Source organism: Nyctereutes procyonoides, unplaced genomic scaffold (assembly GCF_905146905.1).
Source record: "Nyctereutes procyonoides isolate TBG_1078 unplaced genomic scaffold, NYPRO_anot_genome, whole genome shotgun sequence".
NCBI lineage: Eukaryota > Metazoa > Chordata > Mammalia > Carnivora > Canidae > Nyctereutes > Nyctereutes procyonoides.
In genome coordinates this window covers 38170954-38315132 of record NW_026575044.1, presented here as the reverse complement: position 1 = coordinate 38315132, position 144179 = coordinate 38170954, and the positions used below count along the sequence as shown (strand labels likewise).

The 144179-nt window shown below is 37.5% G+C and overlaps 1 protein-coding gene and 1 non-coding gene across 8 annotated transcripts; one reads left to right on the top strand and one right to left on the bottom strand.

The window, feature by feature from the left end:
• The first annotated feature begins 23067 nt into the window (after window positions 1-23067).
• RBBP8 (RB binding protein 8, endonuclease) lies at window positions 23068-127697 on the top strand. Of its 7 annotated transcripts, XM_055323877.1 has the most exons (21): window positions 23068-23231; window positions 26293-26365; window positions 40140-40241; window positions 45318-45523; window positions 62134-62176; window positions 69680-69775; window positions 80191-80303; window positions 81704-81770; window positions 90103-90278; window positions 92762-92866; window positions 97372-97469; window positions 99231-99340; window positions 101954-102854; window positions 102937-103060; window positions 108472-108560; window positions 110069-110186; window positions 113112-113255; window positions 118412-118484; window positions 122969-123065; window positions 125882-126023; window positions 127299-127697. In XM_055323877.1, exons 4-21 carry the CDS (start codon window positions 45415-45417, stop codon window positions 127394-127396), a joined length of 2703 nt encoding a protein of 900 aa, XP_055179852.1. In that variant the 5' UTR covers window positions 23068-23231; window positions 26293-26365; window positions 40140-40241; window positions 45318-45414; the 3' UTR covers window positions 127397-127697. The 7 variants fall into 7 exon arrangements, with proteins under 7 accessions (XP_055179852.1, XP_055179851.1, XP_055179858.1 ...); XM_055323876.1 differs by lacking the exon at window positions 26293-26365; XM_055323883.1 differs by lacking the exons at window positions 26293-26365; window positions 40140-40241.
• An 11792-nt stretch (window positions 127698-139489) lies between these two features.
• On the bottom strand, window positions 139490-139594 carry LOC129509183 (U6 spliceosomal RNA). The gene has a single exon (XR_008664297.1). It is a non-coding gene; the product is annotated as a U6 spliceosomal RNA (small nuclear RNA).
• Window positions 139595-144179: the final 4585 nt, after the last annotated feature.

The window sequence follows — 144179 nt, the reverse complement described above, 5'->3', positions numbered from 1 at the left end:
TAGATTTGACATCAAAGGCAAAGGCAAAAAGAGCAAAAATAAATAAGTGGGACTACATCAAACTAAAAAGCTTCTACACAGCAAAGGAAACCATCAACAAAGTGAAAAGGCAATCTACTGAATGGGAGAAAATATTTGCAAATCATGTATGTGATAAAGGGATTAATACCCAATATATATAAAGAACCCATACAAATAATAGCAAAACATTTTTCGATTTAAAAACAGGTGGAAGGGGCAGCCCAGGTGGCTCAGAGGTTTAGTGCCACCTTCAGCCCAGGGTGTGATCCTGGAGACCCCGGATCGAGTCCTGCATTGGGATTCCTGCATGGAGGCTGCTTCTCCCTCTCCCTCTCCCTCTCCCTCTGCCTGTGTCTCTGCCTCTCTCTCTCTCTCTCTCTCTCTCTCATAAATAAATAAATAAAATCTTTTAAAAAAATAGGCAGAAGATCTGAATAAACATTTTCCCAAAGAAGACATATAAATGTCCAATGGGTACATGAAAAGGGAATGCATCTCAAAAGCACAATGAGACATCCACCCATACTTGTTAGAATGGCTATTATCAAAAGATAAGAAATAACAAGTGTTCATAAGGATGTAGGAAAGAAAAGGGAACACTTGTGAACAGTTGGTGGGAATATAAACTAGTGTACTCACAATGGAAAACAATATGGAGGTTCCTCAAAAAACTAAAAAAAGAACTACTACATGATCCAGCAATTCAACTCCTAAATATTTATCTGAAGAAAATGAAAACTTTAGGTGGCTCAGTTGGTTAATCCCAGAGTCCTGGGATCAAGCCCCATGTCAGGATCCCTGCTCAGTGAGGAGTCTGCTTCTCCCTCTTTCTCTGTCCCTCCCACTGCTCATGCTCACTAGTGCATTCTCTCTCTCTCTCAAATAAATAAAATCTTTAAAAAAAAAAAGAAAACTTCAACTCAAAAAGTTATATGCACCTCCATGTTCACTGCAGCATTATTGACAATAGTCAAGATATGGGAACAGCCTAAGTGTCCATCAATGGATGAATAGATAAAGAAAATGTGGTACATATGTACAACATTCAGTTCATAAAAGAAATGAAACCTTGACATCTGTAACATCAATGGATCTTGAGGGCATTATGCTAAGTGAAATAAATCACACAGAGAAAGACAAAACCATATGATCTCAGTTGTATGTGGAATCTAAAAGCAAAAACAAGACAAAACAAAACAACCTAACTAATAGATACAAAGAGTAGACAGGTGGTTGCCAGAGGTGCAACTGGGGAGGAGGAGAGTAAAATGGGTGAAGAGGGTAAAATGGAACAAACTTCCAGTTATAAAATAAACAAGTCATGGGGATGTAATGTACAGCATGGTGATTATAGTTAATAATACCATATTGCATATTTAAAAAGTTGCTGAAAGAGTAAATCTTAAAAGACTTCATTGCAAGAATAAAACATTTGTGACTGTGTATACATGGATGTGTTACAGATGTTAACTACACTTATTGTGGTGATCGTTTTGCAATACATACAAATAGTAAATCATTATTTTGTACAGCTGAAACTAATATAGTGTTATATGTCAATTATACCTCATTTAAAAAAAAAAAGAAGAAGAGTTCCTGGCTCATAGAAGGTGCTCAATAAAATATTTGCTGAATGAACAAATGAAATAACAAAGCTTAGTGCACAAGTGTAAAGAATTGCTAACACTATGAGAAAAATAATGTAAAGAACACTCTAATTTGTTTGACTTACCTTTACTCACTGCAGAATGCTCGCAAAGAACCATCTAGAAAAAAATATGATGAAATTCCAGCTCACCAACTTGATGCCAAAAAAAGATTAAAAAGAAATAAAAACAGGGGGAGTGCTTGGGTGGCTCAGTCAGTTGAGCACCCAACTCTTGGTTTTACCTCAGGTCATGATCTCAATTTCATGGGATTGAGCCTCGTGTTGGGCTCCATGTTCAGTGGGGAGTCTGCTTGAAGATTCTCTCCCTCTGTCCCTCCCCCAACTCAAGCCTGTGCTCTCTTTCTCAAATAAAAAAGAGAATATAAATAAATATATAAAAACAAGAAAGATCTCAAATCAAGAACTGAAGTTTACAACTTACGGAACTAGAACAAACTAAACTCAAAGCTAGCAGAATGAAGAAAAATAAAAATTAGAGCACATACAAATAAAATAGAAAAACAATACAGAAAATTCAATGAAACCAAAAGTTGCTTCTTCAAAAAGATCAACAAAATTGGCAATTCATTGGCTAAATGGACTAAGAAGAATTACAAAATAAGACACAAATCACTAAAATCAGAAATGAAAGTGATGGGCATGGGGGCTGGCTCAGTTCATTAAGTGTCTGCCTTCAGTTCAGGTCATGATCTCAGGGTCCTGGGACAGAACCCCGGGTTGGGTTCCCTGCTCAGCAGAGAGTCCGCTCTCCCTCTGCCACTCCCCCTGCTTGTATTCTCTCTCACTCTCAAATAAATAAAAATATTTTCAAAAAAAGAGAGAGAGAGTACTATGAACATTTTTGTAGCAGTGTTATTCCTAATAGTGAAAATGTGGGAGTGACTTAAATGTCCATCAGCAGATGAATGAATCAGCAAAATGGGTATATACATACAACAGAATATCATTCAGCTTCTAAAAGAAAGGAAATTTTGCAAAATGCTAGCATTGTTGAACTTTGAGACCATTATGCTAAGTGACAGGAGCAAATCACAAAACAAGCAAATACTGTATGATTCTACCTATATGAGGCACTTAAAGACCACTAGCAAGGAAATGGAGACCTCAGTGGTACAATCAAGGAACTCCATTCTGCTACCACCAAATGAGCTTGGAAGAGGACTTCAGTTCTAGATGAGAACATAGCTCAGCCAACACTTACATTCTCATCCTTGTAAGACTCTGAGCAGAAGGATAAACAAGAACATATGGCATGGCCTATAGTCAAGAAAAAAGATAGTCAATATAAATCAATTTTGAGAGGATCCAGATGTTGAATTTAATAAAGACTTTCAGAAGCTTTTATAAACATATTCAGTGACATAGAAGACAATTGTCCAAAGGGAATATGGTCTTAATAAGTAAACAGCAAATTTTAGCAGAAAAACATAAATTATAAAAAAATAAAATCCACTGCTTTGAATTAGGCAATGGATTTGGATTAGGAAATGACTAAATTAGGCAGTAGAATTAAGGAAGAAAGCAGAAAAATAAACCATCTTGACCTAATTAATATTCATAAAACACTCTAGCAACAACTGCAGAATGCACATGCTACTTAAGTGTAGTTAGAAAGCTCACTAAGGTAAAATATATACCGGGCTTTAAATTCTCAAAAATTTTCAGAAGTTTAAAATCTTACACAATGGAATTAAATTAGAAATTAAATAATATAATTCTACATAATACTGAAGTCAAAAAATTCACAAGAAAAATTATAAAATATTTCTGGTACGTGCCCATTAGCACCCCTCTATGGACTTATCAGGATCAGAGAAAAAATAGAGACAAAGACTGATAAAGATCTAACCTAAAATGAGTCTCTTCCATTCTTTCAACTTTTTATTTTGAAATAATTATAGATTCACACAAAGTACGGAGATGTCTCATATACCCTTCACCTCAGTTTCCCCCAACAGTTATATCTTAGTAACTATAGTGACTCAAAACCAAGAAATCTCAAAACCAGGATATTGACATTGTCATTTTCTGTCCATTTGGTCACATTGGTATATTCATGGAACCATCACCAAAATTAAGATACAGAACTATCACCACAAAGATCTCTCTTGTGAAACCCCTTTAGAGTTACACCCTCTCAATCATTCCTAAACTCTGGCAACCACTAATTTGTGTCCATATCTATAATTTTGTCATTTCTGGAATGCTATATAAGTGAAATTACAGTATGTAGCCTTTTAAGACTGATGTTTTTCACTCAGCATAATCCTTTGAAATTCAACCAAATTATTGCATTCATCAATAGTATTGCTGGTAGGGATATGCTAAGCAGTATTCCCTGGTAGGGATATGCCACCACTTCCTTAGCTAATCACACTTCAGTTATTTACAGTTTGGAGCTGTTATAAATAAAGCTACCATGAACATTTAGGTCAAGAGTTTTTTTTTTGTGACCATAAATTTTCATTTTTCTGAGATAAATGCCAGGAGTCATTCCTAGGTTATATTATACATTAAATACATGCTTAGTTTTGGGCGAGGGGGGGTTGAGTTTTTTTATTTTATTTTATTTTATTTTATTTTATTTTATTTTATTTTATTTTATTTATTTGCAAGAGAGAGAATTTGCACAAGTGGCGGTGGTGGGGCGTGGGGAGGGGAGAAGCAGATTCCCCTGCTGGGTGGGGAACCTGACAAGGGGCTTAATCCCAGGACCCTGGGATCATGACCTGAGCTGAAGGCAGATGCTTAACCAACTGAGCCATCCAGGCACCCCAATATATGCTTAGTTTTTTAAGAAACTGCCAAAATATTTTCCATTAAACTGCCATATAATTTTATATGCCCACTCACAATATATGATAGATAAATACTATCCTCACCAGTATTTAGTATTGCCATTTTTTAATTTTAGTTATTATATTATGTTATATATTATTTTACTTATTATATTATGTTAGAAATATCTCATTGTAGTCCTCATTTGCATTTCCTTAATGGCTAGTGATGTTGAACATTTTTTCATGGACTTATTTCCCATCTATAATAACTCTTCAGTGAATGAAAGAGTATCAAGGTGGTAAAAGATCACGCGGGTTGGGAGATATCGTTGCCTCCATTTTTAGAAAATACAATCTGGTACAGGTTAATTTAAAAAGTGGATTTTGAGCTGAACAGAATTTGGACAGGCAAGGAGCAAGGAAAGACACGTTGAGTGTGAAGTGTTATATGTACTCTGTCATTGCAAAATTGGTAATTTCCTGTATCTTTTTAACCTCCCCTTTTTTCCTCTTCTTCTCTGCAGCCCTATACATAAAACTGTCTCCTTTCTCCTTCTTTAAAAAGCAGTGTTACTTCCGTAACTTCTCCCAATCTCTTCCCAACATCAGTTCAGAAAAAAATAAAAGGATCCTTTTAATGTGGGGAGGATATAAGTTCCATGTGATATGCATGGTCGTATGAGGGAAAAGGAGCTTTATAAATCAAAAGAGAGAAAAGGGAACCCTAATTTTTCATTGGATTTCAGTATATAGAAATTAATTTCTGTCTCTATGTGCTCAATTAGGTGTACTTAGGAATTACTAACCTAACCTTCACATGATGGCTTTAAAATGCAAAAAAAAGGCAAACTGAAGATAACACTGATAAAGCAAGTGCAACACCAAACATCAAAAAGCTGCCCAATCTCTTCTTCATCAGCCTATCTTCATTTTAAAAAAAGTAACAATCAAATCTGCCAAGAAGCCAGCCAAAATAATTCTAAATTACTTATATTACCTAAAGTAATTGCACAAAGCCTTCTTAATAAAAAATCTTTTTTACTACAGAAAAATTAAGTAATTGCAATTACTTTAACAATGAACTTTAACAATGAACTTTATTATGCACTAATATGCTACTAGGAATAGAGATACCCGTATATAATTTATAAATAAAGACCAACACTCAGAAAGGTTTGGACACCACTGGGCAAAAGCATTGGTAGTGCTGTTCTTTCCACGTCTCTCACCTTACATAACCCTCAGGTTAGGCTGCTTGTGTAAGGGTCAGGATGCTGATTTGAGCTTCTACTCAAACTTCTTGAATTCCTAGTATCTCTGTTTCCTTTTCTCCAGGTACAGGTGCCTGGAAGACATCTGGCTCCAGGTACCAACTGAGTGACTTGAGCCTGTTTTTCTTTGCCTCAACTCTCGATAGATTGCGTGGGTTTGTTTCTCACATTCTAGTCCTTCCACTTCCAAATCTGGTACTAGAGCCAATCTTCTAGATAGGATATGCTTCATTTTTTTTTTCATCTTAATCACTCTGTGGTACCCAAGAAAAAGCCTGGCAGCCTATGTAACTGGGATAGAACTAAGAACAAGGCAAAGAATGCCAGCACCTACAGTTCTAGTGAGTTGTTTACAATAACTTTCTCTGAGTATAATATTCTTAAAATCCAAAGTTAAGAATAAGTTGTATTTATAGATTATTAAATAATAATAATATAGTGCTTAATGGAAATATCAAGAACCAACTATCATTTACCAAGTGCCTCCTCAACATAGATAAACTTACAGTGGTACTTTCTGAGTCCTGTACTCTGTTGGTCTATGAGTTCCTTCAAGACAAGGACCATGCATCAGCATCTTTGTTTCCCCAGGCCTAGCACTGAAAATAATCATCAGTATCATTTTTAATCATTGTTACTACTTTTTTAAACATTTAGTATGCGCCAGCCTCTTGCTAAGCACGTTGCAAATATTATCCCATTTAATCCCTGTAATAATCTTATTATATCTCTCTTTACAGATGAAGAAACTAAGCTCAGAAGCCTAGTAATTTACCCAAGAATTAACAACTAGTATGTGGTTTAAGGGGGTTTTGAGTTCAGCCTTTCTCATTCTGAAACCCAACTCTTAACAACTATACTATAAAGCCAAGGAGAAAAGAATTGGAGGGATAAGAAGAGAAGCTTGCCACTGTTCTCCAAGCCAGAAGTAAAGACATGTTGTTACTTAGAAAATGTGACCTCCAGCCATGTTTCCAGCTAATTACAACTTCTCTGGCATTAAAGACACTGGTCATGACACTCTCAGACCAAGGAAATCTCCTTCTAACATGTGTCACAGAAAAAAAAAAATTGTAGTGACACAGGTATAAAGTGAAAAAAAAAATAGGAACTTTTATAAAGGTGGCTGAGGTTACTTTTCCTTGGTGAGTCTAGTTATTATTGCAGCACATAAAATGAAGCTATTTTCAAGTTCATATCTCTTAATTTGGCACAAGGTAACAATTTAAAGGAAAAAAGCCTCGGTGGAAAAAAAAATACAGCTTACAGCAGTACTCAGAATGAAAGAATGATGCAATTTTCGTTGCATGTCTCCTCAAGTTGGAGAATTCATTAGCACCTATATAGTACTTAGGTAATTTCAGACAAAGTAAGTTGCAATATTTAACCATAAATTCATTTTGCTTTGTAGTTCTATGACTTCATATTGGAAGTTTAAGCACACCAATTACTTCAGCTTTAAATATAGATATAAAATACCCATTTCAAGTTCTTTTTCTTTCAAGTCTTTTCAAACATAAAATTTTCTAAGTAATAAATTCTCAAAGGTTTATTCTACTACTAAAGTTAGTTTGAGACATAAAAATTGGAAAATATACCATATTTCTCTTTTTTATTCAATTCTAAACAGTTTTTATACCAATTGTTTTTTAAAGATTTCATATATTTAATTGACAGGGAGAGAGAGAGAGAGAGAGAGAGAGAGAGAACAAGTAGGAGAAGTGGGAGAGGAGAAGCAGGCTCAATCCCAGGACCCCAGGATCATGACCTGAGCCAAATGCACACACCTAACTGAATGAGCCATCTAGGTGCCCTATACCAATTTTTTTTTTAATTTTTTAAATTTTAATTTATTTATGATAGTCACACAGAGAGAGAGAGAGAGGCAGAGACACAGGCAGAGGGAGAAGCAGGCTCCATGCACCGGGAGCCCGACGTGGGATTCGATCCCAGGTCTCCAGGATCGCGCCCTGGGCCAAAGGCAGGCGCCAAACCACTGCGCCACCCAGGGATCCCCCTATACCAATTTTTTAATGGTAAATATTGTTTTAGGTAACTGACCAGCTCCTGCTCTCACTTCACTGGAAATTACCTCTGGTCAACAAGGATGGGCCCCATTAGCCTGATATGTACTGAAAAACCTGACCTTGGCCAAAACTGAGTGCTCAGGGATGGATATATAATCTAACCTCTGTCCATCTGAGTCTCGCTCCTGGGGATTTAGAATTGAAACCTAATTCTAATCAGCTAATCTGCTGGTTTAAACTGAGCTGCTGCAAAAAAGACTTTTTCTCCCTCATAAACACTAAGAAACAAAGGTAACAAAAGTAAAAATTACATTATCTTAATGACAAATACCAGTGCTACAGGTTGAATTATGGGCATAACTCACAGATACTGGAGGGTCTGCTCCAGACCACCACAATAAAGCCAGTATCATCATCAAGCAAGTCAAATGACTGTTCTGGTTTCCCTGTGCATATAAAAGTTATATTTACACTCTTTTGTAGTCTAAGTATGCAATAGTACCATTTTTTAAAAAACATAGTACATACCTTAATTTGAAAATATTACTAAAAAATGCTTATCATCATCCGAGCTTTCACTTAATATTAACTTTTTCCTGGTGGAGGGTCTTGTCTCCATGTTGATGGCTGCTGACTGATCGAGGTGGTGGTTGTTGAACGTTGGGGTGGCTGTGGCAATTTCTTAAAATAAGGAACAATGAAGTAATGAAGTTTCCCTCATTGATTGACTCTTTCTTTCATGGATGATTTCTCTGCAGCATGCAATGCTGTTTGTGTAGCATTTTGCCCACAATAGAACTTCTCAGACTTTATTCATTTTAACTGAAAGTTTGTACCCTTTTATCAGCCTCTTCTATTTCCCAAATCACCCAGCTCCCCAGCAACTACCATTCTACTCTTTTTTTGTGTCTTCAATTGTTTTGAGTCCACATATAATTGATACCATGCAGTATGTGTCTTTGTCTGGCTTATTTCACTTAGCATTACTGTTCACCAGGTTCACCAATGGTGTCACAAATGACAGAATTTTCTTCTTTCTCATGACTGAATAATACATACATAAATAATATGTTACATATACAATGTAATATTATATGTAATATGTTTATGTGATTATTAATAATATATATCACACTTTCTTTGTCCATCAATGGACATTTTGGTTGTTGCTGTATCTTGACTTTTGTGACAATGCTGCAATGAACACAGGAGTACTGATATCTCTTCAGGATATGATTTATTTTCCTTTGCATACATTCCCAGAAGTGAGATTGCTGAATCATATAGAAGTTGTAATTCTATTTTCTTGAAGAACTTCCATACTATTTTTCATACTGGTTGTACCAGTTTGCATTCCCACCAACTATATATGAAGGTTTCCTTTTCTTCACACCCGCACTGGTTTTTGTTATCTCATCTTTTTTTTGAGGGGGGAGAGGCAATGGGAGAGAGAGAGAGAACCTTAGGCAGGCTCCACACCCAGCACAGAGCCCAATGTGGGGCTCTATCTCACAACCCTAAGATCATGACTTGAGCCTAAATCAACAGTCAGATGCTTACACAACCCAGGTGCCCCCTCTTGTCTTTTCAATAGCCACACTTAATAGGTTGTGAAGTGCTATTTCATTATGATTTTGATTTGTATTTCCCTGATAATTAGTGATGTTGAGCACCCTTTCATGTACCTACTGGCCATTGGTATGTCTTCTTTGGGAAAAATGTCTATTCAAGTCCTTTGTCCATATATATTTAGATTTTATGTTTTTGTTTTTGCTACAAGTTGTAAGAGTTCCTTGTACATTTTGGATATTACTTATCAGATATGTGGTTTGCAAATATTTTCTTCCATTCAGTAGGTTGCATTTACATTTTGTCCACAGTTTTCTTTGCTGTGCAGAAGCTTTTAGGTTTGATGTAGTCTCACTTGTTTATTTTTGCTTTTGTTTCCTTTGCTTTTGGTGTCGAATCAAAAAAAAAAAAAAATCATTGCCAAGACCAATGTCAATGAACTTCCCCCCTTTTTTCTTTCCAGGGTTTCAGTTTAAGCCCTTACATTCTTCAATCCATTTTGAGTTAATTTTTGTTTATAATGTAAGATAGCAATCTAATTTTACTCTTTTTGCATGGGGCTGTCTAGTTTTCCCAGTACTATTTATTAAAGAGACTATGCTTTCCCCATCATGTGTTCTTGACTCCTATGTCATAAATTAATTGATCATATACATGTGGATTTATTCCTGGGCTCTCTCTTCTGTTCCATTGACCTATGTGACTGTTTTAATGCCAATATTGTACTGTTTTGATTACTATACTTTGTAATATAGTTTGAAATCAGGAAGCATAATGCCTCCACCTTTGTTCTTTCTCACAATTGCTTTGGCTATTCATGGTCTTTTGTAGTTTCATACAAATTTTACAATTGTTGTCTATTTCTGGGGAAAATTACATTGGAATTTTGATAGGGATTACATTCAACCTGTAGATTGCTCTGGCTAGTATGAACATTTTAATAATATTCCAATGTATAAGCACAGAATATCTTTCCAATTTCTTTCATTAATGTTTCATAGCTTTCAGCATACAGATCTTTGATTTCCTTGGTAAATTAATCCTGAGTATTTTATTCTTTTTGATAAGATTGTTTTCTTAATTTCATTTTCTGTGAGTTGGCTGTTAGTGTATAGAAATATCACTGATTTTGTATTTTGAAACTTTACTGAATTCATTATTAGTTCTAACAGCTTTTGGTGGAGTCTTTAGGGTTTTCTATATGTAATATGTCATCTGCAAACTGAGACAATTTTATTTCTTGCTTTTTGATTTTGATGCTTTTCTTTTTTCTTGTCTAATTGCTCTGAGTAGGGTTTACAGTGCTACGTTGAATAAAAGTATTGACAATTGGTATCTTTGTCTTGCTCCTGATCTTAGAAGACAAACTTTTAGCTTTTCACTATAGAGTATGTTAGCTCTGTGTTTGAAATATATGGCCTTTACATTACTTCTTTACCCAACTTGATGAAATTTTTTTAGCATAAAAGGATGTTGAATCTTGTCAAATGCTTTTTATGCATCTATTTAGATGAACGTATGATTCATATTCTTCATCTTGTTAATATAGTGTATCACATTTATTGATTTGCATATGTTGAACCATCCTTGCATACTAGGAATAAATCCCACTTGATCAAGGTGTATGTCTCTTTTAATGTACTCCTGAATCTTGTTTGCTAATATTTTATTGAGAATTTTTGCAAATACATTCATCAGAGATATTGGCCCTATTTTTTTTTAAAGATTTCATTTATTTATTCATGAGAGACACACAGAGAGGCAGAGACATAGGCAGAGGGAGACTAGGCTCCCTACAGGGAGCATGATGCAGGCCTCAATCCCAGGATCCTGGGATCATGACCTGAGCCAAAGGCAGACACTCAACCACTGAGCCACCCTGGTATCCTATAATCTTTTTTATAGTATCTTTTCTGGCTTTGGTATCAGGATATTCTGGCTTCATAAAATGAGTTTGGAAGTATTCTTTCCAATGTTTTAGAAGAGTTGAAGCAGGATTGATATTAATTTTTTGTCAATGTTTAGTAGAATTCCCCAGTGAAATCATTTGATCATAGGCTTTTCTTTGTTGAGCAGTTTTTGATTACTGATTCAATTTCCTTACTAGTATTAGTCTGTTCAGATTTTCTCTTTCTTTGTGCTTCAACATTGATAGGTTGTATATTTCTCTTTTTTTTTTTTAAGATTTTATTTATTTGAGAGAGAGCACAAGCAGGGGGAGGGACAGAGAAAAAAGGAGAGGGGAATGGGGGAGACTCCCCACTGAGCAGGGAACCTGACACAGTGTTCAATCCCGGGACTTTGGTATCATGACCCAAGCCAAAGGCAGATGGTTAACCAACTGAGCCACCCAGGTGCCCTAGGTTGCATGTTTCTAAGATCTTATCCATTTCTTCTAGGTTATCTATTGTGTTAGATTATAATTGTTCACATTTTCTTATGATCCTTAGTAATCGTGTTATTGGTTTTAATGTCTCCTCTTTCATTCCTGATTTTATTTGAGTCTATTCTCTTTTTTCTTAGTCTAACTGAAGTTTGTCAATTTTTTTTAGCTTTCAAAAAAACCAATTCGTAGTTTCAATGATATTTTCCACTGTCTTTTTAGTTTCTCTTTCATTTATTTCTGTTCCAATTATTATTTCCTTCCTTCTTAATCCTGGACTTTGTTCTTTTTCCAGTTGCTTGAGATATCAAATTAGGTTATTTATTTAATATCTTTCTTTTTTTATGGGGCACTTGGCTGGCTTCAGTCAGTAGAGCATCTGACTATTGATTTCTAGATTATGAGTTCAAGCCCCACATTCACTGTGAACTCTTTTTTCTTAATGTAGACATTTATCATTGTAAACTTCTCCCTTAGAACTACTTTTGCTGCATTCCATAAGTTTTGATATGTTGTGTTTCCATTTTAATTTGTTTCATGATTTTTTAGTTTCCTTTTTAATCTCTTCTTTGATGCATTGATTGTTCAGGAGTATATTACTAAATTTCCACACATTTGTGAAATTTTTAGTTTTCCTCTTGTTATTGATAACTAGCTTCATACTAGTGTAGTCAGAAAAGATATTTGGTATGATTTCAGTCTCCTTATATTTGCTAAAGTCTTCTTGGAGAATGTTCTATGTGCACTGAGAATAACGTGTATTCTGCTGCTGGATGGAATGTCTTGTGTATCTTTTAGGTACATATAGTCCAATGTGAATTGAATGTTCTGTGTATGTCTTTTAGGTATATCTAATCAAATGTGTAAATTTAGCCCAATGTTCCTTATTGATTTTCTATCCAGATAATCTATCAATTGTTGAAAGCAAGGTTTTAAAGTCCCCTACTATTTTTTCTTTCTTTCTTTTATTTTTTTAAGATTTTATTTTATTCATGAGAGACACACAGAGAGAGGCAGAGACATAGGCAGAGGGAGAAGTGGGCTCCATGCAGGAAGCCCGATGAGGGACTTGATCCTGGGACTCTGGGATCACGCCCTGAGTCAAAGGCGGATGTTCAACCGCTGAGCCACACTGGCATCCCCCCCCCTTTTTTTTTTCATCAATAAGAAATGTTACTGAGAGTGAGATTGAGGTTTAAGGAAAGTAAACCATAAAATGACAAATCCGAAAAGAACCTTACAGAGTGTCTAGAACATAGCCCTCATTTTACAGACAGGGAAACTAATGCTTAGAGAAAAGAAGAAATATTTCCAGATTGCTAAGTCAAATAGAATTTGGTTCAAATTCATGCAACATGTATTTATTGAATGTTTGCTCTATGTCAAGCAGATCCTATGCTAGGAATTGGAGTATAATGTAAAACAAGGGAGATATAGCCTCTGACTTCATTTTGTTTTCTTAATTGAAATATAATTGGGCTGCCTGGGTGGCTCAGTTGGCTGAGCATCTGACTCTTGACTTCAGTTCAGGTCATGATCTCCGTGTCATGAGATTGAGCCTTGTGTTGGGCTCTATGCTCAGCAGGGAGTCTGCTTCTTTCTTTCTCTCTCTGCCTCTCCCCCCACTCTCTCTCTAAAATAAATACTTGGGGATCCCTGGGTGGCTCAGTGGTTTAGTGCCTGCCTTTGGCTCAGGGCGCGATCCTGGAGTCCCACGTCAGGCTCCTGGCATGGAGCCTGCTTCTCCCTCCTCCTGTGTCTCTGCCTCTCTCTCTCTCTCTATGTCTATCATAAATAATAAATAAATATTTTTTAAAAATGTTTTAAAATAAATAAATACTTAAGTAAATCTTAAATATATATATAAATATATATATATAAACATATATATATATAAACATATAGCCTTTTGAGAGTTTCAGGTGTACAACATAACAATTTGTTATATGTATATATTGCAAAATGATCATCACAATAAGTCTAGTTAACATGCGTCACCACACAGAGTTACGATTTTCTTTTCTTGTGATGAGAACTTTTAAGATCTAATATCTAACATTTTTAAACTTTCAAATATACAGAATAATATACAACTTTTTAATTTGGTGCACTCCACTTATTTGTATTTTGCTTCTATTGGCTTTGTGGTTGATGTCAAATCTAAAAAATTGCCAAGACCACTGTCAGGGTGCTTACTGCTTATGTTTTCTTCTAAGAGTTTTATGGTTTCAGGTTTATATTCAAGTCTTTAATCCATTTTGAGTTGATTTGTGTGTGGTGTAAGACAGTAATCTGTTTTCATTCTTTTGCATGTGGCTCTCCAGTTTCCCCATTAGCATTTATTGAAGAAACTGTCCTTTCCCCACTGTATTTTTTGGCTCCTTTGTCATAAATTAATTGCCCATATATGCATAAGGTCCCCCACTATTATTGTATTGCTGTCTATTTCTCCTTTCAGATCAGTTATTATTTCCTTTATATATTTAGGTGCTCTGATGTTGGGTTATAAATATTTTCAATTGTTATAGCCTTTTGATAAATTGATCCCTTTATTTTTACATAATGGCCTTCTTTGTTGTTATAGTTTCTGACTGAAATCTATTTTGTCATATAAGTATAGCAATCCCTCTTGCTTTTGATTCCATTTACATGGAATATCTTTCTCCATCTCTTCACTTTAGTCTATGTATGCCCTTCAAGCATAAGTCTCTTGTAGGCATATAGTTGGGTCTTCTTTGTTTGTTTCTCCATTTAGCCACTCTGTGTCTTCTGTTGGTGAATTTAGTCCATTTACATTTAAAGTAATTATTGATAAAACTGGATTCACTATGCCATTGTGCTGTTTCCTGGTTGTCTTATAATTCCTTTGTTCCTTTCTTCTCTTACTCCCTTCCTTTGTGATTTTGTGATTTTCTGTAATGCTATGCTTAGATAACTTTATCTTTTATGTATGTATCCAAAATAGGTCTTTGCTTTGTAGTTACCACAAGACTTACATAAAACATTTTATAGTTATAAGAGTCTATGTTAATTTGATAGCAACTTAACGTCAAATACATACTAAAGTTCAAAATTTTTACTCTCTCCTACCAACATTGTATTTGATGTCACAATTTACATCTTTTTACCTTGTGTATCCATTAACAGATAATTATAATTATAGTTATTTTTAATACTTTTGTCTTTTAGCCTTCTTACTAGATTTAAAAGTGATTTACTACCACCATCACATTAGACCATTCTGAATTTAAATACATATTTACTTCCCAAACTTAAATATTTTGTATTTTTACTTTCATTTATTTAAAATACCCATGAGTTATTTAAGAGTGTATTTAGTTTACAAATATTTGGGGATTTTCCACACATTATTCTTTTTTTTTTTTTAAGATTTTATTTATTCATGAAAAACACAGAGAGAGAGAGAGAGAGAGGCAGGCAGAGACACAGGCAGGGGGAGAAGCAGGCTCCCTTGCAAGGAGCCGGATGTGAGACTCCTTCCCAGATCCCAGGATCAAACCCTGAGCCAAAGGCAGACACTCAACTGCTGAGCCACCCAGGCATCCCCACACACCATTCCTTTACTGACTTCTAATTTAGTTCCATTGTGGTCAGAAAACATAGTTTGTAGGATTCTAATATGTTTAAATTTAAGACTTATTTTAGGACCCAGATTATAGTCTAACTTGGTAAATATTCTATATACACTTGAAGAAATATGTATTTAAGTATTTTTAGGCCAAGTGATCTATAAATATCAATTATATCAAGTTGGTTGATAGTGTTAAGTCTGATTTCCTTTCTTATTCTAACAATTACTGAAAAATGGGTGTTAAAATCCTCAGCTACAATTATTAAATGTAATTATGGATATGTTCTCTTTTCCTTCAGCACTATCAGCTTTTGCTTCACATACTTTTTTTTTTAAGATTTTATTTATTCATGAGAGACACAGAGAGAGGCTTCACATACTTTTTATTTATATGATTAGATGCACAAATATGTAGATTACATTTCCTTTTATTTTGAAATCACCCTTTTTATCCTTGGTAATATTTTCTGATCTATTTTTAAGTAATCTCTGTACCCATTGTGGGGCTCAAACTTACAATCCTAAGATCAAGAGTCACACACTCTTACTGAGTCAGCCAGGTGCCCTATAGTATTCTCTGATCTAAAACCTATTTTGTCTGATAGTAATATAACCACTCCAGATGTCTTTTGATAAATATTAGCATGGTATATCTTTTTCAATCCTTTAACTTTTAACCTATCTGGATTTCTAGGTCCAAAGTATATTTACTGAGGGCAGTATAAAGTTCGGTTTTGCAATTTTATCCAACTTGACAGAACTCAACTTGTTTGTTTATTTACTCTCTTAGAGATAACTATTCTTGTTGATTGATATACAATGTCTTGAAAACCCTTGTTTTATACATTTTGTCCTTGTTTCTTTTTTTTTCAGGTGGTAGGGTAAATCTGATTCCTATAACTTCCATCCTGGGTGGAAGCAGAAGTCATAATGTTTCACTCTTAATGTTATAGTACCTGCAATCTTCTTCAAAGGGATGTTCTTGAGTTACTAGAGCCACTTCTCACAGAGAGGTGAAAGTACCTGGAGATTTACAAATCCCAGGAGTAGTCAGTAGCTAGTAACTTGTTCAGAGTAAGAAAGCCTAGCTCCTTTGCCTCCAGGTGGGATAAACTCTATCTTTGTAATTTATGCTCTGGAGGTCCCTGGGACTAAGTTGATGCTGAAATCATACCCTTGCTTTTCTTTTTTTTTAAAGATTTTATCTATTTATTCGAGAGAGAGAGAGAGAGAGAGAGAGAGAGAGAGGAACAGACACAGGCAGAGGGAGAAGCAGGCTCCATGCAGGGAGCCTGACGTGGGACTCCATCCCGGGACTCCAGGATCACGCGCTGGGCTGAAGGCGGCGCTAAACCGCTGAGCCACCCAGGCTGCCCACCCTTGCTTTTCTTATTCTCCTTTCTTGTCCTGCCTTCCTGACTACCTTATTGATTTCATATTATAGCACATTTCTTTCTCTTTTAAGATTTTATTTATTCATGAGAGACAGAGAGACAGGCAGAGACATTGGATGAGGGAGAAGCAGGCTCCTCACAGGGAGCCCAATCCAAGACTCAGTCCTGGAACCCTGGGATCACACCCTGAGCCAAAGACAAACGTTCAACGGCTGAGCCACCCAGGCATCCCTTATAGCACCTTTCTAATTAATCACTTGCACCTGGGTCCATATCTCAGTGTCAGCTTTTGGAGAACACAACCTAAAATTAGCTTGCATTTTAAAATTGCTTTTCTATAAAATGTCTCAATTGGTCTATTTTGCTTTTGCTCCCACATTTTTTGAATGTTTTGTTTGTTCAAAAAAGCTTTATTCTTTTTTTTTTTAAGTGTAATTTCCTATGTTGGAATTTGAACAAGGCCCTGTGGTTAATAATTCTTTTTATTTATTTTTAAAGATTTTATTTATTTATTCATGAGAGACACAGGGAGAGAGAGAGGCAGAGACATAGGCAGAGGGAAAAGCAGACTTCGTGCAGGGAGCCCGATGTGGGACTTGATCCTGGGACTCCAGGATCATGCCCTGGGCCAAAGGCAGGTGCTAAACCACTGAGCTACCCAGGGATCCCCTCAAAAAAACTTTAGAATAAAAGTGTTGAGCTGAACAGATATAGCCAGGGCACCTGGGCAGCTCAATCTGTTAAGTGTCGGAGGCAGGCACTTGAATGGCTCAGTTAGTTCAGCTTCCAATTCTTGATTTTGGCTCAGGTCACCATCTTAGGGTTATAAGATCAAGCCCTGCATCAGGCTCCATGCTCAGCATGGAGTGTGCTTGAGAGTCTCTCTCTCCCTCTCCCTCTGCCCCTACCCCTACTCTCACACTCTCTCTCTCTCTCTCAAATAAATAAATCTTTTAAAATCTTTTTTTTTTAAAGAATATATCCAATTAAATCCTCTCATTTAATAAATGAAGCAACCCAGCTTCAGGATGGCAAATACTAACTAATTCATGTTTACATAAGAGTAACTAAAGGTAACTGAGAGTGACTGAGGCAAGCTTAAAATCAGGTTTCATCATTTGGACTTATTCAAGTGCAACATACTTTTAATTTTACAATGATCAGATTTTACTAGCTATTGGACAGTATGTTGCAAACCTTTACTTATGAATACTGCCAGATATAAATATTTGTGCAGACTTTTTCTGCAGGTGCAAGTTTGTACTTGTACAGTTTGATTACCTTCCTCATTTTGTGATCTTTGAACATTAACCCTTGGTTAGTGGTGAAGCAAGTGAACACATGCATTTTTAAATCTTTTAAATTTATATCTTTCACCCAAAACCAAACCATCTCCCTCCTCCCATGTAGCCTCTCTCTCACTCTCTTCTCTCCTCCCAACCTCCCCTTCCTTCCCTCAGTCATGACACTTCAAATTTGAAGTAAAAACCACAGAGTCTTCAATACCTTATTGGCATGCAAGCAACTTTACATAGTGCTGTGGTCTTGGGACTGTTATATCCATTTCTAAACTTCCATGTTTTCATCTCTCTTAATTTACTCTTATTTTGTAGCACATCCCTCAATAATTTCTTAATTTTCACTTCTGGTAGATTTCCTCAACATCATCCTCTAACTCCTGCAGACTTTATTTCTGCTATCATATTTTCACTTTCCAATATCTTTTTTATTCTCCCTAATTTCCACTTTTAGATAGTCTTGTTTTATGTCCTCAGTATCTTCTCTAATTTCTTTGAAAATATTAATATACTTAAAAAACTATTCTGCTCCCAACACTGACTATTTTCTGTAAGTTCATTTTATCTCTTATTTGTTTCTTTTTGCCTCTTTCATGCTACATGCTCTCTGTATCATAAAACGAGGAATAAAAATGCTCATTTGCAACTGTGTGTGCCTAGGTAGGATTTATTTATTTATATTAGAGTGATATTGACCTGTTAGCTTAACATTAGAGTAGGGTTTCTCATCTTTGGCACTACTGACATCTTGGATCAGATAATTATTTTGGGTGTAAGGACAAGTAAGGATGTAATGCAGTGCCTTGTACAATATTAGTAGCATCCATGGCCCCTACACACTAGATGCCAACAGCACACCTCTTCCCCACTTCCCCCAGTTGTTTACAATAGCAAATTTCTCCAGACATTGCCAAATGTCCCCTGGGCTCAAAATCATCCTTAATTAGTAACCACTGTATTCTGGTAATGAGAGTTTTGAGAATTTCTTGTGATAAACTATCCAGTTTTCTGCTTTCTGAGTAAGGAATATAAACTGGTTACCAGCATTCAGAAGCCTACCAGAAGACTGGACCTGGGTGTCTCACCACTTAATATAGACACCTTGACTTAATCCATGCCATAGGCAGAATAATGGTCTCTCAAAACTGTCCACATCCTAATCCCAGGAACTTGTGAATATTTTATGTCCCATGGCAGAAGAGAATTAAATTTGCATATGAAATTATAGTGGATAATCAGTTGACCTTAAAATGGGGAGATTACTGTGAATTTCACAGTTGGGTTTAAGGGTAAAAGAAAGCAGCAGAGTCAGTTTTAGAATGGTGCAACATGAATGACTGGCTATTGCTGGTTTTAAAGATGGAAGAGGCTATCAGGCAAGAAATGCAAACAGCTTCTAGAAGCTGGAAAAGACAAGAAAACAGATTCTCTCCTAGCTTCCAAAAAGGAGAATAACACTCTAACTTTAGCCCATTGGGACCCATTTTGGATTGCTAATCTCTAGAACTAGAAGATAATAAATTTGTGTCCTTTTAAACCACTGAATTTGTGGTAATTTGTTATAGTAGCCATAGAAAACTAACATAATCACACTGCTTACACTTTAGTACTTTACCAATCACCCTCACCTCTGCTTGATACTCTCAAGACCAGAACCAACTTGGGACAATCTCTCTCATCAACAATCAACAACTCCCACTGATCTTCTCTCAAGGTTGAAGAAGGAGCAGTTTCCAGGCACCTGCATTGGGGAAGGGATCTAGGGAGCAAACTGCTCCTTCTTTTTTTTTTTTTTTAAGATTTTATTTATTTATTCATGAGACACACACACACACACACAGAGAAAGAGAGAGAGAGAGAGAGAGAGAGAGAGAGAGAGAGAGAGATGCAGAGACTCAGGCAGAGGGAGAAGCAGGCTCCATGCAGGGAGCCCGATGTCAGATCATGCCCTGGGCTGAAGGCGGTGCTAACCTGCTGAGCCACCCAGGCTGCCCCAAACTGCTCCTTAAGCAGATTTTTAACTGATCTTTCCATTTCAAGCCCCCCACCCCCACTCACTCCCCTAGACTACTTAGAGGTATCTTGTGCCTCAAATCCCCAACATTACTTAGAATTCTGCAGTAGAGATAAACTTGCTTACATTTCCTCTTTCTCTACTCTGCTAAATCAATCACCACTCATCCTCATTCGTTCTTCCAAAATTTATGGACATCTCTTGTCCGCTATCTTCCTCATTCTTTTTGATTTTTAAGGGTTCATGCTATTGGTTCTTTACTGCCATTGGAGCAGGACTTTTAAAAATAATAGAAATAGCGTGCCTGGGTGGCTCAGTCAATTAAGCGTCAGCCTTCAGCTCAGGTCATGATCCCAGGGTCCTGGGATTGAGCTCCACATTGGGCTCCCTGCTTCTCAGGGAGGCTGCTTCTCTCTCTCCTTCTGCCTGTAGCTCCTCTTGCTGTGCTCTTTCGCAAATAAGTAAATAATTTTTTTTAAAAAATGGAAATAAACACTAATATGTTTAACTATCATATTTAATGAGTTTTATTTTTAGCTGACATTTTATTGGGTCTTTACTGATTTTTGTATAAAACTTCACATGAATTACAGTATTTGAAGCTTTCAGTAACTCTAGAGGGTAAGTATTATGATTTTCATTCATATTTTATGAGTAAAACAGATGCTTAATTCACATGACAAAGCTAATTTATTATTTTTTTTATAAGTCAGTTGACAACTGACTTTTTTTTTTTAATTTTATTGATTCATGAGAGAGAGAGAGAGAGGCAGAGACACAGGCAGAGGGAGAAGCGTGCTCCATGCAGGGAGCCCGACATGGGACTCGATCCTGGGTCTCCAGGACCACACCCCGGGCTGAAGGGGGCACTAAACCACTGAGCCACCGGGGCTGCCCGACAAAGCTAATTTAATGGAACAAAATTGGAATGGAACCCAAGTCTTTTGGCCTTCCAAAACCCATTTTCCTAGCCAATTAAGCAATCTTGTTAATTTCTATACATTTCACTCTAGACCATGGGTCAGCAAACTATAACCTACTCATCAAATCCAGCTTGTCACCTGTTTTTATAAAGTTTTATTAGAATATAGCCACACTCAGTCTTTGATTATGGCTTATGCCTGCTTTTACACTATAATGTTAAAGACAAATAATTGAAACAAAACAATCTGGCCCACAGACCCTAGATTTATTCTTTTTTTTTTTTAATTTTTATTTATTTATGATAGGCACACAGTGAGAGAGAGAGAGAGGCAGACACAGGCAGAGGGAGAAGCAGGCTCCATGCACCGGGAGCCCGACGTGGGACTCGATCCAGGGTCTCCAGGATCGCGCCCTGGGCCAAAGGCAGGCGCCAAACCGCTGCGCCACCCAGGGATCCCCCTAGATTTATTCTTTGATCACTTGTAGAAAAATTTGCTGACCCCTGCTCTAGAAATAACCTTATTACTAAGTTTTGAGGTCATGATGTCCTCAGGTACTTTTAAAGCTTTTATTACTATATCAAATCAAAGACATTCTTTTTATTGTTTCCTCAACCTTTTGTTATCCTACAGATAGCAATCTTTGGTCATGGTTAAAAAAGAAAGTTTCTAAACCAACCTCCTTTGTGAAGTCTTTCCCATACTCAACCATACTTGCTCCTTTTCTCAATTATTATAATTAAAGTACTTAATGCAGTTTCATTCATATCATAGTTACTAGCTATGACTCCCCTGGGATCTAGAAAGTGCTGGGCCTGAGTAGATATTTACTTAATAAGCATTTACTAAATACTTTCTAAGTGGCAGTGTTCTAGACACTGGAGATAGAAAAGTGAATACGGCAATTTTTAATATAGAAAAGAAATTGAGCATGGAATCTGGGCCTATGGTCCCTTCAACAGCTGCAGCAGATTCACCGGAGTGCTAAAGAACATTCAGACCTATTGAATCAGAATTTCAAGAGGTAAGGCCCAGTAATCTGTTCATAATCAGCACTTCAGATGATAACTTAAATAGGAAAGTTTAAAAAAAAAAAAAAGGAAAGTTTGAGAATCACTGTATCTGTAAGTAGGAAAGGCTGTTTATAAATGTGCAAATATTATGAGAAGAACAAATCTCACATGATCTCTCTTAATACAACCAATTTCTGTCAAAATATGATCTTCTGTTATTTCTTCCTTCCAAAAGATTACTACATATACTTAACTGGGAACTGGGACCTTGTTCCAATCTCTTACTAAACTTCTCTTTTACACCACTGTAACCCTGTACCTGGCACATGGTAGGTATCAATAATTTGTGTTCAACTGCTGAATATTCAAAGTAAAAATCCTTCAAGTTGTCCTAGTATATAGAAATAGGAGGTCTTCCCAGCTTTAGACTGGAATGATATGAGGATCATTTGAGTACAAGGAAGATAACATATTCAGGCAAACATCTGGTCAACTTATACCTTGTTTTCCTCCCTTTACAAATGCCTCCATCTAGGTCTCAGGGCCACTACCCTTGTAGGGAATATGAACCCCCCTCTCAAGGCTAAACTAGACCAAGCAGAGCCAAGTGGACTAGTGGAAAAGGTCAGGCACTATGGATTCTTCTTCATTGTAGATAATCTCTTTCTAGAGGCTTTAATCTGCAGAAAGCCCTGAAGTATATTTTTAAAAGGATTACCTACCTCTGAAGATGATAGATACTCCAGTATCTACAATAAGAGGTTTATAACAATGGACTTTTGCTATGCCTGCATAGATCTATCCCTCCCACTAGAACTCTGAATTATTTTGCTGGAGGCTACAACATTCTGAGTAGTTTGTTGGGAGTTGATGGGAGGTGGGGATAACTCACCCATACAAGCTTAGCAGAGTTGAGCCGCTGCAGCTTGTTGGGCTAGCCTTTGATGCAGACTGGTTGGACAGGTTCTGGATCTACAGAAGAACCGGTTTGACTGGCCTGTTATGCCAACATATTCTGGTTTGATTCCATGTTCCACAGACGGTAGAAACCTGCCCAGCCAGTTAAATGAAAGGCATATTAGGTTATCCATTGCACACTGTATATAGCTTAGATGCAGCAGGACTCTTTCACATAGCAGTAGTGTGTAGCAAACTCTAGTGTGGTCCAGAGAAGCGGCTTCCTCTGATTTACTGTTTAAGTTTGTAGCTTCAGAAGTCAGAAGTGAAACACCTTGTGCTTTTGACCCAGAGCAGAGGTTTCCTAAATAAATTGAAGGGTAAGTTAACATGTTTTTTTATATTCCTCAATTTTCTATGCACTTTTGAAAAGCTAAATTAAGAAATGATGTTTAAACAGGTATCTATGTTTAACATGATAATGCCTGGATTATACCTTTTATGTCAAGTTGGCTAAATATTGTTTTATACTTATATATAAGTTCATTGATTTGTTTAAAGATTCCTTGGTATATAATACACTATTTTTTGTAAGTTGGGCATGGCTTTAGTTATGAAGAAAGCTGGGTTGAATACTTTTACTAAATATATTTCCTCTTAATGATTCATGTTAAGCTATCTACTTCTTTGATAATATACTATCATGTTTTATAGGTCATTGCTATATGGTAACAATTTTATATGGTAAATCTAATTGTGAATAGATAATAATTGCCTTTTTAAGGCATAAAAAATAGTGTTGGCCTGCTTGGTGATCCTAAGTACATTACAGGAACAATTCACAGTAAGAATTGAGAAGTGTGAAAAACAAAGATTGTGGAATCTGGTAACTGATTAACTATTGGAGCTCAAAAGTACTTGCTGAGCTGAATAGAAAGGAATGAAGACAGGTTTTGTCATGCCTATTAGGTCTGAAAAACTTTTTAAGTTAAAGAATATTTGGATCTTCCTTTATATTTTTAAATAATTTTTACCTCTCTTTTTTACTGATACAATTTTTATTTTAAGTAGTTTGTGTCATTTAAAATCAAAGTTACCAATCAATCCCTTTACATTTATTTTGATTACCAAACTACTCCCTTAGTTATTAATATCGGATTGAATTGAATGTACATATCTTCTGGACATTGAATATAGCAGCTGACAAGTGAATTTATCTGGGAATTAAAACAGCTTTTTAAAACAGAATTATACTGAATACTTTTCTGTCAAGAGCTGTCTATAGATCATCTTAATATGACTTTGTCTTAAACTGAGCAAGAGTGATGCATCTTTTTTATTGTCCCCAGGTCCCCACTTTGTCATGATGTTCAAACTCAAAGGCTCTAAAAGTTTCTTTAGGAAGTTAATAAAGAATTTTTTTAAGTGAGAAATAATGTTCAGATATCATTTTGTTTGCAGGAAGGTTTGCACAGAATTGCAGGCAATTCTGCACAAAACTTCTGAAAATTCAGCTGAACTTCTAAAAAGCTATGTATGTTGAATCTGCATAAGGAATATGCTGATTCAACAAACCGAAATCAATTTTATTCAGCATATATTTGTATTCTGACAATTTTAGGGGAGACTATAGATCAAAATTTTTCGTTGGCTGAAAGTTTCTCTTTTCAATTAGTTTTTAGGCAAGATATAGATATATGTCATTAGAGTATACTTTTAGTGTTTCTGGTAAATATGTTATACATATTAATTTTAAAAAAATTAAACTATACTATGTTTAAAATAAAGGCTTTCTGTTTAAAGATAAACTTAAGTGGGAACTGCAGTTTATTTAGTGGACATTTTTTGTTTATGGTTTTGAAGAAAGCTATTTAGAAACTAGATACATATTTCATATATACATGAAAACTTTGGGTAAAATTTCAAGTCTAACTATATTTTGGAAAAGGATTCTACAGCTCTCATATAATACACTTTGCAGTTTCAAATATATGAAAGTCCATAAATATGAGCTTTATGTATTTCCTGTAAATTGATCCCTTTAAAATACTAATGCATTGTGATGTTTTGCTAAAATTAAGGACATATGGATTTATAAATCAAATTATGGAGCTGTAAGTGTACATGTGTGTATTTCACATAGCCCTACATTATCTCAGGACCCAGGTCAAAAAGGATTCTACCCATCTAAAAATCTCTTTATTCTTTAAATTAAGTCAGGGATGCATTCCTTTATCCTTATTTCTAGCCTCTCAGTTTCACACAATGACTCTTTTTGTCAACAATTCTAGCTTTCTTAACAACTGCAACCTCTTTCCTTCCTAAATTCTTCATATGTTTCCAACAAAAAGCACTTAGAATCCCGAAATTTTTTAACTTGAAGAACTCTTAAAGAATAACTAGTGCAGGGGCACCTGGGTGACTTAGTCGGTTAAGTGTCTCTGACTCTTGATCTCAGCTCAGGACTTGATCCCGGGGTCATGAGTTCAAACCCTGCAACCCTGCAATGGGCTCCAGGCTGGGCCAAGAGCCTACTTGAAAATAAATAAATAATGCATAAATAAATAAATAAATAAATAAATAAATAAAGCATCCAACTCTCCATTCTTTACTTAAATAAAAAGCCCCCAAACGTGGTTAAATCACTACTATTCAAGCTAAAAGTAGACCTGGGAGCAAAACATTTCAGTTTCCTGAATACTAGCCCAAACTAATATTTTTCACTATCCTGCATTGAGTCTTCTGAATATTACATGAAATCTAATCTATATTTTCTAAAGAACTGTAAAAGGTAAAATTATAAGTCTCTACTAACTCATAAACAAAAAAATGTTTATTTTCATATATACATATGTATATATGTATATATTAATCTTATATCAATATAGTTTAGGATTTGCCAAAGAAGTTAGTACTTCTAAAATTTGGTTGGAACTGGCAGGAAAATTTCAGTAAGGTTATAAAGACCAGAATTGCAAAGTTCAAAACCCATTTTAGAGGTAATAGAACCTGCTTTTTTAAGGGGTAAGGTTCTTAATATGGTGCTTTGCACATAAGTTCTCAAAAAATGTTTTAAATGTTTTTAACTTGAGGAATTCCAAGGAAATGGGACCACAGAAATCTTGAGAACAAAGGCTCAAAAATCGCAATTCTGATTTCTAGAATTAAATGTTAATTCTCCTAATCCCCTTATTTTTTCACAGGTAAACTTGTACCTGAGGGATGCTTAACTTTCGCAAATTTAGTTTTGTCCAAATGGACTCTGAAAAATAATCACTTCCATTTGTTTCTCATTTTTACAATTAAGAGTAAAGGTAGTATACTGGAAAACATAGGCTTTTGAGTCAAACTAAGATGTATTTGAATACTGGTTGTTACAACCTAGTTTACCTTTGCAAATTATTTAACTTTGAATTCTCTTTTCTCCATTTGTAAATTAAGGAAGCGAATACCATTCTCAGTTGTTGGGAGGATTAAATGAGATACTTTGCCTAAACCACCTAGCAAGTACTCGGTAGGTACCACAGATGTCAATTCAATATCCTTCCCATCTCTTTAATAGACTATATAATAAATTTCAACAAATGGCTTACATAAAAAAGTCAAAATTTAGCTTGGAGTATACACTTTATTTTTGTCAGAGAGATAAAAACTAAATTAGCAACCTTGGAAAGTGTCAGGGAGGAATGCCTGCCCCTGCCCTATGGTCCTTCTGGCTGGACTCATAATCAAATTGACATGAGACAGATTAACAGGAGAAAATCCAATTTAATAGGCATTTGGGGAATTCACACAAACATGAAATTCCAAAGAAAATGAGACAACATGAAACTTATATGAGCAAGAGGGGGTATGGTTCGAGGATACAAAGGGGAGGAAAATCATTAGCAAGAATGTGAAAGGATGTGTTTGGAAAAACAAAGGTTGCCTTATTATGCAGATAGGCTCCTTAGTAAAGGATAATCTCTCTCTTTTTTTTCAAATAGGCTCCACACCCAATGTGGGGCTTGAATTTACAACCTTGAGACCAAAATTTGCATGTTCTGCTGATTGAGCCAGCCAGGCACTCTTAAAATTTCAGATATCAATCATCTATACCAAAGGAAGGAATTGTGGCAAGGACGGTACAAATCATACTTACTTGTGCCTCATATCTAAGTTTTTCAAAGCCATTTCATAGCAATTTGTATCTATTATTTTATAAGACATGAGATTAGTTGGCCAAAGATTTCTATATGCTCTAAGGCTTGTGTTCTTTCTAGTTGAATTATTTCTTCAGGGCTCTAGAATATTTTTGTTCTTCTTAAAGATTCTCTTCCAAATTAAATTTACTGTAGGTCAATATTAAATTGTATTTCATTCTCATGATAATAAATAATGATAGAGAGGTTGAGTCCAAAGAGGGGTGGGTGAAAGAAGTAAGATGGAATAGGATTTAACATTTTCTAAAAGTAATACTAAATTAGTGATACATTGGTTAAGAGATGAAACCAACAAGCAAAGTTCACATGTGAGATACTATGAAATTTTATATCATGGATCAGAAGGGAGTTCAGAATAGTGAGCTAAGAGCTTACTTAACTAAAGTTGGGCCAAGGGGGTACCTGGCTAGCTTAGTAGAGCATGTAATTCTTGATCTTGACGTCATGAGTTTAAGCCCCACACTGGGTGTAGGGATTACTAAAAAAACAAAAACAAAAACATCTTAAAAATAAATAAAGTTGGGTTGATTGACACATCTTCCATAAAAAGCAGGAAACAGATTATGACTTGATATTAGAACCAACAAATAGATTCACTTATAACACAAACTCATCTTAGTGAGCTCTTGCAATCAACTTTAACTTCCTGAAAGTTTTTTTTTTTTTAAGATCTATGTATTTGAAGGAAGCTCATGTCCTTGAACTTGAGCAGTGGGAAAGGGCAGAAGGAAAAAAATCACAAGCAGACTCCCTGCTGAGCATGGAGCCAGACATGCTTCATCTCATGACCATGAGAGGAGACCTGAGACAAAATCAAGAGTCAGATGCTTAGCAACTGTGTCAGCCAAAAGCCCCAAACTGTTTTTCTTTTAAAGTGAAAAGCTTGTATGTAGATGGTATACCTAGAGACAAAAATATCACTTCACCAATGTAGCCCACTAATTATATACTATTCTTATTAAAACTATTTTATTAGATACATAAACAATTTAGCTTTATTTGACTACTTATTGAATTAGTATTCAATTTGCGTATTTATTTTCATGTATTTAGAGTGGGTATTACTATAAACAATTGAAAAGGCAGGAAGTAACATAAATTTTAAAAATATTTTTAAAATATTTCTTTATTTGGGCACTAGCTGACTCAATTGGTAGATAATGTGACTCTTATCCTTGGGGTCATGAGTTCAAGCTCCACATTGGGCATAGAGCTTAGTTTAAAAAAAGAATTTTTAAAAATTTCTGCATAAAATAGCTAATTTGGATAAATCAGCCCTAACAATCAAACTTGCTAATAAGCCTCAAAGACTAACTAGGAAACAGAAGATGTTATAGCTCATCCTTAAAGACATACAGACTTAAAAGTAATCAGAAAACTATTGCCTTAGAAGTTATGTATTACTGACAGAGTGAAAATATAACTTGCATGGCAAACTTTAGTTTCAAAGTTCTATCTTAAAACAATTCCCTTGAAGTTTGTCTGTTACTACAATGATTTAGATTAGCAGTGAGAAACACTTCCCCCCAATATGAAAACATTTTAAATCTAATGAATTTCTAAATGAATCTTGAAGCATTAAGAAATACAATATCAGTAACTTTATGTAGCTCACAGTACATTTATGAACCTGGAACAATATTGCAGAGTTCTGTAATGTGGATCTTTATTTAAAAATTTACATTTAACATATACAGGGCTAAATCTGGAGGGCAAGTTCTCCTAACTGAAAGTAGATGGTAAAATCAGTCACGTCTCTAAAAGTATTAATACTGTAATCAATTTTCAATAATATAATAATTACTGAATGGTAAATACTATTCCATAGCATTTTAATGAGCTGTTAAATTCTGTTCTAGTCATTTTCCAAGCAGTTGTTTAACAAAATTTAAAACAAATTTATGTTGTTCAGGAGTAAGTATACTATTTTTTAACTATAATGTCAATTTAACCACTTGAAACTGGCTACAGGCCATTCAGCAAGAAAAGCTGTTCAGTCCATTCCAGCATGACAATATCAATCTCTTTTCCCACAGCTTTATTTGTTAAGATATGTTTACATCTTTGAGATGAATGGCATGTTGTTCTAATTTCTCCACTAAATGTAAATTAAACACATCTAGCATAAATTAAATTCTCAGCAGTTCATTGGTATCATAACAAACCACATGTTTATACAAATGTTGAAGCCAAGTAAGTATTACCAAATCAAATTTCTACAGAGGAAGAGCACAATGACTCTGAAATTAAAATTGGGTTATCTTTTCAATCTGACAACCCAGTTTATGGTTTCTTAGTTCAGTTTATGAGAACATGTGATTAATAGTATCATGACACTCATTCAGTCCCTGTGGAGTAAATTGGCTTTCATTTATTTCATAGTCACAGGTTACCCTCAGCAGCATTATCACTGTAATAATGTATCAATGTTTCTCAAAGTGTAGTCTGTAGACCATCCGATTCACCTGAAGGATGCTTATTAAAAATGCAGATTGCTAAACTCCATTCTAGACATATCACATTAGATCCTATGAATCTACATATTTATATTTTTTCCAGATTATTCTAATGTTCAATAAAGTTTGAAAAGTGGCAAGAAAAGATTCTCTTCCCTATAAGAGACTGAGCAAGAGTGTATAAATTCCTTCAAATCAAACTGTTACCACTACCAGAAAAATAGCCTCAATTGTGCAAGTCCAATCAGTCTTGAGTCAGTATCAAAATCCTTACAAATTACTGCATATAATTAATCTGACTGTCCCATCCACACATTCAAACTTTCAAAAGTTAAGTTTTCTTTTCTTTTTTTAAATTAATTTCTATGTCTAACATGGAGCTCAAACTCAAACCCCAAGATCAAGAGTCATATGCTTTATCAACTGAACCAGGAAGATACCCCCAAAAGTTAAATTTTCTATTAATAACTTTAAAATAGTGAAATGGATGGGGTGCCTGGGTGGCTCATTGGTTAAGCATCTGATGACTCTTTACTTCAGCTGAGGCCATGATCTCAGGGTTGTGAGACTGAACCTCTCATGGGGCTCCTTGCTCAGAAGGGGATCTATTTCAGGATTCTCTGAAGTAGAATTTCTCCCTCTTCCTCTCTCCTCTGCCTCCCTCTTGCATGCTCTCCCTCTCTCTCAAATAAATAAATAAATTTTAAAAAATAAAAATAGTGAATTGGCTCTATGTCCAACATGGGGCTTGAACTCACACGCTTGAGATCAAAAGTCACATGCTTTACCAACTGAGGCAGCTAGGCACCCCTGAAATGGAAACCTTATGTCTTAGTTTGGATTTTCTGTGGAAAATGAGTCTTCCAAATTACATGCAAATTCTCTACTTGAGAAGTCATCCCCAGGGAACAAGAGCTGGGCATTAGAAGAAAAGGGGAAAGCCAAAACAAGAGTGCATCCTTGAATGCTTACTTCTATACTGGCAAATGGGGCTCAATCCCAGGACCCTTCTTACAAACCATGAAGCTGCCTCAGGCTTGCCTGCCAGAAGATGAGAGAGAAGCATTTATCTATCAGTTCTGACTTCTGTCAGTTAAGGGTTGCCTCATAGGTTGCTAATTTCCTCACACTTTCAGGGGGTACTTCTGTTTCCAAAGGCTTCAAAGAAGCCCCCAGGCAGAAAGCCAGGTGAAGGGCTGTGAGGTTTCACCTTCAAGAATCCAGCTGCCATTGGAACGGCTAAAGCCAGCGGAGTCCAAGAGCTGTCCAGTACCTCACTGTGATAGGAGAAATATGATTAAACTACTTTTTCCTTAACTGACCAATATAATTTAAACTAATACATATGCAACTAAAATGGATTTTCTGAAAAATGAGTATAGCAATTTCAAATGGCAAGAGAAGAACTTTAGCCTAATTTTGTCTGATGTATTTGATCCATTCCCACAAAACCTGAGATGCATTGAAACTTGATCTTTTGTGAGAAAGGCATTTTCTAATAAACTACATTTCATTTCCTGAATTTGGCTGCCAATTTTTAAAGGGCCAAACAGCACCAAATGAACAAATCAGTATGTACTCTGTAAATACTTTTATGCCCAGTATTGATTCAAAGGCTTTACTGTTTAGTTTACATTGGTAAAATTATAGTTAAAAACAGACTGACTACACTGGACCCTAAAGTAACACTTCTCATTATAGTGAAACACAGAATTTTGAATAGTACAAGTTTGTGTTGGACTATGTCCAAGAGGGTCTGGTTACAAGAGCTAATTCATTATAACCTTTATGTGATCTTGGAGCATAGCTCTGAAGAATACATTAGAGGAAGGCTCTACTCAAGTAGATTAAAAACAGAAAACTGAAATAGCCAGTTATTTGCTTTACTCAAGTAAATATCCTATTTGTTGCATAATTATAAAAACCGAATTTAGAGAAAATGAGGAAGGAGTAAATATAAATTTTTTAAAAAGAGCTGAATAAAAGCATATCATCTCTTCATTTAACTTATGTTAAAATCAAATATCTGAGTTTTATAAAATAACTCTCTTGGACAGTGGTTAGATTAGCTAATGAATTCATAAGGGTAAAATAGAGAAATTGAACTAAAGAGGGCATAGAAATTTTTTAAAAGTGAGGACACACACTGTTGAACAAAGGCCATTACGAAGAGATACTATTTTTAGAAGGAGTTACCAAATATTCTCAGATCTTCACTAAATTAGTTCAGATCAGAACCAACTTGATGCCAATACCTCCTTTCTTGCACCTGAAGCTGAGTAGGTAAATATAAATCTGTTAGGTAAACAATTTCTTACAATCACAAATTTCCAAAACACATGAAGAAATTAGTTTCCCCTTTCTATACAGTTTTGCAGTTTAGCTAGATGATTTTTAAAGTTCCTTGGTGGGCAGCCCCGGTGGCCCAGAGGTTTAGCACCGCCTTCAACCTAGGGCATGACCCTGGAGGCCAGGGATAGAGTCCCACATCGGGCTCCCTGCATGGAGCCTGCTTCTGTCTCTGCCTGTGTCTCTCTGCCTGTCTCTCTGTGTCTCTCATGAATAAATAAAATCTTGGGATCCCTGGGTGGCGCAGCGGTTTGGGGCCTGCCTTTGGCCTAGGGCGCAATCCTGGAGACCCAGGATCGAATCCCACATCAGGCTCCCGGTGCATGGAGCCTGCTTCTCCCTCTGCCTGTGTCTCTGCCTCTATCTCTCTCTCTGTGACTATCATGAGTAAATAAAAACTAAAAAAATAAATAAATAAATAAATAAATAAATAAATAAATAAATAAATAAATAAAATCTTTAAAAAAAAAAAGTCCCTTGGAATGTAACAGAAATAACACCAATATAATAATTCTATCTGGCTTACATTTAGTTACATGAATCAAATAAGATGTAAAAGCACTTACACTGTAATTTAAACTTTTCTACAATTATGTATCTCACAATTTTCATAGCATTTCAATAGTTTTACTACAACTACATAACTTTTGCAATTGAAGAGATCTCTAAGCTGTACTTCTCTAATCTATTAACCACAGCTTCTTACACTCTTTGTATACATTTATAATCATTCAATTCTGTCAACAATCTTGCATGTAAAATACCCAAAGTATATATTATCTTCATATTACTGATAAATAACTGAGGCACAGATAAGTTAGATTTCTAGCTCAGTATGATTATTAAAAATTAGAATTTATTCAACCTATACACTACTATATACTTACAGTTTCCAGCACTTACAATAACTCCCCATAGCGGAATGTTTGCACATACCTTCTGCCTGGAAAGCTTTCTACCATTCTACTCCCAATAGGCAAATTGCCTCAAACTTCTCTGAAATTTTCCTTAAGAAGTTTCACATGTATTATTTTATTTTTATAACAACCCCTTGGACACAATATGAATATTCTCATTTTTCAGTTGGGGGAAATAAGACTCGCCTAGGAAACATGCAGATTATCAGAGAATCCTAGCGCTTAAATCTTAAATCCTGGGTCCTGTCTCCAGCTCAGGACTTGTACAGTATCCTAGGCCAGGAAAATGTCTATATGCCATCATCGATTTAGAACATAGTTTTTTGGAGCACTCCTTGCTCTGGTCCCTTCTGAGAGAACAACATAATTTAAGACCCCTCCATCTACTTAGTTTTAAACTTACAACATGGAAGAAGCTTAAACTCAGCAGAAAGCTAGTATGAATGCTTCTGCTAACTCCTTTAGATGTTGATTTATAGGGGATTCGTGGGTGGCTCAGCAGTTTAGCCCCTGCCTTCGGCCCAGGGCATGATCCTGGAGACCTGGGATTGAGTCCCACATCAGGCTCCCTGCATGGAGCCTGCTTCTCCCTCTGCCTGTATCTCTGTGTGTCTCTCATGAATAAATAAATAAAATCAAAAAATGACTGGTCCATATAGGAGGTGCTTCACTCCAACCCTGAGGGAGAGAGTCCAATTTATTTTTCTTTTCTAAATTACGGACTTAAATTGCTATCAAATTTTAAAATTCCTTTTAGTAACCTCTTGTAAATTTTCTGAAATAAATACAAAAATGTACTGGGACTGCAAATTAGCCTTTACAAAATAATTTTTGTGATAGGTAATAATTACTGATCAAAATTTAGAAACTTTACTTGGTTGTTTTCTCAAAAATAGTTTCCAAGTTAAAAAATAGAAAAGCACAAAATAAACTTTATATAGATTTTATTGTTCAAAAATAGCATACTGTACTGGAAAGAGCATAGATAAAGGATTTATAGCCAGAAAACTGGGTTAGGAGTCTTGGATCAACTTACCTACTAGCTTGTACATATAGTATTAGTCAAATCACCTCATTTCTCAACCTCTGTGAAAAAGATGAAAACCAGGGGCAGCCCTGGTGGCTCACCAGTTTAGCGCCGCCTTCAGCCCAGGGCCTGATCCTGGAGACCCAATGGAGCCTGCTTCTCTCTCTTTCTCTCTCTCTGTGTCTCTCGTAAATAAATAAATAAATAAACAAACAAACAAACAAATAAATAAATAAATAAATAAATAAATAAATAAATAAATAAATAAAATCTTTAAAAAAAAAGATGAAAACTGAAACTGTTCTACCTTTATGACAGGTATTTCTAGGCTCAACGGGAAGATATGTAGGAAAAGTATTTTGTATTTTACTATAGCTAATTATTTTGAATCCATTTCCTATAAGTATTAAACAAACCACTCCTCAACTCATAGGGAATTTCAGAGTAGTATCAATAAGTCAAAAAATACAATCCTTTTATGGCTTATATTATCTATTCCACAATATTCTTTAAAAATAATTTAGAGGGATCCCTGGGTGGCGCAGTGGTTTGGCGCCTGCCTTTGGCCCAGGGCACGATCCTGGAGACCCGGGATCGAGTCCCACGTCAGGCTCCCGGTGCATGGAGCCTGCTTCTCCCTCTGCCTGTGTCTCTGCCTCTCTCTCTCTCTCTCTGTGACTATCATAAATAAATAAAAATTTATAAAAAAAAATAATAATAATTTAGATAGGTCTGTACATAGTTGTGAAGGAAATACTCTTGACTACAAAGAGTCATTTAAATCTTCCTTTTTTTATTAGTTTATATTTCAAATGCCTTAAAGCTTCTGACCATATGATTTATCACCCAAACCAGGACATTTTTGAGAGTAAACAGGAGCCCTATTAATAATTAAACCAGAACAATAGATATTAACCAGACTTATTGCTAGTAAGCCAGGGGATATGGTCACTTTAGATAAGAAGCATATTAGATTTGTCTTAGTATCATAAATAATCCACAAAAATAGTCACCAAAGGTATGAGGTAAGTTAAAACATAATTTAATTTCTAACACTTCTGACTATAACTTAAGTAAAATTGACAGGTATTGGCTAAAACTGAAGGTCTCCTCTAAGAACTAAATTTTTAAAAATTTATTCATTTATTCATGAGAGACACAGAGAGAGGCAGAGACATAGGCAGAGGGAGAAGCAGGCTCCCTGCGGGGAGGCCCATGTGGGACTTCATCCCGGAACTCCTGGATCATGACCTCAGTAGATGGCAGACGCTCAACCGCTGAGCCACCCAGGCATCCCTAAGAACTAAATTTAAAATGTAAACATTTTTGGAAAGGTAACTATCAAAACTTCCTTAACTGTAGACTGACATATGAATTAGGAAAAGCAAAAAGCTGATATTTTAAACAAAGTCTATTTTTCTCCAACAGAATAGAGAAAAATTGGGAAACAAAGTCTGCCAGTGATTTGAAGACAAACCTGTAATTTGTGAGGCATGAGTACATTAAAGATCACAGCTATTTTTCAGGATTGAATAAATTCATCAATTCATAGATGGAAAAAATACCATGTAAGACATGAATCATTATTTTTCTTAAAGTGGACAAAACAATGAATATTAAATGTGTTTGCTCTTGTGAACCTACTAAGGACTGCTTCAACTGAATCCAACTTTCAGTGACTTATTCTCACAGCTAATCCTTCTTAAATTTTCCATTTACATTATTGTACCTAAATATTGTCCCCACAGCTTTCATCATGTTAGTATTATACATATGTATACAGAATGCAAGTATAGTACTATATTTACTGGATAAAAAGTTAAATATTACTTAGTTTTATAAGATTTTAAAAATAAAACCCACTTTTGTATTCTATGGTCTTATGGATCACTCTTAAATTCTTTTATCATCTCCATAGCAGTTAAGCTCTGGAGTTCTTATAAATGCCAATGTTAGAAGACCTAAGGGCTAACTAACAAAATTCCTGGGATTTATAGACCTATATGCATAAGTATGAAATATTGTCAAGCAGCCACCAAATAATAAAATTATTGACCTGGAAGTAAAAGAAGACCTTTTCCATTCACAATAAATCATTTTGTAGTAACATATCATCATTCTATATTAGCCTGCCATCAATTTAAACGTAGGCAACTAACCAAATATTGGTTTGTGTATAGTGTATAGTGTATAGAAATCTTTATCAAGTATAAAGAGATAAATTGGGCAAATTATATATCTAATAAAACTTTGCCCATTACTGATGTGAAATGAAGTAGCTATATAAATAACACAAGCCGGGATGCCAGGGTGGCTCAGTGGTTAAGTGTCTGCCTTCGCTCAGGGCATGATACTGGAGTCCAGGGATCGAGTCCCACATTGGGCTCCCTGCATAGAGCCTGCATCTCCCTCTGCCTATGTCTCTGCCTCTCTCTCTCTCTCTCTCTCTCTCTCTGTATATCTAATGAATAAATAAATAAAACCTTTTAAAAACAACAAAAAAACTACTTTAATAGTTTATAAAGAGAAATGAAGAATGTTTATGTAGCCATAATAAAAATCAAGCTTCTTATATCTAAGTTGGAAGTTGGCCAGACTACATAAGGCTAATTTTTCTAATTGGAAAGCAATGTATAATCTTTAATGTCTGTTATAAGTACATTAATGACCATTTAAGACTGCCAAAATAAAAACTGTAATACTGACATTCTCTGTAGAATGTTAAATACATTCTTAAAACAATTATAAAACTGCTCAACCCAACTGGAATCTTGCCACCATCAATTCAAATCATAAACAAAACATTTTGGCACTTGGGGCATGATCACCAACTGATATATACTCTTACACACAAACAACACTTAGTAATTACTGTAAACAACTTAAAAAATTAAATCAAGTGTTCAAGTTGACACAAACGCTGACAGGTAACATAATTTTCTTTTGTCTCAAAACTTCTTTTCCCTCTTATCTCTCAAACAGCATTTTGTCTTGTTCTTAAAATAGTTCTGACTATAGACAGCTCAGCCCAGTTCACTAATATCGTGTGTTCATTTTTTTATTACAATATGCAAAACAAATACTAATACTAATTTTCTAAGTATTGAAAAAGTTTGGGAAACATTGTTCAAAGCTACAAAGTTTTCTCACTTATCTTTAGGACCTCATAATTTATTCTACAACGTGGGGCTTAAAGCTCCTATCGGGAGAGAATATCTATGAGTATGCCCACCATTTCCACTATTAAGTGACCACCATAAAATCTCACATGGAGAATCTAAGAATTTTAAATGGATTCAAAGATTTTCTCCACTTACATAAAAAATAGCAATCCCTTAAGGGATGCCCAATTTATTCGTTTACCCACACAGTACAGACTTTATGGCAGGCACTGGGTTTCTGGTGATAAAAAACAACAACAGAAAAAAGGTAGACAAGACATGGTTTTGACCTCAAGAAATTTAGTTTAGTGGGGAGAGAGAATTAATTAATTAGAACTAGTAAGTGCGGGACGCCTGGGTGGCTTAGTGGTTAAGCATCTGCCTTTGGCTCAGGATGTGATCCTGGGGTACCGGGGTTGAGTCCCACATCGGGCTCCCTGCATGGAGCCTGCTTCTTCCTCTGCATGTGCCTGTGTCTCTGCCTCTTTCTCTCTGTGTCTCTCGTGAATAAATAAAATCTTAAAAAAAAAAAAAAACTAGTAAGTGCAAGGTGGGAAGGTACATAGGAACATAAGAGGATCTAATAGAAAAGACTATTAAAACTAGATAAAATGATTAGTAAATAGCTAGGCAAACAGCAAAGGTAGGTTTGGTTGATAATTCCAAACAGAAGTGAAGGCATGCAAAGACCTGCAAGACGCTAAAAGGTCAGCAAGGCCTGGAGACACAATAGACAGTTCAGTTACTCCTCAGAGTATGCAGCCATTATCAGATTTTTCAGAAAGATCACAGTAGCTACAATGTAAAGAAGTGGACTCAGAGTGCATAAAATTTACGGTGGGAGAGGAAAAAATATTAGATTTCCATTTTTTCTCATCCTTTTTAAAAATGTCTTCAAAAATGTAATACTGGGGCGGCCCCGGTGGCACAGAGGTTTGGTGCAGCCTGCAGCCCGGGTTGTGATCCTGGAGACCCGGGATCGAGTCCCACGTCGGGTTCCCTGAATGGAGCCTGCCTGCTTCTCCCTCTGCCTGTGTCTCTGCCTCTCTCTCTCTGTGTCTCAATGAATAAATAAAATCTTTAATAAAAAAATAATAATAGTCATGAGTTAGCTCAGAAGTACTAATAAGGGCTAGCTTTTTCTTCTGAACACCTCCTGTGCATCTAAACACTGTACTAAGCAGTTTACATGTATTCAATCATATACTCTTCATAACCCTGTATGGTTGATACTATTATCCTCATTTTACTGGCAAGAAAAGGTGACAGAGAGATTAAAAAATCAGTCCAAGCTCACTTGTTAAGGAAGTGTTAGAGCAGGATTCAAACCCAGAAGTCTGTCTCCAGATCCCAGCTTACCCATTAGACTATATACCATTTTTCAACAATACATGTACACAATTTATCTTTTTTTTTTAAAGATTTATTTATTTATTCATTCAGAGAGAGAGAGAGAGGCAGAGACACAGGCAGAGGGAGAAGCGGGATCCATGCAGGGAGCCCGATGTGGGACCCGATCCCGGGTCTCCAGGATCACACCCTGGGCTGCAGACGGCGCTAAACCGCTGCACCACCGGGGCTGCCCCCCCCCTTTTTTTTTTAATTAAGCTCTACGCCCAAAGTGGTGCTTGAACTCATGACTTCAAGACCAAGAGCTGGCAGTCTCAGTCTATCGATTGAGCCAGCCAAGTGCCCCTATTTTTTTTTTTGAATGTATACAACTTAAAATTTAAATATATGGATGAATTGAGAATAGATACTCACATTTTTTTCTGAACACCAGTGAAGAGAAAGGTTTAGGTGGGTTTGTTGGTTGGGTAGATACGGAAAATAGACTAGCAGACCAGGTAAGAGAAAGTGGTATATTGGAATATGGTGGTAGTGAAGGAAAGAAGGGGATTAATTTGGAATATATTTGGTAAGTAAAACTGAAGGGGCTTGGTAATAGGTTGGATACAGGGGCCAAAGGGGAAAAAGGTGCCAAGGACCAGATTCTTTGGATTCTGACTTGTATAAATGCGTTGGACAGCGGAACCTCAGCAGAGGCCAAAGGAACAGGTTAGGTCATTTTGTTCTGACAGTTTTTCTTTGGACCACAAGTACACTGTTCTTCCAGTGTACTATTATTATATGACAAACTGATTACAAGTTCTTTCCATTTATAACAAAACTGTTTCCATTCTAAACACTTATACAAGCAATTATGCCTCCTGTGTTGTATCAGCAGTGACGGTCAATTTTTCACCCATTTTCTTTAAAAGTGTTATGAATAAAGTCTTATAAAATTTAGAAGCAAATGGATGCCTGGGTGGCTTAGCAATTGAGCATCCGCCTTCAGGTCAGGGCGTGATCCTGGCTGTGGGGATCCAGTCCCACACTTCGAGGAGCCTGCTTCTCCCTCTGCCCATCTCTCTGCCTCTCTCTCATGAATAAATAAATATTTTTAAAAATTTACAAGCAAATGATAGATTACCGTCATAGGGTAATGAAGATTCAGTAACTCTCTTCCCTAAAGAAACCAACGTTCCTATAGCATTGGTAGAATGGTATAGGAACACCCTGTGGGTGCCATTCCAAAAGGACTAAGCTCTGACAGTCATCCCTTAACATTGGGAGTGAGTGGAAAAATTACCTTTACAGTTCGTATCTATGGTCTCCTAAATACTGCTTAACCTCTAAAAGTTCCTAATACTATCCTGTCTTCCACCCAGGTCTTAGAAGTACTACAGAAAAGGACTGAACCGCCTTAAAAGATCCTGTTGATTCTAGCCTGTTCTGTTTATTTTCAACTTCATTTGTAGAATTGTTAATGCTAACACGCTTCTTTTATTAATCAAAATAAATAAGAAAACATACCAACGGTTTGAATGTCATAAACAGCCACAGGCACTGTTGATTTTTTTTTTTTTTAACATTAAATGAGGGGATCCCTGGGTGGCCCAGCGGTTTTGCACCTGCCTTGAGCCCAGGGCGTGATCCTGGAGTTCGGGGATCGAGTCCCACGTCGGGATCCCTGCATGGAGCCTGCTTCTCCCTCTGCCTGTGTCTCTCTCTGCCTCTCTGTGTCTCATGAATAAATAAATCAAATCTAAATAAATAAATAGAACATTAAATTACCTAAGAGCTTGTTGGTCCCACAAATAATACTAGTCACTTCTGATTCCGTCTCATCTCAGGGTCTTCAGGAACTCTGCCTGCAATCTCAGCAAAATACACCTCGTCTTGCTACACGGCCTCAGCGCCCGGTCCTGTCCGCTCCCATCACTACTGAGCTGCAGGTAATAGCTACAGGGCAGGAACTACGGTGGACGGATCCGAGTCCGCTCCCTCCTCGGTTCTAACCTCCCGGAGGTTCTCGCACATGCTTGCCCGAAATGCGCCGCAGTCAGACGCACCATGGGCTCGAAGTTCCCCAGGCAGAAAAGCATGCGCTTTCTCCAGCGCATCGCAACAAAAAAGCCGCGGCCGCCAGCTCCCGGAGCGGCTCCCGGAGCGGCTCCCGAGTCCCAGGCAGCGGCGCGGGGACACACCGGGCACCACCTCGCTCGGCCGCAGGAGGCGCGGCGTGACGCAGCGGGAACCCCGCGTGACGTCATGCGGGCCCGGGCGCGGCGCGGGGCGGGGCGGGGCCGGGCGCCTCCCAGCCTGGCCCGCGGCCCTCGGGCGCTCCCCCGCCTCCGGAAGCGCAAGTCTCCCCGAGGGGCCGGCTCTCGCGGAGGGGGCTTGGCAGATTGGTGAGGGGCGGAAGAGCGAGCGGCTGCCTCCTCGCCGCCCCGGAGCCGTGCTTGCTTCCGCGCGGGGGCTTTCGAGAATCTCTGAGGCAATCTTGGAAGCCGTGAGTAAAGAGGCATCTCCTTCCCCGAATCCGGAGCGGTGGGTCGTCGCGGCTACTTCCGGTCTGGGGCCCGGCGACCTTCGGCCGGAGGTGGGTCGGAGGGAGGACGAGCCCGCGCGCTCCCCGCGGGCCTTTGGTTTCCCGCGCGCGCCGCGGGCCGGCCTACCGGCGCCGAGCCCGCCCCGCGCATGCGCCAATCGCGCCGCCGCAGGGTTTCGCAAGTTTGGGTGACGGCGGTGGCGGAGCTTTGCGCGGCGCAGGGCGGGAGCGCCGGCGGCTGCGGGCCCTCCGCACCTCTGCTTTGCTCGGAGGAGGACCGGCCCAAGTCCCCGTTGGTTTACCTCGGGCGCCTGTGTGACTCCGGGCGCGGCTCCCGCCCTCCCAGTGCGAGAACGTGTGGTGGGTGCGACAGGAAGGAAATTCTGTCTGGGCGCCTTCCCTGTGGTGGCTGACACTGCCGCAGGATGCACGGGAATGAGTTACGTTATTACGGACCTTTGAGCGCGGGAGGCCCCTCGAGACGCGAGGTGAACACTTTTGCGAAATTAGGGCACGTCATCGTGCAAGGTAACGGTTCCAGCTGAAAGCGAGGTTTTGACAGGAGAGCGGGCGTGCAGCAGAGGTTGGAGACGGCTTTGCGAGCCAGAAATGCCAAGTTTACTGTTGTGTTAGCCAATTGTTTTTATGTGGGGGAAAAAGACTAAAAAAAAAAAAAAGAATTTATTCATGAGAGACACAGAGACAGAGAGAGGCAGAGACACAGGCAGAAGGAGAAGCAGGCTCCATGCAGGGAGCCTCATGTGGGACTCGATCCCGGGTCTCCAGGGTCACGCCGTGGGGAAGGCGGCGCTAAACCGCTGGGCCACCCGGGCTGCCCCCCCCTTTTTTTTTAACTACTTCTGAAGACACATTGAAGGATGCTTGTTTTACACTATTGTTTTTGTTATTTAATACTACGCGATTTAAATCCTTCATTAAGGTAAATAAGACTTTATTTTAAACTATCGCTTAAGAGAAATAATTATTTTTCTTGGGCGGCAGTATTCTGTAGTTAATTAGCATCACTTGTGAGCCCCCTCCCCCCACCTCTTGACCGGTGCCCCAGGGATTTAGTAGCCTTTGTTGGACCTGACGGTATGACCTCGGGCGAGTTACTTAATCTCTTAAACCTGTTTCTCCAACTCTAAAATGAAATTATTGTTATTTTTAAATGAAATTATTAACAGTAGTTGTTTTACAGAGTTCTCAAGATTAGGTTTTAAGATATAATTATAAAACATTACAGTATCTTTTTTTTTTTTTCCAGTATCTTACGTAGTAGTCAATGGTAGCTTTTGTTGACAATAGATAGGCCTGTTATCTTTTAGGGTTAAGATATAGTAGAATTCAGGCCTCTTTGGAATTAAAGCTGTATTAATCCATGCACCCAACCCCTCTTTTAAAAACTTAATTACTGGGACACCTGGGTGACTCAGCAGTTAAGGCGCCTGCCTTCAGCTGAGGGCCAGGATCCTGGAAACCAGGGATCGAGTTCCAGGTCGGGTTCCCTGCATGGAGCCTGCTTCTCCCTCTGCCTCTCTCTCTCTGTGTCTCTCATGAATAAAGTCTTAAAAAAAAATAAAAACTTAATTACGGGAATAATAAATATACCCAAGAAAGAGACTAGAATTACGAACTCTGTCACATAACCATCCATTCCCTATATTCAATAATTGTCAAAGCAGCCCTTCTTATTTCATCCAACATTCGTTTTTTGTTTTAGCTGAAGTATTTTTTTTAATTTTTTATTTATTTATTTACGATAGTCACACACAGAGAGAGAGAGAGGGGCAGAGACATAGGCAGAGGGAGAAGCAGGCTCCACGCAGGGAGCCCGACGTGGGACTCGATCCCGGGTCTCCAGGGTCACGCCGTGGGGAAGGCGGCGCTAAACCTAGCTGGGCCACCCGGGCTGCCCCCCCCCCTTTTTTTTTTTAACTACTTCTGAAGACACATTGAAGAATGCTTGTTTTACACTATTGTTTTTGTTATTTGATACTACGCGATTTAAATCATTCATTAAGGTGAATAAGACTTTATTTTAAACTATCACTTAAGAGAAATAATTATTTTTCTTGGGCGGCAGTATTCTGTAGTTAATTAGCATCACTTGTGAGCCCCCTCCCCCCACCTCTTGACCGGTGCCCCAGGGATTTAGTAGCCTTTGTTGGACCTGACGGTATGACCTCGGGCGAGTTACTTAATCTCTTAAACCTGTTTCTCCAACTCTAAAATGAAATTATTATTATTTTTAAATTAAATTATTAACAGTAGTTGTTTTACAGAGTTCTCAAGATTAGGTTTTAAGATATAATTATAAAACATTACAGTATCTTTTTTTTTTTTCCAGTATCTTACGTAGTAGTCAATGGTAGCTTTTGTTGACAATAGATAGGCCTGTTATCTTTTAGGGTTAAGGTATAGTAGAATTCAGGCCTCTTTGGAATTAAAGCTGTATTAATCCATGCACCCAACCCCTCTTAAAAACTTAAGTACTGGGACACCTGGGTGACTCAGCGTTAAGGCGCCTGCCTTCAGCTGAGGGCCAGGATCCTGGAAACCAGGGATCCAGTTCCAGGTCGGGTTCCCTGCATGGAGCCTGCTTCTCCCTCTGCCTCTCTCTCTCTGTGTCTCTCATGAATAAAGTCTTAAAAAAAAATAAAAACTTAATTACGGAAATAATAAATATACCCAAGAAAGAGACTAGAATTACGAACTCTGTCACATATCCATCCATTCCCTATATTCAATGATTGTCAAAGCAGCCCTTCTTATTTCATCCAACATTCGTTTTTTGTTTTAGCTGAAGTATTTTTTTTAATTTATTTACGATAGTCACAGAGGGGGGGGGGCAGAGACATAGGCAGAGGGAGAAGCAGGCTCCATGCACCGGGAGCCCGACGTGGAATTCCATCCCGGGTCTCCAGGATCGCGCCCTGAGCCAAAGGCAGGCGCTAAACCGCTGCGCCACCCAGGGATCCCTTAGCTGAAGTATTTGAAAGCAAATGCACAACAGGTGAATTTACCTGTAAACATATCAGAATATATCTCAAGAGCTAAGGACTTTTTTAAAAATACATATTTTATTTATTTATTCATGAGAGGCTCAGAGAGAGAGAGGCAGGCTCCATGCAGGGAGCGTGACATGGGACTAGATATTAGGACCCCAGGATCAGGCCCTGGGCTGAAGGCGCTAAACTGCTGGGCCACCGGGGCTGCCCTTTTTTTTTTTTTTTTTTAACATGAGCACACTATCATGCCCAAGACCATTAAAAATAATTCCCTAACATTATCTAAAATCCAGTACATGTTTTCACTGTCTCAAAAAAGCCTAATCACAATTTTTAAAAAAGCTTAATAAAGGTGTATTTTAACAGTATTTCTGTAGTGCTTTTAAAGTATCTTCACTCATCACTTTGCTCCTTTAGAAAGGTCATTGCTGGGGCACCTGGGTAGCTCAGTCAGTTGAGCATAGGACTCTTGATCTCAGAGTCATGAGTTCAAGCCCCACCTTAGGCATGGAGCCTGCATTTACAAAAAGAAAGTCATTGTTTATTTTAGCTTCATCATCAGAGACCTTGAGAAGTGGTTTGTAAGAGACACTTAAATCAGTTTGGGCACGTTAGCAATAGTAAGGCCTTGGCTAAGGAGCCATATGTGAAATTTAGTAGACTTGTTTTACTCTTTTAGAAAGTAAAGTAAAACTACTTCTACTTTTAGAAGTAGTTAGTTAATGGTTTCAGTTTAAGGACACATCTTAAAAATGTTTATGAATCCACTTGAAGTTCTTAGCATACCATTGCTTCTTTTAGGGGCCACACAGATAATCATTCACCTCTACTCTGAGAGGGACACAGTATAGCCTTACTACCTTTTTGCCTTGTTGCTAGACATTTTTGTGTTCATAGATCTTTACTGTTCCTGTGTCTTGCTCACTGATTTCTCTTGTTATGTGAAAGGTATTCAGATCTTCAGGTGTATTCATCACAATCATCTTTCTTGCTCTTTTATAAGGTTTGTGTTTCTTGGAATATGTAGGTATGTATATGTGAATGTTGTTTAAGTCAAAAGTATGTCAAGTTTTCCAGTTTTTGTTGCACTCCAGGCAACTCAAAAGTTTAACGAGGAAAAAAAAAGTTTAACGAGGAATAAATTTTTTTAGAAGGTGAAGCAATTAATACTGAGCATGAATGACTACAAACCTGTCAAAAGTAGAATCATCTCAACTTAAGTAATTGCTTCTTTCTAGGAGGACTTAGAGAAAGTTTGCCTGAAGATTTAGCTTAACTAAAGACCAAATAACTGCCATGAGGGTTCTCACCATAATTATCTTCTTCACTTCTGTCCCCCGAATTCTCAAAGTGATTGATTGTAGGTAAAGGAAAACTTGAGATGAATTGGCTAGGCTCAAAGATATTCTGACTTCAAATTACATACAGATAAATGCGAAATTCATTTATGTTGCCATCTGTTGTTTCAGGTATTTCAACTGTTGAAGACAACTTCATACCTATATAATGTAACAGAAAAAGGTCAGAAAATATTAGGCAGATAGAAGTGTGGAGCATTTTAACAAGATGAACATCTCTGGAAGCAACTGTGGAAGCCCTAGTTCTGTAGATGTATCTAATGACTTTAAGGAACTTTGGACAAAACTAAAGGAGTATCATGATAAGGAAGTACAAGGTAAAATCTTTTTTTTAAATACTAATAGTATTCTATCAAGACTAATAGTGATAACTTTGTGTGACAGTTCTGAGATCTCATTTTTAAAGTACCTTTATTGTAAGTTTTTGTGATCCATTTATGGTTAAGCTTTATAACTATACACAACTACTATAGAATGTAGTTCTTGCACAATATGTAGTTATTTACTTACAGTAATATGTGTGGTATGGTGGAAAGGGCATAGAAATTGTTGATTGAAGACTGGTATTTAAATTCTGAATTCATTTATTTCCTTGCTCTATGATCTCAGTTTAATAAGCTTTAAACTTAATTTTTTTTCTGTAAAATTATTTGAAGCATTCTTTTTTTTTTTTTTTTTTTTTTTAAATTTTACTTATTTATGTATTCATGAAAGACACAGAGAGAGAGAGGCAGAGACACAGGCAGAGGGAGAAGCATGCTCCATGCAGGGAACCTGATGTGGGACTTGATCCTGGGACCCCAGGATCACGTCCTGGGCCAAAGGCAGGCACCAAACCACTGAGCCACCCAGGGATCCCAATTTCCAGGATTCTTTATAGACTTTGACATACTACTTGTTATTCTCTAGGCCTTTGGGAATCTATTTGCTACCAAGCACTAAGATATAAAAACAAATGGCAGTTTGCCCTCAAAGAGCCTGAAGTCTAGGGGATCCCTGGATGGCTCAGCGGTTTGGCGCCTGCCTTTGGCCCCGGGCATGATCCTGGAGTCCCGGGATCGAATCCTGCATCGGGCTTCCAGCATGGAGCCTGCTTCTCCCTCTGCCTGTGTCTCTGCCTATCTCTCTCTCTCTCTCTCTCTGTCTCTCTCTCTGTCTTAAATAAATAAATAAATAAATAAATAAATAAATAAATAAATAAATAAATAAATATTTAAAAAAAAGAGCCTGAAGCCTAATAGAGATAGAGTTATATAAGCAGATAATTACAGTGTAATGAAATAGGAGCTAAAAGGTTTATACAATGTACAGTGAGTGTACAGAGGATTGAGCTATTTGATTGGGATGAATATATAAATATTATTTGTGATTGTGTTATAAGGTACTCCATATAAAACAATTTTCAATTAAAGGTAAACTCAAGGGGTACCTGGTTGGCTCAGTCAGTTAGGCATCTGTCTGCCTTTGGCTTGGGTCATGATCCTAGAGTCCTGGGATTGAGCCCTGTATCAGGCTCCCTGCTCAGCAGGGAGTCTGCTTCTCCCTCTGCCCCTCACCCTGCTTGTGCTTTCATAAATAAAATCTTTTTAAAAATACAAAGGTAAACTCAAGGTATAATATTATCATCTATCTAATTCTGTAACAGAATACATTTTTCCGATGCATGAGAAATGCGTGGTATTACATTTGTTTCTTGTTGTAACTATAGGTTTATTTATTTATTTATTTTTAATTTTTATTTATTTATGATAGTCATACACAGAGAGAGAGAGGCAGAGACACAGGCAGAGGGAGAAGCAGGCTCCATGCTCCGGGAGCCCGACATGGGATTCCATCCCGGTTCTCCAGGATCGCACCCTGGGCCAAAGGCAGGCACTAAACTGCTGCGCCACCCAGGGATCCCAACTATAGGTTTAATAGTACAGTGCTTTGCAGCTTTTACGTTATGCTGGGGTGCCATTAAAACATGATCCACCTAAATCTAGGTGTTGGAACTTTTCCTGTGGTAAATGTAGTTTCTGGCAGAACTTCATCATAATGGACTCATCATTAATTAATAGGTTCTGAAACATGAGCCCCAGAAGTATTCTTGCATGCCTCCAGTGTACTTGGGAGACACTTATTGAAGGGGTGCACTTGTCATCTGCCATAACTTGTGAATAAGAATGAATCATATATAGTTATAGTTCTAAGGGATCTTGTAGTGTACCCTGTTATCTGGGAACACAAAGGAAGAACAGGGGTGCATGTGAGATTTACTGTCACACCAGGCTTTACAATCGAATGAAGTCAAGAGAACAGCATATGCAAAGGTTTGGCAGTTAATGGCCTCATTTTATTTTATTTTAATTTTATTTCATTTTAATTTTTTTTTTTAAAGATTTTATTTATTTATTCATGATAGATGTAGAGAGAGAAAGAGAGGCAGAGACACAGGCAGAGGGAGAAGCAGACTCCATGCCAGGAACCCGACGTGGGACTTGATCCTGGACTCCAGGATCGCGCCCTGGGCCAAAGGCAGGCGCTAAACCGCTGAGCCACCCAGGGATCCCAATGGCCTCATTTTAATCAAGGAACTGTAGACAGGTTGGTATAGCCCACAGAGGGAATGAGGCAGGAGATGGGAGTTTATTGGGCAGGTGGATAAGAGATAATGCTAGAAGGGGAGATAGGCTCAGATTATGTAAAACAGTATGTACTATACTTAAGGGATTGTTATCATGCTTTGCCTTTAGGATTTAGTGTAAATCCTACAACACCTATTTCTATGGTTTGGGAGTAGTGCTGTGTTGAGAAAGAGATATACTTGTTAAGTCTGTGAGTTCTGGATGGAGGCTGCCATCTAAGATGCCATTTGAAAGCCATCTCACCATTCAAAGGTAGTGGCCTTGTACAAGTTATTTAACTTTATGATGCATCAGATTCCTTATTTATAAAATAAAGATACTAATAATAGCTACTTAATAGTGTATTAAATAGTTTTATATATGTAAAGCATTGGGGAGAGTTTCTGGCACATAGTAAAGAAAATATGTGTTAGTGATTAGATACTAGAATGCTATCCTTCTGAAGCAGCACCATTATATTATCAATGCCTGCTGTGGACCACCATCCCAGCTAGATACAATCAGATACTATTAAAAATTTGTAACAAAAAAAAATTTGTAACAGAGGTTTCACATACTGATACCTTTTATTTTCCTCTTTATGATTTTTGTAAACTGCTAATTTCTAGAAAAAAAAAAAAAAGAATGGCCAAAGTAAACATGAGAAAATTTAAATGTTTAAGAAATCTTAGAAAATTCTTATCTTCTATGTCTTTTGGCACGGGATAGTTACTATCTCAAGGGAGAGTTACTATCTCTTTTTGAAGAATGGGGATAGTTACTTTTAAAAAATTGTCATGAGGGGGACGCGTGAGTGGCTCAGTTATTGAGCGTCTGCTGCCTTCAGCTCAGGGTGTGATCCCAGTCCGGGGATCAAGTCCCGCATTGGGCTCCCTATGAGGAGCCTGCTTCTCCCTCTGTCTGATTCTACCTCTCTCTCTGTGTCTTTCAGGAATAATTAAAAAAAAAAAAAGTATATTGTCATGAAATATACTTTAAGTTTTTCATCTTAACCACTTTCAGTTGCACAGTTGAGTGGTATTACATTCATAATGTTGTGCAACCATCACCACATCCATTTCTAGAGCTCTTCCATCTTGTAAAACTGAAATTTTATACCTATTAAACAATAACTCCCCATTTACCTGCCTCCAGCCTCTGGCAGCTACTTTTCTATCTCTGTGATTTTGACTACTGTAAACACCTTGTAAAAGTGGAATGTTACAGTCTTTTTCTGACTGGCTCATTTCATTTGCATGATGTCTTCAAGGTTCATCCATACTGTAGCATCAGAATTTTTTTCTTTTTTAAGATTGAATGATATTCCATTGTATATACCACATTTTGCTTATCCATCCATTATTAGACATTTGAGTTGCTTCCATCCTTTCGCTATTGTGAATAATTGTTGCTCTGAACATGAGTGTACAAGTAATCTCTTCAAGATCCTGCTCTCAACTCTTGGGTATATACCTAGAAATGGGATTGCTTAATTATATGGTAATTATATTTTTAATTTTTAATTACTATATTCTTTTCCATAATAGCATTTTACATTCTCAGCAGCAGTGCATGAGGATTATAATTTCTCCATTTTCTCACCAACACTTCTTTCTTTCTTTCTTTCTTTCTTTCTTTCTTTCTTTCTTTCTTTCTTTCTTTCTTTTTCATTTCTTTTCTTTCTCTTTCTTTCTTTTTCTTTCTTTCTTTCTTTCTTTCTTTCTTTCTTTCTTTTCTTTTCTTTTCTTTTCTTTTCTTTTCTTTTCTTTCTGATAGTGATAGCTATCCTAGTGGATATAAGGTGATACTGTGGTTTTGCTTTGTATTTACCTAATGATTAGTGATGTTGAACGTGTTTTCATGTGTTTATTGTCCATTTCTGTATCATTGGAGAAATATCTATTCAAGTCCTTGCCTATTTTTTAATCAGGTTTGTTTTTTGTTGTTGTTGAGTTGTAGAAGTTCTTTATATATTCTAGATATTAATCTTTTTTAAAAGATTATTTGGGAGAAAAAAAGAGAATGCATGGGCAGAGGAGGAACAGAGGGAGAAGAGAGAGAATCTCATATTCCCCACTGAGCGCAGAGCAAGAAGCAGGGCTCAATCTCACAATCCTGAGATCATGACCTGAATTAAAATCAAGGGTCCCATACTCAACCAACTGACCCACCCAGGTGCCCCTGAATATTAATCTTTTATCAGGTAATATAATTTGTAAATATTTTCTCCCATTCTGTGGGTTGCTTTTTCACTCTGTTCATTGTGTCCTTTGATGCACAGAACTTTTAAATTTTGATACAGCCCAATTTATCTATTTTTTTCTTTTGTTGCCTGTACTTTTGGTGTCTTATCCAAGAAATCGTTGCCAAATCGATCATTTAGCTTTTCCCCTGTTTTCTTCTAAGAATCTTATAGTTTTAGCTCTTATGTTTAGATCTTTCATCCATTTTTTTTTTCTTTCATCCATTTTGAGTTACATTTTGTATCTGATGTAAGGGCCACACTTCATTCTTTTACATGTGGATAACCAGTATTCCCAGCACTGTTGAAAAGACCATTTCCTCGTTGAATGGTCTTGGCACCATGGTCAAAAAACATTTGATCATATATATGAGAGTTTACTTTTGGGCTCTGTATTCTATTCCATTGGTCTCCACTTCTGTCTTTATGTCAGTACTACACTGTTTTGATTACTGTAACTTTTAGTTAAGTTTTGAAATCAGGAAGTATGTGATCTCTAGTTTTGTTCTTTTTCAAAATTATTTAGGCTATTGGGAGTCCCTTGAGATTACATGTGGATTTAAGATATTTTTCTGTTACTTCAAAAATCCTAAAAAGAAAAAGAAAATCCTCATTGGGATTTTGATAGAGATTGCATTGAATCTATAGATCTTTTTGAGTAGTCTTTTAGACATCTTAACAATATTCGGTTTTCCAGCCCATGAACATGCCATGTCTTTCTATTTAATTTGCCTTCTTCAATTTCTTTAAGGAATATTTTGTAATTTTCTTTGTCTAAATATTTCATTTCCTTGGTTAAGTCTATTTTAAGTATTCTTTTTGATGCTGCTATAAATGGAATTGTTTCCTTCATTTATTTTTTCTTTATAAGTTCATTAATTTTTTTTTTAAGTAATCTCTACACCTGACATGGGGCTCAAACTCACAACCCTGATCTCAAGAGTCACATACTTTTCCGTCAAGAGTCCCATACCCATCTGACTGAGCCAACCAGGCACCCCTCATTTCCTTTTCTAATTGTTAGCTTATAGAAACACAACTGACTTCTATGTATTGATTTTGTATCCTGCAACTTTGTTGGAGGTCTTTACTTATTAATTGTAGTTTTTTTTTCATTCCTAGCTGAAATAAACATTAAAAGCTCTGTAATTTTTTTTTTTATTATGAAAGGTTGGAGTTCAACTACCTCTACTATACAAGTATCCCTTACTCTTCTAGTCTCATTCTTTGATAGATCATTCTGTTTCATGTTTCCATTAAAGTCCTCTTTCAGCATATAGAATTGCTCATGCAACTAGGGTGTAATTTCATTTAGAAATCCAGGTATTGGGGTACCTGAGTGTCTTAGTTAAGCAGCTGCCTTCACCTCAGGTCATGATCCCAGGATTCTGGGATCAAGCCCCAAGTCAGGCTTCCTTTTCTTTTTTCTTTTCTATTCTTTTTTTTTTTTTTTTTTTAAGATTTTATTCATTTATTCACGAGAGACACACAGAGAGACAGAAGCACTGACACAGGCAGAGGGAGAAGCAGGCTCTATGCAGGGAGCCTGACATGGGACTCAATCCCAGGTCTCCAGGATCGCACCCTGGGCTGAAAGCAGCGCTAAACCTCTGAGCCACCCAGGCTGTCCAGGCTTCCTTTACAATAGGCAGCCTGCTTCTCCTCCACTGCTTGTGCTCTCTCGAGTACATACTTTCTCCCTCTCTCAAATAAATAAATAAAATCTTTAAAATAGAAGTCCAGGTATCAATTTCCTTATTATTGTTTTATGTATTGATTTTTTTTTAGCTTAAACTTTTTCCTAAAAATATTGAAACACAAAGTAAAAAAAGTTATACCCCAACACAAACTGGCAACCACTTTTATAATCTTTTTTTTTTTCCTTAAGATTTTATTTACTTATTTCAGAGAGAGAGCATGAGTAGGGGCAGAGGAAGAAGGACAAGCAGACTTCTTGCTGAGCAGGGAGCCCGACATCGGGTTCAATCCCAGGACCCTAGGTTTATGACCTGAGCCGAAGACAGACTCTTAACTAACTGGGCCACCCAGGCTCCCTTTTATAATCCTTTGTGTTTGAGTTCTTCTATGTTCTTTTCTAATTTAAAGTTTAAAATGGGGATACTTGGGTGGCTCAGCAGTTGAGCATCTGCCTTTGGCCCAGGGCATGATCCCAGGATGCTGGATCATCCCACATTGGGGCTCCTTATGGGGAGCCTCTTCTCCATCTGCCTATGCCTCTGCCTCTGTATCTCTCATGAATAAATAAATCTTTAAAAATTTTTTTAAAATAAAGTTTAAAATATTTTGTTCTGTTTTGTTTAGGAAATACTATATATAAAAGTAAAGAAAACTGTATAATAATCTCTTATATACTTAATCACTCAGCTTGAACTATCATCAGTAAATGGCCAGTCTTATTTTACTTGTATTCCATGTACTTCTCAATGCCTCTTTCAGTCAGTCATTTTGTCGTCTCTGACATAATTAATTTATAAATACTTTAGTATGTATTTCCAGTAGGCTTCTTTTTTTAAAGATTTTATTTATTTATTCATGAGAGAGAGAGAGGCAGACACAGTCAGAGGAGAAGCAGGTCCCATGGAGAGAGCCCGATGCGGGACTCGATCCCGGAACCGCAGATCACACCCTGAGCCAAAGGCAAACACCCAACTGCTGAGGCACCTAGGCGTCCCTCCCGTAGGCTTTTTTTTTACCAAATAAATCTGTTATCACACTAACAAAACAATTTATTAACATCTAATATCTAATAGATGAAAGAGTTCAAATTTCTACAATTACCTAAGGTGTCTTTATAGTTGGTTGTTCAAGTCTGAATCTAAAAGACATCTTCTTGTTATATTTGATTACTGTATATGTTATTTTTGTATTTCTCTTATGAGATTAAGCATCTGCTTATGCTTAAAGGTAATTTATATTTTTTATGAATTTTTATGAACTTATAACAATTTTACAAATTTATAACAATTTTTATGAATTGTTATATACCTTATTGCTCACTTTTTAGGATTGTTGGCCTTTCTCGTCTCAATTTCTTGGAGCTGTTTAGTTGACTGAGGCAGATAATTGACTTCAGATATTTTAAAAAATGGAAATTCAAAATTGTTGTAGTGATAAAGATCTAATTTTAAAGTGAACTATGCTCATGGTCATATGTCCAGGGATAAATATGAATATTTTAAATTAATTTGCTCTTCTTTTGACTATACGGTTTTCTCCCAGAAAATCTAGTGTAAAACATTGAGGAAAAATTCTGAGTTTTAATACTGACTTCCTATTCATTCAGGGAGTAGTAATTGGATTATATGCTAGGAATGATAGGAGTTGCTGAGGATACAGCAGTGAAGAAGACACAGTGGGTTTTGGGGCTCTGTATTCTTTTTTTTTTTTCTTTTTTTTAAGATAGACATGGGGGGTGGGCAGAGACACTGGCAGAGGGAGAAGCAGGCTCCATGCAGGGAACCCGATGCGGGACTCGATCCCAGGTCTCCAGGACCACGTCCTGGGCCAAAGGCAGGCGCCAAACCGCTGTGCCACCCAGGGATCCCTTCTTTTTCTTTTAAGGAAAATGTTTATACAATATAATTGCATAATGATAGCAAAAATAAGTCACAAGAGAGTCTTTGTAATCCTAATAGCATCAATATAATCCACTATATGCACTACTTTTAAAACTGGGGAGGAATAAAGTCTTCCAATTTCTGTTAAAGAGCTGCAATATCTTCTTTTTGGTTTCTCATACTGTATCACATAGGTGTACCAATAAGAACAGCTTTAAGTTTATTATGGGAGTGTTACTGCTGCATATTTTAAAAGTTAACCTGGAAGTGAAGCAAATACAATACTTTGAAGTAATTTAAATAGGACCAGATGTACTTGAGTTAGTTACTAATAAACATTTGATACAGAATTAGCATTCTGCTGTCTTCAGGCATAAAGTTAAGTTCTTTAACCTTCAAATAATTACTTTCTGTAGTTGGGATCCCTGGGTGGCGCAGCGGTTTGGCGCCTGCCTTTGGCCCAGGGCGCGATCCTGGAGACCCAGGATCGAGTCCCACATCGGGCTCCCGGTGCATGGAGCCTGCTTCTCCCTCTGCCTATGTCTCTGCCTCTCTCTCTGTGACTATCATAAATAAATAAATAAATAAATAAATAAATAAATTAAAAAAAAATTACTTTCTGTTGTTTTATAACTGGCTTGAAGAAGATCATAAGTTTTTATTAGGCAGAGTAACTATCTTACTCATCTTTACATCTTTGTAGGTAAGAGTGCTTGGCACAGAGTAAAAAAAAATAATAAATGATATATGAATGAATTACATAGTTTATAGCTTGGTCAATGGAATATTTTCATGAACATCAGTATTTTAAATCCCATAACATGAAAATATCAGCATTTTATATTTATTTAAAATGCTGAAATACTTTACTACCCATCAGGCTCCACACAGGGAGCCTGATGCAGGACTGGATCCTGGGACCCCAGGATCATGCCCCGGGCCAAAGGCAGACACTCAACTGCTGAGCCATCCAGGCATCCCTCATTCCTAGTTTTTTTTTTTTTTTTTTTTTTTTTAAGATTTTATTTATTTATTTATTCAGGAGAGACACAGGCAGAAGGAGAAGCAGGCTCCATGCAGGGAGCCTGACATGGGACTCGATCCTGGGTCTGCAGGATCATGCCCTGGGCTGAAGGCGGCACTAAACTGCTGAGCCACCCGGGCTGCCCCTCATTCCTAGTTTTTTTTTTATTTTTTTATTTTTTTATTTTTATTATTATTTTTTTTACTTATGATAGTCACAGAGAGAGAGAGGCAGAGACACAGGCGGAGGGAGAAGCAGGCTCCATGCACCGGGAGCCCGATGTGGGATTCGATCCCGGGTCTCCAGGATCGCGCCCTGGGCCAAAGGCAGGCGCCAAACCGCTGCACCACCCAGGGATCCCTCATTCCTAGTTTTAAAAGAAATTTGTGTCGCTTGTATTGTTGTGATCAATGTATATAGTGTTTTATATCTGGCTTATTTTTGTTATTATTTCATTTAAACTCAAGCATGCTTGCTTTTCCATGTTGTGCGTAATCATTTTAGCATTTTTATATATGCCCATTTAAAATTGAGCCACTGGGATGCCTGGGTGGCTCAGCAGTTGAGCTTCTGTGTGATCCCAGAGTTCCAGGATTGATGTGGACGTCGGGTTCCAAATGGGGAGCCTGCTTCTCCCTCTGCCTATGTCTCTGCTTCTCTGTGTCTCTCAGGAATAAATAAAATATTTTTTAAAAAATTAAAAAAATAAATAAAAATAAAATTGGGCCAGTTTTATTTTTAGGATCTTAATTTAACAGGGATAAAATATTTGGCAGATTTCTTCTTCAGGTTCCTCAGTGTTTCAGGGTCTTCAGAAGATACCTATTTTATGATGAGGAAGAGTCAGGAAAATAAATAATACACTTTTTATAAGAAACAACATGCCATATTCATCAGATTATAAAACATATAAAACTCACAAATATTATATGGCAATAATTATTTTAAATTGTGTGCTCATAGCTATGTCCCAATACTCATCACATTCCCAAGAGAGAGAGTTTGTATACACTGAAAATATTGAGAGGAATATAACCATTTTTAGTATGTTTAGCTAATATCTGTGTCTTATGAATGGTAGGTATTAGATATATGTGTGAATTGATGTGAAGATAATTTCTGGTACCTTAGAATACTAGATTAATCAGGGTACTTTTTCCAATTTCAGAATCATGTTGGATTCTTAAAGGTGTTGAATGAGTACTATTTTTAAAAAAGTAATGTTATTTTAGGGCAGCCCTGGTGGCTCAGCGGTTTAGTGCCGCCTTCAGCCCAGGGCCTGATCCTGGAGATCTGGGATCGAGTCCCCACATTGTGCTCCCTGCATGGAGCCTGCTGCTCCCTCTGCCTGTGTCTCTGCCTTTCTCTCTCTCTCTCTGTGTCTCTCATGAATAAATAAATCTTAAAAAAAAAAAAAAAAGTAATGTTATTTTAAAACATTTGGGTTTAGGGACGCCTGGGTTGCTCAGTGGTTTGAGGCCTGCCTTTGGCTCAGGTCGTGATCCCAGGATCTGGGATCAAGTCCCGCATCAGGCTCCCTGTGAGGAGCCTGCTTCTCCCTCTGCCTCTCTCTGTCTGTGTCTCTCATGAATAAATAAATACATCTTTAAAAAAAAAATTGTGGGTTTAGATGAGGCAAGTTTGCTGAAAGCACACTTTTTTTTTCTTTTTGAAAGCAGACTTTTTAAAGCATAGTTCTTTGTCAATGTATTCCACATAGTTCCATATAAAATTAGATCTTCCAACTGTGTGATAAGATCAAAGACATGCCTGAAGGGTACTTAATTTTTTTTTAAAGTGGGGGATCCACTTGGAGAAACCAGTATAAGAGGCTATTTGAAAGACATCAAACATGGACTTGTCCAGACTTTGCAGGTTTTGAAGTATATATAGGAATCAAAATTGACTCATAACTTTTAAACCTATGTGTCAATTTTAAAAAGAGAGAAAAGAAATGTTTTGAACGAGAGTACTTGAATATATAATTTTTACTTAGATATCCAAGGAAGTCTGCCCACCCATAGGCACTTACATGCATCTGAATACCCACACTGTATCTTAAGATGTTTTTTTCCCTCATTTGACCAAAACATGATAAAATGGTAACTAAAACATGCCATATACAAAACAGTTTGTACATTAATCACAAGAATGTATTAAGCTACATGCATTTCTTTTTATATTGGGAAAGAATAAAGTCAACCTCTGTTGAAAAACAATATGTAAAGGAGACCATTTTTGTTGGAAAATTCTGGAAACATTTGTGACTTAGTTTTTATATCTTGTATCCTTAGGATAATTGTATCCTTTCATGATTGTTCCCTTTAGTGTTTTGTGTTCCTTTTGTGGCAAATGCTGCTACTATCAGGGTCAAAAACAAGTTGTTACAGATAAATGTTACTGATAATTTGTTAGAGCATGTTTTATGTTTTAATATAATTTAATAGAAATTTCAGAATTTGTTCAATTTTAAAGGTTTGAATGAAGTATTTGGGTGCAATATCTTTTTTTTTTCTTTTTAAATCTTTCAGAATCAAGTTTATTACTTAAAAGCACAGGTAATAAAATAGAAGTTAGAATGTTTATTTTTCAGAATGCTACCATTTTCTTTTTCTTTTTTTTTTTTTTAAAGATTTTCATTTTTTTTTTAATTTTTTTTTTTTTATGATAGTCACAGAGAGAGAGAGAGAGGCAGAGGCACAGGCAGAGGGAGAAGCAGGCTCCATGCACCAGGAGCCCGATGTGGGATTCGATCCCGGGTCTCTAGGATGGCGCCCTGGGCCAAAGGCAGGCGCTAAACCGCTGCGCCACCCAGGGATCCCAAAGATTTTCATTTTTAATTAATCTCTACACCCATTGTGGTGTAGAGGCACCTTAGAATGGCACCATTTTAATAAATAGTCTCTTATCCGTGCCGGGTTCTACTGTCAGCATCTCATCTAATAATGTTTTAGTAAATCTGAACATCAGTTTCTTAGAAAACTAGGCAGGTTTTTCAGGACAAAATTGGAACCCCTTTTGAAGAAATAGGAAACACTAGGGGCGCCTAGCTGGCTCAGTCAGAACATGAAACTCTTCATCTCAGGGTTGTGAGTTTGAGCCCCATGTTGAGTGAGGATTACTTAAAAAGAAATAAATAGGAAACTGTAGAGGTTCTCATACAACAGGATAAATACTTCTTGATTCAGTTCTGGACTATTTCATTTGTTTCCTCAGATGTTTCGTCAAAAATTCCTAAAAGATAACATTTATATTAAGACTATATAAATAGTGAAAGGAATTGGATGCAATTTTGGTCCATGACATCAGTGTCATACTCATTGTTAAGAATTCTATCAGCAGCTCTCACATCTATTATTTTTCCATTTGTGTTAACATCTATAAGTTCAATTGAACTCATTGTTAAGAATTCTATCAGCAGCTCTCACATCTATTATTTTTCCATTTGTGTTAACATCTATAAGTTCAATTGAGTCTACAGAAAGTAACTTATCCATTTTGAGATAATTAAATCTTAAGACCAAACAAAACATCTTATAAAGTCAAGATTTTTTACTTTGGCATTGAAATAACTTATTAGAGCCTTTGCAGAAATACTAATAGTAATATTTTGGTAGAAATTTAATTGCTTGAGCTGTATACACAAAACCACTATTTGTCAAGAAAAGTATTACTAGGCTTATTCAAAACCATAAGTAACTTGTTTTAAAGTGACAATACGAGGATGCCTGGGTGGCTCAGCTGTTGAGCATCTACTTTTGACTCAGAGCGTGATCCCAGAGTCCCGGGATCGAGTGCCACATCAAGCTTCCTGCATGGAGCCTGCTTCTCTCTCTGCCTGTGTCTCTGCCTCTCTGTGTCTCTCATGAATGAATAAATAAAATCTTTAAAAAAATCAATAAAGTGACTCAATCAATATATGTACACCATATATGGATTGTTCTGGGTAGACAACTAAAATAAGTAAAAAATTAACAGTGATTTTTATTTTGTTTATAATAAATTCTTGCCTCATTTCTAAATTCTTATAAATTTGTGTCATTGTTATAACTATACATATGGGCCCTTAATTCTTTCATTTCTTCTAATATTCATATGTTAGCCAGTGTAGGGTTAATTTGTAGTACAGTGCTTAGTCTTGTGAATGCTGTTTCCTCAATAGGTATCTCAGGTTGCCAGTGTTACAACTCCAAATACTTTGCCGAACAGACTACCTGTTCATACAGGAGCTGCATTGTTGTATAGCCTCATTCCTTCCGATGGGTGTGGAGCAGGATTAAAGCACACTTTATAGGGGTTCTAATTGTAGATGCCTAATTGACTTGATGAATAGCAAATGGTAAAATTTAAACACACACACATATACATACATACATAAACCTGTTTCAGGGCTGATCTGCGTGACAGAACAAATGCCTCACAGGTGTTGAATGCTTGTAAGATAAAAGAGTACTCTTTCCATATTTCCCAAGAATTTTCTTTTGATGTTTATATGGATTTTCTATCCCATTGTTTCTTTTCTTAAAATGGCCATGGCAAGAATCCACTTCATGTTTGGCTGCACTGAATTTTAGAAGTCAGCTAAAATTAAAAATAAGAAAATCTATCAATAAGTAAATTTTCACACACTTTGGGAAGAAAAAAGAGTGAAAAACTGCTGACTTCAGTTTTTGGCCTAATCAGGTCATAAGTTCTTTTTTTTTTTTTTTTTTAAAGTTTTTATTTTTTTAATTTTTTTATGATAGTCACGGGGGGGGGGGGGGGGGCAGAGGGAGAAGCAGGCTCCATGCACCGGGAGCCCGACGTGGGATTCGATCCGGGTCTCCAGGATCACGCCCTGGGCCAAAGGCAGGCGCCAAACCGCTGCGCCACCCAGGGATCCCAGGTCATAAGTTCTTAATTCTCCAAAATGATTTGATGATTTACTAAAGTAATTTCAGGTTCTCATGCGTTTGTCATTACCTGAATTTGTTTGACAAATGGAAAAGATTAAAAAATAGTACCAGTTTTAATCCTTAACATTAAAATATTTTCCTTTATTATTATTTTTTAAGATTTCATTTATTTGAGAGAGGGAGATTGAGAGAGCGATAGAACACCAGTTTAGGGAGAAACAGGCAGAGGGGGAGGAGAGAGAGAGGCAGGCTCTCCGCACCCACACACACACACTCCTGCAGCAGAGACCACCATGTGCGGCTCGATATCAGGACCCTGGGATCATGACCTGAGCTGAAGGGAGACACTGAAATGACTGAGCCACCCCGTCCCCCTATTATGTTTCATATTTTAATGGTCTTCCAACTCTTGGGGCTGATCTTTTTCCATAAATATTTTTAGCTTTTTATTTTAGCTTGTCGTAGGTTCACATGAAGTTGTAAGAAATATCAAGAATTGTCCTGTACTCTTTACCCAGGGAGGCATCTTTTATAACTGTAGTATAATAGCACAACCAAGAGATGGACAATGATACAATTTACCAACCTTATTCAGATTCTTCTAATTTTATATGCATTCTCTCATATATGTGTGCACCGTGTTTTCTATGCAGTTAAATCACATAGATCCTGTGACTACCACCAAAGATCTCTCACACTGCTTTTTAAAGTTCCTGACCCCATTTCTCCTATCCCTACCCCTCCAGTTTGTGGCTATGCATAATCTGTTCTTTATAATTTTTTCCTTTCAAGAATGTTATACAAGTACAATCACATAGGATATATTCTTTGAAATTGGCTTTTTTTCAGTCTGCATAATTTCCTTGGAAACCATCCAAGTTGTTGCATGTATCAGTAGTTCATTGCTTTTTATTGCTGAATATTCCATTGTGCTATAAGTATGCACCAGTTTTTTTTCTTTTTAACAGTTGCCTTGGTGAAGGACATTTGGGTTGTTTGTAATTTGGGGCTATTATGAATAAAGCTGCTGTGAACAGTTGATTATTTATAACTTTTTTTTACTTTTCATAATATTCGTTTATTTAAGTTTTAAGCTGTAAAAATAAGTAAAATTGTATCGTATCAATTGAACATTTCCTGGAGGTAAAACTTGTATCCACAATTGGGAAAATTGTAAAATACTATAAAGATTGATTTAGGAATCAGAAAAAGTAAACACAGAAACCTTTTCCTTCCTTTATGATAATCACATTGCAGAAAATAGAGGTCAAAGAGAAAATAGAAAACCAAATTGTTTAGTGTTGCTAAACAGACTTTTTTTTTTTACCTAATGCTTTTGATAACTGTATTATTCCATCAAGTGTTTATATCATATTTTACTTAAACATATCCCTATTTTAAGCATTTTATATTGCTTTAAATTGTTCAGTATCCTTTGTGACTATAAGTTTTTCTGGTTTGGATTATATTCGTAGGTTAGAATCCAAGAAATGAGATCTTGATGAAAGAGTCCTATTACATATTGCTAAATTGCTTTCCAAAAGAATTGTATCAAATTTGTAGTATTTCCAGCAAAGTACAGGAGTATAGTTTCATAACACTTTTATCATATTAGGTATTATGATCATAATTTTGCTAAGTAATTGTTTTGGTTTGAATTTATAGTTAGTTGCTAGTAATGTTGGATAGCTTTTCATATTTGTTTAATGATTGTTTTTCTCCTTTTGTTAATTATTATTTCTGAAAATTAGAAATGTCACCCTATTTTGTTCATATCCTTCTTTGCAATTTCAGTGCCCGTCAGTTTACTTTCTTCACAATAACTACTTGAGTTCCATAGGCAGAGATCTTTTCTTGTGTTTCATGTCAGATTCCATTAAAATTAAAAATACAGGGCAACCCAGGTGGCTCAGCGGTTTAGCGCTGCCTTCAGCCCAAGGCCTGATCCTGGAGACCCAGGATCGAGTCCCATGTCAGGCTCCCTGCATAGAGCCTGCTTCTCCCTCTGCCTGTGTCTCTGCCCCCTTCTCTCTCTCTGTGTGTGTCTCTCATGAATAAATAAATAAAAATCTTTAAAAAAAAATTAAAAATACATAGAACAGCTATCTTGAGTGTACTTTGTTAAGTACTTTAGTGTAAGCAGTTTCGCTCCCTGTCCAGGACTTCCTGCCACAATCTATTTTAATCCCAGAAGACTTGAGCCTACATAAGCACGATTACTGTTAGCAAATACCTAGGCTATGTCAGAACATAGACCTTCGTTTATAGTGAACCTCTAATTATATGCTTGCCCCTGCTATTATAAAGGAAGTAACTCACTTTAGGTGGAGAAAATTTCATTCTACTTAGCTGTCACATAGTAGACTAAAAGCAGTAATGTTGCAGATATACTTTTGTGACCTCAGGGTACAAGTAAGGGAAATACACTCTCCAAACTAATGGGACCTGGCTCATTATTCAGAGCCCAGAGTTGAGTGACTTAATAGTGTAGCATTAGACTCATAAAGAAACTCAGATCAACTACTTTGGAGATGATGAATGTATAAATAAAATACTGTGTTTTTTTTTTTTTTCTTTTTCAGGTTTACAAGTAAAAGTAACCAAACTGAAAAAAGAACGAATTTTGTAAGTATCAGTATATAACACTGATTACTTATTTTTAAAGCAATTGACACTGATGTTCTATTTGACCTCAGTGTCTTATTTATAAGAAATTAGCTTTACAACATGGACCTTGGATAGTTGACAATGAATTTTTCAAAATTCTAAGGTAAAAAGAATAATTTAATTTTGAGTATATCTTAGTTAATATTTGCATGTATTTATATTTTAATATAATTTTTATATGTGCACACATATAAGTTTGTACGTGTATATAATTTTTTTTCCATGAAGTACTAAGATGAGAGCTGGTCTAGACATTCATTTTTGATCTATTAATGACATTCTTTTCTCAGCTGTGATTAACACCTGGAGTACAAGAAGGGAGCAGAATAATTATGGGATTTCTGAACTGATAAAAGAAATGGGAACATATGAGACCCCTTTATTAACCAGTGTGAAGTTACCAGAGAGTCCCTTAAATTGTTTTGGTTATTAAGCCTAGAATCAGATCTGATTTTCTAAGTCAGAAGCAGATCTTATTCATGGTTCTTTACATCTTCCACATTCGGGGAATCTAAAACATATGGAGTCATAGAATATTATTGCTCATAACAAAATTAATATCATTGTGACTAATATTGCATTTGCTTTATGGTGTATAAATACCACTGGGCCTCCGTTACTTCATATTCCTAAAGCTTCTAAGGCTCTAACCAAAATCTGAAGTTAACAACCACCCATCAAAACACACCCAGTTGTTTTTCTCCATTATAATCTGAAAATGAAAATTGGAAAGTTTCTTTCATACCTAGAAAATCATGTTTGGGAGATGACTGAAATTCAGAAATATAAAATTATAAATTTCATCTCTATCAAACTGAAAGTTAACTAGAAATAATGGTATGTCAGTCTCACACACCTCCTGATTTGATGCACTAAGAAGAGCACATTACCCCAGCCCATGTTTTGTCATGCGGAGACGCAGAAAACCCAAGTCGAAGGACAAATTAACTGGCCAGTACTTTTCAAAGATGTCAAGACTGTGAAAGACAAAGAAAGTTGGACAAACTGCCCCAGATTGAAGGAGACATGACATGAAATGCAGTGTAGGGTCTTGATTAGATCCTGGACCAGAAAAATGACATTAGAGAGACAATTGGCAAAATTTGAATAAGGTCTATAGATCTATAGATTAGTTCATAGTATTGTATCAGTGTTCATTTCTTGATGTTCATAATTGTATCATGATTACACAAAATGTTAACATTTTGAGAGGTTGAGTGATAGATATACAGGTACTCTGTTCTATGTTTATAACTTATAATCTGAAATTATTTTAAAATGGAACATTTAAAAAAAATTTTAAAATTAATATTCATCTCCTGAATCTGGAGAGATCATCTTCTCTTTAAGCAGCTGTTGCATATTTAAGAAATTCAGCATTCTTTTAGCAAGGAATGAGAAAGAAATAGCTGTTGGACAGGCAACCAAAAATGTCACTATAGTTAGACTAGCCCTGTTCCTACAGTTTAGAGAGTAGTTGCCAGTGCAACTTTTGAGGCATGATTTCCTTTTATGGCACAAATTACCTTCTGTTTCTGTGGGCAATAGGGATATTAAAAACTCCAGCTCTTTAGTGTACTTTAGTTAGTATTGATGGTATCACCTTATGTTTATGTATGTCAGAATTATCTGAAGAGTAGCAGAAGAAAACTCTAAATGTAAATTCTTCCAATAATAAGAGTTATTCTAAAAATAAATATTTTGAAATTGTGTCAAAAGAGAAAAACAGGATCATTTTCTTAAGTAAAATTTCTCTTTTTAATCCACTTGAAATAAAAAAGGGGAAACATCTTTGTTTTACTTAGAAATAAATACACTTCTTTTCAATGGTGAAAATACTTTGAGTCATTTGAGATTTAAAATTATAAAATGTATTTATTGTGTTGTTGCCATCCTCGTTTTTATTTATAGCCCAGCTAGTGTTGGTTGCTACAAACATTGTTAATCAGAAAATAAGTACCATACCAAACTTGTTCCCTCTGGCCTTTTTTCTTTTTCTTCTTCTTTTTTTTTTTTTTTAGAGAGCATGTGCAGCACATGAACAGGGGTTGGGGGTGGTGTGCAGAGGGAGAGAGTGAGGGAGAGAATCTTAAACAGGCTCCACCTCAGGGTGGAGTCAAACTCAGAGCTCAGTCTCACCACCCTGAGATCTTGACCTGAGCCAGGCTCAAGTCAGCCCCTTAACTGAATGGGCCACCCAGGCGTCCAACTTCTGGCCTTTTCTAATATCAAAAGTGTAATGTTTCTGCGTTGATTAGTAGTTAGAAAATGAGTACTTTATATTGTACCTTGGTTCCATGTTAATCTTGTTAATGCTGGATTAACAACCATTGATTAGAATGACATCTTTTTTTTTTCTTAAGATTTTATTTATTTATTCATGAGAGATACAGAAAGAGAGGCAGAGACACAGGCAGAGGGAGGAGAAGCAGGCTCCATGCAAGGAGCCTGATGTGGGACTTGGTCCTGGAAATCTGGGATCAGGCCGTGAGCCAAAGACAAACACTGAGCCGCTGAGCTACCCAGGTATCCCAGAATGACATCTTTTAATCAAAATGTTGGTCACTTTTAAGAAGCAGTACTGAAACACAGAAATTACTGTGTTTGTGATTTGATTACACATTTTAAGTTGCATTCACAACATGTTTTTAAAGGAATTTAGTTTTATTAAAATGGATTCTTCGTGTAGGCCTAGTAATTTTCTTTTCTAAAATACTACTTTTTTTTTTTTTAAGATTTTATTAATTCATGAGAGACACGGAGAGAGAGGCAGAGACATAGGCAGAGGGAAAAGCAGGCTCTGTGCAGGAAGCCTGATGCAGAACTCAATCCCAGGACCCTGGGATCATGACCTGAGCCAAAGGCAGAGGCTCAACCACTGAGCCACTCAGGTGCCCCAAAATATATTACTATTTTAAATCCTAGATTTATAACTACAAGGTAGACCTTGAATCAGAATCATTACCCTGCAATTGAATGGTAACACATAATTAGAAGCCATCTAGATTTGCTTATCACAAATGTACATTTTTATTACAGACTTTTTACACAAATGTATTTCTCCGTATCTATTACCAATCAGCCACATGAGAAACTTCTTAAATCTGTAAATGATTGCTGAATTTTACTTTCTCAAAAATAATCTATCACAACTTTGACTTTTAAAGAATGGAAACAAAGCTGGTTTTTCAATAGCTGATAATAATGCCTTCATTTGTAAGTTTACAGAGTCATTTGATCATCTTAGCAACCTTCTAATATATATTGTAACTGCTTTGTACCTGTGTACCTCAGGTAGCTTGGGGTGTACATTTTGGAAGCGCGGGTAAGTTACTGAATTCCCTGAGTAATCAGAGAATTCATGAGGTGCTCTATTTTGTAGTAAGTTAAATCTTTGCATTGTGAAATCAGGAACTTGAGCTTGACTATATTACCATAATCCCCCTATATCGGTATATTTTACAGTATACGGTGAGGGTGTAAGAATAATCAGGATGTCTTATTTCCATATTGTTAGAATAGCTATATTTATAAGATAGGGATTCCCCGGGATGCCTGGGTGGCTCAGCAGTTAAGCATCTGCCTTTGTCTCAGGGCGTGATACCACGAGATTGAGTCCCCCATCGGGTTCCCTGCATGGAACCCACTTCTCCCTCTGCCTATGTCTCTCATGAATGAGTAAATAAATAAATCTTTAAAAAAAAAATAGGGATTCCCTATCCTTAGAGATTCCCACCTGGAAAAAAGCAATTAGAAGAGGAATTAATTATACCATATTTTATTCATCACTTGGTTGTTTCAGATATGTGCTTTGATGATAGTTCTTGCATGTAGTTCATGGTATTCTCTTACACAAATTCATTTATAAAACTAAACATGGAAAAATGTCAACAGCTGAATATTGTGAGATTGTTTTTGAAAAGTTATACTTAAGCCAGGTCCGCCTGATTGTTTTAACCTGCTTGTGAACATGGACTACATCTCTTTGCCAATGTATATCCATTACTTACCAACTGATTAACTGTCTTAATTATCAATTCATGAATCTGATCATCCTATTTATTTGCCATTCCTTTTTTTTTTTTTAAGATTTTATTTAATTATTTGAAAGAGAACATGGGATAGAGAGAGGAGAACATGAGCAAAGGGAAGAAGCAGAGGGAGAAGCAGATTCCCCGCTGAGCAGGGAGCCCAATGTGGGGCTCGATCCCAGGAACCTGAGACCATGACCTGAGCCAAAGGCAAATGCTTAACTTACTGAGCCACCTTTGTGCCCTTGCCATTCTTTAAAGAAAAATAATAATTACTTTAATTTTCACTGAGGAAATATAAAAATTAACATTTACCATATTCAGTTATCCAGCTTTATAGTAAAGATAATTCCCTTTTTAGCTGCCAAGAAATTTAGAAATGCTAAACCAACAAATAAACTAACCACCAACAAATAAACCCCTTTAAATTATTATTATTATTTTTTAAACTTTTTCTATTTATTTATGATAGTCACACACAGAGAGGGAGTCAGGGACATAGGCAGAGGGAGAAGCAGGCTCCATGCACCGGGAACCCGACGTGGGATTCGATCCCGGGTCTCCAGGATCGCGCCCTGGGCCAAAGGCAGGCGCCAAACCGCTGCGCCACCCAGGGATCACTAAATTATTTTTTTTAATTTTTAAATTGCAAAGAAAAAAATCCTGCAGTTGTATAGGACTGTTTTCATACTTTTAATTTCTTAATTAATTAAAATTTAATTATATAAAATTTATTTATATATATTATATATATATTTTTTAAAAATCCTGCAGTTGTACAGGACTGTTTTCATACTTTTAACTTCTTAATTAATAAAATTTAATTAAAATATATAAAATTTAATTATGTTATTTATATATTTTATTAATTAAAATTAATTAAAGTTTTTTCCACTTTTACATGCCAGATATTATTTACATGCTATTTATTTAAAATATTCATTTACGGGGATCCCTGGATGGCTCAGCGGCTTAGCGCCTGCCTTTGGCCCAGGGCATCCTGGAGTTTCGGGATCGAGTCCCACATCAGGCTCCTGGCATGGAGCCCGCTTCTCCCTCTGCCTGTCTCTTTCTCATGAATAAATAAATAAAACTTTAAAAAAAAAAATAAAAAAAAATAAAATAAAATATTCATTTACCTCAGAAAAACAGAAGGTTGCCTACTAGGAAAATGATACTAAGTCTCTAGTAAAGTGTTGCTTGTGGGATAGATACACTGAGCTTACCTTAGATAGGTGAAGTTGGTTAGTCACTAACTTCCTTTGGATGAGTTCTAAGGTGAACCTATCTTACAATATATTTCACTTGTAATTACCTGGATGGCTCAGCAGTTGAGGGTCTGCCGTTGGCTGGGGTCTTGATCCCAGAATCCAGGATCAAGTCCCACATCAGACTCCTTGTGAGGAGCCTGTTTCTTCCTCTGCCTTTCTCTGCGTGCGCTCTCTCTCTCTCTCTCTCTCTCTCTCTCTCTCTCTCTGAATAAATAAATGAATAAATAAATTCTTAAAACAAACAAACAAACAAACAAACGGGGATCCCTGGGTGGCTCAGTGGTTTGGCTCCTGCCTTCGGCCCAGGGCGTTATCTTGGAATTCCAGTATCGGGTCCCACATTGGGCTCCCTGTGTGGAGCCTGCTTCTCCCTCTCCCTGTGTGTCTCTGCCTCTCTCTCTCTCTCTTTGTGTCTCTCATGAATAAATAAATAAAATCTTTAAAAGAAAACAATATTTTTCACTCAATTTTTTTTGAAATTGCATGACTATTTTTTGTACCATTTAGAATCCATCAATTTGCTTTCTTAAAGAATTTGTTAAAATATCCTTATAATTAGTAGAAACCTGTTGTTTACCACTGAGTTGACGTGAATATTTAATTAAGTAATTGAGGTTAGATTTAATTTGAACTTTGGCCATCAGTCTGTCTGGTTTTAAAACAAAGTCTATTATGTTCTGAATCATTCTAAATAGAAACAATGTATAGATGTAGGAAAATCAGACATTACATTACTATTACAAGTTTTCTCTTTTCATAATTTAAGAAAAAAAGTTTTGCTATGAACTTTTCATTCCTTGAGAGAATGTGTGTGTCTAAGTCTTTAATATATGAATCTGGAATGTAATATTTGATATATTTTTATGATTTAAATTAAATTCAAATTATTTTTAGCAGCTAACCATCTGTTAACTTAGAAAATGTGTTCAGTTCCCCCTAATTCAGACAAGTTTTAAATTTGGTTATATTTGTTAAGTACTTGCAAAGTAGGATCAGCGAGAGCTTGATGTACTGCATCTGAATGAAATACATTTTCTAGAAGTATTGGAAAATATGGTGGGTTTTTTTGATAATTTTTTTTGATAATTTTTTTTAATTAAGTGAGAAACTGCCAAATTAATGAGTTTCAGCTATCACCATATTATTCCTCAGGTTTTGGATATCTACATATGCTACCAAAACCATATGCACTAGGCGGTTATTCTTAGATGTATTGATTTTTCATTTCTCATTCAATATCAGCTGTTCAACCAGCATGATGAAGTATCCTCTGTATTGGGTATCTGGCATTTTACTTAGTTTGACTCTGTTTTGCTACCAGTGATATTACAGTCTAACCATTTTGACATAAGCATTCTGACATCTACTTTTTGTAAGTGAACTGGTTTGTCATCATTTGATATTTTAGACCCTTGGGAGAACTGGGGAAGATGTTTCAATCACAGTATTATCTTTTCCAGCTTCAAGACCATACAGAAAATCCCAGTCAAATACCTAATGGGTTTTCTTAGAATTAAATGATATGTATACTTTATATAATAATGTGATTTTTAAAAATATGGAGGGATAGAATAAGACACTAACTTGGAAAGAAATTAGGTAATCTAGGAGAAAATTTTAGATGTCTTTGTTTTTTCTTGACTATAAAATCACAATGTTAAACACTTAAATAGAACTTAATATGTGCTTGTACTATTCTGCATGCTATACACAAATTAGTGTTTAGTCCTTGCAAATGAACTCTCCCATAACTGGAATAGAGATGAGTGGAGATATCTGTTACTTACATTAACAACTCTAGACAAAATAATAAAAAACCGTAAGTGTACATTTTAATAGCATTTTTGACAACATTAAGTCATCAAAATCCACTGATGGCGTCAGAATCCACTTGTTCCTCTGTTCCAACATTGTATAATGAATGGCTGGTAATAGGACAATACTTTCATGGTACATAAAAATACTATGTAACAAATTCTAGTATAATTTGAACTATAATTAAAAAGATATTTAAACTTTACCTTTGAAGTTACTTATTTTGATACAAGAAATACATGTTATATAAATGTGAGACCATACTTTGGAGTTCTTATAGTAGAATTAATCTTGTTATAATTATCCTATTAGGATTTTTTAAAAACTTATTTCTTGACTTTTAGAGATGCGCAGAGACTAGAGGAATTCTTCACCAAAAATCAACAACTGAGGGAGCAACAGAAAGTCCTCCATGAAACTATTAAAGTTTTAGAAGATCGGTGAGTCTAGTTCTTGGGTATTCTTGCATAAGAGGTTATTTCCCTCCTTAATAGAACATTGCTTTTAATTTATACATAGTTCTGGGACTAAAAGTACCCTTTTCCCAAGCTTTATATAAATGCCCTTTATCCAGTGTCAACATTGAGTAAATACTTTATGAAATCAAGGATCTACTCTTGCAAGTTCGTTTTTTTAATTAATTACAGCAATCTCAACAATTTACCCTTTAAATAATATTTCTTTATCTGGTATTTGATACAGGACAAGCGTAAGAGTAGCACTAATTAATTAGAATTAATGTTCTAATTCATTTGATCCTTTAATTCCATGTTTACCTCTAAGTAGGTGGCAACTGCTTCACAATTCTATTTGTCTTCGTATTCTGCCCTTTTTCCCCTGCATATTTCTCTACTTGCGGGGAGTCTAGGGATTCTTCTGAGTATTTCCAAGATGATGCCTATCACTCTACTTCCACATACATCCTTCTTTGTTTCTCACTCCTATGAGATTAACACCCTAGGTTTAGAAGAGACTTCCAGAATTTGCTGTATTTTCTTGTCTGAACTATAAGTGCTATTTAAAACTTTGAACTACCTATGACAAATAATGTTTCCTGTGTTTATAATTAATAATTTTCTTTTGTTACTATTTTGTATATGCTACAGAAGGGCTGGTGGGTTTGAGTTTGCCACTGTTCGTTTAGTGGTGGGGTAACCTACTACTATGCACCTATGCAAATTGCAGTTGTATGTTTGTCTTCTACAGTTCCTGTCCCAGATGATGCACATTTACTAAAATAAGCAGCCTATTGTGGAATAAAGCTCCATATGCTTTGGAATCATAGGTGTGAATTTGAAATCAGGTTTATACTGTGCCCTTAATTCAGATTCATAAATATTTGAGTCCTTACTACAATCTAGGTGTTGTTATACATGCTAGGGATAATACTATCCCTAGTATGTCATGAAGCTGGTCTTTAATTTTCAAAGGTTTGGAGCAAGTCATACAAATAACATGATTTCAGATTGTAAGGACTATGAAGAAATACAATTATGTAATGAAGTGACCACAGACATTGGGAAGTGAAGGGATAGGTGTCAGGGATAGCCTTTTTGAGGAGGTGCCATTTGAACTAAGATCTGAATGATACAGATAAGAGCTAGTCACCTGGAGAACAGACAAATGCAAAACATCTAGGTAGAAATGAGTTTTGAAATATTTGAAGAATAGGAAGTCCTCTGTGGTTCTAACTTAATGAGTAGGAGAATGACTGATAGGAGCTAGGATTGGAAAGGTGGGAGTAACCAGATTATGTAGAATCATAGACAAAAAGTTTGGATTTTAATTGCAACAGATTATGTAGAATCATAGGCAAAAAGTTTGGATTTAATTGCAACAGTTTGGATTTTAATTGCAAAAGCAATTGGAGGGTTTAAGCAGGGAAATTACGAAGGGATATGAGCAAGTATTGACAGCATCTGTTATATCCATGTGGAGATGTCAAGTAGATAGGTATGTTGAGTCTGAAACTAACTAGAGAGATTAGGGCTAGAGAAAAGAATTTGAAAGTCATCTGCATATAAACGGCATTTGAAACCTAGAGACTGGGTAAGAGATCTAAGGACATGTTAGAGTATTGGAAGAAAATTAGAAGCGTTAGGGCTGAATCCTTGGACATACTAATACTAATTAAGGTTTAATGAAGAATAAGGATTCAGCCAGCAAAAAAAATTGAGAAAGAAAAATTATCAGAGTAGAAGAAAAGTCAAGAACATATGACATGACATTAACCATACCTTCTCCGCAGGGCTATTTTGAAGATAAAATGAGATTAATACAAGTAGAAGTATATAATAACAATTTTTTAAAACTTACAATTTTTTAAAACGTATCCTTCCTAATTGGTGACTATGATTCCAGCCATTTGTACTCCAGTCTGTAGAGTAGCCAGACCCAGTCTCTCTCCTGCTGAGGTATCAGGAAACTAGAAAGTCATTTGCCCCCTTCTTCTCCCCATTTCAGGATCAAAAGGGAAACCATCAGCTAGGTACTCTTAGTGTGGTGAGGGATTTCCTTGTTTTCTCTGGATATGTATTGGAGCATTTAGGAGGAATGGTGGAGAGCATATCTTTCTTAGGCTTTAACTGGCAATCAGGGCAGTCCCCGTGGCACAGCAGTTTAGCTCCACCTTCAGCCCAGGGAGTGATTCTGGAGACTCAGGATCGAGGCCCACGTCAGTTCAGGCTCCCTGCATGAGCCTGCTTCTCCCTCTCCCTGTGTCTCTGCCCCTCTTTCTCTCTCTGTGTCTCTCATGAGTATAAATAAATAAAAATGTTTAAAAAAAAAAAAAAAACTCTGGCAATTGATATGTATTGAAGGCTCACTTTGTACCCAGACATCTAGCACTTAATCTTCACATTAATGCTATAAGGTAGATGATAAAACCATTTTACATGTGAGGAAACTTAGCTGGCAAAGATTGAAGAAACTGTCCCTAAATCACAGTTAATGGATAATGAGGTAAAATTTGACCTTACAAACCCCTATTTTCTGTGTTCCTGAAGCTTTGCTTGTATATTGTTTTAATTTTGTAAATGTGATATAAATGAATTATACTTTAACTGATCATTTCAAAGTATTTGTATTTGACCTAAAGTTACCAAAACAGATACTCTGAAATATTAACTCCCCAGCATTGTCCATTTTCTAGTCTGGTTTTTTGGGGGAAGTTTTGTTTTTTATTTCTCCTTTAAATTGCTAACTATATTCTACTTTTAAATGTCTAAGTAGATAACATTTGGTAAAATTCTGCCTTATTTAAAATTTCATTGTAGTTTTATGTTACATAAGAATGATAAATAGAGCAAGCTTTAAGAATCTATACAAATGAATGTTTTGCCAAGACCTTTATTTTTTATTTTATTAAAGATTTTGTTTATTCATGAGAGACAGAGAGAGAGAGGCAGAGACACAGGGAGAAGCAAACTCCCCTTAGGGAGCCCGATGTGGGACCTGATCCCTGAACCCAAGTATCACGCCCCAAGTGGAAAAGCAGAGCGCAACCCCTGAGCCATCCAGGCATCCCTTGCCAAGACCTTTAAAAAGCAAAAGTGTTTTGTTAAAATTTCTAGACAGTAATTCTGAAACTTGCTACTACTCTTTGTAGGATGAGACCATTTTTATTTTTATAGTTACATGAAAACATTGTGAGATGTTTAGATGAGAGGAATTACTTGGTAAAAGTAAATTAGATAATAAAAAGTTCTAATTTTCTGTGGCTGGTTTATATTCTACTCCTATTTATGTAACAGACTTTCCTTAAAGGAAACAAAGTATTTCACTAAATCTAAGAAATAGTCATTGTGTGGACTATTTAGACACAGAATGCATTAAAAAAAAAATCTGAACAAAGTAGTTAAACCATGATTGTCTAATAGATTTTAGTATTTCTAAAAGCATTTTTGGCAATCATGGGAAAGTCATATTTCCATCTGTCATTGAAAGGGAGAATTTGTACTTCTAATCAGAGGATTTATGGTTGTGAAACTATTTTTCGAATAATAGACTGTCCTCTTTTTGTCTTACTCATAGATTTTTTTTTAAGATTATTTATTTATTTATTCATGAGAGACATAGGCAGAGAGAGAGCAGGCTCCATGCTGGGAGCCTGATGTGGGACTCATCCTGGGATTCCAGGATCACGCCCTAGACCAAAGGCAGGTGCCCAACTGCTGAGTCACTCAGGTGTCCCATAGATTTGAATTTAAATATATTCTTCATGAAACTTCTGACTTTTTAGACTGGATTTAATTCTGGTAAGTACTTTCATAGTACCGTGTATTTCCACTGTCACAATGTGAATCATACTTTGCCATAATTAACTTTTTTATTGCCTTTTTCTAATACACTGTAAGCTCTTTAAAACAAATGACATTATCTTGGCCACTGTTGTATATTGGCATGTATAGTACTCATTGTAGGTGTTCAGTAAACCCTTTTGAATGAAAATGAATAAATTTGAGGAAATCTTTTTGGGATATAAACAATTGAGCATTCTGTTAGTCTGGTAAATTTTCCAATTGCAAAATGAAAGGTTTTATTTGTTCATCTCTATGAGCAAACTGTAATATGACTTAGGAAGCATGTTGCTTTCTAATCTTACAAGTGGAATTATGTTTCTTTTTCTGATAGCATCAGTGGAAGAGAGGCAAGAGGAAAGCAGTGGAACTTTGCTGATGGAAATAGGAGCTAGCATATTTTCTCACATCCATTTAAATTTAAACTAGGATCTGTAAGCAATCAAGAGTTGACTCTTAAAAAAAAAAAAGAGAGTTGACTCTTTCACAGATGTTATCAAGAATGGCAGTTGAATTTGGAGGGACCTGGAGGGTATTATGCTGAGTGAAATAAGTCAATCAGAAAAGGACAAACATTGTATGGTCTCATTCATTTGGGGAATATAAAAATTAGTGAAAGGGAATAAAGGGAAAGGAGATAAAATGAGTGAAAATATCAGTGAGGGTGACAAAACTTAGAGACACCTAACTCTGGGAAATGAACAAGGGGTAGTGGAAGGGGAAGTGGGCAGGGGATTGGGGTGACTTGGTGATGGGCACTGAGGGGGACACTTGGCAGGATGAGCACTGGGTGTTATGCTATATGTTGGCAAATTGAACTCCAATTAAAAAAAAAAGAGTGGCAGTTGACTGGAGAAAACTGGAAGTAATAAATTAGGAAATATTGTTTCATTTTAGAACTGTCTATACAAGGGCATTTTTAAACTTGAAAGTAGGGGTTCTGAGGGATTATTTTTGATGATACATTATGATATTTTAATATATTAGATTTGATTTCTTAGAAACAAGTAGTGTTCAGTTTTTACTGACAAATCAACTAGTAGAATGACATTTAAATAACCATTAGAATTGTTAAATGCCATTTATCTCCTTCATTCAGTGTTTTTCAAAAATGACTTTTTCAATTTTTTATTTTAATTTTTATTTATTTATTTTTAAGTGAGCTCTACACCCAACGTGGGACTTGAACTCAAAATGCTGAGATTAAGAGTCCCATGCTCTACTGACTGAGCCTGCCAGGAGCCCCATCAGTGACTTTTCGATATTCTGTTCTCTTTGGTCTTTATTTTTTTGTTTTTTAAGATTTTATTTATTTATTCATGAGAGACAGAGAGAGAGAGAGAGGCAGAGACACAGGCAGAGGGAGAAGCAGGCTCCATGCAGGGAACCTGACATGGGACTTGATCCCGGAACTCCAAGATCACGCCCTGGGCCAAAGGCAGGCGCCAAACCGCTGAGCCACCCAGGGATCCCCCATCTCTTTGGCCTTTATAGTTTAAAAATTCTGTGTGTAAATTATTTACCACAATTGGGTCAAGTATTTGAATTTTTATTAATTGGACCCTAAGCTATTAATTTGAACAAATCTTAAAAGAGAAATGTAAATATGAAATGTCAGGTACTTTAAGCAAATGGTTAAAATTGAGTTTCCTCTTAAAATAGTTTAATAGTGTCTTGGTTTTGGAATAGTTTACAGAGACTTGTTTCCTTTAGAATTTTAAGGGCATAAACAGACTTTACCATTAGCTTTAGAAATGCTTGAGAATCTGAAGACATGTATTAGAGCAGAAAGACAAGAAGATGTATGTCTTTTTTAGTACCTTAATTCTCAAAAATATGTCACACAAAGTTTACTAGAATGTACTACTATTAAATTAAAATGCTATGATAAAAGGAATATGCCATTTAGCTTATTTTCCCCCTTTTGAATTTTTATTCAAGTAAGGCATGTACGTTGTATAAAGTTGTATAATTACTATAAAAGCAGTAGGTTTTTTTGTTCTTCTCTTTGCCACCCCTGCCAGTCCCAGTTCTTCATTCTCCAAAGCTCTAAATGATGTATCTTTTTTTTTTTTTTAAGATTTTATTTTTTTTATTTGAGAGAAAGAACAAGAGAGGGAGCACAAGCGGGGGGAGCAGCAGGCAGAGGGAGAGGGAGAAGCAGACTTCCCGCTGAGCAGGGAGCCCAACACAGGGCTCAGTCTCAGGACTCTGAGATCATGACCTGAGCCGAAAGCACACACTCAACAGACTGAGCCACCCAGGTGCCCCATAAATAATGTATTTTCACTCTAACACTTGATTTATCGATTTGAGACAATATCTGCTTACTTCTTACTATGAAGATGAGTATACTATTTATCTATTGTGTATTTTTGAATAGTTACTATTTTAGTTCTATTTTACCTTCCAACCTATTTAATACATACATTTTTGTAAAAGTATGTCTTTACAGGAATATATTTTAGGAAAATGTCTGAACCGTCTCCCTGAACTCACCACTATATTGCAGGAAGGTATTGATACTTTAACCCTTCCCGGCATCATTCTTCCTCTCTTCTACTTCCCACTCTGTTCAGCTGAACCTTTAAGTGTAAATAATGACAAGCTTGATAAATGTTACATTGTTTTCTGTTACCAGATCTCAATCTTTTATATTTGGTTTATAAGTTAATTATAGAAGCTGAAAAATTGTAAACAGTGTTTATTTATTGATTCTGTAAATACTCTCAGCTGAGCCAGGATAAGATTTCCTTCTCTACAGATCCAATATCATGACCTCTGTGCCACTTGAGACTGTTTCCAATGTCCAGGCCACATAGATTCTTTTCTATTCTGTTTCATATCTTGCTCAAATCAGCCCATAATTATATTATGACTTGGACATATTTAAGTGAGTTTGCTGTGTTTTTCCTAGAAGTTCTAACAACTTTTTTCATATTGAGATAAGAAACATGTTTCCTTACCATGTCATTACTATTATGTAATGTGTTATTCTATTTATTGATTATAATCTTTTTTTGTTCTTTTCCTTGAAGGCATCTTCAAGGATGATGAAAAACTCTGTACTGATTTGGACCATTTACTTTCTAGGTTATTCTACAACTGCCATTCTGGAGTTTCTCTTCACTGGATCCCCACATTAATGCCATTATTTCTTTTTACTCATATTAGCAAATAATTATGGAGCACTTGTTTTGTGCCAAGGCACTATTTTAGACCTTGAAGATACACTAGTGAACATGGTTGAAATGTGGGCCTATTTTTCCTTTTTATTGGTTTTTCATGCTCATTTTGTTATAGGTCACCCTCAAGTATCTGCTGAAAAGAGCACAGAAAGTAAATTTTCAGAGTCCCTGCATATCTAAAAATGTTATTTTACTATTGATTTAGATGATATTTTGAAAGGATATAAAATTCTAGTTTCCAAAATAATTTTCCTCCAAACTTTGAAGACATTTGTTTTCTCATTATCTTTGCATCCAATGTTGATAAGACTGATATCATTCTAATGTTATTCTTTGTAACATTTTTTTCTTTCCTGGGACTTTTGATCTTTTTATCATTCTGAAATTTTGTGAGGGGGGGCTGTATGTGTGTTTCCTTCAATGTGTTAGGTACTCAGCCTGTTACTAACCTGAAGGCTAGTATCTCTAAAGGTCTGGCAACCTTTTTCTGTTATTTCCTGTCTCCAGTTTAATATGTTCTCTCTTTTTGTAACATTTCTTGGTCATAAAGTAATACTTTATAATCTTTTCTCTGATTTCTGTTACCCCCCCCCAATGTTCTGGAAGATACCTATTTTCCAACAACCCTACTATTGAAGTTGTTTTGATAGTCACGTGTTTAATATTGAAGAACTTTTTATTGTTTATTGATCATTGTTTTATATGTACATGTGTGTTATGGCCTATTTTTGTCATTTTCCTTGTGATTCTTCTTTAACTCATTGTTTATTTAGAAGTACATTGTTTAAGATTCACAGATTTATGGATTTTCTAAATTTTCTTATTGATTTCTTTTTCTTTTTTCTTTTTATTTATTCATGAGAGACACAGAGAGAGAGAGAGGCAGAGACACAGGCAGAGGGAGAAGCAGGCTCTATGCAGGGAGCCCTACGCAGGACTGGATCCGGGTCTCCAGGATCACACCCCAGGCTGAAAGTGGCACTAAATCGCTGAGCCACCCAGGCTGCCCTTGTTATTGATTTCTAATTTAATTCCAGTCTTTTCGCCTTAGGGACTTCCGAGTGGTGCAGTGCAGCATCTAACAGGGGTTATGGCAGGCAATGGTAGAAGGCTTCCCCTATTAGAGCAATAGGTGTCACCTAAACAAAATATGGCCCCAAAATAGCTATTCCCCTACTATCTTTTTTTTTTTTTAATTTTTATTTATTTATGATAGAGAGAGAGAGAGAGGCAGAGGCAGAGACACAGGCAGAGGGAGAAGCAGGCTCCATGCACCGGGAGCCTGACATGGGATTCGATCCCGGGTCTCCAGGATCGCGCCCTGGGCCAAAGGCAGGCGCCAAACCGCTGCGCCCCCAGGGATCCCTCCCCTACTATCTTTATTAGAAAAGGCTCTAGCAATGCATTTAATATTCTAGTATATTTTGTAATATGTTCTTTATATTGTTTTTTTAATCCATCAATAAACAGTGTCCAAAACAGTTTGCATTTACATGGAAAGGAAAGGAGTTTACATACCATGTGGTCCCAGTACTAAGTTAGTTTCCCTACTGTTTGTCAGAGGGTTGATATATAATAACTAATATGCTGGTGACATTAATCTTTACCTTTTTTCACGTACAGAAACTCATTATGAAATTACTACCAAATATATCATGAATTATTGCATGTATTATTAACTAGACATGTATAGTGTGTGTGTATATATATATATATCACCAATTTGATCATTTCCATTGTTTTGTTTTGTTTTTAAGATTTTATTTATTTATTCATGAGAGACCGAGAGAGTGGCAGAGACATAGGCAGAGGGAGAAGCAGGCTCCTCTCAGGAAGCCTGATGCAGGACTCACTCCCAGGACTACAGGATCACGCCCTGAACTGAAGGCAGATGCTCAAACACTGAGCCAGCCAGGCATCCCCCATTGTTATTTCTTTTACTTATTGTATTCACCACTACTGAATATGCCTTTCTTTAATTTATTACTCTTCTAAAACTGGAAGGCGTAAAGGGTAACATGAAGAAAATGTAATAATTTTACTTTACACTAAGCTTTGAATAAAAATGTTAATGATGAAAAAGATAGAAAAACACTGAGGAAAAAAGTCTATAATACTGGTATCTACAACATAACTACTATTGACATTTTGAAGTACACCTTTCTCTGTACCATTCCCCATCCCCTGTGTGCGATATGTGTATTTCCCTCTTTCCTTCAGCACTAAACAAATAATCAGTGAAAGCTATTTTTAAAACTTTTTTTGCATGATAGTACATTGTGAATTTTTCTCATTAAGTTTTTTTGTGCTGAAAAGAGGAAAATATGAAATACCTTTTTTTTAACTTTGTATTCTTTGACCTTTAATAGTCATTCAACTAAAAACGTTGAACATTTAATATGTGTTAATGCTGTACTGAGCAATACAGATGCCAGCTTGCTTAATATATAATTCAGCCCCATGGTACTGGACTGGAGTTCATATTTTGACTATAATAAAATAAAACAAGGTCAGTTTCTTCAATAAATAAGTCCCCTTGGATAGAGTTCAAAATTGGCAGAATTTGGGATGCCTGGGTGGCTCAGCAGTTGAGTGCCTGCCTTTGGCCCAGGGTGTGATCCTGGCCTCCCGGTATTGAGTCCCATGTAAGGCCCCCTGCATGGAGCCTGCTTCTCCCTCTGCCTATGTCCCTGCCTCTCTCTCTGTCTCAAGAATGAATGAATGAATGAATGAATGAATGAATACGTCTTTAAAACATAAATAAATAAATATGGCAGAATTTACAGAATTCCACTTGGAATTATAATCTATTGTAGAAAGTGATGTTGTGGCATGATTTCAGCCTATTCTAGAATATGTTAAAGGAATAATACATCATTAAACTAGTTAATTTTCTCTATATTTACCAAGTCAGTTCTTTTAGAGCTTCATAAAGTATAAAAATCTTGGAGTCCAAATATAAGGAAATAACTTTTAGTAGTTGAAAAATTGAATTTCAGCTTTATAGAAGTATAATTGATTAAAGTGTAAAATAAAACATACATCATGGTGATTTGGTAAACATATACATAGTGAAAGAATTTTCACTAATTAACATAGCATCATCTCACATATTTGTTTTCTGGTGAGAATAAGTTCTACTCTAAAAATATTTCGGTTTTGGGATGCCTGGATGGCTCAGCAGTTGAGTTTCTACCTTTGACTCGGGGCATGATCCCCAGGTCCAGGATCAAGTCCCGTATCAGGCTCCCTGCATGGATCCTGCTTCTCCCTCTGCCTGTGTCTCTGCCTCTCTCTGTCTCTGTGTGTTTCTCATGAATAAATAAAATCTTTTTTAAAAAATTAAAATATTTTGGTTTTGTGTCCTAGGCTAAGAGCAGGATTATGTGATCGCTGTGCAGTAACTGAAGAGCATATGCGGAAAAAACAGCAAGAGTTTGAAAATATCCGGCAGCAGAATCTTAAACTTATCACAGAGCTTAGTGAGTTGCCTTTCTTTATTCATTAAGTATTTAAAGCATAGTGTACTGTTGTTTAAACCTATTATTAAATTGGTTGCAGTCAAATGGATTGTTTACATACCTTTTTCCTCATGTAGGCAAAAGTTCAAATGTCCTTTATTCCCTTTCTGTAGATTTAATTTAATGCTTATTTCAATAAGAAATAGGGTACAAAAAGATGGGATATACACTGTTCACATTTCCCCTCAAGTCTTATCAGCTGTGGGATCCCTGGGTGGCGCAGTGGTTTGGCGCCTGCCTTTGGCCCAGGGCGCGATCCTGGAGACCCGGGATCGAATCCCACGTCGGGCTCCAAGTGTATGGAGCCTGCTTCTCCCTCTGCCTGTGTCTCTGCCTCTCTCTCTCTCTCTCTCTCTCTCTCTCTCTCTCTGTGACTATCATAAATAAATAAAAAATTAAAAAAAATTAAAAAAAAATAAAAAAGTCTTATCAGCTGTAAAGCAAGAAGGAAATTTCCTTTGATCATGTCCATGTTTGTTTCCTTAGTTTTATCTTATTTCATGTAATTTAACTGGTATTTAGTAAAGTTAACCAGGGTTAGTTTAGTAACCTCACATATCATAGATAGCCAAAAAAAAATTTTATGTACTCAACGAAGGAAGATATGTTTAGATTTGTAAACCACTAAGTTATTAACATATTTTTGGAATATGATTAACTTTCTTTTTTAGAGGTTTAGTCATATTTACTATGATCTTAGATATTCCTCCTAGTGAAGAATGTGCTTTAACAGTGACTTCAGACTAAGGATTTATAATAATTTTGTGCTGATTGAAGTGGAAATTATAGCCCAAAGTTGAGTTTCTGCTTTCTAAATCAAATAAACACAAATTTAGTCAAGGTAGATTCAAACAAATACTAATACCAAAATTATGAAACAGGGTATGACTAAGGAAGAAAATTGGACCTAAATCTGCTTACGTTATAAAAATTATATACTGCTATTCAGTGTTATTTTACTGTTATTATAAGATTTATTTCAAGATATCTTTTACTAAAATAGTATTTGAAATTAGTAGGGCTGAGTAACAGATGGAATGCTCCCTTGACCTTAGTATGGATAATTAAACTGTACTCCCCAGTACATGAAGTACTTTTTTTCTCTTTTGTCTAAAGCATAAAATAAAATTATCAGTTAATTAGTTACACGGAACTGGCACAGTATATGGGATGTAGTAATCACTACCTAGTAACGGATTAGTCTTGCACAGTAGTATTAACTCTAACATATGACTTAGAACTAGAAATCCTAATTTCTCCATAATTAATGATATTATTATTATTTTTAATGATATTAATAAAGCCTAACAGACATGTTCATATAGCTATAATATGTGCTTCTTTTTCATATTATGTTTAAGTGAATGAAAAGAATACTCTCCAGGAAGAAAATAAAAAGCTTTCTGAACAGCTGCAGCAGAAAATTGAGTAAGTATCTTTCCTTAATTGCAGCATAAAATTGAATATTTTCCCCTCAACTTTTCTTCCTTTATTACACTTAGGTATACAAACTATAAAGATAATTTAATAAGAGTTACAGATTTTATTTTAAAAAAACGGTACAGTTTTCTGTAACAATATAAGAAAAGCACTTTTTGTGTTTTGGGAGTATACATGAAGAGTGTATATGTATCTCTTTGGATAATGCATACATAAAAAACAATTTAAAGCATTTTGATTTAGTAATAATTTAATAATCAGAACATTTTAATGGAAAGCATTTTAATTTTTAAAATTATTTTTTAATATGTATTTTTTTTTAAGATTTATTTATTTGAGAGAGAGCATGAGCAGGGACTGAGGAGGGAAAGAGAAAATCTCAAACAGATTCCCCACCAAGCATGGAGCCCAAAGCAGGGCTCAGTCTCACAACCTTGAGACCATGACCTGAGCCAAAATCAAGAGTCAGACACTCAGCCCATTGAGCCACGCAGGTGCCCCTGAAATACTTACATTTTTATTTATTTGTTTGTTTATTTAAAGATTTTACTTATTTATTTGAGAGGGAGAGATAACATGACGAGCAGGGGGAAGAGCAAAGCAAGAGGGAGAAGTAGGCTTTTTGCTGAGCAGGGAGCCCAGTGCAGGGCTTGATATCTGTCCTTTGACCTAAAGGCCTCTATTTTTTCCATTATTCAACAGTATCTCAAAGAAAAAGAAAATAATAATCTTTTTGTGTATATGATCTGTCAGAGCTAAGATATTCTTAGTCCCCATTTATAATAAACTTTATGAAACATTTTTTAAGAATTAGGTTCAGGATAGTCTTAATGGTTTTATCGTGCTTTTAAAGATTCTATTGCATTGCCAATGAGTGGACATCTACAAAATTTTGGTAAAAATTAATTAAATAAATAAATAAATAAATAAACAAACAAACAAACAAACGTTTGGTAAATTATGCAGGTGTAAAACATTATTTTGGCTTAGAATAGTTATTGTCTTAAGTGCAAACACATATTACAGGTGGAATTAATATCCTTATCAGTATATACTTTTAAGTATTGGATATCCAATAGGATTTTGATATTCCTCCCATGTTATCAGTCAACTAAATATTATTAGCAAAGGAAATTTTCAAAATGTCAATACTTTCCAGTTTTACTCATGCTGCATGTTGAGGTAAGGCTAGAACATACATCCACAATCTTTTATATGATTCTAAAATCTAAAAGTTTTTTAAATGTTATTTGCAACCTCACCTCAACTCACAGGATGCTATTTATATAGTCCTTATTTATCCCACTTCATGTGAGCATTCCTATGCTTTGCTGTGAAAGTCTCAGCATGCTTGACTACAGGATGATGCCTTGGGCTCCACTGAAGGTGTTACGTAATAAGCTATATATGCTCCATATTACCCTTCATGTTAAAAAAAAAATCTGTATTCCAAATCACGTCTGGTCCCAAAGGTTTCAGATTAAGTGATGGTTAACCTATATTAATTAATGTTTTGTGAAGTGATTCATATGTAGCTTATAGTATTTTGAACACACCAACCTTGATATTTATGAATACCAAAGATAAACAAGATAATGAGAGTGTAGAGGTTAATATAAGACCAGAGAGGTGAGTGCCTCTAACACTAAGGCATATGAAGTGAATTGAAACTGGATAATGTCACTTGCTTGATGAAATATGATCTCGAATTCATTCAGAATTACTTTATTTTTAGTGTTCTAAAAGTCACTTGAAGCTCACTGGTATTTTAGAAAAGAAATGAGAGCTAAAGTTTGAAATTACAGTTAAGATTAACCAGGTTGATGAGCTTCAAGGTATGCTTCTTTAATTTCAGACATGCCTGAATCAGAACAGTGTAGGAGCTTATGTAGCATGTCTTTAAGTTCTCTTCTGAAATTTAAGAGAGTTGTTATTCTCATAAGCCAACCTCTTTTGTAGCTTGCTTTCCTTAAACAAATTTACTTTTATTTGGCAGTTTAAAAAAAATGACAAGTATTATCTTTTCTTTGACTGCCTAAACCACTGTAACATTATGCTGTTAGGGCCTGAAATTTCTCTGAACTTTAGAAAAAACATTTGACTTATGCTTCTGCTTGTTATAGGCAATAATTGAGACCGAAACTGGTTTTGATGTTACAGATATGTTATATGGTAGGGCAGTTACTTAGTGACATTGTACTAAGAAATTATTCAGAAAAAAAATTTGCTGTTATAAAGTTTTTAAAAATGTGTATGTGTATCCTTATATGTATAACATATATTCAACTCTACCAGTCACAGAAAGCAATAAATAAGCTAAATATAAGTTTAAATAAGCTAAGTGTTGAGGTCATGGCTCTTTTTGTTTTGGAAAATGAATGTGCTAGATTAGTGGTCAAAGCAGTCTATACAGTTAAGGACTATAGGATTCATTTCATTATCACTCTTTTTTTTTTTTAAGATCTTATTCATGAGAGACAGAGAGAGAGAGAGAGAGAGAGAGAGAGAGGCAGAGGAAGAAGCAGGCTCCATCCAGGGAGCCCGACGTGGGACTCGATCCCGGGTCTCCAGGGTCATGCCCTGGGCTGAAGGCAGGCGCTAAACCGCTGAGCCACCCGGGCTGCCCATTATCACTCTTTTCTAAATTGAATTCTTTATATAACTTCTTTAACAAATAGCCATTGTTTGAATACTCTACTGTAAATTTAATCTCTTGAACCTGTTTAATTTTTTTTTTTTATTTTTTAAGGTTCCATTTATTCATGAGAGAGAGAGAGGCAGAGACACAGGCAGAAGGAGAAGCAGGCCCCATGCAGGGAGCCCGACACAGGACTCAGTCCCTGGTCTCCAGGATCACGCCCTGGGCCAAAGGCAGGCGCTAAACTGCTGAGCCACCCAGGGATCCCCTGAGTCTGTTTAATTTTAGTGAGATATTAAAAACCTCTTCCTAAGTTTGTGTAGAAATTATTCTACTTACAGGTTATTTGTTGATTCCAATTTTGCCTTCAGGAGCCTCTGGAACAAATTTTACTCTTCTTCTACTTTGCACATGAAGACAACTGTCAGGGCCCTCCTGAGTCTTACTCTTCCTTGGGGTAAATAGTCCTTTGTTCATTAACTGTTTCTCAGGCAGCATTACTTCAAGACTTCAAAGGACCATTTCTCTTAAACGTTTTAGTTTGTCAAAAATCCTAATTACAAATTCAGTAGTCTAGGGGCACATGGGTGGCTCAGTTGGTTAAGAATCCAACTCTTGATTCAGCTCAGGTCATGATCTCAGGGTCATAAATAAGATCAAGCCCTATGTTGGGAGTCTGCTTGAGATTCTCTTCCTCTGTACCTCCCTGGTACAGACCCGCTCTACGCTTGCACGCTGTCTCTTTTACTTATATTAATATAGTCAAAGCATTTAGATATTATTGGTTGTTCCTTATTGGGCTTACTGTGACTAGAACTTTGAAATCCGTCTTTCTTATCCTCTACTTGTAGATACGTTGTTTTAGATAAAAATAAAGGACTTCAGAGTCATGGCTTCAGAGTAGGCTGCAGAGAAACCTTATACTATTTAGCCTACTCCATTGTAAAAGAAGAACACTATTGAATAAGTACTATATTCTGGAAATTGGATTATATCTTTATGTATACTGCTTCCATTTCACAGCTTTCCTATAAAAAGGAAGTAGTAACTTACAGTACCATACTTTATAGATAAGGTAACTAAGTTTCAAAAAGATTAACTGACTTACCCAAAGTGACTGATAAACGTCAGGGCCAGCATTTGAACCCAGGTCTACCTCACTTCAGAGTTTGTATACCCTTTCTATAGTTTTACGCTAAAGCATTTTCAAAAAATTACCTGCCTGTGTGGGTGGCAAGCCGGATTCTCTCTTCTGATTAAGTTCAGTGAGGTTTAGAATCACACATTTAACCTGTTCTATTTGACTTTGTTAGATTTGGCCCATTATTCACTCCTCTGGAAGTCTTTCATAGTTGGTTTTTTTCCTGCCTTGTATTAAGTTAGGGCTTATTTTCAGCTTTATGTCTTCCACAAATTTGATGAGTATTCCATTAGTGCCCAGCATCAAGATCATTAATAAAATGTTGAGCAAAATCTGCCTGAGGATGGAGCCCTGAGGCATATTACTACATATTTCTTTCATTATCACTCTTTGTGAGATGATACCAAGAGGATCATTTTCACATGCCTTCCAGAGAGAGCTACATATACAGTATTCCTCAGAATTAAAATTAGCCTTACTTGAATTACTCATATTATAAACTTGTAGTGGTTCTAAGAGAGCAGGATCTCAGACTCACTAGTTTGTATTTTAGGGAATTTTTCTTTTTTTTTGAAAATCAGAATGTTGTGGGGTTTTTTAAAAGATTTTATTTATTTGAGGGCAGCCCGGGTGGCTCAGCAGTTTAGCACCATCTTCAGCCCAGGGCCTGATCCTGGAGAGCCAGGATCGAGTCCTATGTCAGGCTTCCTGCATGGAGCCTGCTTCTCCCTCTACCTGTGTCTCTGCCTCTCTCTCTCTCTGTGTCTCTCATTAATAAATAAATAAAAATCTTAAAAAGGGGAGAGGGGCAGCCTTGGTGGCCCAGCGGTTTAGCGCCGCCTTCAGCTTGGGGTGTGATCCTGGAGACGCGGGATCAAGTCCCATGTCAGGCTCCCTGCACAGAGCCTGCTTCTCCCTCTGCGCCTCTCTCTCTCTCTCATGAATAAATAAAATCTTTTTTAAAAAAGATTATTTATTTGAGAGAGCGCTAGAGAGACAGAGCAAGCATGAGTGAGGGGTGGAGGGAAAAAGAAGCAGACTCCCCCACTGAGCAGGGAGCCTGATGTGGAGTTTGATCCCAGGACTGTGGGATCACAGCCCAAGCCAAAGGCAGATGCCCAACCAACTGAACCACCTAAGTGCCCTGAAAATCAGAATATTGAAGTAAACTTGATGACTGTAACTGCTTCATTAAGTTTATGTTTTCACTAACTCTAAGTTCTTTAGAGGAGAAAAGCTCAATGTTAAAAACTTTTTTTGTAGACTCTATACAGAGGGAGACCCTGGATCTTTATAGATAGTCTTTAGAATAAATAACTAAAGCTGTTTTGAAAGGAATTTAAGGAGAGGCCAACAAATAAAACAATCAAAAAAATTTTACTCTGCTGTTAGAAAAATAGAAGAAAGCTGATAAGTGTGCATAATAACTAAAGCTATAGCGTGAACTTTTAAAGTTTCTCAGAAAATCAGAGACCTAATGCTTTAAAGAAGAGATTTATTTGGTTAATACATGGACTTATTTTGGTTTTTTTCCCTTTTATGACAAAAAGAGAACAAAGCCAGCACTTGTTTACTTATTCCTCTAATTAGATCTAGGAGTTTTTGGGGTTTGTTTTGTTTTCCTTTTGTGATCCTCACTACTTATAGATGATGCCGGGAAATCAATTTCTTATGACTCATTCATGTTCCAGGTTGAATTTTCATGACTAATAAGCAGATAGCCTGTGACGTGATTAGTTAAAGCAAAGTCAGATAGATTTTACACTCCATTAATTTATAAGGCTTTCTCATATGACCTTAGCTTACTCTGTTTTTCCAGAATAAGACAGTTTAAAAGTAAATATTAGCTCTAAAGATTTTCCTCAATATAGATTATTGGATTATAGGCTCTAAGTAATATTGATATTCCCCAGGAAATTAAGATACAAATCTGTTAGGAAAAATTAATCTTGTAATTTTTTAAAGATCTCTATTGGTCATATTTTTTTTTAAGATTTTATTTATTAGCATAAGAGAGAACAGGAGCAGAGGGGGAAAGAGAAGCAGACTCCCCACTGAGCAGGGACCCAGATGTGGGACTTGATCCCAAGACCCTAGGATCATGACCTGAGCTGAAGGCAGATGCTTAACCAACTGAGCCACCCAGAACCCTCTGTTGGTCATAATTTATAAAATTCTCATTAATTTTTGTTTGAAATCATATTACAAATTAATAATGAATATAATAGACTGGTTTTGTCACATAAAGCCTTATATGCCTGACAGACTGGTAAGAATTGGTCAATAAAGTCAGTAATCATTGCACACGGGAAAGTCAATTGAGTTCAAGTTAATCATTTACTTGATAACCACAATTCAGTCTAAACCCAGTCTTTACATGCCATTGGTCCTGAATTGAGTTAGACAGAAACATATGCCTGGATCAGCACAAATTTGTTTTCTAATGGAATCTGGGATTCTCTCATATTTATTCATTCAACAAATAATTTATTGAGCACATACCAAGTGCCTACTGTTGTAGACACATAATGCATCAGTGAATCAAAGATTCTTTATGCTCTTAGAGCTTACATTCTGGCAGGTGAGCAGTAGACAAATCAATTACATACTATGTTTGAAAGCCATAAATACTGAGCAGGGCAGAGGGAGAGACTCTCAAGCAGACTCGGTGCTGAGCGCAGAGCCTGATGCATGGTGCTCAATCTCATGACCTGAGGCCCAAAACCAAGAGTCTGACACTCAAACATCTGAGCCAGCCAGGCACCCCAGAGGTTACAATTTTAAATAGCACATTCAGGGTAGGCACTGATGAGAAAATAAAACTTCAGCAAAGACTTGAAAGAAATGAGATATTTAAGGGTACCTGTGTGGCTTAGTGGTTGAGCGTCTGCCTTTGGCTCAGTTCATGATCCCAGGTCCTGGGATGAAGTCCCCCATCCGGCTCCCCACAGGGAGCCTATTTCTCCCTCTGCTTGTGTCTCTGCCCCCCCCCCTCTCACACACACACACACACACACACACAAATAAAATCTTTAAAAAGAGAGAGTTATCTAGCTAAGCGATATCTAGAGATGAGCATTCCAAGCAGGTGGAAGAACTAGAGCAAGGAACCTAAGGTGGGTAGGTCAAGGAACCTTGAGGAAGCAAGGATGATTAGAATAGAGTCTAATATAAAAATAGATCAGAGAGGTAGTAGGAGGAAGGGACAATTAGATCATGTAGGACCTTGTAAATAATTTAAAGGACTTTGTCTTGTGTTTCCAGTGAAATGGGGAGAGGTAGCAGCTTATTTGAGGAGTAATATATGACTAAATTGTAGGACTTTTCTGACTGATATGTTGAGAGTAGATTGTAAAGGGGCCTGGGTAGAAGCAGTGGTGGAAACTCAAAATTTAAATCCTACTTATAGTCAGTTATTTATCTCATGGTCTGTACTAAGGGTAACACATTGAATGCTTCTCGGTACTGTCTTAGGAATCTGCCTGTCTGGATTTAGATCCTGCTTCTGTTACTTATTATTTTAGTAAGTGGCTTTACTCTATATCTTCATTTTTTCTCATTTGTATAATGAAAATGATGTTAATAGCTCATACAGTTGTGATAATTAAACTGATGCAGGTAGCACTTAGTGCCTGGCAACATAAACCTCAACAAATGTTGGTAGTTATCAGTGTTAATATTAATCACTCTGTATTTGTCATTTGCCAAGTCATGTTGATTCTGCTACCACAGAATCGGGCCTTCCTTTCCATAGCTGTTTTCAACCTTCTAGTTCAAACCCACAGAAACTCTGTTTTGTCTTGTTTGTTTTAAAGATTGTATTTATTTATTCATGAGAGACACAGAGAGAGAGGCAGAGACACAGGCAGAAGGAGAAGCAGGCTTCCCACAGGGAGCCCGATGTAGGACTCGATCCCAGGATCACGCCCTGAGCCTAAGGCAAACGCTCAACCACTGAGCCACCCCAGGCATCCCAAACCCACAGAAACTCTTGCCTGGACCATTATAGCCACTGCCTAGTTGATTCTTTGCTTCCTTTCTCTCTGTCCCAGTCCATGTTATGATCTTGCTGCTGGATTATCACATTACTTCCATGCTTTGAAACCTTAATTAACTCTTCTATCCTTGCTTTCTAAATTATGAACACACTTAAAGAAGGCTCTTTTTCATGTAGTTCCAGCTTGCCATTCTCTAACACCAGGTGCACAGTATTATATGCCTTTACTCAAATGTGTGGAATCTCTGCTCATTTTCTCTGCCATCTGAAGTTCATTTCACCTCAGAGTACCACCAATCACACTTTGTACTTCACTTTTTTTGTTTTTGTACTTCACTTCTCACAATAGTATTCCCTACTTGGTGCTCTAATCATTCATTTGAATACTTCTCTAATCCTTGTATTTAGATTTGGAGCATTAAATGCAAGGAATTACATCTCTTACAGCTTCATACCTGTGTTCTTTTATAAGTTCATACTAGATAGAGATGTTTTAATAAATGTTTGTTGAATTTATTTTCTTTCGTTTGTCATTTTCGTCTAGGAATGATCAACAGCACCAACCAGCTGATCTTGAATCTGAGGAAAATGTTATTCCAGATTCACCGATAACAGCCTTTTCATTTTCTGGCATTAACCGGCTACGAAGAAAGGAGAACCTCCATGTCCGGTACATAGAACAAACACAAGCCAAACTGGAGCAATCTGTGTGTACAAATGGTAAGGATTGGAGTTTTCTTTTAGTTATCTGTTTTCGTATAAAAACATATTCTACAATGGTGAGTTTTTCCATTCTTCAATCAAGTGGAAGAAAGACAGCCATTGTTCAGGGAATTCACATCACAACTATAAGTTTAACTTCCATTAGTGAGGTGAACTGGGAAGGCATTTTCTGCCTATGTAATGTATAGGCATGTGTTGCTTATCTGAATATGTAAACGCTCAACATTATATAAATGTAGTGTATAGGTTTTCTGCTTTTATTTAAAAAATATTTCTATGAGTAGGATTAGAAGGAAAAGAGGAAAGAACTTTTTGTTTGAAAAGAACTTAATGTTAATTTTCACCTACTGTGTGCCAGATAAGTGAGTGATTTGAGTACGTTGTTACTATTTTTTAATTCTTCTGACAAACTTGGAAGGTAGCTGTCAGTGTCTTCATTTTATAATGAGGAAAGGTATGCTCTTTGGAGGGATTAATTAAATAACTCATGCAAGGTCACCTGTCAAGTAACTAGATGAGTCAGAATTTAAATACAGATTATCCTGGCTCTAAAGGTACTTTCCATGTCTTACCCATAACTTCTCCTACCAAGAGCTTTAGCCAGTTAAAGCTAAATGTTATCATTTGTATAAAGCTAAATTGTTATAATTTGTAGTAATTGATGGTAACCAAGAAAATGGCTTTATTTATAAAGTATCTACTGGGCAGCTCGGGTGGCTCAGCAGTTTAGCACCGCCTTCAGCCCAGGATGTGATCCTGGAGACCTCTACCTTGTGACTTATCCATGACAGATTTCTAATTCAGGCCCATTTACAATTACTGCTAAATACTTTGAGACTACCTTTGCATATAGCCTGAAATTTATCATGTGATGTGATGCAATGATTTATTTCTTTTTTTTTTTTTTAATTTTTATTTATTTATGACAGTCACAGAGAGAGAGAGAGAGAGAGAGAGAGAGAGGCAGAGACACACACAGGCAGAGGGAGAAGCAGGCTCCATGCACCGGGAGCCTGATGTGGGATTCGATCCCAGGTCTCCAGGATCGCGCCCTGGGTCAAAGACAGGCACTAAACCACTGCGCCACCCAGGGATCCCCCTGATTTATTTCTTTTAATATTGATCTGAAGTAGGGGATCCCTGGGTGGCTCAGCAGTTTATTTGGCCCAGGACATGATCCTGGAATCCCGGGATTGAGTCCCACATCAGGCTCCCTGCATGGAGCCTGCTTCTCCCTCTGCCTGTCTCTCTCTCTCTCTCTCTCTGTATCTCTCATGAATGAATTTTTTTTTAAATCTTAAAAAAAATTGATCTGATATAAATGATAAAGACTTTCATTTTTAACCTAAATTGTAACAAGGAAAGCATTTGGAGGGAAGGGGTATACATACTTCTAGAGATATTTTCATAATATAAAGAAATTGTTGACAGTAGCTATTTTTATAAAATAATAAGTAGATCTTAGTCTTTGGAAAATTGGCACCATTTTATTTTTCCATTTTAGATGAGCTTGCATCACCATCTAGTGGAAAACAAAAGAACTGTTATAAATCTTACATGTAATTAGGAACTAAAGTAAAATGTAAGATCTTGAATCTAAAATGAACATTCATTGGCCTTTTAGTCTGCTGACCAAATCACTACAAATAAATATCTACATAATTTAGATCATGTTTAAATCCATCTGTAAAAATACCTAAAAAAAAAAAAATCACAGCAGTTTTCTTTATGAGGAAAGTCTTTTTTTATATCTTGTATAAATGCTTCTGGTTTCTGGTGTATTTATCCATCAAATGAGAATAACCTGTAAGTATTTTAAAACTTGTCTGTTTTAATCTTGCTCTGATCATTTTTACTTGGAATCTAAAATTTTGATTATAAAATATCATTTTTGAGCCATGCAAATTATTTTAAAACTTATTTAATAACTAGTTGGTCATCTCTTTCTAACTACCCTTGCTTATTTTAAAGTTTATAGTATGATATAATATTTTTTCTGGTTATAATTAATAAGTCTGTTTCCCTTTCTTCTTCTTCTGGTTTTCTTTAAATTAAATCCTTAAACATTGGAATGATTTCTAATAAAGCATGTTTCAGGATTTCTTCCCAGAAAATAAAAACTCTAAAAACAAAGATTGTAGAGATATATAATGCAGTTTTCATTTTAAATGAACCTACTGATTTGTAACAAATATGAAAGGAAAAGATATATTAAAACATAAGAACTCAAAAAAAAAAATTAGAACTCTAAGATACTTAAGTCAGAAGCAGCTTATCTATTCTAGTCCTTTCTCTCCCACTGTCCTAACTTCTGGTTTTGTTTCTTAGTGAAACTAAAAGAGTGAACCTTTTATTAGAATATGAAAATTTTATCAATAAAATATCACTTCTAATGCACTTAAAGACAAGTTTGTATTGGATTATATTTTGGTATTTTATATCATAAATATTTATTTATGTTATCTCTTTTTTCCCCTTAGAACTGGGAAAAGCTCCAAAGCCTTCAACTCATCCACAGCCTAAACCTAATGAAAGTGAAATTCTAGTGGCTGACACTTGTGATCAGAGTCAATCCCCCGTGGCTAGTAAGCAACATACTGAGATTTACTATATAAGTTTAAAGTTTGTGGTTACTGGTGGCCAAGAGTGGCCAACAATCTGAATTAGACAGTATTTTCCATATGATTTTGTTTGTATTATTGGTTGTATGACAATCTTTTTCATATTGGAAAGTCATATTATCCTATTATTATTAATTCATATTTATCCCAGTCCATATTAATGTAAATTGCTAATAATTTTAAGTAAACAGGCTTTCCTGTGCTTTACTCATTCATCCAACAAATACCTGAGTGCCTACTGTATACCAGGCACTGAATAAAACAAAGCCTTTAACCTCATAGAATATACAATCTAGTTGAGGGAGAAAGAAAATATTAGATAGAAGTAAGTGTTATGAAAAATAAAGCAGGGTAACGAGATATTAGAAAGCCTCACTTTAAAAAAGTAACACTTAGGCTTGGGGCACCTGGGTGGCTCAGTTGGTTAAGCATCTGCCTTCAGCTCAGGTCATGATCCCAGGGGTCTGGAATCGAGCCCTGTATTGGGCTCCCTGCTCATTGAGGAGTCTGCTTCTCCCTTTCTCTCTCCCTCTGCTTGTGCTTGCTCTGTCTCTCTCTCAAATAAATAAATAAAATCTTCGGGACGCCTGGGTGGCTCAGCAGTTGAGCGTCTGCCTTCGGGTCAGGTCGTGGTCCGGGGTTTCTAGGATCGAGTCCCACATCAAGCTCCCTGAGGGAGCCTGCTTCTCCTTCTACCTATGTCTCTGCCTCTCTCTCTCTCATGAAAATATATATATATATAATAAATATATATGTGTGTATGTGTGTATATATATATACATATATATAATCAACAAAATTAAAAAGTGACACTTGAAGAGATGTCAGGAAACAAGGGAGTCATGTGGATTTGGGGGAAGGGACACCTCGGGTAGAGAAATCAGAGCACAAAGGCCTTGGGACAAGGATGTTTAGTTCTTTCTGAAGAACATCAAGGAAGCCTCTGACTGGGGCAGAGTGAGTGCAGAGGAGATTGATTTGAGCAACTCTGTTCTTTGGAGCTGCTGTTTACTAAGAGGAAAGAAACCAAGAGTGTCAGGTTTACAGATTGAGGTAGGAATAGAAGTGGTTAGAAATCAAAAATTTGGTTTTGAGAATATTCTGACATGTTAGACTTCAGTTAAGATTTTTGAATGAGTAATTGGATGTGAGTTTAGAAAGGTCTAAGATAGAGATATGATTGGAAATTGTTAGCATGTAAGGTGGTATCTAGAGCAGCCCGGGTGGCTCAGCGGTTTAGCTACTGCCTTCAGCCCAGGATGTGATCCTGGAGACCGGGATCGAGTCCCACGTCAGGTTCCCTGCATGGAGCCTGCTTCTTCTGCCCGTGTCTGTCTGTCTGTCTGTCTGTCTCTCTCTCTGTCTGTCTCTCATGAATAAATAAAATCTTTAAAAAAAAAAATAAGGTGGTATCAAATCCAGGAAACTGGATGAGATCACCAAGCAAGTGAATGTAGATTGAGAAGAGAAGTTCAAGTACTTAGCTCTGGGGTGCTTCATTATATAAAATAGTGATTCATAGCTATTTTTCTCACCATCACACTAGCCTTTTTAGACGTTTTTTTCCCTAACTACTTTTCCATGAATTTCAGTACTGCAGATATAGTGTATGAGTATATCCATATAAATGCTTTATGCATAAAAAGATTCTTTTGCCTTCAAAGAACCATTTTTCACCTCTTTAAAGGCAGTATTTACAGTTGTCTAGATGGTGATTTAGAGATTGTGAAAATGAGAAAGAACCAACAAAGTAATCAGCCAGAGAAGGAGCTGCCAATGAGGTGATATCTCACCCCTGAGATAGGGGTGCCTGGGTGGCTCAGTTGATTGAGCATCTAACTCATGATTTCGGCTCAGGTCATGATGTTTGAGTCTTGGGATCCAGCCTGACATCAGGCTCTGTGCTCAGTGAGGAGTCTGCTTCTCTCCCTCTCCCCCTGTTCTCTCTCTCTCTCTCTCTCTCTCTCTCTCTCTCTAATACATCCTTTAAAAAAAACCTGATAAAGTAGTGTTCTTTAAGCCACATGGAAAGAGGAGAGAGTGGTCAACTGGCAGAGAGTGTCAATAAGTCAGAGAAGATGACTGAAAATTGGCCATTGGATTTGGTCACATGCAGATCATTGAGTGTTAAAACTCATAACATGAACTATTAGGGTGTAATGCTATTCAGCTAGACTGTTGAATGTCGAGAAGCTAACAAGGAAATGGGAGAAAGCACTTGTAAACAGGTCCTTCGAGGTGTTTTGTGGCCAAGGGGATGGGAAAATGGGACAGTAGCTAGAAAATGGGTCAAGTGAGGATGTTAAAAGATGGGATATTATAACATATGCAGCATATTTTTAAAATTTATTTATTTTATAGAGAGAGAGCAAGCAGGGAGAAGGAGCAGAGGGAGAGGGACAAGCAGACTCCACCCAGCAAGGGGCCAGACAGACACTGGGCTCAATCCCAGGACCCTGAAATCATGACCTGAGCCAAAACCAAAAGTTGGACACTGAGTCAACTGAGTCACATAGGCACCCCTTTACAGCATATTTTTATGTTGATGGAATGGGCAAGTACAAAGAGAGAAATGAATAATTGTCAGGAAAGAGAGAACAATAACTACATCCGTGAAAAGATGAGGGGGGGCGGCACCTGGGTGGCTCAGTAGTTGAGCATCTGCCTTTGGCTTAGGGCACGATCCTTGGAGTCCTGGGATCGAGTCTCACATCAGGCTCCCCATGGGGAGCCTGCTTCTCTCTCTCTCTCTCTCTCTCTCTCTCTCTCTCTCTCTCTCATATATATATATATATATATTGTCTCTCTCATGAATAAATAAATAAAATCTTTAAAAAAAAAAAAAAGGTGAGAGGAGTTGGGATCCAGAGTCTGGTGTTTGGAAGGATTGGTCAAGGATAATCACTTATTCACTTAATATGAGTACAAAAATTAGTCTATAAAAGATAAGTTAGGCAGCCAAGGTGGCTCAGTGGTTTAGCGCTACCTTCAGCCCAGGGTATGATCCTGGAGACCTGGGATTGAGTTCTGTGTCGGGCTCCCTGCATGGAGTCTGTTTCTCCCTCCGCCTGTGTCTGTGCCTCTCTCTCTCTCTCTCTCATGAATAAATAAATAAAATCTTTAAAAAATAAAAAAATAAAAGATAAGCCATTTCATATTAGGGCGTGTGAGTATGTGTACATATGTCCAGACACACTGTCAGGCAAAGGGTGCTGAGGACATAACACTGAGTGGCAGATCCTTGCTTATCTGCCTTCTGGAGCCCATTCTCCTCTGCTGCTGCCAGAACTTTGCTCCCTCAGTTGTCCTCTTTTCTTACGTCTCCAGCTTCTCTGGAGGTTCATTCTTTTCAAAATATGCACATGTTTTCTTTCATCTTTTCAAAATAACCCCTCTCTTTATTGTCTCCATCACTAGCTACAGCTTATCTTCAATGCTGAAAAAGTGGTCTGTGTTCAGTAGCTCTTCGATATTATCTCCCATTCACTCCAGTTGAATCCAGTAGGGTAGGGATTCCACTCTTCACCTCTCCACATCTCTGTGAGAGAGAGAGAGATCCCTCGCTAGCCTAGCTGGGCTTATGTCCTAATACTATTACATCTTTTGCATTTTGATTTCCAGCAATTAAAACACCTGTACTGTAGTTCCCTAAGCATGCAATTTTGTTTCATGTATCTGAACCCTGCTTAAGTATTAAGCACATACTTAAGAGCCTACCCTCTCTCCCCCAGCCCAGTTGACCTGTCAAATTCCTCTTTCTCTCAAGGGGTCAGCCTAGGTATCACTTGGTATAGCTTTCCTTGATAACCGAAGGCAGATTTAGGAGTCCTTCCTCTGTTTAAATCCCCTCTTTTATGTGCCTTTAATGTTTATGATATTTTATTGCAATTCTCTTTTTACCTGTTTCACTTGTATGAGCCCTTAAGCTTTTTGAGGACAAGAACCTTTTTTCATCTAGTGCCTAGCACAATGCCTAGTATATAGTATGTGCTCTGCAAATACCTATTGATTTGAAACTCTATACATAAAAATTTGTAAAATACTTGAACATAGGTAATTTCTGTATAAATATATGTTAGCTTAAATTTTGAAAATCTCTCCCACAAACTATGTTTTCATGAGAGATACTATAAATATGCTATATCTTAGATCACAAGAAAGCCATCATAAATATACATAATTGGCGGGGGGGGGTTTCAGTGTCAGTAAGAAAAATAATCTGCCTGTTGCATTCAGTGCATTTAGGAAAAAATAGAAAATCTTAGCTGAAAAAATTTTGGCAAATGTAGTTGCTAGATACCTGCACTTTATTGCTATTTATGATAGATATTTTGCACAGAATTTTAAAATTGTCCAGTGCCATCTTATAAAATGGTTCTTTGAGCCTCTTTTTTTCCTTTTTTGTATTTTTCAATACATCTCATTTCTACAGTTGTATTAATTGCAGGTTTTTGTTTTTGTTTTCTTAGAAACACATGGAACAAGCAGTTGTCCTACTGCTAAGTCATCCTCTAATTCAGCAACAGTTGTTGCTGAAACACTTGGATTTAGTGTTCAAGAAGAATCTGTGAGTAATTTAGTTTGTTGATAATATGAGTTAATTGGTGTCTTTTTAGGTCAGTTTTTAGAGAATTGAGCAAGAGAAAAATTATTTTATCCAAAGATCATGGGATAAAGGCCTAGAATAAAATTTATGTGGTTAGAAAGGCCCGTTTACATTATCTACCCCAGCATCCCCAAAACCTGGGTCTTTAGAATTCTTTGTATTAAAGGTTGTGGGTGGAGTCAAAATTTAGGGAAGTAATGATGGCTTGGAAGTTTGTCTTCCCTGCTTCCTCTAACCTCCCTATCCCTACCTTGTTCCATCTAACTGAAGACTTAAACCTTAAGGTTGGTGCCAGAATTTATTGTAATTTTTCAATATTCTTCAAACTGGGGTTTGGTTTGGAAAACAGGCTGAATTCTTGGGACTGCTGTAGATGCTTTAGTTCTTTGTCCTTACATGTGCAATCTAATTCTTAGGGATTGGGACATGAATTTCATTTCATTGTTTTAGTACTTCCTTACATCAGGCACATTCACTTTTTTTCTTAATTGATCCCTAAAAATAGAAAACTTGAATTCTTCTATCCAACTTTAGTATAGTATTCCTTTGCTTTAGTCAGTAAATGTGTATTTGCTCTTATAAAATGGTCTTGCTCGGCAGCCAAGGTGGCTCAGCGGTTTAGCGCTGCCTTCAGTCCAAGGCCTGATCCTGGAGATCCGGGATCGAGTCCCACGTCGGGCTCCCTGCATGGAGCCTGCTTCTCCCTCTGCCTGTGTCTCTGCTTCTTTCTCTCTCTCTCTCTTTCTCGAATAAATAAATAAAATCTTTTTTAAAAAATGCTCTTGCTGTTAAATTTTTAAAAATTGAATTGTTTTTTCATTACATTTGGATTTGGGTTTTTTTTGTTTTGTTTTGTTTTGTTTTGTTTTGTTTTTTTTTTTTTTAGTTTTAAATCACTCTTCAAATGGTAGTGGGTAGTTTTTAACCTTTGAACTTTAAATGTGTTTTAATGATTTCTAACAGTTCCTTGGCATTTAATACATTCACAGTATTATACAGCTACCACCTCTCTGGTTCCAAAGCATTCTTACCACCTCAAAATAAAACCTATAACTGTTAAAAATTCAGTCCTCATGCCTCAGTATCTCCAGCCCCTGGCAACCACCAATCTGTTTTTTGTCCCTTATGGATTTACCTATTCTGGATAATTCATGTAAATCAAAGCCTACATGTTGTGGCTTTTGAGTCTGGCTACTTTCACTTAGTCTGTTTGTGGGATTCATCCCCATCACAGCACATATCAACATTTCATTCCTCTTTAAAATTTTTTTTTTTTTTTTATTTATGATAGTCACACACACACACAGAGAGAGAGAGAGAGAGGCAGAGACACAGCCAGAGGGAGAAGCAGGCCCCATGCACCAGGAGCCCGACGTGGGATTCGATCCCAGGTCTCCAGGATCGGGCCCTGGGCCAAAGGCAGGCGCCAAACCGCTGCGCCACCCAGGGATCCCTCATTCCTCTTTAAAGTAATGAGTAATCTGGGGCACCTGGGTGGCTCAGTCAGTAAAGCATCTGCCTTTGGCTCCATCATGATCCCAGGATCCTGGGACTGGGCCCTGAGTTGGGCTCCCTACTCAATAGAACAGAGACTGCTTCTCCTTCTCCCGCTCCACCTTCTTGTGCTCTCTCTCTCTCTCAAATAAATAAATAAAACTTTTTTTAAAAAAAGAATGAATAATCTTCCATTGTATTTATGTACTTCTTGTTTTACTATTAAAGGAATCTCAGGGTCCCGTGAGCCCTCTTGGTGATGAACTCTATCACTGTCTAGAAGATCACAAGAAACAACCTTTTGAGGAATCTATAAGAAACAATGAAGATAATTTAAGGTAATTTGGGACACTGGTAAAAACTTACAGATTCCTGATGCGATCTCATTATAGTGAGTTCCATATAATCAAACTGCTCCTGTCTGTCAGCATATATTTGGCATTCCGGTGATATATATTTATTTACTTATTTTTAAGCAGGCTCCATTCCCAACTTGAACTCACGTCCCTGAGATCAAGTCGCATGCTCTACCAACTGAATCAGCCAGACATCCTGTATTAATTTTATTTATTCATTCATTCATTCATTTATTTATTTATTTAAGATTTTATTTATTTATTCATGAGAGACACAGAGAAGCACAGAGGCAGAAGGAGAAACAGTCTTCCTGCGGGGAGCCCAATGTGGAACTCGATCCCAGGAGCCTGGGATCACGCCCTGAGCTAAAGGCAGATATTCAACCACTCAGCCACCCAGGCGTCCCTTAATTTTTATTTTAAAAAAAATTTCCCAGGGATGCCTGGGTGGCTCAGTGGTTGAGCACCTGCCTTCACCCCAGGGTATGATCCAGGAGTCCTGGGATTGAGTCCCACATCAGGTTCCCTGAATGGAGCCTACTTCTCTCTCTGTTTGTGTCTCTCCCTCTCTCTCCCTATGTCCGTTTTGAATGAATAAATAAAATCTTCAAAAAATAATTTTAGAATTTCCCCATGAGGTGCCTGGGTAATGAAGTCAGTTAAGCTTCCTGCTCTGGATTTCAGCTCAGGTCATGATCTCAGGGTCATGGGATTGAGCCCCAAGTCAGGTTCCATGCTTAGCGGGGAGTCTGCTGGAGATTTTCTCTCCTTCTGTACCTCTCCCCTCCCCTCCTCACAATTGCCCACACTCTCTCTCTCTCTCTCAAACAATAAATCTATATATTTTTTCCCTACTTTATGATGAATTGAGGGCCTTTTGCATTGCTGCAGAGAGAAAGATATTATTTTTTAGGTTTTTTTTCTTTTTTCTTTTTTTTAAAGATTTATTTATTCATGAGAAACACACAGAGAGAGGCAGAGACATAGGCAGAGGAAAAAACAGGCTCCCTACAGGGAGCCTGATACAGGACTTAATCCTGGATCCCAAGATCATGCCCTAAGCTAAAGGCAGAAGCTCAACTGCTGAGCTACCCAGGCATTCCTCTTTCTGTTCTTCTATCAAGCATTATTTAAGTTTCAGCCTTGTTACTCTACCTCTATAAAGACCCAATCATCCCTTCTGTGTTTGTATTTCCAAAAACTAGGTGTTGTATAAAATGCATCTATAAGCTTACATTAATTTTTAAGATTGTGTTGCAACTCATTTACTAACTTCAGAACATCCGCTAACTAGTAATACCTATATTTATGTAATACTTTAGCTTTCTAAAAGTGCTTTTGGTTTTAGATACATATATTTAATTTGTCATCAAAGTAACTTTTTTTTTTTATTGGAGTTCAATTTGCCAATATATAGCATAACACCCAGTGCTCATCCCATCAAGTGCCCCCCCTCGGTGCCCATCAACCAGTCACCCCCGCCCACCTCCCTTTCCACCACCCCTTGTTCGTTTCCCAGAGTTAGGAGTCTCTCCTCGTCTGTCTCCCTTTCTGTTATTTCCCACTCATTTTTTCTCCTTTCCCCTTTATTCCCTTTCACTATTTTTTTATATTCCCCAAATGAATGAGACCATATAATGTTTGTCCTTCTCCGATTGACTTATTTCACTCAGCATAATACCCTCCAGTTCCATCCACGTCGAAGCAAATGGTGGATATTTGTCGCTTCTAATGGCTGAGTAATATTCCATTGTATACATATACCACATCTTCTTTATCCATTCATCTTTCAATGGACACCGAGGCTCCTTCCACAGTTTGGCTATTGTGGACATTGCTGCTATAAACATCGGGGTGCAGGTGTCCTGGCGTTTCACTAAATCTGTATCGTTGGGGTAAATCCCCAGCAGTGCAATTGCTGGGTCGTAGGGCAGATGTATTTTTAACTCTTTGAGGAACCTCCACACAGTTTTCCAGAGTGGCTGCTCAAAGTAACTCATTAAAGTAGGTTTTATTACTCCTACTTTTTAGTCAACAGAAACACAAGTCCACAGAGGTTAAATGCCTTTTTTAATACTAGATAGCTGTTAATGACTAGAGCCAGAGCTCTTGCCCATTCCACATCTTCAAACTTTAACCTAATACTCTTCTACTATCAGCTGTCTGCTCTGCTACAAGGAGGCTCAGTCTTAAGTTATGTTCAATTCTGTAGTATAAGAATTTTGTGTTTTGAAGTTACCTATGAGATTTCATATCAACAAAAGAATTTGGGTCTCCAGTGGAATTTATTAAAATACGATTGTTTTATATAGTGAAGTTTAAATAACTTAGGAAAAATATTTATGGATAGGAATATCAAGGTATTAAGATATATTTACTGTATCATTTCTCTCTGCCTTTTGTCAGCCAAAGGAAGAAAAGCTGACAACTCTACCCTATCTCAAATGTTGGTTAATCATGAGTCTGATACATGGCTAAGACCCTTACTCTTAATAATTCTGTTTTAGTGTAAGCTTTCTCATATGCTTGTCTTAGGATGTTTATCCTATTTCTTTAGTAGGAAGAACGTTTTACCACTCCTTATTTTTTTTTTAGATTTTCAGATTCTAAGTCCAAGACTCCTCCTCAAGAAGAATTGACTGCTCGGGTATCATCTCCTGTATTTGGAGCTACTTCTAATGTGAAACGTAGTTTAGGCTTGAATACGAGTTTATCCCCTTCTCTCTTAGAGACTGGGGAAAAAAACCTCCTGAAAACAGCACCCTTCAACAACACTTCTACTTCTAGATCAGAGAAAACCAGATCAAAATCTGAAGATAGTGCCCTTTTCACACATCATAATCTTGGGTCTGAAGTGAACAAGATTATTAGCCAGTCGTCTTCAATTAAGCAGATGCTTATCAGTAAAAACATAAGTGAATCCAAAAATGAACAGGATTGTTTTGATCACATTAAAGATACTGTCAATGATAAAGAAAAACATGCAGTGCCCCTGAAATCATTGGGAAGCAGAACATCCAAAAGGAGGAAAGTTGAAGAAGAAAGTGAAGATGAACTAAGCTGCCCCCAAGGCTCTTTTGATAAAGAAAATGCTTTTCCTTTTTTACTGGATAGTCATTCTTCCATGAACGGAGGAGACTATGTAATGGATAAACCTCTAGACCTGTCTGATCGATTTTCAGCTATTCAGCGTCAAGAGAAAAGCCAAGGAAGTGAGACCTCTAAAATCAGATTGAGGCAAGTGACTCTCTATGAGGCCTTGAAGCCCATTCCAAAGGGCTCTTCCTCAAGCCGTAAGGGCTTGAGTGGGAGCATTGTGTTTACCAGAGATTCCCCAGAGGAGCCCTGTTTACAGGAGTGTGTCCTCCAGTCCTTGGAGAAATCATATTCAGATAATAAAACACCATTACAAATCAAGGAAGAAAATCCCATCTTTAAAATCCCTCTACGTCCACGTGAAAGTTTGGAGACAGAGAATCTTTCCGATGATGTGAAGGTTTGTGTTAAATGTTCAAGTACTTTTATTAAAATTATTGCTCATGATTTCATCTAGATGCTAATGATTCTTTCTGTTTTAGGGAGCTGATTCTCACGAGCCAACAAAAATAGCCAGGTCGGTCCGTGGAGCATGTGAACTTACATCCGTTCTTCAGTTAAATCCATGTAGAGTTACTAAAACAAAGTCTGTACAAAACAGTCAAGGTATGTTTAGTGGAAGTAGTATTTCCAAAAAAGAAAATAGTATTTCCCCTCTTTTTTTAATGGCTTTGAGTGTTATACTATATATATTCTTTGGCTATATTGAATTGTTTTAGGAAAAATGTTTCTTCCTGCATATTTCTGTGTTTATAGAATGTTCTCACTGGTTTCATTTACAAGTAATTTTCCTGCTTTCATGCTTTTTGAAAAAAAATGAATGAAAGTCTTTAATACCTACTTTTATAGGTGATTTTGTGGATTTACCTATTTTATGTAATTTCTTACTTTCTTTACTAAAGTTTTACAAATTGTTTTTTAAAGATTTTATTTATTGGGAAGCCCGGGTGGCTTAGTGGTTTAGCGCTGCCTTAAGCCCAAGGCGTGATCCTGGAGACCCGGGATCAAGTCCCATGTCAGGCTCCCTGCAGGGACCCTGCTGCTTCTCCCTCTGCCTGTGTCTCTGCATCTCTCTCTCTCTGTGTGTCTCTCATGAATAAATAAAATCTTTAAAGGAAAAAAAAAAAGATTTTATTTATTCATGAGATAGAGAAAGAGAGGGGCAGAGACACAGGCAGAGAGAGAAGCAGGCTCCCTGCAGGGAGCCCGATGTGGGACTCAGTCCCAGACCCAGGATCACACCCTGAGCCAAAGGCAGTGACTCAACCACTGAGCCACCCAGGCATCCCCAGTTTTACAAATTTTAAACTATGTGGAATTTTTAAATACATAAAGTAAAATCTCCATCATCCAAACCTTTTTTCCTCAGTCCACAGGTAGCCTGTCCTTTTTCTTTGCATTTACATGTATCTATATAAACATACACATATATACATTTATGTGGGTTCTTAAACTTATTTGAAATCTTTTTTTGGGGATCCCTGGGTGGCGCAGCGGTTTGGCGCCTGCCTTTGGCCCAGGGCGCGATCCTGGAGACCCGGGATCGAATCCCACGTCGGGCTCCCGGTGCATGGAGCCTGCTTCTCCCTCTGCCTGTGTCTCTGCCTCTCTCTCTCTGTGACTATCATAAATAAATAAAAAATTAAAAAAAAAATTAAAAAAAAAAAAAAAGAAATCTTTTTTTGCTCTTTTTTTTTTAAGATTTTATTTATTTTTAAAAAAAGATTTTATTCATGAAAGGCAGAGAGAGAGAGAGAGAGAGAGAAAGAGAGAGAGAGAGAGGCAGAGGCACAGGAGAAGCAGGCTCCATCCAGGAAGCCTGATGTGGTACTCGATCCCGGGACTCTAGATCACGCCCTGGGCTGAAGGCAGGCACCAAACCACTGAGCCACCCAGGGATCCCCTTTTTTTTGCTCCTAATATGTATGTTAATCTTTTCATAATTTTGCTGTTTTTAAAATGAGTCTTTGTTTTTTGGCCACCAAATGCTTCTGTACTGTATAGGTAGTATTTTTTCTTTTATTCTTCATTGTGGAGTTTTTCATTCATACTGGGTTTATTTTCCTTTTAATTGTTTTTCCAGCAAGAGTTTTAGTCTCTCCATGAAAAAAACACTTTTTTTCACTCTCATTTCTGATTTTTTTTTTTTTTTTTTTTTTTTTTTTTACATTTTTGGTTTTGGAGTTCTTTTCTTATGGTTGCTCTAAGGATTATAGTTTACATACTTAACCTTTCATGACCTACTTAAAGTTAATATTGCACCACTTTGTGTTCTGTGACTGTGCTTTATATAGGTGTCATGTATGTCCACATACATTGAAAACTCCTCCAGTATTACAATCTTAACATTTTATTTTTTAAAGATTTTATTTATTTATTCATTAGAGACAGAGAGAGAGGCAGAGACATAGGCAGAGAAGCAGGCTCCTCGCAGGGAGCCTGATGTGGGACTCAATCCCGGGACCCTGGGATCACTCCCTGAGCCAAAGGCAGACTCTCAACCTCCTGAGCCACCCAGGCTTCCCTACAATTTTAACTTTTTTAAAACAATCTGTTATATAAAAATCACTCACTAATGTGTACAAGTCCATTATTTTGTATACTCAGAGTTGTGTAACCATTACTGTAATCTTAAATTTTTTTTTTGATTTTTTATTTATTTATGATAGGCACACAGTGAGAGAGAGAGAGAGGCAGAGACACAGGCAGAGGGAGAAGCAGGCTCCATGCACCGGGAGCCCGACGTGGGATTCGATCCCGGGTCTCCAGGATCGCGCCCTGGGCCAAAGGCAGGCGCTAAACCGCTGCGCCACCCAGGGATCCCCTACTGTAATCTTAAATTTAAAACATTTTATCACCTCAAAAAGAACAGTACACATCAAATTAATATCGAAAATATGTGAAGAACTTAGACAACACTAAAAACACAAATAATTCAGTTTGAAAATGGGCAGAGGACCTGAACAGAACCTTTTTTTCAAAGAAGACTTACAGATTGCCAGCAGACATAATGAAAAGATTTTCTCCGGGGCACGTGGGTGGCTCAGTCAGTTAAGCATCTGAATCTTGATTTAGACTCAGGTCTTGATTTCAGGTTTGTGAGATCGAGCCCCGGGACAATAATGGAGCCTGCTTGAGACTCTTTCTCTCCCTCTGCCTCTATCTTCCCCCCCACTTGCTTGTTCTCTCTCTGTGTCTGAATAAATAAATAAAATGTAGGCTTTAAAAGAAAAAATGTTCCACTTCTCTAATCATCAGGAAAATGCAAATTAAAACCACAGTGAGATATCACTTTACGCCTGTCAGAATGACTGAAAGCAAAAACACAAATAACAAATGTTGACAAAGATGTAGAGGAAAAGGAAGCCTCGCGCACTATTGTTAGGAATGCAGATGTTGGAGAGGATGCGGAGAAAAAGGAACCCTCTTACACTATTGGTGGGAATGTGAACTGGTGCAGCCACTCTGGAAAACTGTGTAGAGGTTCCTCAAAAAATTAAAAATAGACCTGCCCTACGACCCAGCAATTGCACTGTTGGGGATTTACCCCAAAGGTACAGATGCAATGAAACACCGGGACACCTGCACCCCAATGTTTGTAGCAGCAATGTCCACAATAGCCAAACTGTGGAAGGAGCCTCGCTGTCCATTGAAAGATGAATGGATAAAGAAGATGTGGTTTATGTATACAATGGAATATTACTCAGCCATTAGAAATGACAAATACCCACCATTTGCTTCGACGTAGATGGAACTGGAGGGTATTATGCTGAGTGAAATAAGTCAGTCGGAGAAGAACAAACATTATATGTTCTCATTCATTTGGGGAATATAAATAATAGTGAAAAGGAATATAAGGGAAGGGAGAAGAAATGTGTGGGAAATATCAGAAAGGGAGACAGACGATGAGAGACTCCTAACTCTGGGAAACAAACTAGGGATGGTGGGGGGTGGGGGTGAATGGGTGATGGGCACTGGGGGGGGGCACTTGATGGGATGAGCACTGGGTGTTATTCTGTATGTTGGTAAATTGAACACCAATAAAAAATAAATTTATTTAAAAAAAAAAAGCTGAGTGAAACAATATTGGTTTATAATGGATTAAAAACTAAGCCATGCTTGATAAATGTAGAGCTGGCATTGTTGTTGTTGTTGTTTTTCTAATGTTCTAATGCTGTTTTTCTAATGATGTTTTCCCAACTTTCCTAAAATCATTCAGGGTTAAAAATAATAGAAATCACTTATATCCTGGAAAAAAAAAAAAAAAGAATGCAGATGGGTGGGCAGCCCCAGTGGCTCAGCAGTTTAGCGCCACCTTCAGCCCAGGGCCTGATCCTGGATACCCAGGATCAAGTCCCACGTCAGGCTCCCTGCATGGAGCCTGCTTCTCCCTCTGCCTGTGTCTCTGCTTTTCTCTCTCTGTCTCTCTCTCTGTCTCTCTCTATCTCTCATGAATAAATAAATAAAAATCTTTAAAAAAAAAAAAAGGAATGCAGATTGATACAGCTACTATGGAAAACAGTGTAGAGGTTCCAAAAAATTAAAAATAGAATTACCATATGATCCGATAATTCTACTGTGTATGAGAACACTAATTCAGGGGGTGCCTGAATGGCTCGGTGGTTGAGCATCTGCCTTTGGCTCAGGGCATATCCCGAGTCTGGGGATTGAGTCCCACATTGGGCTCCCTGCACAGAGCCTGCTTCTCCCTCTGCCTGTGTCTCTGCCTCTCTCTTTCTCTCTGTGCCTCTCATGAATAAATAAGTAAAATACTTAAAAAATTAAAAAAAATTTAAAAAGAATATTAATTCAGAAAGATATTATGTACCCCATATTTCATTATAGCATTATTTACCATAGCCAGGATATGAAAGCAACCCAAGTGTCCATAGATAAATCAATGAATAAACAAAAATGCGGTTATGTACATACAGTGTGATATTACCGAGTCATAGAAAAGGAAAATATCTTGCCATTATGCAACAACATGGATGGACCTAGAGGGTATAATGCTAAGTGAAATAGAGAAAGGCAGATACTGTATGATTTCCCTTACATGTGGAATTTAAGAAACAAAACAGAAGAGGCAAAACTAAAGCAGACTCTTAAATACATAGAACAAACTGATGGTTGCCAGAGGGGAGGTGGGGGAGTGGGAATCAGTGAAATAGATAAAGGGGATTAAGAGTACGCTTTCTTGATGAGCACTGAGAAGTGTATAGAATATTGAATCACATACATCTGAAATTAATATAACACTGGATGTTAATTATACTTGAATAAGAAAGAATTTTCTACATGAAGAACAATACCCATTAGCAATCATTCTGCATTCCTCTTACCTCTTCCCCAATCCCAGGCAACTAGTCTACCCTCTATAGATTTGCCTATTGTGTTTTCATATGAACGGAATCATATATGATTTTTTGTGACTTTTCACTTTTCACTACTATGAATGTTCATAGCAGAACATTGAGTGCAATCTTATGTAGATGTATATTTTCATCTTTTTTGAGTTATATATAGGAGTAAAATTGTTAGACCATATGCTAACTGTATTTAACCTTTTGAGGAACTGTTTTCCAGAGCATCTATGTCATTTCACATTCCCATCAGCAGTACTTAAAGTTCCCATTTTTCTACATTTTCACCAATACTTGTTATTATCTTTTTTATTCTAGCCATACTTTGGGTTTGAAGTCTTATCTCATTTGGTTTTGATTTGCCTTTTCCTGACAGCTAATGCTGTTGAATGTCTTCCCATATGCTTATTGGCCATTTATATATCTTCTTTGAGGATTGTCTGTTTAGATTCTTTGCTTATTTTTAGGTGGGGTATTTGTCTTATTATTGAGTTGTGAGAGTTCTTTTTATGTCCTGGATGCAGCCCCTTTACCAGATAGAGGATTTGCAAATCTTTTTTCCCCATTCTTTGGATCCCATAATGTTTTAAAGTGATAAGAATGTTTAAAATCCATTTTTTCCATTTTAATTGTATTTTTTTCTCCTTATTGAAGATAGATCCTTTGAAAATATCCAGTGGAGCATAGATCCAGGAGCAGACCTCTCTCAATATAAAATGGATACTACTGTAGTAGATACAAAGGTAAGTTAGAAAGTAAAACCAAGGCCCATGTGGTTATTCTAGTAAGTTGTTAGTCATCCTCCTCCCCTAACTGTGACGTTAAGCTAATCACATTCCTGCATTTATTTATTCCAAATAAAATCCGCATTTCTTTATTCAGAAAACTAAGAAATGAAAATGCTTATTATTTTAACTTTATGATGTTTTTGAAAGGGTAATAATACCTTCTGACTTTAAAGGCCTTTGTTGAGACACCCAAGGGGCTCAGTAGGTTAAGCATCCGACTCTTGATTTCAGCTCAGGTCATGATCTCAGGGTTGTGAGATTGAGCTCTACATTAGGCTCCATGCTGGGCTTTGAACCTACCTAAGATTCTCTCCCTCTCCCTTTGCCCCTCTTCTCTATCTGTTTCTGTCTCTCTCCCTCTCCCTCTCTCTCTTTCTCTCTCCCCCCCCCTAAAAAAAAATGAAAAAGAAAGGCCTTTGCTGAAAAATATTATAGTATTAAATAATGAAAAATGCTAATTACATATTTTAATAATTTATACACACACATATATATTTTAAAGATTTTATTTACTTATTGGAGAGAGTGTGCACACGCAAACTAGGAGGAGCAGAGGGACAAGCAAATTTCCCTGCTAAACAGGGAACCCGATACAGGGCTCAATCCCAGGACCCTGGAATCATGACCTGAGCAGTAGGCAGACACTTAATCAACTGAGCCAGCCACAGGCCCCTTAATAATTTTATATTTTATCAAAATAATTCATCATATGCCTTGATTAACTTTAAAAATAACATACCATCAAGAAAAAAATTATTTTCCCAGTTGGCTATTTTTTAAATACTGTATATTTCTCTAAAAATTAAAATTCCCAGGCTCCTGGGTGCTCAGTTAAATGTCCAACTCTAGATTTCAGCTCTGGTGATAATTTCAGGGTCATGAGTCAGGCCTCACATTGGCCTCATGCTGGGCATGGAGCCAGCTTAAGATTCTCTCTCTCCTCCGTCTGCCCCTCCCCTGCTCTTAAAAAAAGAAAAAAAGATAAATTAAAATTCCTAGTGGAAATAACTCTTTTGGCTTGTTTTTAGGTTTTATATAGTTTGAAAAGTACTCTTTCACTTGGGAGCATATTAATGAAGTATTTAACTTGGTACAGTATGAAATTGTTGTTCTTTGTGTACACTGACATTCATTACTGTGAAGCCAACTGGAGAAGAAAGGGAGGAGAAGCCCAGGGAGGTCAGTGGTATGCATCTCTCCCTTCCTTGGCAGCAGTCCTTCTTTTTGTGGGCTTGAGAGAGGATACTTGTGTATTGAAGGTAAAATGTTTTACAGGCAATAAAACCTAAATCTATATATATTCCTAAAGAATAAAAATAAATATAACAATGCTATTGAAGTGTACACTTAAAATATGGTAAAAGGTCAATTTCATGCTGTGTATATTTTACCAGAATTTTTAAAAAGTAAATATAAGGCCATATGAGATAATTGTTAAAATTTTTGAATTTTTAAATATTTAGGATGGCAGTCAGTCAAGATTAGCAGGAGGAGAGACAGTGGACATGGACTGCACATTGGTTAGTGAAACTGTGCTTTTAAAAATGAAGAAGCAAGAGCAGAAGGGAGAGAAAAGTCCAAGTAAGATTTGATTTTTTTTTAATTTAATAAAAATGTAGAGGGAAATTTATAGTCATACCATTGCACTGATGACCAGAAGTGACCTCTTCACCATAAACCAGGGTTTTTTTCTTGTTCTGATGAATAGATTTCTCTTACTAAAGCTCAGTTTCAGTGTTATAAGGGGAAAATATCTTTAGCCATAATCTTTTTTTTCCAGAAAGAATTTGAATTGTCCAGCACTCAGCAAACCACAACCAGCTGCCAGTTTTATAAATAAAGTTTTATTGGAACACAGGCTCACTTGTTTATGTATTGCCTGTGGCTGCATGCATGGTACCACAGCATAGCTGAGTAGTAGTTGCAGACCTTCTTGGGCCCCCAGACCAAAAATATTTCCTGTCTGACCTTTTTAAGAAAATGTTTGCTGTGATCCCTAGTATTATCCCTAGATAATTTTTTGTAAAAGGGAATATTGAGAGTCCTATTTTAGAAAGCAGAATTTCCAAAGCAATTTGATAAGGGGAGATCTACTGATAAGTATTAGTGTAAGTTAACAGTAAACTAAGAGTAATCGTGTATATGCTGAGTTACTCTGCCATATTCTGCTTCTACAAAAAAGGATATTTAGCCTTTTGTGGTGACAAACTATTAATTATTCATCTAAAGCATTGATTTTGTGGTGCCTGGGTGGTTCAGTTGGTTAACCGTCTGCTTTCAGCTCAGATCATGATCCCAGGCTCCTGGGATCGAGCCCTGCATCAGGCTCCCTGCTCAGCAGGGAGTCTACTTCTACTTCTGCCCTTCCCCCCTGCCCGTGCTCGTTCTCTGTCTCTCTCATGCTCACTCATTCTCTCTCTCAAATAAATAAAATAAAGCCTTGAATTTCTAAAAGACTCGGGAACAGTAGAAGGATTTTGATTGGCACCATCTTAGCAATATCCCAGGAATAGTGTCACTTACACCCTTATGTATTGAGGGGTTAGGATCTGCCACAGAGGATGCAGTGCCAAAAGCAAGGGCATTTTCCAGGGATCGTCTGCTAGTAGCTGAGGACAATCAGACTATATGTACATATCCTATCTTGTTCTGAATATTCTGTAATCTGCCTGCCCAGGGCTGAAGCCAGTCTTGTCCTCACTCCTTTTAAGATTTTATTTATTCATTCATGAGAGAGACAGGGAGAGAGACATAGGCATAGGGAGAAGCAGGCTCCCTGGGGAGCACAATGCAGGACTCGATCCTGGGACCCCAGGATCACGCCCTGAACCAAAGGCAGATGCTCAACCATGAGCCACCTAGGTGTCCCTTATTCTCACTTCTTTTGAAATACTTTATCTTGGGGCACCTGGATGGCTGTTAAGCATTTGTCTCTTGGTTTCACCTCAGGTCGTGATTTCACAGTTATTGTATTGAGCCCTATGTCAGGCTCCCCGCTCAGAAGGGATCTGCTGCCCCAATCTCTCTATCTCCTTTGATCCCTACCCCTGCTCATGCACATTCTCTCTCTCTCTCTCTCTCTTTCTCAAATAAGTAAATCTTTAAAAAAAAAAAAAAAGACGAAGAAACACTATCTCTTGCTGCCCTAACTGCAGTATGTAAGAAAAAATTGTAGTAGTCTTTGCCTTAATTCTTTGTTCTTTAGGAATAAGTAACTATAAGATCAAGTAGCTGGCTGTCTACATGGAAAGGACAATACCTATTAAAAGAATCTTTAACAGTTATTTATTGTCCTTTTATAGTGAATGACACCTAAGTAACTTTCTTCTTAAGAAGATACTTTGGTTTTGGGATGCCTGGGTGGCTCAGTGGTTGAGCATCTGCCTTCAGCTCAGGGCATGATCCCAGAGTCCTGGGATCGAGTCCTGCATCGGGCTCCTTGTGGGAAGCCTGATTCTCCCTCTGCCTATGTCTCTGCCTCTCTCTCTGTGTCTCTCATGAATAAATATAAAATCTTTAAAAAAAAAAAAAAAAGAAGATATTTTGGTTTTAAGAGTATTTTGTTGTGGTATCAGCTCCTGATAATGTTTTCCTTATTTCTGTTTAAAAAAGAGAGGGATTGGGGTTGGGGAAGTGATTCTTTTATAGAGAGGAATTTCAGCAGGCTTCTGCTCCATCATCTTTGTTAGCCAGTTGGATCTATTTCTGTTTTTTAGCTAACTGCTGTTTTTCAAAATGTGATTATATAGTAGGAAATGTAGTTAGTACTCTGAAGATGAATTCAGCACTTAACATTTCAAATGAGGAATTGAATTCATTATTTCTATCAGTATTCAATTACCAGCAATGATGGTAAGAAATGATGGTTAATAATGATGTAAGAAATTACATTTTTTGCAAGTACATTAGAAAAATAAGCAGATGAGCAAGATTCTATAGATTTTAATGTCAGCTGTTTATACACATTTTATTTAAACTTAGTATTTTTCATCATTCATTATGATGCATTTTCTATTCCTTACAGTTTTTGGGAAGACTCGTTTTAGCATAGTATGAATTACTATTTTTTTTATAAAGATTTTATTTATTTAATCATGAAAGACAGAATGAGGCACAGGCAGAGGGAGAAGCAGGCTCCATGCAGGGAGCCTGACGTGGGACTCGATCCTGGGTCTCCAGAATCATGCCCTGGGCCAAAGGTGGCACTAAACCACTGAGCCACCAGCGCTGCCCTGCATAGTATGAATTATACATGAGCTAATAGGGAGAAAAAGATTTTTATGTATGTAATGACAACAACAAAAAAGTAGCATTCTCTGCACATGAGTAAGGGACATTTAAGCTAAGTCTTTATAAATACAGTAACTATCTAGACTTGGTTTATTGTTGCCCCATGTACATCTGAGGCAAGTTTATTTTGTGGCAGTTACTACAAGTTTCACATTGGTCTACATAGAAAGCAAAAAGTTTGCTTCTTGCCCTAAGCCAATGCTCTCTTTTACACAGATGGAGAAAGAAAAATGAATGATAGCTTGGAAGATATGTTTGATCGGACAACACATGAAGAATATGAATCCTGTTTGGCAGATAGCTTCCCCCAGGTGGCAGATGAAGAAGAGGGATTGTCAACTACCACAAAGAAACCAAACAGTAAGACTATTTTCTTCCTAATTATGGCTCCTCAGTTACACTCAGTTTAGTAAATCAAGTCAAGGAGCTAGTTAACAAAGGCTTGATGAGGTATATATTAACAATTAAAATTTCATATTTCTTACATAACTTTCTTTTAGATAGATAATTTCAGACCAGTAAAAGAGTTACAAAAGATAGCTCAGAAGGAAAAAAAATAATTAAGAGAATTCTCTGTACCTTTCATTCATTTTCCCCTTATTTTAAATACTACCATAAAATATTCATCAAAACTAAGAAATTGAGGTGCCTGGGTGGTGGCTTGGTTGGTTACGTGGCTACCTTCGGTTCAGGTCATGATCCCAGGGTCCTGGGATTAAGCCCCAGGTCCAGCTCCCTACTCAGTGGGGAGTCTGCTGCTCCCTCTGCCCCTCCCTCCGCTCATGCTCTCTTGTACGCTCTCACCCTCTCAGTTTTGTGCTCTCACTCTCTCAAATAAATAAAATCTTTAAAAACTAAAAAATTAATCTTGATTGAATACTACAAATTTCTTTGTACCTTACTCATAAAGTTCATAAAAGTTTTGAGATTTTTTTTGTCAAGTAATAAATTAATCATTGTAATACAGTGGAAGGAGAAAGTTTTATAGAAAATTCAGACTAATTTTCTGTTTGAATGCTTTACCTTCCTTCCCAAACAACATAATGTAACTATATGTATCAATCTTTTTAAAACTCTTTATGTTAGAAGCCGTAGTTTATAGTGCAAGGTAGCAATCAAAAGAATAAGTGAAACTCCAAGTAGATAATCTGAATTGAAAGTTAAAGTTAAATGTCTTTTTCTTTTTGTGAATAAAAGGGAATTTGTAGTCCAGTGCAAAGGTTATAAATGAGCACACCTTCTGCTATAGTACATTGTCTCTTGATTATGTTTTCCTTGTGCTTCCATCGGGTTTTTAAAAATACAGCCCTTATTAGCTCAAAGCGAGAAAGACTTTAACCAAAGGTACAAAACAGCAGGGTTTTGCTTGTTCAGTCCATGGCAAAAACTTGATCAGGCCAACTTTTGTAATAAAAATTTACAGCTGTTCAGCTCACTTTTTTCCCCCAAGAAGAGCCTTTTGCTAATTGTTTTCACTTTAGGGGGGGGGAGAGGGAGGGGCACTTGGGTGGCTCAAGTGGTTAACATATGCCTTTGGCTCAGGGCGTGATCCTGGAGACCCGGGATCGAGTCCCACATCGGGCTCCCACATGGAGCCTGCTTCTCCCTCTGCCTGTGTCTCTGCCTCTCTTTCTGTGTCTTTCATGAGTAAATAAAATCTTTAAGGGGGGGTTCTTTTACTAGACATAATTGTTAATTTCTTTTTTTTTTTTTCTTCAGTTACATCTTACACTGACCATCCCAAAGTTTCTTCTCACTTAATCATTTGTGTCAGTGCTGTACTGTTCTTTTGATCTCTGGGAACTTCTGCTTCCTAGAGTATCCCAGGACTCTGTTTTCTTTCTCGTATATTTTTCTCATGCTTTTCTTAACTACCTCTGTATCTCTAGTTTGACCTCTCTGATGAATCCCAATCCTGCAATTCTTAGAGAAAATGTAATATAAATGCAAATGCTACTTTTGTGTCTCTTCAACAACTTAAACTTAACATATCCAAGCCAGGTTCCATTTATTTCTTACCAAATGACCTTTCAGACTTTTTCATTTTTTTCAGTCACATGGTTTAGGATTTTACTGTCCATTTATTTCATTTTCTTGACCCTCATATCACAAAATTCTACCTCATCTCTTTTAGAAAGAACAAGTTTCAGGGAGGGTACCAAAAGCTTTAGTTCCAGACATGTTAATACTTTACTAGATATTCAAGTGGAAGTATCAGTAGGTAATTGATAGGGTGTTGAGTTTGGACAAGACCTCCAGGATAAAGAAATGATTTAGGGGGCAGGAGGTCAACAGCAAGTAGATGATGGTACTTAAAGCCACGAAACTGAGTGAGATCAGAGAAGCATTTCAAGTTCTGACCTCTAGGGTATGACAACTTTAAAAGGTTGGAGAAAGAAAGAAGAGCCAGCAAAGGAAGTTGGAAGGAGCTACAGCTAGTGAAATAGGAAGGAAACAGGAGTATGTGCTGTAGTAGAAGTCATGTAGAAGTCATCGTTAAACGTTTCTATATATTCATTATTCCTAGCCTTTTCCTCTCTCTTCTGATCCCCAGGCTTGAATCCAGCTACCTCTTGGACATCTTATGAGCACCTTGAACTTAATAAATTCAAATTAGAAATCTTTATTTTCCTACCGAATTTTGATCTACCCCTGCCTTTCCTGTTCTCCTTAAACCTCAGTTACTATCCTCCTGATTACTAAAGATAGAAATGTGGGAGTCATATTTGACTTCTCCTTTCACCTCCTCATCATGCCCAGTCTGATACCCTGGCACTACTATCTCCAAAATATGTCTCCTATCATTTCCTCTCCATCTCTGTAGCCACTGCTCTAGTCTCAACCACTCTCCTCTCCACCTCTTCAACTACAGGCCTCCTGACTAGTCTTTTTATGACAGTTGTTTCTCCTTTTCAATCCATTCTCTGCACAAAATTAAAATTCATTTATTTCACATGTAAGTTGGATTGTATTATCTTCTTACTTAAAAACCTTCAATGAAAAGATATTTGAAGGGCCAGTAAACACATGTAAATATGCTCAATGTAAAAAAAAAATTAAATATATATATATATATATATTTTCCCAATGTTATTGGACATGAGGGACTGAGATACCACTTCACATCCACTGAAATGGTTAAAAAGACTGGTAATATCTGACATGAGAAAAAGAAAATATCTGACATGAGCAAGAGTGAAGAGCAACTGGAACTCTCATTCTTTGCTGGTGGGAATATAAAATTGTGCTATGGAAAAGAGTTCAGCAAGGCTTTTTTTAACAGCTTTATTGAGGTTTGTCAGTTTCTTATAAAGTTATATACATACCCACCATAGTACCTAGCAATTCCATTCCTAGGTATATAAACAAGAAAAATGAAAACAGAGGCACATGGGTGGCTTAGTCGGTTAAGCATCTGCCTTCAGCTCAGGTCATGATCCCAGAATCCTGGGATCAAGCTCCACATCAGGCTCCCTGCTCAGTGGGGTGCTTGCTTTTCTTTCCTTCTCTTTCCCCACCCCGTACTGCTAATGCTCTCTCTCTCAAATAAATAAATAAAATCTTTTTTTAAAAAACGACACATTCATAAAGCATTGTGCTCAAGAATGTTCATAGTACTATTTGTAGTAGCTCAAAACTAGAAATAAACCAAATGTCCATCAACAGGTAACAAAATACAAATTGTGGTAAACTCATCTACTTGTCAACAAAAAGGAGGATATTAGACTCAGCAAAAATCTAAAATCTATTGAGCTAGAAAAATCCAAAAGATGGAAAAGAATACATACTATGTAATTCCATTGATACAAAGTTTTAAAACCAGCATAACTAAGCTGTGGTGGCAGAAATCATCCCTCCAGAGGGGAAGGGAAGAGACAGCAGAGAACATGTGTTTGAGAAGCAGAACAGGAGGAAACTTCCAGGGATGAGGGAAGTTGAAGTTCTCTATCTTGATTTGGCTGGTAGTTACGCTGGAGTAAACATTTGCCAAAATTAATCCTAATATATTTAAAATCCGGGTGTTTCCTTTATAAATTTTACCTCAGTAAAGTGGATTTTCAGAAGTCTTCAGTGGCTTTCTTTTGCATTCAAAACAAAATTCAAACTCTTTTTGGCCTTCACAGCCCATCATGATATGGTACTTGCCTACCCCTTCAGTCTCATCTTTCCTAACACCTTTCTTCACTCAATCTCAACCACACTGGCCTTTTCTTAGTTCTTATAATATACCAAACTTTATCCCATTTCAAGAACTTTACCTGGAACCTTCTCCATTCTTCACTCTTGTTTTTTGTGGCTGAATTAGTTACCACCTTTCATGTCCTTCCTCAGATAAGCTTTAGCTATCTACTTGCTTAATGCCTTTTTCCCTCACTGTGGCATAAACTCCAGGAGGACAGGAGACCTGGTTTCTTCTGTTGGACATTACGTGGCCAGAACTTAGCAAGATGCTTGATAAATTTTGATTATTTGAATACACAATAGCAGTTGGCTATTTGGGTCTAGACAATTTGGGATTCATTTCCCTGAGCTTCTGTTCTAATTTTGTCACCAATTTTCTGATAAAACTTTTTAACCTCTATTTCCTAGTTAATCTACCTCAAAGACACATTATAAAAATCAGTAGGACTGGACCACCTACTTGGAGCTTGTGACTCTTGATCTCAGGGTTGTGAGTTTGAACCCTATGTTGGGCATAGAGCTTACTTTAAAAATAAAAATCAACAAGACTAAAAATGAAACTTATTAAAAGCTGTCTTGTTTGATGCCAAATGATAACGGGCATCAGACTAACTCTTTTTAAAGTCTAAAATACTTGATATTTATATGTAATCTACACATATGTACATATACGTCGTATATATAGTTTTTAAATCTAAAATAGTTTTCTAGGGACACCTGGGTGGCTCAGTGGTGGGCATCTGCCTTTGGCTCAGGGCATGATCCCGGAACTCAAGTATCAAGTCCTGCATTGGGCTACCTACTCAGTGGGGGGCCTGCTTCCTCCTCTGCCTGTCTCTGCCTCTCTGTGTGTGTGTGTCTCTCATGAATAAATAAAATCTTTTTTTAATTTTTTTTAATTAAAATAGTTTTCTAGGGATCCCTGGGTGGCGCAGCGGTTTGGCGCCTGCCTTTGGCCCAGGGCGGGATCCTGGAGACCCCGGATCGAATCCCACGTCGGGCTCCCGGTGCATGGAGCCTGCTTCTCCCTCTGCCTGTGTCTCTGCCTCTCTCTCTCTCTGTGTGTGACTATCATAAATAAATAAAAATTTAAAAAAAATGTTTAAAATAGTTTTCTAGGTAAGATTTTTGTCTCGAGTAATTCTGAGGTAAACAAGATAATCAGCTCATTAAGCAGACGAAAAAAAAATTACAGAAAATTTAAATGAATTGCCCAGTAGCCTACAGTATGAAATCCAATAAGAATGGAAGTTTTGATATAACTCATTCCTGTTGCAAAAAAAACTTTTTCTTAGTTCTGCATTCAGTGTGTGGTATGTGTGTTTTGTTTACAGTTCATGATGATAATAAACAAGATAAAGTCGAGCAGAAAGCATCTGTGGAGCTACATTTTAAGGATGATGAAAGGTAAGTTGGCCTCGATTAATACTAGTGATGTGATTGGAAGTAAAACAGAGCTATCGTTGTCAAGAGTACCACTGAACTGTTAAATTGCTACTTTGGTTAAAAACAGGTGCAGATCACTTATTTTATTTTATGGTCATAAAAAAAGATGGAGTCAGGCATAAAAATTAATATTACAAATAAGGCAATTGATATCACCACTACTCTTTCTAACAGTGGCAATAGTTATTTTCTCTTTTTTATAACAAATGTTATTCTAGTTCTGTTTTATTGTGGACTTTATTTAAATTTCAGGAATTTGTTAAATTATATACTGTGACTGTTACATAATAATAAGACTTTAGGTGGCAAGCCTTAGGTTGTGCTTAAGAATTATTGCATGAGGGTTTTTTTTGTTTTTGTTTTTATTAAAGATTTTATAGTTATGTAATCATGAGAGACACAGAGAAAGAGGCAGAGACACAAGCAGAAAGAAGCAGGCTTCATCCAGGGAGCCTGATGTGGGACTTGATCTTGAGTCTCCAGGATCACACCCTGGGCCAAAGGCAGGCGCTAAACCGTTGAGGCACCCAGGCGTCCCACATGAGGGTTTTTAAACCTTAAAAGAAAAACTGAACATCTTGATTTTGAACCATGATGCTGCTTTGTGCCCTTTTGTTCAAAGGTGGCAAATTCTGTTTGTTTGGTTTTTTTTTATTTAAAGATTTTGTTTATTTGAGAGAGAGCATGAGCAGGGGTAGGGGCAGAGTGAGAGGGAGAAGCAGACCCCCACTGAACAGGGAGCCCAATGCAGGCCTCCATCCCAGAGCCCCAAGATCATGACCTGAGGTAAAGTCAGATGTTTAACAGAATAAACTACCGAAGTGCCCCCAAAGATGGCAAATTTTGTAACTTTTAATCATGTACTATTCATTCTAGAAGTGAACTTAGGCATAGTAATTCAATTTAAAAATTTTTTGTGTTTTTTTTTCTTCGTTATGATGTTGGCAAATTGAGTCATTCAATATACAAAATTTATGCTTCTTTCTGTTGAGAATTTTAGAGATCTGACAGGCTCAGGCTGAGACAAACTTTTGTTGATACCCTTAAGACTCTGATAGACAAGAACTATTGTTTATTGCTAGTGCTTAATTCTTTTCCTTTATTTACCAGTTCTCCAAAGAAATAGTACTCTAGCAATCCCAAATGTGAGTAGGGAGTTTTTATTTATGGTGTTATTATGAACTCATGGATTTAAATGTTTCGTGTGTTTTATTCTGAGCACTAGGGTTGTTCATTGCTACTATTAGTCACTGTTTCTAGATCTTTTGGGTGGACAGAGTTAGGAATAAGGTTTTTGTTTCATTTTGATTTTTAAGATAACTATACTTTTTTCATATTGATAGCTGCAACCTCAGGATCTTTATGTAATAACCTCTTTTGTCTCACATCTGTACCTACTTTCCCTTTCTGAGAATCCCACCTCTCAATGCTACCAACAACATTTCTCTTTAACTTTATTCTTTGGTATATTGAGCAAACTCAGAATAACAAATTATCACCAATAATTATGATTTATGAAAATGGTTTAATGTGTTTTTGTGGGGGTTTTTGTTCTTAAGATCTATTAGAACAACCATGTTATCTGCAAATTTTCATACATAAAAATTATAAAAATGAAAAAAGTTATGACTATTATAAATGTACAGTCCAGTCACTGTGTTTTAAAGCCATTTGGAATAATTATTTTTTGTGTAGGTATGTCACTGATTCAGTCTTTGGTTTGCTTTATTTTGCTTTTGAATTTTGTAGAAATTTTTTCTTTTTATCTTTAATTCTTTTTTAAAAAATTATGTAAAATAGGGATGCCTGTGTGGCTTAGCAGTTGGGCATCTGTCTTTGGCTCTGGGCGTGATCCCAGAGTCCCAGGATCGAGTCCCGTGTTGGGCTCCCTGAATGGAGCCTGCTTCTCTCTCTGCCTGTGTCTCTGCCTCTGTGTGTCTCATGAATAAATAAATATTTTTTTAAAATTATGTAAAATACGTACATGTTTTCAGAGGCTACAAAACAAGGTGTTTTCAGATACTCTAGTTTCTGTCATTGTCCCCATTACCCTATCAGCTCCCACCCCTAAAGGTAACCATTCGTTAAAAATGAGGATTTTCAGTCTTTTTTAAAAAATAAAAGCAGATATCTATACAGAAATACATTTTTGTTTTCTCTCCCCTTAAACAAATGGTAGGGTGTTATATATACTTTTCTCCATTTTGCCTTTGATTTTTTCATTTAAGTATATATGCTAGAAATCACTCATAATTTTGTATGATGGTATTCCACATTTCTCTTTTTAGTTGCATAGTATTTTATTGTTTGTACCATAGTTTTTTCCTTAGTGATGGGTATTTGGGGTGTTTATAGTTTTGCTAACACAGAACACTGCAGTGAATAACGTACATTCTCTTTTTGTATTGTTGTGTATCTTTGGGGTAGATTCCATGAAGTAGGATTGCAGAGTAAGAACTGTCATTTCAAATTTTTCATATTGAAGGTTCAACATGTGTAGTTTTATTTATTCTGAAACCATTAGATAGCTGGAGACCTAAGAGTTGAGTATAAGGCATAAGGATGGTAAAAGTCTTAAGATTAGCATTATTCCTTTCCCCATAGACAATACTAGCAAAGCCTGGGAAGATGGGTTGTTTTGTAGAACAAGAAGCTTAGTAATCTTTTAGGTGATGCTTAAGGTCTGCTACAGATGCCAGAGTGCTAATAGATTCCCGACAGCATTTTAACAACAAAAGCAGAATAAACAACAAAGGAGAAGATATGGCCAAAATGTATTCTGCAAAAGCTTTTAAAAGTCCATAAACTATTTGAAAGAAAGCAATTTTTATCTGTCCTTTTAAGTTAAAGATTGTTCTAAAGTTGAGAGTTCCTGGGTTTTAGCCCCACCCCAGAACCTATAACCTCATATACTTTGATCTAGAGCAATTAAAGCTTCCTTTTGAGAGAAAGTACTTGTCAACTAGAGGGGCATGTGATCAGAATGCCTCAGAGGAGTAGATATGTTACCAATAAATCGTTTCACAAATTAGATTTTGTGAGTCAGGCTGTTGAAGCTCCTGGGGGAGATTTCTATTACAAACAAATATATATACTATCATTTAATTCTTCATTTACCTATTTTGTAAGTTTGGACTTTCTATATTTGGCTTTAAAATTTATAGCAGGATACAGTATATTAAAAAGTTCCATACTTTCTGCTTGCTCTTTCTTCCCAAAACACTCTATACCTCATTAATACATACCTCATGGCTTTGACCCTCTTCAGTTCCCAGTAGTTCTCAGTAGGATCTGATCCATTTAAGGACAAGCACAAATAATTATTCCTAACATTTTGAAGTATCTAGGGTTGGTGGAGGCCTCAAAAGGAATTTTTAGAGAAAATGACAAATAACATACAAACCGGTGAATTTTTTCTTTTTTTTTAATTTATTCATGAGAGACAGAGAGAGCTAGAGACCTAAGCAGAGGGAGAAGAAGCAAGCTCCCTGCGGGAAGCCCGATGTGAAACTCAGTCCCAGGATCCCGGGATCACGACCTGAGCCAAAGGCAGGCACTCAACCCCTGAGCCACCCAGGCATCCCATTGAATCTCTTTTTTGAGGGAGGGGAGTAGATTAGCCCAGAAATACAGGTTCTTAAAGAAAAGTGAATTAACAGGCAGTTATTCTCTTTCTTGGTTATGTTATAAAATACCAATTCCTGACTTTAATAGTACAGCATTTCTTTTTAAATTAGGTTATTTTCAGGGCTCCTGGGTGGCTCAGTCACTTAAGCATCTGACTCTTGGTTTCACCTCAGGTCATGATCTCAGGGTTGTGAGATCAAGCCCCACATCAGGCTCCATGCTCAGCACAGAGGCTGCCTGGGATTATCTCTGTCCTTCTCGACTCCTCCCAACTGCCCACATGTTCTCTCTCTAAATAAATAAATAAAATCTTTAAATAATAATAATAAATTAGGTTGTTTTATATATTATTTTCTGCCATCCAGAGCCAAAACTATGAAGTAATAGGGTTTTTTTTTTCAGTTAGAGAACAATATACATAAAAATACCTGATAAATAGTAGGTATCTAATAAGTACTTAGAGAAGAATGCATGAAAAAAAAATTTTTTTTAAGATTTTATTTATTTATTCATAGAGACACAGAGAGAGAGAGACTCGAGAGGCAGAGAGAGAAGCAGGCTCCATGCAGAGAGCCTGATGTGGGACTCCATCCAGGGTCTCCAGGATCACGCCCTGGGCTGCAGGCGGCGCTAAACCACTGCGCCACTGGGGCTGTCCAAAATGTTTTTCTAACATAATAAACATTTCAAGTAAAATGAATAAATGTTTTGGGATTATTTCTCCTCTAGGCTCTCACCTTCATTAATTAAAAATCTGAACCAAAGACCTTTGTAGTAACAGTGAATTAATTTTTAAATTTAATTCCTTTTTCTTCCAGAGAGACTAGGTTACAAAATTTTCCTCATATTGAGGTAGTTCGGAAAAAAGAAGAGAGAAGGAAATTGCTTGGACACACATGCAAGGAGTGTGAAATTGTAAGTACTAATGTAAATACTGTCCAGTGGATTTTTTAAAATATGGCTTTATAGATCATAAATGCATGACTTAAAAATCATAGAGACTATATTTGTATCTAGAAACCTAGTTTGAGCCAGGAATAGCAGGATGCATAATTAAAGAGCACACTGGCTATGACTTGAGAGATTAAATACATGGAAATGAAAGCCCTCAGTCTCTCAGACTTTCACTAAGTGAATTTGGAGCCTAAGCCCTCATTCATTTTACCAGCTTAAGACATTTGTGCCATTTTTCTTTTCCCTGTTTATTTGTATTTGTTTTAATTTCTTTCCCCTGGTGTTATATTATAGCAAAGACCCTTCCTTATTCATATGCTGTTGGGGAAAAATCTGATATTTTAGTAGGAATCTTTAACATTTATTATACCAGTACTCTCAGGAAATGAGATGTATCCATAATTTTTTTTCTAAATAATTGATATAACTATAAGCTCTTAACTTATAATACTCCCTCCTAAACAAAATGTGATGAACAGGTTCTGTGTCATCCTTGAACACAATTATATTTTCCTTTTATATATTGGCTATCTTGGACTAATGACGTAGAATTAGTACTAATTATCCTATCACTAAATATCTCATGCAGGTTCTGTGTTTTTCTGAAACCTGCTTTTTTAATTACTTCCCTTGCTATCTGTTAGCTATTAGATGCCTGCCTCTAATGATTTAGTCCCCCTTTAAAATTTTCTTTTGGGACGCCTGGGTGGTTCAGCAGTTGAGCATCTGCCTTCGGCTCAGGGCGTGATTCTGGAGCCCTGGGATCAAGTTCCACATCAGGCTCCCTGCTCAGCAGGGAGTCTGCTTCTCCCTCTGTCCACCCCTCACCTCCCACTCATGCTTGCTCTTGCTCCATCTCAAATAAATAAAATCTTAAGAAAGAGAGAGAGAGAGAGAAAGAAAGAAAAGAGAAGAGAAAAGAGGGAGGGAAGAAGAGAAGAGAGAAAATTTGATGACCAAGCAAAGTTAGTTACATATGGATAGCTTATAGTGCAGGTATAGTGCAAACTGTTAATTTGCTTTCTTTTTCTCAGGAATCATTTCTTATGCTGTCTACTATTCAGTCTCTAAAAACCATTGTCTCTTATATTTTATTCCAATATTTTTGTTGTTTAAGATAGATAAATCTGTTCCCTGTTACTCTCTCATGACCAGGAGTGAAAGTGCCAGTCCTGTGTATTTAAATATTATCTATATGCTGACAGTTGCTAAAATGTATCCCAGTGTCTGTTCCGACCTGTGGAATACGTAATATACATATGGAAGTGTAATAATCATCTCAAATTTCACCATATCCAAAAGCAAACAGAGTTTCTACCACTGATCCCCTACTCAACTCAATCTCCTATAAGTCCATTCTTCTAGCTATTTAAACCAAAGCTCTTATAACTATCCTCTATTCTTTTCATATCTCAGTAACAGATCTATTAGCAAATCCCATCAGTTCTACCTTCAAAGTGTATCTCATTTCCACCCACTTAACTTTCACCACCACTAATCCCCTGGACCAAGGCACCATTTCATCACTCTGAACTACTAAAATAGCTGCTATGTGCTTTCCTTCTGTTGTTTTATTTTAATCAACTGTTTTTTGAAAGCAGTGTAAGATCCACAACAAAATTAAGCAGAAAGTACAGAGAATTCCCATATACCTCTGTCCTCATTTTTCTTTTCTTTTTTATACTTCCTGCAGGGAGCCTGCTTTTCCCTCTGCCTATGTCTCTGCCTCTCTCTCTGTATCTCTCATGAATAAATAAATAAAATCTTTTTTAAAAATAAAAATAAATTTTAGCCTTGTTTTTATGAAGTTCAAGTTCTTTATTTGCAGTTGTAAGAAACAATACATCATTGATCCTAGTTGAAAAAATAGCTTGAAGGGGGAAGTCATGAAACCTGCAACTGCAGAACTAAACTTTTATTTGTAAAAACTTAGATAAGAAAATTACTTAAATAAGAAAATTACTTCAGAACACACATGTTATATCCAAATATCTGAGAAAAGTGTTCAAAGTGCAATTTTGTTATTCATCTGACAGTTGAGATTGCGCCAGTATATAAATCAACTACATCACTCAGCACACTATTAAACTGGCAGTTTTTATTTTTGTATTGTAAGACTTTATCAATGAGAAAAGCAGCATATTGCTTTTACCTTGTGATAAAAGCTCCAGGCTCCTTTTCTCATTTGTGGAGCAAAGATTTCACAGACCAGCACTAGTTACTGTTAGTATTAATTACTAATATTATCTTCAGTGAATGTTGTTTCCTTAACATGCTGAATACTTTGTTGTTGTTGTTTTAAGATTTTATTTATTTATTCATGAGAGACACAGAGAAAGGCAGAGACATAGGCAGAGGGAGAAGCAGACTCCCTCTGGGGAGCCTGATAGTGGGACTCGATCCCAGGACCCCGGGATCACTTTTTTTTTTTAAATATTTATTTATTTATTCTTAGAGACACACAGAGAGAGAGAGGCAAAGACATAGGCAGAGGGAGAAGCAAGCTCCGTGCAGGAAGCCCGTCATGGGACTCGATCCTGGGTCTCCAGGATCACGCCCTGGGCTGCAGGCGGCGCCAAACCGCTGCACCACCGAGGCTGCCCCCCCCCCATCACTCTGAGCCAAAGGCAGATGCTCAACCACTGAGCCACCCAGCCATCCCTTTAACATGCTGAATACTTTGACAGCTTTTTTATTAGCTTCCAGTTTATAATCAATAAGCCTAACAGTACATTTGTTATTTCTAAGTGAAAAAACTTACCAGTTTCTATTATTAGTATTATGCAGATATTCCAGCAGAAGAAAGAGAAAAGAAATTGGCTTCCTGCTCAAGACATCGATTCCGCTACATTCCACCCAACACACCAGAGAATTTCTGGGAAGTTGGTTTTCCTTCCACGCAGACATGTATGGAAAGAGGTGAGAGTGCAGATTATAACATTTTGGCTTTTTTATAATGTGTATATGCAAGTCTAAACATTAGACTTTTCCCCATGGTTCCTTTTACCTTCTGCTCAGAAGCTAGTTCTGGGACATAAAAATAAATTCCTAGATAAAAGGCTTACCTTTAACACTGTGAGTAATGTCATTGAAACCAGAGATTGTGTATAATCACTTAAATACGATTGTGTATTCGTTATCCTCATTTATCACTCAAATTTCAGCAAGTTAATTTCTTGTTTATCCTTTCCTTTCATCAAAATGACTTTTAATAAAAAGACATTACAAAAGTTGCCAGCAAAGTTATATCGTTAAAAAGAGAGTATCTTTTTAAAGCAACTACTCTGAATTTTAGATTTTAAAACCTCACTTAATCCAGAATGCTGGGTATTTATAAACCATATCTGAGTTAAAAGGACCATTGTTTGGAAGACTGCTGCAACTAGCGCCTTCAAATTGGCGCTGACATTTAATATGACTTGAGAATGTATACAGCTCTGAAGCTCCAGATATTGAGTAGTAAGATAGTTTTTCCAAAAGATGCAAAATCTCTTGTAGCCATTACCATATTTTCACTTTCCCCACTAATAAGCCAAATTACCTTCCCTTTGACTTGATGACCCTGCCTGGTCATCAAATAAAATTAAACAATCTGGATAGACCCTGTGTTTATACACCTACTATGACCTTAAGGGGTTATGACAAAATGCAAACTACATGATTCAGGATACCTTAGGAGAATCGGGTGATTGAAGAGTATAGGGGCACATCATCTAAAGAAGTAACTGCCACAGAAAGTCTTGTTGATAAGCACCTGGAATTACTGTAATAGTATTGTAATAGTGAAGAGTTCTCGTTTAGCAGTCTTTCCCCATTTGCAACTGATAGGCAAACTAGGAAAGTACTTAAGAGCTCTGGTTCTGGAGGTTTGACAGCCATTTAGCAAAGTGTCAGCCTCTTCCACTTCATGGCTTTGTGAACTTGAGCAAGTTCTTTAACTTCCTTGGGTCTCCATTACCTCATCTGTGAAGGAGGTATAGTGGAGGCTACTTAAAGGAGTGTGAGCATTAGCCAAGATAATGTATACAACACATTTGATAAGTAGTGAAATGATTCATTCATTAACATTGCATGGCTAATAAGCAGGAGCATGTAAACTAGAAGGCATTAAATAAGTCATATGTTTACTGGGTACATGCTGAGAGAAATACATGTTGCAAATACAGTCTCCTAAATTTGTCATTTGTTTTTAAGGTTACATTAAGGAAGATCTTGATCCTTGTCCTCGTCCCAAAAGACGGCAGCCTTACAACGCAATGTTTTCTCCAAAAGGCAAGGAGCAGAAGACATAGATGTTGAAGCAAAAACAGGATGGAAGACAGTTCATTTCTTTTTAGTTATTTATAGTTAAAGTTGGTATTAAACATTGATTTTGTTTGATCTTCTATAAACTGACTTATAAATCATTTTTCTATTGAACGTGTTTTTAAATGGCATTTACCCACCACACAACTATTTAAAATGTGGATGTGCTTATGTTGTATTGTCTTGCTTTGCACCTTTAAAACAGTAAGGTGCTTTCATTTGCACTCTAACTTAAGAGTTGTTTATTTACTTTATTTGATTAATACCTTATTACAATTTTGAAAATATGATAGTTGTAGTCTGTGATTTGTTGCCTTTCATATCTTTTTACTCAGTCTTCCCTTGGTGTTTACATTCAGCAGTGGCTTTGTGAATCGCTACAAATTTTCATTCTCTTAATCAGTTGCTCTCCTTTTTTTTTTTTTTTTTAAGATTTTTATTTATTTATTCATGAGAGACACAGGTAGAGGGAGGAGACACAGGCTCCATGCAAGGAGCAGGATGTGGGACTCAATCCTGGGAATCCGGGATCACACTCTGAGCCAAAGGCAGACACTTAACCTCTGAGCCACCCAGGCGTGCCAATCAGTTGCTCTTCTTTAGGTCTTTCCACTATCTGACATTTAAGTCTTTAAAAAAAAAAAAAAAAGTCTAAATTTTAGTGATCCTTTTAACTTTACAGCATTCTTCTTTGGTTTACTTGAAATGAGCTACTATTCTATATTGAATTCCTTTGGAGGCTCAGCCACAAATACCAACCTTCTTTTTGCATATTCTATAAGTTCACATAATTCTTTGATCTGATCATAATATCCCAGGTTTTCACATAGTCTCTTTTCATCATACTTTTATTTTTCCGGTGCAGTTTTCAAGCTGAATTTGTTAGGTTCTTCTCTGCCAATGTGTTCAAGCTCAGTAGTATTTGTCTTTCTGAAATGATTGATGTTATTAACTTCCAAGTGGGCAGTAAAATAGATTTCTCTATTCAGCAAACTTCTGTTCCTCCGGGACCTAGTGTCTGAGTCATCAAGATGACAGACCATATTTGTGTCACCATTTTCAGTGACATTTTGTTTATCTGTGTCTTTTTTTGAATATTTCTTTAATCCATATTTTGACAGTATTGCTTAAGCAGGAGAAAATGAGACACCGAATGGAATGCCTCACTAAAATCTAACCACATACATAAAACTGTTCTCAGAGTTCCTAGAAATCTCTGCCTCGTCTCATCTTCTTCGTTGATCAAGGTTCTCACATGAACACATGATATCAATTTATGTTCTCACAGAGAGGATAGCAAAAGAAATTACATACACTGAGTATCTACTCTAAGACCCCTTAAGAAAACGCATGGCCTGGCTCTAAACATGATCTGAATTTTTTACAACCCTATCGTAGCTTTTTTTTTTTTTTTTTTTAAGATTTTATTTATTCATGAGAAACACAGAAAGAGAGGCAGGCAGAGGGAAAAGTAGGCTCCTTGCAGGGAGCCTGATGTGGGACTCAATCCTAGGACCCTGAGATCACCACCTGAGCCAAAGGCAGATGCTCAACCACTGAGCTACCCAGGCATCCCCCATATCGTAGCTTCTATTCAGCACTTTTCTTCCCTTCCCAAATTGTTTATCCTATATTTGATTTTTGTTCCCTGCTGGCAGTCCCCAATCTCTCCAAAATAATAGCACCCATTCAGTGGTAACTTTGCTATATGCCAGGAACTGTGTTATACTCTTCCATAGATTTTTCTCTTTTAATCCTTAAATAATCTTGTGAATTCATGTGTCAGCTTAACATTAAGCTGAAAAAAAAAAATGGACCTAAAAAACAGATTAAACAACAAATGACTGGTTTTATTTTTCTCACATTAAAAAGTCTGGAGGTCAGCAGTCCAAGGCTGGTAATGCAGCCACATGATGCCCTCAGGGACTCAGATTCTTCTAGCTTTCTGCTCTTTTGTATTTTGTGTGTGGCCTTCATCCTTGTCACTATAAAGTAGCTATGCCACCTCTAACATCATGTCCATGTTCTAAACAGAAGGAAGGGAAAAGAAAAAAAACATGTCATTTGTTTCTGCCCCTCTTTAAAAAGTTTTCCACTCAACATCAAATAAACTTTATTGAGGTGGTACCTGGCTGGCTCAGTCAGAACAGCATGTTACTCTTGACCTCGGGGTGGTGGGTTCGAGCCCCACATTGGCTGTAGAGATTTATCACTTAAATAAATAACTTAAAAAGTTTATTTCCAGGGCAGCCCTGGTGGCTTAGCGGTTTAGCGCCGCCTTCAGCCCAGGGCATTATCCTGGAGACTCTGGATCAAGTCCCGCATCGGGCTCCCTGGATGGAGCCTGCTTCTCCCTCTGCCTGCCTCTTTCTCTTTCTCTGTCTCTAATAAATAAATAAAATCTTTAAAAAAAAAAAAAGTTTATTTCCAGAAGGCCCCACCTAATAACCTCCCCTGTTTCTCAATGACCGTAATTGTTACTGGGCTACCTCTAATACTGGGCTACCTCTAATAACTAAGAGGTGAAAATTAGAGCCCAGGATTGCCTAATTCCAGAATCAGAGCTGTATCTATTATCGTATAGTACTTCTAAAGGCCAGGAGTCTGAGGGACACCTGGATTTGAACAGGCACCACATGTGCAGTTAGAGCTCTATATCTCCAATGGATTTTCCTTTTTTTTTAATTTTTTTTAATAAATTAATTTTTATTGGTGTTCAATTTACCAACATACAGAATAACACCCAGTGCTCATCCCGTCAAGTGTCCCCCTCCGTGCCCGTCACGGATTTTCCTTTTTAAAAGGAAGCTTAAGGGGCAGCCCAGGTGGCTCAGCGGTTGAGCGTCTGCCTTCAGCTCAGGGCGTGATCCTGGAGTCCCACGTCGGGTTTCCTGCATGGAGCCTGCTTCTCCCTCTGCCTGTGTCTCTGCCTCTCTCTCTGTGTGTCTCTCATGAATAAATAAATAAAGTCTTTTTTTTTTAAAATAAATAGATAAATAAATAAAAGGAAGCTTAAGGGGTGCCTGAGCAGCCCAGTCAGTTGAGTGACCAACTCTTGGTTTCCATTCAGGTTGTGATCTCAGGGTCCTAGGATCAAGCCCTGCATCAGGCTCTGCACTCAGCATGGAGTCAGCTTGAAAGATTTCCTCCGCCCCTATCCCCTGCACTTGTTCAAGTACTTTCTCTCTTTCAAATTTTTTAATGTTTTTTAATAAAAATAAAAGAATAAATAAAAGGCAGCCTAAGCAGACGCAGGAAGAGATAGTCTAACCTGTAGCTTAACAGTTATCCAACCATTTATTTTATTTTTAAAGATTTTATTTATTTACTCATGAGAGACACAGAGAGAGGCAGAGACACAGGCAGAGGGAGAAGCAGGCTCCACGCAGGGAGCCCTACATGGGACTCGATCCCAGGGGTCCAGGATCACACCCCGGGCTTAAAGATTATTTGAGAGAGAAAGAGCAGAGCGAGTGGGAGAGAACACAAGTCATGCGGAAGGGCAGAGGGAGAGGGAGAAGCAGGCCCCCTTCTGAACAGGGAGCTTGATATGGGGCTCAATCCCAGGACCCCGAGATCAGGACCTGAGCCAAAGGCAGACGCTTAGCCCACTGAGCCACCCAGGCGCCCCTGACCAACTCTACCTTTAAATGAGTTTTTAAAATGCACTTTTTTAAAACTTGAGTTTTCCATACAGGAAGCCCAATGAGGGACTCAATCCTGAGATTCTGGGATCACGCCCTGAGCCAAAGCACTCAAACCACTGAGCCACCCAGGCATCCCTAAAAACTCTTTAAATAAAAATGCATTGGGATGCCTGGGTGGCTTAGCCTTTGATCGTCGAGTGTCTGCCTTTGGCTCAGGGCATGATCCCAGAGTCCAGATCGAGTCCCACATTGGGCTCCCTGTGGGGAGCCTGCTTCTCCCTCTGCCTATGTCTCTCCCTCTCTCTGTGTTTCTCATGAATAAATAAAATCTTTAAGAAAAAGAAACACTTTGGGGTGCCTGGGTAGCTCAGTCAGTTAAGAGTCTGCCTTCAGCTCAGGTCATGGGTCCTGGGACTGAGTCCCACATTGCGCTCCCTGCTCAGTGGGGTCGGCTTTTCCCTCTCTACACTCCCCCCCCCCCCCCACCGACTTGTGCACGCACCCTCTCAAATAAAATCTTTTATTTTTTATTTTTATTTTTTTTTAATTTGTATTTACTTAGGACAGTCACAGAGAGAGAGAGAGAGAGGCAGAGACACAGGCAGAGGGAGAAGCAGGCTCCATGCACCGGGAGCCCGATGTGGGATTACGATCCCGGGTCTCTAGGATCGCGCCCTGGGCCAAAGGCAGGCGCCAAACCGCTGCGCCACCCAGGGATCCCCAATAAAATCTCTTTTAAAAAGGAAAAGAAACCTACACCTAAGAATCTTATTCTGTTAATCCTGATTTTAACAGTGTGGAATTTTTTTTTTTTAACAGTGGAATTTAATTGTGAAAAATACCACTTCAGAAATAAGCATTTTGAAATACATCTCAAATTTTTACCATCCAGCTGTCTGTGCTCAGCAAGCGTGGCAGTTTAAGAGACCTCTCAGAATCTTTCACTTTGCTGAATTGATGCTGTTAGAATGGTTCCTTTCAAAACTCCAGTGTATTTACTTACGCCTGAGTCCTTGAGCATGCACTTAAACAAGAATTAACAAAACGGTTGTCTGCTATCACACCAGCAGAGGCCAGAAGAGAGCTGTTTTTAGAGAATACTTCCTGGAAAGTAGAGGATAAATAGGAAGGACTATGATAAAAGAAACTTTATAAGATGAATAAGATATGAATTAGAACCTTTGGTACAGTAAGAAAGATTCACTGGGCAAAAATGGGCAGCGGCAGTAATTCATGTTTTTAGTAATTCCTAAAAAACAAACCAAACCTTGTTTATTTACCATGTGTTAGTTATTTGGGGATACAAAGGGATATGTGAGACCTTGTTATTACTCAGTAGGAAGCCAGACATAAACATAGAAAGATGCCTAAGAGGTTGAAGAAACTTAGACTGAATGAAAAAAAAAATAGTAAGGATAATTAGAATTCAAACTATGCCTCAGGATAAATTAACCCAGAGAAGCAGAAAGGAAAAGATAATGCACTCCAAGTTGGGAAATTCACCCAAATGTGTAAATGATAACATACCAATTCAGAAGGGGTCCTAGACAGACTTGGTTTTATCTCCTCCCCTCATAACGAGGAAACAGAACCCCAAAGAGAATTAGTGACTTGCCAAGATTCCAGTGGGCTAGAACTAGAATGTAGTCTGGGACATCCTTATGGTGCTCTTTCCCCTTCCTAAGTGCTGAAGGCATACCTCCTAGACATGTGTTACAGCTAGAGAGCAGAGCTAAGGGGGTATCAATAAGAGAAGCAGTACACTCTGTCCTAAAGGCAAGACTAAAGAGTTTACAACCATCAGAAAGGATGCATACTTGGTTAGCATTTACACTGACATGGATGGAACTGGAGGGTATTATGCTGAGCGAAATAAGTCAATCAGAGAAAGACAATTACATGGTTTCGCTCATGTGGAATATAAAAAACAGCGCAGAGGATGATAGAGGAAGGGAAAGAAAACTGAGCAGTCATCAGAGAGGGACAAATCGTGAGACTCTTAACTAAAGGAAACAAACTGAAGGTTGCTAGAGGGGAGGGGTATGGGGGATGGAGTAACTGGGTGATGGGCATTAAGGAGGGCACATGATGTGATGAGCGGTGGGTTTACACAGAACTAATAAATCATTGAACACTACATCTGAAATAATGATGTTCTGTGTGTTGGCTAATTGAATTTTTTAAAAAGACTAAAGAGTTTAGACTTGAGTCTGTGGGTCCTGTAGTTTTCAAATCATTAGTAACATCCCTTTATTAAAATTAAATCTTACACAGAATCCCAATAAACAATGATATTTTAAAGTCATAAGTTTATTTCAAGCATCCAAATTTAATAAACCTTTGCGTATAAATCCAGTCAGCAAAACTAAATAAATTCAAAATTATGGTGAAATGATTATGGATGGCAGAGGACATAAGCCTCATTATCCATGATATTCCACTGAAACGTTTGCCATACCCCAAACCAATTGAATCAGACTCTCTGGGGATAAGGTCCAGGCATCAGTACTTTTTTTAAAAGCTCCTTAGGTGATTCTAATGTGCAACCAAATTTAAGAACCACTGCCCTATGTCACTGTTGGAGGTTAGTTTGATGTTATTCAAACTTTCGTATACATCAAAATCACCTGAAAGACTACACCAAAACTATCAACCCCACCACAAAGCAGAGAGGGGCCCAAAATGTACATTTTTTTCTTGCTCCCAGGTGATGCTGATGGTACAAGGATCACAAGTACTTAATCATAAAAGTCACCCAGATGCTTAATAAATAGAGATTTTTAGGTTCTTCCTTTCTGGATTTTGATTCGGGTATAGCCTGAGCATTTAGAAATCTCAAAAGTTCCGGGGGAACCTGGGTAGTTCAGTCAATTAAACATAGGACTCTTGGTTTCAGCTCCAGTCATGATCTTAGGATAGTGAGATCAAACCCTGTATGGGGCTCCAAGCTTAGCAAGGAGTCTACTTGAGATGCTCTCACTCTACCCCTACCCCCACTCACGCATGCACTCATGCACATGCACAGTCTCACTAATATAAATAAAATATTTTTAAAGGAATAAGGACTTTTGGGCAGCCCTGGTGGCTCAGCAGTTTAGCGCCACCTTCAGTTCAGGGCGTGATCCTGGAGACTCGAGATTGAGTCCCACGTCAGGCTCCCTGCATGGAGCCTGCTTCTCCCTCTGCCTGTGTCTCCGCCTCTCTTTCTCTCTCTCTGTGTCTCTCATGAATAAATAAATACAATATTTTTTAAAAATAAAGGAATAAGGACTTTTATTATTTTTTCAGATATTTATTTGAGAGAAAAGGAACACAAGCAGGGGGAAAGGCAGAAGGAGAGGGAAAAGTGGACTCCCCACTGAGCAAGGGAGCCTGATGGGAGGCTCAGCTGGGCTCAGGACCTAAGCTGAAGGCAGACACTTAACTGACTGAGCCACCTATATGTTCCATAGATAAAATCTTTGAAAAAATATAAAGTTCCAGATATTAGGATGAGACTAAGAAATTTCGCTTTAACAACAGAAAACTAAGTAGCAAAATTTTAAACTTCCAGCATCCCCTTGACTAAAGTTTTGAGCTGCCTAATGATGCATTGATTTAGGTAGAATTATCAAGTTAGCAATATTTGTAAGATGATTTCTTTTTCTTTCTTTCTTTTTTTTTTTTTTTTTTTGTCAGGAGTAGTCAGGCATCAAGTGTACAAGAAAAAAAATTCAGTAATCTGTTATAATATTCCAACCACAATAAAGAGCAGCTAGGCTAAGATGATGGCAGAAGGAATGGGGTGGAGAATGTAAGCAACTACTTCATGGTTGTAGTTTACTGTGGCAGCTGAGGATTCAAAGATGAATATGAGGGCAGCCTGGGTAGCTCGGTGGTTTAGCGCCACCTTCAGCCCAGGGCATGATCCTGGAGACCCTGGATCGAGTCCCACGTCGGGTTCTGTGCATGGAGCCTGCTTCTACCTCTCCCTGTGTCTCTGCCTCTCTCTCTCTCTCTCTCTAATAAATAAATAAAATCTTAAAAAAAAAGATGAATATGATACCTATCACCAACTTAGTGCTTAGAAGGGAAATCATGAAGTAAGAATCAATTGGACAATGTCTCCCACTGGAAATGAGAAGAGACGCTTGCTCCACATGGTATTTATAATGGTAAAACTTTAAAAAACAAATGAATTCGTCTGTAATTCTGAAGTGAACTTTTTTTACACATTAAAGAATTCAGCAGCAATGACATAATAGATATTTACTCAACAAAAAATAATTTATTGAATCATAGGCCAAAAAAGAAAAACCCCACAAAATATAGGACAATTTTATTGGGCTGTTAACAGTTGGCTTGGAATATCTCTCCTAATGCATTCCCTAGTATTGCTGTTACTCTCCACTCAAGCTCAGGAGTACACATTATCATCCAGTTGGAGATTTGCCCAAGAGATCTGCCTTTTTTTCTTTCTTTTCTTTTATCCTTTATTCACTTATTCCCTCAGATAATCATTCATTCATGTTTACTGACTCTGGGCCCTTTTCTTTTTTTTTTAATTTTTATTTATTTATGATAGTCACACACAGAGAGAGAGGGGCAGAGACACAGGCAGAGGGAGAAGCAGGCTCCATGAACCGCGAGCCCGACGTGGGATTCGATCCCAGGTCTCCAGGATCGCATCCTGGGCCAAAGGCAGGTGCTAAACCGCTGCGCCACCCAGGGACCCCCCACATTACAAGCTTTTAATAGTTTTAAATGTGGTTTTTAAAAATAAAGTCAGACTTAAACACTTAGGAGCCTGAAATACTTGTATTCTTTTTGAAAACTATTGTTTCATTTTTATAACAATTTTTTTTAATTTTTATTTATTTTATGATAGTCACCGAGAGAGAGAGAGAGAAAGAGAGGCAGAGACACAGGCAGAGGGAGAAGCAGGCTCCATGCACCGGGAGCCTGACGTGGGATTCGATCCCGGGTCTCCAGGATCGCGCCCTGGGCCAAAGGCAGGCGCCAAACCACTGCGCCACCCAGGGATCCCTATAACAATTTTTAAAATATCAATTAGGGGCACCTGGCTGGCTCAGTTGGTAGAGTGTGCAACTCTTGCTCTTGGAATCATGAATTCAAGCCCCACGTGGGTCACGGAGCCTACCTAAAAAAATAAATAAGTAAGTAAAATAAAAAAATTAATTAGGGGCACCTGGCTGGCTTGGTGGAGCATGCAACTCTTGATCTCAGAGTTGTAAGTTCGAGCCCGATGTTGGGTGTAGAGATTACTTATTCAAAATAAAATCTTTTTTAAAAAATAAAATAAAATATTAATTAATTAAAATAAGAATATCTGAAAGCTGAAATTCACACTGAAGAACTTATTACCAAAATGGTGAAAAAAAAAAATCACATCATATCACCTATTTTACTCAGAAGTCCAGGGTTCATTTCATTTCATTTTATTTATTTATTTATTTATTTATTTATTTATTTATTTATTTATTTATTTATTTACGATAGTCATACAGAGAGAGAGAGAGAGGCAGAGACACAGGCAGAGGGAGAAGCAGGCTCCATGCACCGGGAGCCCGACGTGGGACTCGATCCCGGGTCTCCAGGATCACGCCCTGGGCCAAAGGCAGGCGCCAAACCGCTGCGCCACCCAGGGATCCCTCTTTTTTTTTTTTTTTTAAGATTTATTTATTTATTCATTCAGAGAGAGCGAGAGAGAGGCAGAGACCAGGCAGAGGGAGAAGCAGGCCCCATGCAGGAAACCCGGTGCGGGAATAAAATCTTCAAAAACCAAATATTTAGTGGGCACCTGCATGGCTCAGTGGTTGAGCGTCTGCCTTTAGCTCAGGGCATGATCCCTGGGTCCTGGAATCGAGTCCCACATCATGCTCCCCACAGGAAATCTGCTTCTCCCTCTGTCTAACTCTGGCTCTCTGTGTGTCTCTCATGAATAAATAAATAAAATATTTCCAAAAAAATTAGTAAGTGGCAATGTCCCTGTCACTGTTGTAGGTGCTGGTGATTCAGCAGAGAGCAAGCGAAAGCAAGTCCCTGCTATCTCTGAATTACATTCTAAAAGGTGGTGTAGGCTCTTTTGATAGGAGCCTTCAGGGAAGGCTTCAGTAGGGAAATCAGAATGAAGTGAGGAACTGAGCCACAGGAATACCTGGGGGGAAGAGGTTTCCAAGCAGAACAGTAGCATAAAGGCTTTAAGGTAGGAGTACGTAGCATGCTGAGCCCTCATTATCTGGAGCAGAGCAGATATCTGGGGGTATCTGGTGGAAAATACGGTCAGAAAGGAAAGCAAGGACAAGATGGTGTAGAGCTTTGTGCCCAGAAAGGACTAGATTTTTAGTCTGAGATGAGAAACCATTAGGGGATGGAGTGTGATGTGACCTGACCTGTTAGAAGGATTATTCAAGCTGATGTGAGGAAAGGCTGAGAGGGGGTAAAAGTGGGAGTGGGGCGTCTTAGATGAATGCAGCTGGTGGTGAGAGGTGGTGGTTTACGAGGCAGAGCAATGGAGCTGAGCATCAGGAGTCACTAGGCGACTTAAAAGGGTGCAAGGGAAACTGAGTCAAGGATGGCTCCAGAGTTTCTAACTTGCACAGCGAGGTGAAAATGGAGAAGTGAATTTGGGATGGCGTGACAGGAATTGGTCTTGGACATTGAGATGCACAGGCATGAGGCATGAGGTAGCCAACTGAATGGCTTCTGACTTTGAAGTTCGGGAAGAAGCTAAGGTGGGAAAAACCAGCTTGGGAGTCATCTACCTCCAGGCACTATTGAAAGCCTTTGGTGCATGAGGTCACCAATTTTGGTTGTAGATAGAAAAGAGAGGAGTCTGGGAAGCTTGAGTTACATTACGGATGTGTCAAACTGTACCCAAGGAACAGTCTGGATGGGAAGGATTACCAGAGGCTTCTAGTAACAGAGACACTAGATTATAGGACAGGATGGCAGGAATCCTGATGGCCCCTTAGGGCAAGTGGATAATTGCTTGTAATTATAGCCTCCTTCTTGTCCCTCTCAGGAAGTTTACATGGAGGGTGGGTAGGGTTGGAGGGGTGTTGGAAATAGAGGGTGCTCTACCTGGGGCAGACTGGGTTTCCCAACCATGAGGCATAAGAGCTCTAGTCCAAGGGTCAGGCTCCCTCCCCTACAGGCTGAAGTCTGGCCTTTCTAAACCACCATAGGCTGCACCAAGCATGGAATGAACAACAGGGAGCCTGTCCCTCAGCTACTGCTTCTGTGCCTGTGCTTCCGTACTAGACACACTTGGAAAAGGCCTGTTTGTGTGCAGTTGGGTCAGACAGCCTTGTTCGGGTGGCATGTGGTAGGTTGCAGTCCAATACTGCTGGCCCGGTAGCCCTCTTTCTCCATTACATCAGTGTGCGTGTCTATCTTTATTCTGATCTAGTATGTGCTGACATTACTGTTTGAATCTCAAGGAACAATGGCATTTCCTTTCCTTCCAAGTTCCTAAACAGGATCTCACTGTGGCCCCCAACTCCTGTCAGCTCACTTGAGAGGGTTTGTTGGGCATTTCCAGGGATCCTTAGACAATACCTGACCATGAAATAAAAGACAATAATACAGTCAGGTAGTAATGTCAGGAGGGGAGACAGCTAAGACAAGCTTGGTGACTTCTATACACACACACACACACACACACGCACACACACAAGAGCAAAAGAGGGATAAAGTTAAAGTCTTTTGGAATTGGATTAGACTTTGTTGGCAAAACTTGGAGTTATGCTTCCTGTTTTCTAATGCTTGTCCTTAAAACAGCTACTTGAACAATACTGAATTATATTCATGGGATCCCTGGGTGGCTCAGCAGTTGAGTTGAGTGTCTGCCTTCAGCCCAGGGCATGATCCTGGAGTCCCAGGATGGAGTCCCGCATCGGGCTCCCTGCATGGAGCCTGCTTCTCTCTCTGCCTATGTTTCTGCCTCTCTCTGTGTGTCTCTCATGAATAAATAAATAAAATCTTTTTTAAAAAAGAATTATCCTCATAAGCAGTGCTTTTCTGCACTCTGCACATGACCCTGCAAACACCCTGCCCTCCAGTCTCTAACACACTGCTGCTGCTGAGAGTGGGTCAGACCAACGACAATGGTACCAATGTTGAAGCTGGCAGTGGTGTGTGGCACTTCTGCACAAAGCCATACTAGGAGGAGGCAAGGGCTTGCTCTTTCTGATCCCATTTTGTTTTGTTTTGTTTTGTTTTGTTTGTTTGTTTAAAGATTTATTTATTTATGATAGACAGAGAGAGAGAGAGAGAGAGAGAGAGAGAGAGGCAGAGACACAGGAGGAGGGAGAAACAGGCTCCATGCCGGGAGCCCGATGCGGGACTCGATCCCAGGACTCCAGGATCGCACCCTGGGCCAAAGGCAGGCGCTAAACCGCTGAGCCACCCAGGGATCCCCTATTTTGTTTTTTAAACATGAAACACTTTATGAATTTGCGAGTCATCCTTGTGCAGGGGCCATGCTAATCTCTGTATGGTTCCAATTTTAGTATTTTATGCTGCCAAAGCGAGCACTCTGATCCTGTTTTAAGACAGCTTTTTGTGGGATCCCTGGGTGGCGCAGCGGTTTGGCGCCTGCCTTTGGCCCAGGGTGCGATCCTGGAGACCTGGGATCGAGTCCCACGTCGGGCTCCTGGTGCATGGAGCCTGCTTCTCCCTCTGCCTATGTCTCTGCCTCTCTCTCTCTCTCTCTGTGTGTAACTATCATAAATAAATAAAAATTATTAAAAAAAAAAAGACAGCTTTTTGTGTAGATTCATTAAACTCACAAACGGTACAGCAGGAATGATGCTCAGGACCCAACATAGTGCCTTAAACATAGAAGGCTTTAATATACTTTTGTTGAATGAATGAGTGATGACTGAGTCTGAGAACCAGGAAAACTGGTACTTACCCCGAGGCTGCTAACACCGCACTGTGTTACCTGTTGTCTCTTTGCCTCTTTGGGCTTTAAGATCCTCATCTATAAATGAGGATTAGATAATATGACCTTTGAGGCCCCACCTAGCTTCATCAGCTTCTCACAATTAGATAATCAGCACCTTTCAGGAGGGCAGATTGGAAGGGGTTAAAAGCATGGCTGTCAAGGCCAGACAAACCAGGACAGGAGTTCCAACCCCGTCACTTAGAGTATAACATGGCCAGTGCACTCTGACTCTCCGAGCATTCTGTACTTCCCAGCCCCAAAGTTATCATGAGGACTGAATGAGATGCTGCAGGAGTCTCCTATTGTGCCTGGCACACAGTTACTTTTCAATCATTGATAGTCATTGGTACCATTATTGTCAACATTGAAGAGACAGTGGTGACAAATTAGAAAGGAGGCTTCTTGGAGAAGTCAGAATTTGAGCTGGGCCTTGAAGACTAGTTAAGGTATATAGACAGACTTGAGGAGCAAAGTGGGAAAGGGGGTTTCATAAGGGAAAAGGGGTCATATGAGCAAAGGCCTGGGAGCACTAGAGGAGGAGGGGTCCCAGGTTGTGATGAGGGCTGCAAGGAGATGACAATTAACCAGGTAGCAGTGTCCAATAGGGAAGTCACAGCCCATGGGACATATAAGAATCCCCTAAGTCAGGATCTTTAAGTAAAATTGAACAAATGACACTAAAACTCTAAGGCCCTGAAACCTCCCTACATTCCAAATGTTCAAACTCTGGAGGAGGGCCACAGAGCAAGTAACACTTGACCATAGAGTCATTTCATACACTGTGATTTTTTTAAAGACTTCATCATGATCCCTGGGTGGCGCAGCAGTTTGGCGCCTGCCTTTGGCCCAGGGTGCAATCCTGGAGACCCAGGATCGAATCCCATGTCAGGCTCCTGGTACATGGAGCCTGCTTCTCCCTCTGCCTGTGTCTCTGCCTCTCTCTCTCTCTCTCTTTCTGTGACTATCATAAATAAATAAAAATTAAAAATAAAAATAAAAATAAAAATAAAAAAATAAAGACTCCATCATTTTTTAAAAGTGAATTTAACTCCATAAATTTTATTTCATAGATATTAATTGACCACTACTTATTTACTCACAGTGAATTTAGCAGAGACTAGAGGTAGACATTAAACAGGCTTCCTAGGTCCAGATGAGAACTGAAAGACCAAATCAGTACTTCTAGAATTCTAGAACACTCACAAGAGGATTTTCCAAAAAGTGCACAACGTGGTTTCATATTTCAGGACTTGAAAGAGAAGTCAGTTTGATCATCTACAGATGCAACACACAAAAGGCTGATAGCTGGGAATCCCTGGGTGGCTCAGCAGTTTAGTGTCTGCCTTTGGCCCAGAGCCTGATCCTGGAGACCCAGGATCGAGTCCCAAATCGGGCTCCCTGCATGTAGCCTGCTTCTCCCTCTGCCTGTGTCTCTGCCTCTCTCTCTCTCTCTCTCTCTCTCTCTCTCTCTCTCTCTCTCTCTTTCCCTCTCTCCCTGTGTCTCTCATAAATAAATAAATAAAATCTTTAAAAAAAAAACTGATTGCTCAGCTGGTGAGTATTTCAGGTACACAGATCTGCTCGGCAGTACTACCCGTCCTCCCAACTTACTTCCTGGACACCCCATTTTTTTCCAGACAAGAGGAAGAAGCCAGGCAAACCTGACACAGCTGCTGAATTATCCAGAGATGTTCCCTGGCACACCCCTTCTTCATTCTCTGCCTAGAAAACTCATGAAATCCTCCTTAAACAGAACAGTACAGTGGGGAGGTCTTGGTGAGACTTGCCCCCTAAAATACCAAAACATTACCTACTTAGTAATGTCCTAACATCAAGGGGAAGCAACATGGAAACATTAGAAATAGAATTATCTGTGAAATGAGCTGTGTAAACTGAGATGTATATCGTGGCTCTATTTGTCCTCTGACAATGTAAACATTGCATATTTTTTATCCATTAGAAACTGAAATTAAAAAAACCATAGCCTTCATCTCTCAAAGAGATAAACCACTGCTATGTGGGTTTTGTCCCCTTCCTCTGATTGTTTAATCATTCGATTCCTCTGACTTTGTCTCAGCTGAGTGGAAAGAGCCTTGATGTAACTTCAGGGGCTCCAGAAATCACCCCATTTACCTATGACCCTAAGCTGAAATGCTCCTCATCACAGAGCTATTTCCTCACGTTAAAGCGTTCTACAGAACTCCAGACCTCTCCTGTTAAAATGTGAGCATGCGGGACCCCTGGGTGGCTCAGCGGTTGAGCATCTGCCTTTGGCTCTGGGGTTGATCCCGGGGTCCTGGGATCGAGCCCCATATCGGGCTGCCTGCATGGAGCCTGCTTCTCCCTCTGTCTGTGTCTCTGCCTCTCTCTCTGTGTTTCTCATTAATAAAGTCTTTTAAAAAAATAAAATGTGAACATGCCTACCTGCCACACTGAACAGTGTAAGGGTCATCCTCGCCTGGGCAGTGACTCATTTCTCAGGTAATCAATTGCCATGTTGTTAAAGAAGGACGGGGTCTTGGAGAAGGATTTTCTAAAAAGTGAAATGTCCGAGAAAGGAGAGAAGAGTCCAAGATACCACATACTCCCCACGGAGTGGACAGACCAGGCATTGCTCTAAATCTCAACAACTTTTTCATATTGTGCATGGGGATGGTTGTCTTGAGGGAAAGCACTTGTACAATGGAGTTGCAAGCTGAACTAGCAACTCTGCATGAAGTGGCATTTCAGAAAAAGGACCAAGAGAAATGGTTCTTCAGACTCGACTATTTCACAGTCTCTCTAAAATGAAGTAAGCCTGTGTCCTCAGGGAAAACAACTGCTGGTATTTGTTGCCAATGGTAAAACATGAACTTTCAAGTCAAAATTAGAATCTTGGGAAACTTGTATCTGCTACTTAAAGACTTTTTTGATGAGACTGGTGATGTGGCATTAATGAATGTGATTTTTCGCCATATACTGAAATGGGTCAACATCGAGGTCTGCATACCTCGTGGGACCAATATTCTGATTGAATGATGATTTGTTACAATCAGGTATGGGGAAAGATTCAAATTGTAAGATAAACCTATGGATTTTAATGCAAATTTTCATTGATATGTTTTTTTTTTTATATGGTTTCATATGCTACATTGCAAACGACTTTTAAGAAACTACTACTGGGGGGCACCTTGGGTGGTGGTTAAGCAGCTGCCTTCAGCTCAGGTCATGATCCCAGGACCCTGGAATGGAGCCCAGTGTCAGGCTCCCTGCTCAGAGGGGAGCCTACTTCTCTCTCTCTCCCTCTGCCGCTCCCCCTGCTTGTGTGCTCTCCCTCCCTCTTTCCCTGTCAAATAAATAAAAAAAAATCTCAAAAAAAAAATTACCACTTGTTCAATAGGTTTGTTGGGGTATTAAAGACTAATACCCACAACTATCTGAAAAATCTGTATAAAGACTGTGATTCCTGATTTTCTTCCTATATCTCAACCAAAACAACAAATCACAAACCAAATGCAGAAGCAAACATGATAATCCAACTATTTTCTGTTAAGTCAGACATTAAACAGATTTGAAATATCCCTTTTAAGTTTATTGTTTGGTGATAATACATAGTTATTTTTCATAAATATTTTCTATTTTGGGGTGCCTGGGTATCTCAGTTGGTTAAGCGTCTAACTCTTGATTTTGGCTTGAAATCAAGATGCCAAAAAGTTTGGCAATTGCCAGTATGGTGGAGAGAGAATGAGCTTGGGGTCAAATCAACCCAGGTGCCAGTACTGACTTATAGTCACTAGCTATGTGACTATAAGCAACTGGCTGGTCCTCAGTTTTTTTATATATATAAGACAGCAAAATTAATTCTTCCTTGTAGGCTTGTTAAGATCATGAAACAAAGCAAAGGAATATCCCTATGGTCTGGCACATGGTAAGAACTAAAAAAAAATTAAGAAAATTTAGTCTCTTTCCTTTTTTTTTTTTTAAGATTTGTTTATTCATGAGAGACAGAGAGAGAGAGAGACAGAGACATAGGTAGAGGGAGAAGCAGGGTCCCTGCAGGGAGTCCAATGTGGGACTTGATCCCAGGGCCCCGGGAACATGATCTGAACCAAAGGCAGATGCTCAATCACTCAGCCACCCAGGTGCCCCTAGTCTCTTTTCTATAAACAGACTTTATTTCCAAGATATGAAACC

Coding starts and splice junctions, on each gene's coding strand:
- RBBP8 (XM_055323883.1), top strand. CDS start 45,415: ATGAACATCTCTGGAAGCAACTGTGGAAGCCCTAGTTCTGTAGATGTA. Junction 45,524..62,133: donor TCATGATAAGGAAGTACAAG/GTAAAATCTTTT, acceptor TTTCTTTTTCAG/GTTTACAAGTAAAAGTAACC. Junction 97,470..99,230: donor TTAGTGTTCAAGAAGAATCT/GTGAGTAATTTA, acceptor TTACTATTAAAG/GAATCTCAGGGTCCCGTGAG.